The sequence below is a fragment of the Ceratotherium simum genome, chromosome 21 (assembly GCF_057802395.1).
Source record: "Ceratotherium simum simum isolate JZ-2026a chromosome 21, ASM5780239v1, whole genome shotgun sequence".
NCBI lineage: Eukaryota > Metazoa > Chordata > Mammalia > Perissodactyla > Rhinocerotidae > Ceratotherium > Ceratotherium simum.
In genome coordinates, this window is record NC_141920.1 from 16,876,850 (window position 1) to 16,987,862 (window position 111,013).

General features: G+C 48.0%; 2 protein-coding genes and 1 long non-coding RNA gene across 6 annotated transcripts; 2 read left to right on the forward strand and 1 right to left on the reverse strand.

Moving 5' to 3' along the window:
- Positions 1-11,846: 11,846 nt before the first annotated feature.
- Positions 11,847-24,545, reverse strand: LOC147914210 (uncharacterized). 4 transcript variants are annotated; one of them, XR_015555582.1, is made up of 3 exons: positions 20,271-22,736; positions 19,007-19,464; positions 11,847-12,115 (listed from the first exon to the last, which is right to left on the reverse strand). It is a non-coding gene; the product is annotated as an uncharacterized LOC147914210 (long non-coding RNA). The 4 variants fall into 4 exon arrangements; XR_015555580.1 differs by lacking the exon at positions 11,847-12,115 and adding an exon at positions 24,473-24,545 and having other exon boundaries at positions 18,888-19,464; positions 20,271-20,418; XR_015555581.1 differs by lacking the exons at positions 11,847-12,115; positions 20,271-22,736 and adding an exon at positions 24,473-24,545 and having other exon boundaries at positions 18,888-19,464.
- A 159-nt stretch (positions 24,546-24,704) lies between these two features.
- OSER1 (oxidative stress responsive serine rich 1) lies at positions 24,705-36,354 on the forward strand. Its single transcript, XM_087445240.1, has 4 exons — positions 24,705-24,850; positions 28,639-28,755; positions 31,784-31,897; positions 35,120-36,354. The coding sequence occupies exons 2-4, from the start codon at positions 28,679-28,681 to the stop codon at positions 35,805-35,807; spliced, it is 879 nt and encodes a 292-aa protein (XP_087301366.1). The 5' UTR covers positions 24,705-24,850; positions 28,639-28,678; the 3' UTR covers positions 35,808-36,354.
- A 6,239-nt stretch (positions 36,355-42,593) lies between these two features.
- JPH2 (junctophilin 2) lies at positions 42,594-106,409 on the forward strand. The gene is given in 7 exon segments (XM_087445242.1): positions 42,594-43,419; positions 65,971-66,751; positions 101,591-101,709; positions 102,761-103,059; positions 103,061-103,474; positions 104,285-104,379; positions 105,698-106,409. Coding segments are annotated over 6 exon segments (2,073 nt in total). The 5' UTR covers positions 42,594-43,040; the 3' UTR covers positions 104,366-104,379; positions 105,698-106,409.
- The last annotated feature ends 4,604 nt before the right edge of the window (positions 106,410-111,013 follow it).

Below are 111,013 nucleotides of genomic sequence, written 5' to 3' on the forward strand. Positions count from 1 at the left end.
CCCCAAATAGCTCACGTCTGGCCAGTCACCTGCCGAAGATTCCATCATTATAAACGTATTTTGCCTCTCAATCTTCTAAGAAGCAAATACCTCTTAGGACAACTGGTGTTATAGGGATCCGTTCGTTTTATAAATTAGTGGCTGGAAATAGTCCGTCTCTCTTTGAAGCTGTGTTCTAACTTTTCTCCTGAAGGACCTCTAAGGGCAGAAGGGAACAAACTATAGCTTATTGAACAAACACTTACATAGCACCTACTGTGTGCCAGGCACTGTCCTGAGGGCTTTATAACCATCAATTCATTTACCCCTCACAATAATCCTATTAGCCTCATTTTACAGAGGAGGAAACTGAGGCACACAGAGGCTAAGAGACCTTGCCCAAGGTCGCCTAGCTAGTAAGTGATGGAGTTGAGAGTCAAACCCAGGCTGTCCGGCTCCAGAGTCTATGCTCTTAGCCATAAGGTCATGGTAATATGATAATAATATAAACAACAGCACAGCAAGCATTTATCAACCCAAGCATTTTACATGCATCATCTCTCTCACCTGCACAACAATCATTTTTACCAGATGAGGAACATGAGGCTCAGAGATGTCAAGTCATTGGTCCAAGGTCACATCTTCACCCCAGGAGACTGAGGCGCAACCAGAGGAGCCCAAAGAAAGCCTGTAATGCCTTTGCTGTCACATAGTCTCTCCTAAACAATCACGGGAACCTTACATAAAGTTCCTTAATATACCCTTGCTTCCTTTACTATAAATATTGTTTCAATTTATTTACCATTGAGCAAATAGATGCACCAGGAAGATAAGCTCTCTATTTGACCCCCCTCCCAGGGTCAGGCTACCAAGGACTCCTGGGTGCATCACCCTCCCAGACTGATAAGCATGGCTCTTGAGGAATCAGTGTCCTTCCTTCCACTATATGACAAAAGTTCTGTGGCCCACAGGTTTCCCTCTGCTTTGGCTGCCAGGAAACTTGGAGCTACATTTTCTATTAAGTCTCAGTTGCCACATTAGCCTCCCACGTTCAGCAAATTCTCTTTTCATGAAATTTTTCTTTCTTTTTTGTTTTTTTTTTGTGAGGAAGATTAGTCTTGAGCTAAAATCCATTGCCAATCCTCCTCTTTGTGGTGAGGAAGATTGGACCTGGGCTAACATCCGTGCCCATTTCCTCTACTTTATATGGGACCCCTGCCACAGTACAGCTTGACAAGTGGTGCACTGGTCCTCACCTGGGATCCGAACGTGCGAACCCCCGGCCGGCAAAGAGGAGCACACAACTTAACCGCTATGCCACCAGGCCAGCCTCTGAAATTTTTATTTCTTCTTTCTCCTCAAAGTGTCTTGTTGTTCTGTTTGATTTTGCAGAGAAGTATTTGGTGTGTCTTGAGGGAAAATTTAAATGTCTGTGAATTCAGGAAAGTAAGACCTCAGAAATTTGATCAAGGTGGAAAATCTGGCCCCTGTCTGTGTCTTTGACCTGAATGCATCCAGGGAGCCAGACTCACAACAGTCACATTCCAATATGTATTCTTTTCCTCAACAAATATTAATTGTGCACTCACTACGCACTTTGCTAGGCACCAATATATGGTGATAAATAAGACAGACACTGGCCTGTTCTTTGCATTTTTCACTTGGCAATACATCTTGGAAAGAGTTTCCTATTAGCACATGTCGAACCTATACTTTACAACAGTCTACACTGTATGGATGCACCATGATAAATTTATTTAACAACCCCTATTGATGGACATATGTTGTTTCCAATCTTTTGCTATAAAAACAATGCTGTGAATCTCCTTATTCATATATATTTGTGCACGTTTGAGTATAATCTGTATGATAAATTCCTAGAAGTGGAATTGTCAGATCAAAGAACATGTCTTTGCCAAAGTTCCCTCTGAAGAGACTAACAATCTATGAAAGTGCCCATTTCTCTACACCCTTGCCAACACAGCATATTTTGAAACATTTTTTCTTTTTGAATCTATGGGTAAAAAATGATGTCTCATAGTTTTTATTTGCTTTTCTTTTTTGACTTTTTATTATAAAAATTTTCAAACATATGAAACAGCAAAGGTAATAGTTCAATGAACACCCATATATCCATCACCTAGATACAATCATTGCTAAAAATTTGCCATATGTATTTGTTTAATGGGGGGGGGAGTTTGAAGTATTTTGAAATAAATTATAGGCATCATGGTATTTCACCCACTAAGTACTTTAGTATGAGATAACTTATATCTAACGTAGGTCAATTTTTTTACATAAAACAACACAATTTTCACATTTAAAAATTAAGAATAAGGCTTTAATATCTAGTTCATATTCAAATTTCTCCAGTTGTACTGGAAGGGTCTTTATTGCTATTTTTTTTTTGAGGAAGATTGGCCCTGAGCTAACATCTGTTGCCAATCTTTCTCTTTTTCTTTTTTCTCCCCAAAGCCCCAGTACATAGTTGTGTGTCACAGTTGTAGAGTTGTAGCTCTTCTATGTGGGAAGCTGCCTCAGCATGGCTTGATGAGCGGTGAGTAGGTCCATGCCCAGGCTCTGAACTTGTGAACCCTGGGCAACTGAAGCGGAACACGTGAACTTAATTGCTATGCCATTGGGCCGGCCCCTGTTGCTAGTTTTGACCAGGATCCAATCAAGGACTATGCAATGAATTCTGTTGTGACATCTCAGATCTGCTTTAATCTAGAATGGTCCTATTTTTCCCATGACATTGACTCATGAAGAGACGGGGCTGGTTGTCTTGTACAGTGTGCCACTGTGGGCTGTGTCTGACTGGTCACTGTGGTGTCCTTCAACTTGTGCCACTCTCTCCTGTCCTTCCTATAGACTAGTACCTAGATCTACAGGACAGATTAGGTTCAGGTTCAACATTAATTCTTCATGGGTGGCGCCGTGTGCTTCATTTGGCCTCACATCAGGAGGTTCATAATGTCTTGTTGTCCCACTATTAATGATGCCAAGTTTGATTACTGGGTTAAGGTGGTGACCACGTCTCTGCACGTTAAATTTCCATTTCTCTTCTTCCCACCAGAACCCTGTGGGTAACCTGTTCCTCATCCCTTGATGGTCTTTGACTAAATCAATGATTGGAGGTTGTAAAATGATTTTCTACTTTTGTACTTTCATCTGCATTTATCAGCTGGCATTCTTTATTTGAATTTCTTTACTTATGAGTGAAATTGACCATCCTTTCAAATGTTTGAAAGTCATTTTAATTTCTTTCCCACCGAATTGTCTGTGTTTCCATGGGGCCCGGGGCAATTATAGCACAGCGTGATGAGTGCTGTGACTAGGGTAAGGACAGGGGTTGTGGTCGAATATCCGGCTTGCCCTGCTAGACACTGGACATGCCAGGGAAGGCTCTCAGAAGGTGGTGGCTCTCAGTATGGGTCCCTCTGAAGCAGACTCTGAGACAAGAATTCAAGGACAAGCAGTTAATTTGTGATATGAAGGGAATCCTGGGAAATGAGACAGGAAAGGCAGCCAAGGAAGGTGTGTTGTCAAGTAAGTTAGCACTGTGGGCCATGGAGCTTAATCCCACAGGGGAATTCTGAGGCTGGTGTAAAGCACCTCAGCATTATCCCACCTGAGGAGGAAGAGAGCCAGGGTATTTATACACCAAGTCCTGGCAGTCATTGCTTCAGGGTTGTTCCCCCAACACTTCAGACATGCCCTGCAGTTGGTGGACTGGGTTCCAGTGACCACAAAGAGCCCTCAGGCAATAAATGTGGGTGCTGCCAGCTGGCGGTCAGCCAGTGTGCACTGAAATGGTAAGAGTGGGGGACACAGGTAGGGCACCACTGGTATTTGCTTTGGGGCCTCTAAGCAGAGACTTGAAAGATGAGGAAGAATTAGCTAGATGAAGAGAAGATGGGGAAAGGGATGCATGCTCCAGGCAGAGAGAGGAGCAGGTGCAAAGGCCCAGAGGTGACAGCGAGAGTGGTGTGCGTGAGGGACTGACAGCCGTTCATCCGGCTGGAGGCAGAGGTGAGAGATGAGGCTGAGGGGTCGTGCCACACCTGTTAAGCCACCTTTAGGAGTTATCACATCATGCTGAGGGCACTGGGGAGTCACTGGAGAGTTTTAAGCAAAGAAATAACATCCAGTTTGGGTGCCAGAAATCTGAAAAAGCCTGAAATATGTATACCGACATTGCGGGGGCTAGCTGGTCCTCGCCAGTGATAGGATTACTCCTGTTCTTCCTCCATGACAACTAGGGATGGACTCAGCCAATGGGGGCTGCCACTGAGTGTGAACTCAGGGCAGTGAGATGGGGAGCCTCAGGGAAACATTTCACTCGGGTCCACTACTGGTCGTTATAATATAATGACAGCTATGAGGTTTCCCATGTGCCACATACTGTGCTAAGCACCTTACAGTCGTTACCTCCATTGAGGACATATTGTTATTATCCTGGTAACAGATGAGGAAACTGATGCCCGGGGGGATGAAGTTATTGGCCCACAGTCAAGAGTAACAAACACTCACATCCACAGACAATGGAATTCTAAGTGTCCAGACAATAGGGGGTTAGATAAATAAATTAAAGTAAATCCATAACATGGAACAATTTATATCCACTAAATGAGGAAAGTTAACAGAAAACAGGTTACAATTATTTAAGTTACTTTAGAAATTCTATTTAGCTTAGGTTACTATAATCTTTAAAATGTAAAAAGAAAAAAAAAGGTTACCAAAAAAGTATGTACAATTCACTTTTTAAAATATATAAATTATAGAAGGTGGTCAATTAAAGTAGTTATGTGGTTAGATTGGGATCGGTGGAGGCGAGGGCAAGAGATCATGAGTAATTTTTTTTTTCTTAATTGGATTGTCTGGTTTTCTTACTGTTATGGAATGAATTGTATCCCCACAAAATCCATAGGTTGAAGTCCTAACACCCAATGTAACTGTATTGGGAGATGGGGCCATTAAGGAGGTAATTATGGTTAAATGAGGTCATGAGGGAGGGGCCCTAATCCAACAGGACTGGTGTCTTTGTAAGAGGAAGAGACACCAGAGATCTCTCTCTTCTTGAGCACCAAGGAGAGGCCATGTGAGGACACAGTGAGAAGGCGGCCATCTGCAAGCCAGAAGAGAGGTCTCACCATAAGCCAACCCTGGCGGGACCTTGATCTTGGACTTCCAGCTTCCAGAACTGGGGGAAAATACATTTCAGTTGTTTAAGCCACCCAATTTGTGGTATTTTGTTATGGCAGCCAGAGCAGACTAATACACCTACAATAGAAGTCCATTATTTGTAACTTTTAAAAAGAATTCAAAGTCATTAAAAAAAAAAAAAAAGACTGCTTGATTTCCCCCTTACAACTTGGGGCAAAGCTGGTCTTAGTCCTTGAACTACAGGAAAAGGGGAAGGAATTAACATGGTCTGAGTGTCCTTTGGTCAGACTCTTTACAGAAATCCTATGAGAAGAGTACTGATGTCCACACTTGACAGAGGCTCAGAAAAAGCCAAATGCCTGACCCCAGATCACCAGCTCGGAAGCAGCCGAGCTGGCGTTGGGATCCAGGTCTGTCTGATCCCCAGGTATGCCTCCACATAGCAGATGCTGAAACGGTCACACACATGGGTGGGGTGGGCAACATCCCTCAGCCTGTAAGGATCACTCAGGAGGTTTTCCTTCCAAGTTCTGGGCAGGATGGATGGTTATCTTGGGAGTTAGAAGTTGCCTGAAGGAATCTGCTGTGAAAAATCCTATCAGCTAACGCATCTAACTTCTACATCCATTACATCAAGGCATGCTGACTCAGGAAGCTACTGAGACCAGAGAGGTGCCATAAATGTGAGGCTGGCCAGGTATGAACCCACAGGGTGAGCGGAGTCTGTGGCGAATCGGAGAACACGTGCCCCACCCTACAGGGACGGCTGCTCCTGGCTCCAGCCATTACTGCCCCACTGGAACGCAAACCCGGCTGACAGTTATTCTGGGTTTTCAAGACCTGGGAATCCCGATGTTTATTGTGAAATCACTCATTTTAAGATTTGTTGACAAATTAAAAAAATAAAAGGATACTGGTACAGGCATAACAAAACATTTGTGGGTGGGATCTAAGCCCTCACATTGTCAGTTTGCAGCTTCTGCATTAGATAATTTAACTTTTGCCACAATCCTGGAGGCAGTATGTTAGTTAACATAGCACTAGCTATTGTAACAGATAAGCCGCCAAATCGCAGTGGCTTTACATAATAGTAGTTTATTTTTCATTTACATAAAGTCCAATTAGCAGCACGTGAGGGGAGGGGCAGGGAGTTCTGTTAACCTTCCCCTGTGGCTTCCAAGATGGCCCAAGTATTGATATCCGATGAGCACTCATATCCAATGAGCATTGATATCCAACAGGCATTGACATCCAATGGGCATGGGTATCCAACGAGCACTGATATCCAATGAGCACTGATATCCAATGGATATTGACATCCAATGAGCATGGATATCCAATGAGCACTGATATCCAATGAGTATTGACATCCAACAGGCATTGACATCCAATGAGCATGGATATCCACTGAGCATTGATAGCCAATGGATATTGACATCCAATGGGCAGACAGTGGAGAGAATGAGCTGAGGACCAGGTGAGCCCTCCTCACTCTGCCCACATTCCATTGGCCAGAACTCAGTCGTGTCCCCCCTCCCACCCCCACCTAAATGCAAAGCAGAGCTGCGAAATGCAGTCCCTGACGTGTGGCAGCCTCTTTCCAACTCTGCCCTATAGCCTGAGTACGCAGATCTCTGGCGGTAGGTCACCCAGCTCTGCCTCATGTAACTATTATCATCTCCATTTTACACATGAAGAAACGAATCTGAGAGACGCTAAGCGACCTGTGAGAAGTCACGCCGCCAGGAGCACTGTCTTTCTGACTCCAATCCAGGGACTTTTCTCTACCTGTTTCCACACTTGCCATCTCATAGGAATCACCTACGGCACTTGTTAAACAGACAGGTTCCTGGACCTCACCCCAGACCTTGAATCTGAGTGTTCAGGGCACAGTGTGGTAATCTGCATTTCCATCAAGAATCCCAGATGATTCTTACACCAGGCTCCACACTAGGGCATGCTCCTTAGAATCGTCTGGGGAGCTTTGTGAAATGCTAATCTCTTGGCACCAACTCCTAGGAATTCTGATTCAATTGGTCTGCAGGGAGGGGCCCTGACATCGACATTTCGTAAAGCTCCCAGGTGCCTCTGACACGCAGCCAGGACTCAGAACCACGGCCTCTGCTCCCACCCCAAACTGGACTGGTCATGAGTCACCTGGGGGAGCTTTTCAAACTAAAGCATTGAGAGGGACGGGGCGGGGTGGGGGAGAGGGTATCAATGAGTGATTCTCTATGCTGGGAATCAACATTTTTAAAAACTTTTCAAGTGATTCTTGTATGCAGTCTGGGTTAAGACCTACTGAATAAATGGACCAGAAGATTCTGAATGCATAAGTTTGGGGTAAGCCAAGCTTGCCATATTTTTAAAGCACCCCCAGGGGATTTTGATGCCACTGCCCTAGGGCTTTGCTCCTTGAAGTGTGGTCTAAGTATCAGCACATCCCTGGGAGCTTATAAGAAATGCAGAATCTCAGGCCCTACCCTAGACCTGCTGAATCAAAATCCCCAGGAGATGAGCACACACATTAGTGTGAGAAGTGCTGCTCTAAGGGCTCTTTCGGGGAAGACAGCAGACTAGACCCTCTGATCAGACCTGGCTCCTCTCCCAACCCCACCCACCCTCTTGAAGGTGCAGAACTTTTTCTAGTGTCACCAGCATAGTCTGTCCTCAAACGTCTGGGCCTCATTGCCAACATGCAGTGGCCCTCTGTTCATGGATACTTTGTTGGAAGGTCTGGGCTTGCACACGGTTTGATGACTCAACAAGGGGCTTGCAGGCCCTTCCTGTGGGGAAGGACATCACACTCAGTATTGACTCAAGGACCAGACCATGGGACTGGGTGCTTCACCTGGAGAAGATCTAAGGCTCTTTAGATCTGCAGGTTGGAGGAGAAGATAGATGTGTTTTGTGGGTTCTGGGACCAATCAGAGGTAAGTTACAGGGAGGGAGGATGCAGTTCAATACAAGGAAAAGTTTCAAACAAGCAGGAAGAGGCCGAGTCAAGGGCAGTAAGCTTCCTATTCCCGGAAAAGAACAAGCGGAAGTTGAAAGGCCCTCATTCAGGGGCACCTGGAGGCCGCCTCTGGATTGGATATGAGCTGGGAGGAGGCCTCCACTCACGATTAAAACATGCAGGCCCCTCAAAGGCAGGGAGGCCAGGTCAGGAGTGAGGAGAGCACAGGAAGCACGACACTTCAGGGTCCCACTGTGCCAACTGCTACTTGTGTGTGAAATAATTTCCCTGTTGGCCTCCACTAGTTTGAAAGCTCAGTGAGGTCAGTGGCTGGGCCCCGTGTTGAGTCCACAGCACGTGGCACAGGGTCTGGCCTATTGCAGCATTTGCCCAATAAATATCTGTTGACTTAAATTGGCTGAAGATGAGGACTAATTTGTCTCTCTGGTAATTTCTGTGCTCTGTAGGATAATTTGGCATCCTTTTGTGTCTTTTAAAGCCTTTTTGTCAGGTGTTCAAATTTGCCGTGTTTTTCTTCTTGTTTTCTCACTAAGTTCGAATTCTTGTTCATCCAGCTTATACCTGCATGGCATTTTTTGTAGCAGCAAAATAACTAAAATATCCTAAATGGCCCACAAAAGGGGGTTTAATCACGCTTAGCTAAATAATGAAAGAGAAGTTGCCAAAGAGTGTTAAGAAACAAGTTCAATATATTAGTAAGTGAAAATAGGCTGCAAAATAGCCTGTATGTTAAGATCCCATTCAAAATATTTTTAATATATACGCCTAGAAAATATCTAAAACAGTGGTTCTTGTTTTGCGGGGGAGAGTCAGGAACCTCTCTGAGAATTTAACGGGAGGCAGAAATCCAAACCCACACACAATTTTAGTGGGTTCAGGGGCTCTCTCCCCCAAAGCCCACCCACCAACCCAAGTTAGGAACCCCTTATCTGGAAGGATCCCAACAAGACGCCAACAGCGTGGTCTCTTGAGTGGGTGCAATTACGGGCGTTCTCTGTGAACTACTTTTTGCTTGGCTGTATCTTCTGTCTTTATTTTTTCTTTTTTCTGTTCTGAGCATCTCTTTCTTTCAAGTAAGAAGATTGTTTCTAAACTCTATTTTAAATCTCTAATTCATTTTAGCCAGCTTTATCTAATTGGCAATGTCTTTATTTGAGAAAATTGCAAATTGAAAAACAAAGTGAATGCTTCCAACAACCAGTTAGCAAGGAAGCTGAAGCCCCAAGAAGTACAGCGATTTATCTGTCTCAACACAGCAAGGCAGGAACAGGACTCAGACCCTGATGTGCAGACGGGTGTTCCCTTACATCCCTCCTTCCCCTTCCCGCCGTGAACCTCTGACTGCTCTGGCTCTCTGTCTCTGTCAGCAGTGCAGGGGCGTCACAGGCATTCATGGCCTCACGGGTTGGACACTCCATCCCTCTGACATGATCTGTGTGGATTCCAGAGAGCGGAGAGAGCCTTTAGACAGGCAGCCTCTGCACATGCCTTTGCTTACTGGAAAATCACAGCGGCTGCAGATCAAAGGCATGGAACTGCTGCCAGAAGTCCCGTCCCTGGCACCAGGGCCAGGAGCTGTCTCCCCGCTTTGGAAGTCTGCTATTGTTGGAAGTCTGCTATTGGTCGATTCCACTGTGCGATCTGCAAAGGCTGTAGGCAAGTCTACCACTTCTGCCATGTGGGATACTTTCTTGGGAGTATCCAGGTAGTACCGACAAATCCTCCATGGCCCCTTTCTCCTGGCTGGCTCTGGCTTGCACGGAGTCCAGTGAAAGGAGCAGGGCACTTCTCCACGTGTCCTCGCCACGCTGGGCGGGGCTTAGGCCTGGGCTCCACTCCTTTTCCAGCCGACAGGAGCCGCTGGAGGGAATGTGAAGGCGTTCAGGCTGCCCCAGAGCCTATGCCAGCAGCTCCAGGCTCCGCAGAAGCCCCAGGGGCCTGGGTCAGCTGGGACAGCCTGGGAAATCCACAGCGTGACTGGATCTCAGGTTTCACAGCTGAGACACCAACGGGAGGATTTTCTTTTCTGGCATCTGGGCAGATGAGTCCATGGCAGGTGTTCCGGTGCCCTAAGGTCAGCCGCAGAATACGTTTTGTTTTGGGAACCTGGTCCGTGGCGAGGAGTTCTGGCTAAGACAACTCTCAGAGGTGGTTCCAGGGTCTGAGTGTCCAGCGGGGAAAGGTGCTTTGGGAGGGCAACAGAGAAATTCTGAAGGCCAGACGATGGGAGACTTGAACCTGAAGCACTGATGGCTTCTCAAGGCCCACCTTGAGGATTTCTTTCTACACCTTATCAAGGAAAAACAAACAGACACTTGCATGATTAAATCTTAAGAAAAGACTGCATAGTAATAATCAAAGAAGTATTGATGAAAATTTTTTTCATAAGAGAATTGCAAAAATAATACACATTCTTCATAACAAATTCAAATAATACATAAAGTAAGAAGTAACTATAACTCCATTCTCCTGAAGAGGTACAAAATAAAATGAGGTATGATTTTTCAAACTACCAGATTGGCAAGATTAAAAAGAATGGCGATATCCAGGACTGGCAGGGGAATGGGCCAGTGTTTCTCTCCCTCGGCACCACTGACATAATTCTCTGTTGTGGGGGACTGTCCTGGTCATTGTGGGACGCTTAGCAGCATCCCTGGCTTCTACCCACTAGATACTAGTAGCATCTCCAGAACTACCTCCCAGGCTGTGATAACCAAACATGTCTCCAAGCACTGGCAAATGTCCCTTGGGGGCTGGGGGGGCGGTGCTAAATCAACCCCCAGCTGAGAGCCACTGTTGGCAAATTCCGGTGGGAGTGGAATCTGGCAGTTTGACTTATCAAATATTAAAATTTGTGTCACCAGCAATTTCACTTCAAAATACATTTACAAGAGTACCAACGTGTTTGACAAGACTTTTAATGCAATACCAATTTTAAAAATTGGTAATGATCCAGATGACATCGGTAGGAAATTGGTTAAATATATACATACCTGCAAATTGCCCATAGAAAAGAATAAGGCAGCTCTGATGTAGAGAGGTCTTCAAGATAAAATTGTTAAGGGGAAAAAGCAAGGTGCAGAACAGTGTAGAGAACATTTTTGTAAAATTTAAAGAACAAAATTGTATGAGCAAGTGCCTGCATGTATACATATATATATATATATATATATACACCAAAAAAATATATACATAGAAATATGTATGTATATATATTTGTAAAGCCCAGAAGGAGGTGTCCTCAACCGCAAATAGCGGTTCTCTCTCTGCACAGCAGGATGGAGGGGTCAGGGGGGAGCACATGGAATTTTCCATTTCTACTCTAAATATTTCAGCATCACTTGCAGCATTTCACAATAAGGACGTTATAAAATAATAAAGATAAAAATAAGAAGAAAAGGAGAAAAAGAAAGGAACCCTCACTGGAGTCCTGCCTGCCTCCCCCTGGGTAAGTAAACGAGGCTTATAGGGTTCCTCGTGCCCCGCACTTGAAAGTTCCCAAGGCAGCGTCCTATGCACCACCTCACCGGATCCTCAAAGCAGGTCTTGTAAGTCGGCAGAGAGGGGTAGTTCTTTCCATCTTGCAAATGGGGAAACTGAGACTCAGAGTGCAGTGACTTGCCCAGGGGCCCACCACCAGGAACAGGGAGCCCAGGTCTCTGGAGTCCCAGGCTGCTGCTCCTTCTGCTGCATACCCCGCCCCCCCGCCCCCCGGCCTCCCAAAGTAACGGCTGCAGGTCCAGCCGCAGGCTCTTACACCCACAGGCCTAGCAAGCTTGCCCGGTTCACGCGCTCCTACTTGCGGCCTCCACTCCTTCAATACTCTTCCGCTTTTATTCCATCAACCAAAGCTGGTATTCATCTCCCCAAAGTCACTTTCCTCCTTCGGGCTCTCCTTTGCTGAAGGCATCGTGCTTTAGGAAGCCCGGGGATTTGAGATCCAACCCTGTCACTCACCAGCTCAATGAGTGGCTTCACCTCTCTGGACCCCATCTGTAAAATGGAGACGAATATACCTAACTCCCAGAATTGTTCTGAGGCTCAACGCAATCGTGTGTGAATGCATTCTGGAAAATATAAAGCACTTAAAAATATTAGTTGATTTTATTTTAGCAAAATACAACTCTAGTTCTCTTTCTGTGGGGTTAGAATAATACTGCCAGGGGAACCACAAGTGAGTGCATTGAAGGGAAGTCTGAATTTAAAGTATGGCATGAAGATTGGTAACATGAGCTCAGAGGGCCACACACACCGTTCAGACAATGGGTCAGCGCATCTAAGCTCGCACCTCACCTGAGCCAGGTTCCTGTACAACCTATTACTGGGCTTTGCGACTTGTGCTGTCCCCAAGGAGAGATGCCACAATGCTAAACATCTTGTGGCAGAGGGGCAGGGAAACAAGAGAACCCAAGGCATTACCAGCACTATGGATTATACTTCCACCCACAGGAAAAAGGACCAGGCAGGAAGCAAGTGACTATGTCCACCCAGGGTTTATGGGACTGCTCAATTTATTTATTAACATTATAAAAATTAACATACGCAGCGGCCAGCCCGCTGGTGTTGCGGTTAAGTTCACATGCTCTGCTTTGGCGGCCCAGGATTCGCACATTCGGATCCCGGGCACAGACCTACGCACCACTTACCAAGCCATGCTGTGGCGGCGTCCCACGTATAAAGTAGAGGAAGATGGGCATGGATGTTAGCCCACGGCCAGTCTTCCTCAGCAAAAAGAGGATTGGCAACAGATGTTAGCTCAGGGCTAATCTTCCTCACCAAAAAAAAAAAAAAAAAAAGTAACATATGCAGAAGCACCTTGGGCATGGGACCATCTCCTACCGCCCTGATGAAATGTGGTAAAAGCGACCTCATAAAGGAATGGCAGCACAGCAGGCAGCATAGCAGGACCCTGAGTAGGTGAATGGTCAGTAACCTTTCTTTTATGCAATTTATCAGTGCCTTACTAGAGACTTTGAACAGTTCATACCTTCTCACCCAGGAGGCCCAGGTATAAACTTCTAGTCTAAGAAAATTATCAGACTCATGGTCAGATGTAGATATAGATACACACACACATTTTTATATGTACATAAAGTACACACAAACAAGGATTTTTAGCTAAGAGTTCTTTCTTATGGTATGCGTGCACAAACACACCTGTCCAAAAATAGAAGAATGGTTAACTACAGAAGAAATCTTGAATATATTTAAATAGTCGACTATTACACAGTCATTAAAATCATGTTTCTGAGGAATATTGTGTGACATGGAAAATGCTTACAATATAATAATTAATGAAAAAAGCAGAATATAAAACTGTATACAGTTTATTAGCAATTAAAATATACACATTTTAAATAATAATAATAACAATAATAGCAGCTTCCATTTACTGGATGCTCACCATGAGCCAGGCAGTGTCCTATCACACTCCTCATCAATTCTCTCCAGCCCTCTGAGGTGGGTACTATCGTTACGCCCATTTCTCAGAGGAGTAAATGGAGGCAGAGGGGCTTGGGCAGCATGTCCAAGGCCACACAGAGGGGTGGTGTGGTGAGGCAGGACTTCTAACAGAGCTGGTCTGGCTCTCAGGCATGCTGCAACACCACACAAAATGCTGACAGTGGTCACCTCTGAGTGCTGGGGCTGAGGGATATACAATTTTCTTCTTTATATTTTCCAAGTTTTCTATAGACGTATATTTTTCTTTTGTTAAAATTAGTTTTTATTATAAAAATAATACATTAACACATTAAAAATACTTCCAAAGTACAGGGGTGTGTTAAATAACCTAGGAGCCAACCAGATGGGAGGTAGTGAAGCAAATTCAATTTGATTCAATTAAATGGAAAGGGACTGGGAAAGGCCAGAAGACCAGGCTTATTGGGAAAGATAACCCGGTCAATTCTGAACACTGCCATTTCACCAGGTGTTCGAGGCACATCCACGTAGAGACGACCAGTAGGATACCGGACGCAGAGGTGTGGGGAGGACACCTACGGGCTGGAGATCCAGGTGTGGTGTCAACAGCAGGCAGATAGCACCAGAGCTAGGGAAGACATGTATTGTCTCTGCCTGCCCTTCCTTTTCCCTCTACCCTTTTCTTTGGGTAAGAGCAACCCAATTTTTCCTTTGGAGAAGTACCCCACCCATTCTCTGTGGTCTTGTGCCCTGCCATCCAAGAGGTGGGCACATCCGTCAAGCTAAAGGAGGACATTTCTTGAGTCAAAATCAGTGTACTGTTGTGGCTGATAATTCCTGATTCCTAGTAAGCCTGCAGCTCCCCAGCCATTTAATGAATGGCCTTTGCTGCTCAGGGAGCCTGGCTCAGCTCTGAGTTTGAAATTTGGTTTTCTTGAGTCCACAGTGAGATAAGAAGAGTCTTAAAATCTGGCTTTGTTGAGGGAAAAAAGGGTTTCCTAATTTCCCAACTCTTCTCTTTGCAGATCAGGAGCATAACCTGGGAGTCAGAGGGTAGAGATTTTCTATCAGCCACAGCGTGGAGCTGACGCACTGTAAGATGAAAGAGAAGTTCCCAGGCAGCAGGCAGGACACAGGCCTGGGGAGAAAAAGCAGCACGGGAGTCCAGACGCAAGGGTTCTGGTCCACCCTCCTCCAAGGTCGAATCCCCTGCGTAGGGCTCGGAAGCAACTGGACAGGCTTGGAGGATGCTCGTGCTCCATCCCCCGAGCAGAGCCGAGGGAGAGCACCGGCCTCTCAGAGAAGCCCCACACGGGCCGAGCCGCAGCACCAAGTCCGCACCTGTGCTGTGAAAGTGGCCCGGGGAGATGACCTGGTGGACAGCAGTGGCTCCCCCATCCCCTTGACCTGTGTGCCACGCAGGCGATCTGGAAGTGTACACATGCCCCTGTGAGGGGTCCTGGGGATGTGCTACGTGGACTGATGGATGAGGAAAGGAGTCAGGGCTGGGGCACTTGAGGACCCTAGGACTAGACACACTGGCAATTTTCATGATTCTGCTCAGGACCTGAATCAGGTCAGCCCCGTCTTGGTGGGTCCTATCAGAATCCATGATGCCTAGGGACGAGTCTAGAGCAGCCACATGGCGGTGATGATCAGCAAGGGGTAGGGAACAGCATCTGAACCACAAAGCTCACCTGCTGTCCCTCCCACCAGATGCTACTCAGGGAGAATGGAAGGAGGAGGGGCAGTGGAGAAAACCTTGAAATACTGACTCTACCAGAGTGCTATAAACCAGAAGACACTGAAATACCCCTTAAAACTGGGAGAATGGAAGTCTGAGAGCAAGATGAGGTCAGCTGGAACAGAAAAGTTGCACTGCCTTTACCTCTGAGCAGCAATGGGTAAAATCTGACCCAGCTACAGGGGTGACCAGAGCGTCCCTCCTGGGGACTTGTGTACAGGGGGACACGGAAGGATCAGAAACATGTGGCACTGAATCCCTCTGACGGCAATGTGCCAGAGAGGCTGCCTGTGAATTCCTGGCACCTGGGAAAGGCTCTGGTCCCCAGTCTGATAAGGTCTGGTTGTTTAGAGTTCCCTTTTGTTGAGTGAGCTTTCCGACACTCTTCCAGTAAATTCTTTTTCCACTCAAGCAAGTCAGAGTAGGTTTCTCTCTTCTCTGATACAGGATCATCCAGGAGGGGAATGTGAGATGAGAAACGTGGGGAGGCAAGGCCCCTGAGGACCAGCAGATGGGAAGGGGAGCCTGAGGAGGAGCCTGAAAAGGAGAGGTCTGGAGGACGTCCCTGGGGGCGGGGGCCATAGAAGCCGGAAGGAAGGTGAGTTAAGGAGGAGGTCACGTCCAGTGTCCGACGGTGCTCAGAACTCCAGCAACATAAGAACCGAGAAAGGGGCCACTGGATTCAGCAACAAGGAAGTCACTCATGACTGCAGCGAGAAGCATTTCAGTGGGGGTGGAAGCCTGGATGCGGCAGACTGAGGAACGAGAATCGAAGAAGTAGAGAAGCTGACTGGTTCTGAAGGGGAGACAAGGACAGGAGCGTGGGGGAATCCGGGTGGAAGGGGGCTTCGTGGGTTTGGGGTTTCTTTTTCTTTTTTTATAAAGATGAGAGAAAACATGATGTGTGTTTGCGTATATGGAAAAAATGACGTGAGTTTCCTGAGACGGTGCGAGAGATGGGAACCACAGTGTTGTTAGTGCAGGGCTTGGTCTTAGAGGGAAGACTGTCTGAGGAGGAGGGAAGGGGAAGAATGGCTGTGGAGATGAGCAAAGACGAAAGAACGCAGAGCAAGATCTCCTATCTCCCGGCTCCCCTCTCCAGGACACAGGTGTATCTTTCTGGTAAAACTTTTTCTTTTTCCCTCCAGCAGAATTAGATGCTCACGAATTACAGGTAAGTGTCAACCACTGAGAGGATGGGTTGGTTTAGAGCACATGCAGAGCAAGGGAAGAACTCCTGGGGGTTAGGCTGAGCCAGGAAACCCTGACACAACAGTGCAGACGTAGTGTAAGCTGAAGACTCTTATCAAGACACAGCTTAATTCAAATTTAGAAAACCAAACCCAGCCCTGTGGAATTGGCAGATACACTGACTATGAGTGGCTAAAGGCTTAGCCCAACAGTGCCAGGGCAGGGGCTCCTTACATTTTTGGTTGTTGTTTTGCACAGGATACACATTGTCAGGATTCAAACATCAGGACACAAGGCCCACGTTACAAAGTCCGGCTGCCCTCACCGCTCTCTGAGTCACTTCTCTTCCTGCCCTGTATATTTTCCAGTGTTTCTTTATGCAGATACAAGCAATACAAATATATATTCTTAGCTTGCGTCTTGCTCTTTTCATTTATCATATCTTAGAGATCTTTGCTCAGTCCACAAAGAATTTCCTCTTTTCCCAGCTGCAGTTTGTCAGGGTGTGCTGCACCTCAGTGTGTGTGCCGAGTCCTCCACAGAGGGACAGCTGGGTTGTTTCCAGTCTTTCGCTACTGCGACCGATGCCGCAGTGGATAACCTTCTACATAAGTCATCGCATGTATGTAGGAACGTGATCCACATGCTGGATTCCTGGACTCGTTATTTTGATAGATCTCGCCATTGCACAGTCTCACCAGCAACGTCGGAAAGCGCCTGTTGCCCATTGCCTCACCCCCCATCTCCAACCCCATCGAGGGGCTGTCACACTTGGGGATTGCTGCCAACCTGAGAGGTTAAAGTTGCTATCTCAGTGGGCTTTTAACAAGCATTTATCTTTTGAAGATTGAGTTTAAGCATCTTTTCATATGTTTAAGGGCCACTTGCACTTCTTTTTCTGTGAACCATGTGCTCACGTCCTTGGCTCATTTTCTCTGCTCTCCTGCAGCAAAAGTTCTTAACCTGGGGTCTTTCTCAGAGGCTCAGTGTGACTCAGATGAGGTGAAGAATTATAGGGAAAAAAGAAGAGCTCACCCTAATCTAATACGTATCTTGTGGCATATAGACAGAGATTTGTCTGTTTTTTAAAGTTTTTAAAACGTTTTATTGAAGTTTTAATACATACACAGAAAAACGTACCTACACTATGTGTCACAGCTTGATGAATTTTCACAAACTGAACACACTCCTCTAATCAACATCAGATGAAGAAACAGAATCTCCTCTCAATACTCCCTTCCAGTCCTCACCCTTGACAGACTCTTCTGTAGCTTTACTGCTTGATTCTATTTTTTGGCCTTAACACCTTCCTGATGTCATTACACAGTTTAAATTGCAAAGGTGAACGAAGGTTTGAGATAGAAGGCCAGTGATTCCCTAAGCCTCGGACTTCAAGTTTTGAAAATCCACTCTGTAAGGGGCCTTACCACAACTAAAGGAAGAGAATCTGCAGTCCTAGGGCTCCCCCTGCTGGGGACCAGCAGCTACCAGGAGAAGCCTTCCCTCTCGGAGCTCTGAGGATTAACTGAGTCCCGGGACTTAATCTGCACCAGCGCAGAGAGACGTGGCCAGGTCACTCCTCAAGCGTTCCCAAATTCCTCATTCACTCCCCACTCTGTTACCCAACATTTCAGGAAAGCAACTATCAAATAATAGACCATAATAGGCTTGGAGCTAAGAAGAGAAGGACAGGCAAGTGCAGTTAATCTCCACTTCCCCAACTCTCCTCTATTCCCCCGCCACCCCCTGACAACTGCCCCAGTATGGTTCTAAAAAGCCAGTGGGCAACTGTAATTATTCACTGAGTGAGATGACTGACTGACTGACTGATGGACTCAATTGCTCATTCAATACATTTGGCAGCAGACGCTGTGCTAGGTATCAGGAACAAGAGATGTAGCCCCTGCCAGGATGGAGGAAGTGTGAAGTGCTATGGGAGCAGGTGTAGGGGCATTTAACCTACACAGGGGGAAAGGGGCTGGGGGGAAAAATGGGGGAAAGTCAGGATAAAAATGTAACAGATGCTTCTTGCCCTCCAGTAGCTTAGAATCAGCTGGAAACACAAGAAATATATGGGTAAAAAGCTCAAAATAACGTTAAGGAGGCACCTGAAGAAGTTCCAAGTGATGTGTTTCTGGAGCCCTGGAGATGGGAAGAGGCCCTGGGCTGACATAATTGGCAGGTGGTAGACAGAGGAGCTAGAGGCTCTCCAATTGTGGTGAGCGGCAAAAAACCAGATGTCCAGGGAGGCCAACGGGCCACCAAGTGGGATCTCATGGCAGGAGAGAGTGGGACGGGGTATCACCACCCAGGGTTGGACCTCAGGCTACGGTCCAAGAATTCTACTGTGTCAGGGTCCCCAGAGTGGATCAAACTCGGGGGGGTGGACTCAATAAATGCTGACTGATGATCTATAAACCAGATGCCACTTTATTAATCTGCAGAAGGGAAGATATCTTCCCCACAACTGCAACGCTTGCGCTTGCCTTCCAGGGTCCCTCTGTTCCTCCCCTCCTATTATTTCCCACCTTCTCCTTGGGGGCGCTCGCCCTCTCCTGTGGCTTCAATGACCACCTGCGTGCTGACTCCACAATTCATTTCCAGTCCTATCTCTCACTTGAGCTTCAGACCCGCGTATCTTCCTGCCTCCTGGACACCTCCACGCGGCTGCCCCACGGATCTCTCAAGTTCAACGTGTCCAAACGAGCTCGTCATTTAAGGCATCTCATCAGAGGGAGCGCAGACTCTGGCCCGACTGCCTTGGTTCAAATTCTAGCTCCACCACTCACTAGCTGTGTGACCTCAGGCAAGTTACTCTGCTTCTCTTTGCTTCCGTTTCCTCACCTGGAAAATGAAGATGATGATGAGGGTAATCCCATAGGACTGTTGTGAGGATTTGAACGAGTTTTCTGACACACAGTAAGAGCTTTAAAAGTACTAGCTTCTGTTATCATCTTCCGTTTAAATGCTGTTCTTCATCTGTTCCCTGTCAACGGGATTCAACGGTTACACCAGAAATAGGCAACGATACCCGTTCAGTTGCTCAGACCAGACAGCAAATTGTCAGCGTCCACTTTCTCTCACTGCCCCTCCCGTTCACATTCAGTCTCATCAAAGCCTGATCTATACCACTTCCAATCTGTTAACTTGCTCTCCACTCCTCTGGCCACCTGCTCTTCAGACCCCCGCCAGCTCAGGCCTGGATCACTGTGCCATCTAGGCTGAAACCAGAGCCATCTTCCTCAAATGGTCGTTTCTCTTCTCTTCCACAGCCCCCACGCTTCTTAGCATAACCCCTTGACATGACCTTTAAGATCTTTCATGACCTGATTCCTGCTTTCACCTGCACTTCAGACTCCTTACGTCCAAAACTAAACTCTGTCCCCATTCCCGCACCTGTTGGCTTCCTGGGTTTCCCTCTGCAGGAAATGGTGCCCCCTACTGGCCACTCATTCACCGGCCAGATGTCTCTCTGACCAGCATGCCCCATCAGGTCCTGCTAATAATCTCTTTAGACTCCACTGCCTCCTCACCATCCTTCGGCCGTTGTTCCCGTTCTGGCCTGCATTTAGATTATTTCAAGTGTCTTCTAGCTGGCCTCTCTCACGTTCCTGTCCCTCCCCATCTACTTTCCAAGAGGCCCCCAGAGTGATATGAACTGCCCGCGGGCACATCACTATTTTGGTTAAGGACACGATCAGAGCTCCTTAACACGATTCTCTCCCTGACCTGGCTTGGCCTCTCTCTGCAGTCTCATCCCTTCCCTCCCTACTTCCCAAGGCAACGCCTGACCTTCAAACCCAGCTTAGCCAGAACCTCCTCCAGGAAGCCTTCTCTGAGACACCCCCGGCACCTCCAGACTGGACTGGGCGCACACAGCGTCCTGTGCCTCTCTCTGCTTACACACAGCCCTGGGCGAGCGGCAGGTATTCACTAAGGTCTGTGGAAAGAACGAGCGGGAACTGAGGACGTGAAAGGCAACTCGACACTGCGGTCCCACAGCAGAGAAGCCTGGGATGGAGCTCTCTCCACTCTCCCGTCTTCCACAATGATCAACACTCATTTAATTCCCACCACCACACTGCTTGGTAACAGAAAGCATTTCGTAACAGGATAATTGTGGGGATTAAACAAATGTAAATAGTCTCTGGCACATAGTGAACACTCAATGCTTTCACTTGACAAGTAATTACTGAGTGCCAACTCTGTGCCAGACAAGAGTTTAGCCCTAAGGATATACTGTATTTTCATCAACTCCAAGACACCATTATTTTAAAGACTCACCATTTATTGTAGGTGTAATTAAGAAAGAAACAAATGCTACCAATTAAACTAGGACACACTGTTGATCATACAACACACAAAGATTTTCAGAGCTAATTTGTGGGAAAAGGGTATCTTAGATTGAATGAGAAGTCATGATAAATGAAAGACACAGTCTCTGTCCTCAGGTAGCTTCTAGTCTAGAGTAAGGAGTAAGAAGGGATATATGTTGTCAGGTAGTGATAACAAAAAATAAAGCCGGGCAAAAGGATACGGAGTGAAGGGGGCTGCTGGGGTGGGCAGGGAAGGCCCCTCTGGGGAACTGATAGGAGCAGAGACTTGAAGAAAGAGATGAGTTGTGGATGAACAATGTTCCAAGCAGAGGACACATCAAATACAAAAGACCCAAAAGGGAAATATGCCTGGTGAGTTCAAGGCCAGGCAAGGCAAGTGTAGCTGGAACACAGGCCCAGATCCTGGCAGCCAATTTTCTCAAGTCCAGTGGTATTTCCCAGGTGGAAGCGGGCATCTTCGATCTAGTTAGAGTGTGTAAAGGGTAGTGGGGGTGAGGCTTTAAAAAAGCAGTGTAACTCATTGATCAGGAAGGTGGGTGTAGAGTCAGATGGCCTAGATTTGAATCCCAGTTCTGCCACTTACAAGCTGTGTGACCTTGGACAAGTTACCTGTTCTGAGCCTTAGTTTCCTCAGCTGTAAAATGGACATGACAAAAGCACCTGGTTTTGAAAGCTGGTTATGAAAATTAAATGAGCCAATCCTTTTAAATCAAGACACAAACGATCATTATCACCACCATCTTCTACTCCAAAGTCATTTATAAAATTATATCAAGGTAAGGAATAAATTAACTTCTTTGAGCCTTAAAATATGAGAAAATACTACTCTTCCAGATTACCAATGGTAAGATGAGAGCCATATCACTGGTGAGATGAATCTTTTTAAAGCTTCAAACTTGCCTTCTCCAGTTATTTTTTAAAACCAAAAGTTATCTTCTTTTACAAATTGATTGTTTTTGCAGTATAATTCGGTGGAATTAAGTGTCCTCTACTCAATCACAAGATACACGTAGCAAGAAGGAAGTACTATTAAAGGAATTTTACAGCTACCATAGCTTTCTGATTAAATGGCATTACTATGTGCAATAAGTTAACACCAAGTCTATGTCCTGAATATAAAGCCCCCACAGAGGTGCAGGGCTTTTTCCATGGCTGGAGAGATCCTATGCTGCTGGCGCAGGAGGCAGGCCTGGCTTTCTCTTCCCTCAGATCACATGTTTTGTAGCTTCTCTATCTCACTCTAAGTCATGAGGTACCACCGAGTGAGCCAGGCCTATATATAACGACTTGAAAGTTCAGGCCACATCAGCTGGTGTGAATTAACAGACTTCAGTAGTCCCAAGAGGTTCTCACCTTCCAAGTACGCCCTGAGTAATGAGCCACATTCTCAGAAAGCATCTAACTCTATGATGGAGATATGCTTACATAAAATGAAGCACTTTAAAACTTTTTAGTTTCTAGTATTTAATGCCATAATCAGTAGAAATAAGGTAAAATAGAGGATTCACCAAAACTCTATTTAGCACCTAATAACCTCCAGGAACTGTGTTAGGCTTTGGGAATTTATTACTGATCTGGATACAGTCCTTGACGTCAGGGATGTGTGAGTTTTACCTGAAGCTGTATTTTCAAATGACAGCTAAAAACATATTTTCGGGGCCGGCCCCGTGGCTTAGCAGTTAAGTACATGCGCTCCACTACTGGCAGCCCGGGTTCGGATCCCGGGCGCGCACCGAGGCACAGCTTCTCCAGCCATGCTGAGGCCGCGTCCCACATACAGCAACTAGAAGGATGTGCAACTATGACATACAACTATCTACTGGGGCTTGGGGGTGGGGAAAGGAAGAGGATTGGCAATAGATGTTAGCTCAGAGCCAGTCTTCCTCAGCAAAAAGAGGAGGATTAGCATGGATGTTAGCTCAGGGCTGATCGTCCTCACACACACAAAAAAAACATATATTCGATCTTGATGTAATTCACTTAGCAACTTCTAGAAAGTGTTTTTGTGTGTGTGTGAGGAAGATCAGCCCTGAGCTTATATCCATGCCAATCCTCCTCTTTTTGCTAAGGAAGACCGGACCTGAGCTAACATCTATTGCCAATCCTCCTCCTTTTTTTCCCTTTTTCTCCCTAAAGCCCCAATAGATAGTTGTATGTCATAGTTGCACATCCTTCTAGTTGCTGTATGTGGGATGCGGCCTCAGCATGGCCGGACAAGTGGTGCGTGGGTGCCTGCACGGGATCCGAACCCAGGCTGCCAGTAGCAGAGCGCGCGCACTTCACCGCTAAGCACATGGCAACTTCTGAGGAAAAAAGTGCATCATATTTTCCTCTTTCTTACATTTTCGAAGAGATGTTGAGAGCTGGGCAGCAGTGGACGGACAGGCTTTTGAGACTGAGTCAGTCACTTACCAGCACCGTGTGACAGAGGACAAGGGGAGCTAGAACAAGTGATCTAACATCTCTGAGTCCCCGTCATCCTCATCTGTCAAGTGTGTGAAATCACAGGACTATCAAAGGAGAGAACATGCACACAGCTGCCGCACAGTAGAGGGCAGCACTATTATCAGCATCATTAGGTTTGATGTTGGAACTTTATATTAACAGTTTTTTTCATCCCCTGTCAGTTATTGAGCCTCTGGTATGAACGAGGAGAATTTAAAATGTTTTACCCAGGGCCCACTTGACGCTTTATGTTTAACAACCTTATACAGTTACCTGTAGATTCCATTCCTCCACATGGGTCCGGCATTTCAAGGGCTCGCTGTTAACTAGGATATACTAAGCTATTTTCAGCAGCCTATCTAGGTAGATGACTATACCTAAGGTATTGGGGAGTGGGGGTGGGAGAGTCCAGTTTTGGTTCAGGTAACAACCCTCCCTAGGGTTGTGCCAGAACCAACTAGAGCCATACTATTGAAGAAAGCCCTCTTTCCCCACAAAGCTCTGAGAAGTACAGACGTGGAGCTGGGGGCGGTGAGTGAGGCCAGGCACAGAAGATCAGAACCAGTCCTGGTGACGGAGGGGGTGGCAACTGTTGCACAGCTCACCCCTTCTCTGCTTGCCATCTGAGCAACCAGCAATGTAAAGACACCTAAAAATCACCTATTTAGGTGAACTACTTAAACCTTTTTGCAAAATTTAGTGTGTACGTGGCCTTCTCTGTCGAGATGGTCTATAGTTCTCATCAGATTCTCAAAGGAGTCCATGCGGGGGCGGGGGGGAACGAGATTCGCTGATACAGCCCAACGTCCTCACTTAACAGATGGAGAAACTGAGGCCCAGAGAGGGAGAAGCAGTTGCCTCAAGTCAAACAACGGGGGCATTAAAACGAAGGCATTTCAATTCCAATTCTGGCCTCACATTCACGGCACTGGCCGCGTCTGATCCCTCCTCGCTTCCCTGCACGCCCTGAAAGATCCCAGGAAGGCTGCTGTCGGAGCCCTGGAGCTGTCGTAGGCGGTCCAGATTCCGGCATCAAGGAGACTCGGGCCAAGCGCTCAGAGGGGGCTCGGGGGCCGCGAACATTCCCCCACTCTAGCCTCCCCCTGCGGGATTCCGTTGCCTTGGTGACTCCACGCAGAGCCCCAAGCCCAGGGAGACCCCGGGAGGCGGAGGCGGCTCAGCGCCTGCGAGGAACAACGCCTACCCACTCACCTGACTGAGCGGAGGAAGCAGGCACGCCCCAAACGCCGGTCCAGAGCGAACCCACTGCGCACGCAGGAGTGAACGAGGAGAATAACAGGAAACGACGTAAGGCGCACGTGCTTCCTAGAGGGGCGGGTACTGGGCGTTTAAGAGGCGCGGTCACCGCTCTGCGCCTGCGCAACCACCGCCCGCCGCGCTGCCGAGTCACGGGGGTGGGCGGAGCATAAACAGGGGGCGGGGCAGGGCCCCAGAGAAGCAGGCGCAGTGCGACTCCGGAGGCGCGGGCCGCCCCCTCCGCGGGTTTGGATCCGGGTCAGTCAGGCGCCGCGATCGGAGAGAGACGGTCTGAACTGACGGGACTGGACCCCGGAGCGCCCCAGCTGCGAGGTGAGTGCCCTGGGGTGACGGGGAGGGGCCGCGGCGCCGCGTCTCGGCTTCTAGGCCCGGCCTGGCGGCGGGCGGCTTCCTCGGGGCCCGCCCGCCTCTCGTCGCGTCGTCGCCCGGCGCTGCCCGCCTGGGCCGGGCCTGCGCCTCTCGGCGCCCCCCGGCCGCCGCGGCCTGGCCCTGCCCGGGCCCCGCGCTCTCGCCCCTTCCCGCCTTCCTGTCCCGTCGCGGCCCCCGCGCCGGCCGCGCCTCCGCCCTCTCCTGCCCCGCCGTCGCTTCCCCTTTTCGCCCTCCTCGGCCGCCCTTTGCCCCTTCCTGCCCTTTCCCGCTCGTTTCTGAGCCCCCGTCTCGTGGTGCCTCTTCGGCTCCGCTCCCGCCTCCTCCCGCATCCATGGCGCGAACTCACGCCTCTCGTTCTGCCCCCGGGAAGCATCCAGAAGGGGCAGTTTTCCGGCTGGAGACCCCCGGCGGGCAGAGCCCCACTCTCCGAGCCCCTCCGGGTTCTGCCCTTTCCCCCGATCTTGTTTAAGCACGGCCGATCCAGATTCTGGGTGAAAAGAATTAACTTCGCGTTCTGGCCTTGGCACCGAGAGAGTAGGGGTTGGGCAGTGGGTGTGTAGAGAGAGGTGTGAACGTGTTTTGTCCTTCGGGCCGAGTGTTTCGACCTAGTAGTCTTGTTTGCGTCTTCGAGAGTTGCCGGACAGGGCTTTCTTTCCCGGACTCCACGCTTCCTGGTGGGCTGGGAGAGTTCCTAAATCTTTAACATTGTGATGACGCGCGTACGCTCTCATCCTTTAGTGATCGTTCTCAGGTCTTTCCAGAGTGCTGGAAATTTGGACCTAGGCTTGAGGTTCGGAGAGGTTTTGGTTAAAACTGCAAGATATAAATAAATACGATTGTGACACATGCTATTCGTTGAAAGTCAGAGAGAACCAGGAATTTACCCTTTTGGTGGAGGAACTTAGAAGAATTGTACTTGACATTTTTGAAAGGTTGGGGAAAATCCGAGGTAAAGTTAAATTGCCCGGTGTGATTTTGACTTAAAACAATACAAAGTAACTTTTAATCGGTCTTTAAAATTTCGATCTTTTGGAGGATTCTTCAATTTCAAGAAGTTAGTGCAGTGAAAACGGCAAGAATGTTTCCCACAAATTTAATATTAGTGAAGAATGCAAACCAAGTTTCCTGGAGTTACTAGTAAAGCTCCTGATTTGAGTGAATGGGAAGCTGTGAATACAGAGGAACATAATAAGCTTTATGTAATTACAGACATGCTCTGATTTAGCTCTTAAGGTCATGCCTAAGACTCACCTTTGCTCTGGGTTAATATAACTGAGGGAAAAGGTGAGTAATCAAAATACTGGAAGTCTGAAAATAATTTAGACGGAACCAAAATACTGGAAGTCTGAAAATAATTTAGACGGAACTTCATTCCCAAAGTTTTAGTCTGTAGCTGGTTTTTATTTTGATCTGTTTTGGTTTTTAAATGATAGATCAAAATAAAATTTTAGTGTGTCAACAAGAATGTTAACTAAATTCGTATTAACATCTAGAGGTCACCTGCAGTGCTATTAAGTTAGCACTATATAATTAAAAGTTATTAACTGGGTGCAAAGCTTCTTAGCACAGTGTTAGGGCAGGAATGAGATTCTAGTCCTTATAGGAATGGGGTTCGAAGTCCTGGTATGTGTCAGGTTCACCCTTATGTCCCTAGCATCCAGGCTAGTGTTAAAGCATGTAGTAGGAATTCTGTAAATATATGTAGAAGGAGTGAATTTCTGCCTATAGAATTCAGCAGTGTACATTTAGATGTGATGTATACTGATTTCCGTAGAGGCCCAAAGAGGGTTTATGTGGGGTCTGCAGGGTTGGGGAGACTGGCTCAGATGATTTAACTCTATAAGGGCCAATAGTCTGAGCGTTTCACTGACTGGTCATAAAGTAATTGAGGAAAACTATAAGTCCAATTTTAATTTAGTTCTGCCAACAGGAAGAATTTGTTTACAATCTACGATAGCACCCTTTTAGATGCTGTAGAGTTTTAAGAACATTAGAATATGTGATCTTTGATCACCCCTCTCCCCAGGTATATAGGACATTATTGTGTATCTGGGGGAGGATTCTCCTCTAAATCCGGAAGGATTAGAGACCAGTGAAGTATGGAATTGATAATGCTTCCTCAAATTCTGTACTGCAGATTCTATAACCAGCAAAATATATGTGGGGCGTGTATTTAAATTTTTTGTCTTAAGAAGTTGAGGTGACAGCTATAGCTGAATTCTTTTGAGACTGTTTTCAGTGTTCCCCAGAGAGATCTGCCTAAAATCCCTTCTTTTACAGATAAATAAATAAATGAAAGGAATGGTCTTGATTCCTTGGTTCTGTATTCTGCCACTGGTACTACATGGTTACAGTGTGTCAAACATATTGTGACACCCTGACCTTTGGAATATTAGAGGTCTCACAATAACATCAAACCTACCCCTGAGAAATGAGCAGATGTGGAATCAGAGGATTCAGGGGTCCACAGAGAGGCACTGCTCCCTCTGAGAGTGCCTAAGGGGGTAGGGGGGATGGGGGCGGGGTAGCAGTTTAGAAATACAGAAGAGGTGAGGTGAATCCTTTGCTTCTGAGATTCCCCATCTTCTATTTTTTGTTCTACTTTTTTTCGTTCTGATTCCTTTTGATATGTTCATAGGTACTGATTTGGTAATTTTTTTGTTCGGCATTTGGTATTAACTAATTTTTTACCTTGAATGAAAAAATAATTGGGAAACTAGATTCACAGAATTTATTAATAGACTTCTCTTCTGTTTCTTGTTGCTTTGGTTGGTCCTCTTTCCCCTTTTATTTGTTTAAATATAAAAATCAGGGTGGAAGAAATGGAGAACTTGGGTTAAGCTAGTCGATTAAGTGGAGATCATTTAAAGGTGCATGTACAGAACAATAATTTCTATTTTTTTCTTTACTTCCTACATCTTGGGCTGCATCTACAGAACAATAATTTCTATTTTTTTCTTTACTTCCTACATCTTTGGCTAAGTTTGTTCTTTTTATCTTTTTGAGTTGAAAGTATAGTTCATTTATTTTCTTTCTTGTGTAATAATTAAAGTATTCAAAGCTATTAAAAAACCAAATGAAAGTATCAACCTTTAGAGTGTAGAATAATCAGTAATCATTGAAACATGTTTGTAATCCTGCTTTAACAATGGGCACATCTTGAAATCTGAGTATGAATATTCATATGAAAATGAATATTGATATCTGGCTCAAGATTGCTTTAGAGAAATGCTATCATGTGTCTTGAAGTTAACTGGAATTTTTAGAGTTTGGCTAGACACATACTCAGTAGCATTTTAAAGAATCAGAGTGCTATAGGTTGAGCTTTTCCCTTTTATTTCTGATGCAAAGATCATTTTATCTGTAGGTTTCTAGACCTCTACAACTGGAGAGATTTTTTTCCCTTTGTTAAAAAGTATACTTAAAGACAGATTTCAGGTGATCTAGTTTCCAAAACTGTGTAATAGGATATTGGCATCAAGTATTTGGACAGTTTAAATTCTATCATAATAAATATACATTTTCTATATCATTTCATTTGTTTCCTCTTAAGAAATAAAACCTGCAGTTTCCTAATCATCTATACTGAACTTCCTTTTAGAAACAGAAATTTGCTTTTTTCCCCCTCAACAAGCAGTAATAGTATCAGGAATAAAGATTTTAACAAGAGTTATACTTTTGAACCCACCTGTTTTCACTTTGCTGACTTCATTTTTATTTTCTTTTTTTAGTATTAACGGGAACATCCATAGTAGTGTAAAACCTTTCACAATGAAATCCGAAGCCAAGGATGGAGAGGAGGACAGTCTACAAACTGCTTTCAAGAAATTAAGAGTGGATGCATCAGGGTAATTAAATATGTAATATGTTATTTGAGAATTATTTACTAGATTTAAATAGTCTTTTCCTCTGAAGAGCTCTTTCTCTTCTAAAATTTCTCATTATTGGTAGAAGATATAAATGTTAATAGTGTGACATTCTACCAAATTTTGCAGAGCATTATTTTACTTATAAAAGAAACTCTTCTGTTAAATTTTGGAAAGTAGCAGCTTATTTGTACTTCAAGATTGGGTGTTTTGGTTTTCCTTAACTTTGAGGAGGGTCCCCCCCCCTTTTTTAATCAAACATTATTAAGCAGTGTCCCATCAGAGATTTCCTCATACATCTCTAGGGAGTCAACAGTATTTTTCACTAAAAGTGAATTGGCTCAGTAGAAATCTATGCAGAGGTTGTCAGTTTCATGGGCTTTGATTGCTGACCCTATCACTATGGAAACCTCTATTCATTAGGGTTCTGTCACAGAGATCAATAATCTTGGACCCTTTGGCCAAACTAATTAGAGCACCTGCAGACCAGCTGCTGTCTGAATGTTAATGTTTCACCCTTTGCAAAATGTTTTGTGCAGGACTCTTCTCATCCCCTTTCTTTGTCCCAGGCCAGAAGCAACCTCACAATTTTTATGGATATAAGAATATTTATTTTCATGAATGGAAACCAGACACTAGAAGCTCAGACAGAGTACAACACTCCACAACAAGTAATAATAATAATCACTAAAACTTATCACTCACTTAACTATTTCCTAGACACAGGCTTAAGTAGTCCATACATATTATTTAATCCTCACTACCAACTTAGAAGATAGATACTACTGTTATTCCAGTTTACAGATGAGCCAGAGATGAATTAAGTCACTTGCTAAAGGTCACATTGGTAGGAAGTGGTAGAGCCAGGGTTTGAATCCAGACAGTTTGTCGCTAGAACCTGTGCTCTTAACCATTCCTTTTTATGGTACCTTGAAGACAACATGAAGAAATGCATGCAGTACCTGGCACATAGTAAAAATTAAATAGCTGTTAGTTCTTGTTACAGCTGTCTGATTATTGCTAATGCTGTTTTGGTGTACCAAATGAGAAGATTTATACTAATAGACTGATTTATACTAACTATACTAATTGTACAGTAGCTGTTACAGGCTCTCACTTTTGCTTCTATGATGTTTCAAATAAGTATCTTCTTCTAATATGGTGGTCATCTTGCCGTTAAAATTGATCAGTAGTTTATCAACCATTTTGGGAAATGGAAACACAACAGAGAAACAGTTCCCACTTGTGCTCATAGTGTATTCTTTTGTGATTTCTAGTATAGAAATAATTTTTTTTTAATCAGGAAAATACCAGGAATGTATATACACACATACATATAAATCCCTTAGTATATAAATTTGTATAAGTAACTCTTGATATACAGACTCCTTTCCTGATATTTTAAGAAGTTGGAACATAAAATTTAAGTTATTTTGGTGCCCCTAAAAATTACTTGGAACATTAAAAAAACCTTTCAAAATATCTGTACAATACATGGTCAAATAATATATATTTGTAGCATGTGATCTGCTTTGAGTAAAATTATAGAAAGAGAACAAACAGTGGAGAACATTTGAGAAAACCAAATAAATGAGAGTAGCAGGAGTGAGTCATTACCGTGACTAAGCAGAATGAGACTTGCATAGTGTATCGTACATTTCTAGTTGTTTCATATTGTTGCTGATTTACAGATGGGACATCTGAGGTACTGACTCGTAAACTAACCAAGCCTTGCCAGGAATTTAGCATGATCCTGTTCAACAGGTTTTGATTCCTAATGGTATTTGTCTTATCAGGACAAATCTCTATATGTTTATTATAAAACAGTATAATCCTTTTTATCTGACTATAAAATAGTACATGCTTATTATAGAAGAATTCACAAAAACAAAAAAGGAAGTAAACATCAGAATTTACCATAACCACTGTTAATATCTAGACCATCTATCTGTATGCAACACCATATACTTTTTTTACATAGTTGAGATCATAATGTATGTATAGGTGTTTATTCATGCTGTTTCCTCTTCATATTATAAACATTCTCCTGTGTCATTAAAAGTTCTTCGTACACTTAATTTTTAATAAATTCCTAATATTCCATCGTATAGATGTGCCATAATTTATATAATACAGTATTTTCTGTTACTGGACATTTAGTTTATTTCCAGTTACTTTTTATTTTAAATTATATTTCACTGAATATCTTTTTACTTTAGTAGATTATCTCTTTCTAAAGAACTTTTATCAACACCACAGCATGTGTGGTAGGAGCCCAGTGTGTGTATTGAAAAGATCTCAAAGGATTTCTACGAAAATGTTAATGTTGGTAATTTCTGGGTTGTGAGATTATAGGTGACTCTTTTTTTCTCTCTTTTAAATTTTTTCATCTTCTTTACCCCATGGGAACCCATATTACTTGTGTACTTTTATTTTTTTTGATCTCTTTCTGCAGTCACTTTTATTTATTTTTTTTATTGTGGTAACATTGGTTTATAACATTATATAAATACTTGTGTAATTTTAAACTGCAAAGATTTAACTCAGTAATATTTCAGGTTTATTAGTTATAAAAATTAGAATATTTTTCTAACAGTTGTATAATATGTGAAAATGTATTCATTTTCAAGTTAGATTGAGTCTCCTAAAGTTTGTTCCTAACTTAGTTTCCACAGCTCTGATTTGCCCACATAAAATAAGTGGTCAGTGTTATTAGCATTCTCCCTGAACGTAAGGCCTGATCTGCCCCAGATAAACAGCCTAAAAGTCTATTTATATCCTGCTGCTGGTTATACTCAAGAATCATTCTTTGGCTTATGATTTTGCAACTGTGGCCTTTTAGGGATCCTCTGAATTTGGTTTCAGAGGAAAATTTACACTAAAAGCTGAGCAATTTTTGAGAAACTCAAAGTAGAAAGATTTATTAATACAAGTTGCATTTGGGTTGTTGAGAGCAGTAAGTTCTCCTTGCACAGTTTTCTGTAGCAGTAAACTTTGTTCTTGTCTTCAGGTCCATAGCATCTCTGCCTGTTGGAGAAGGTGCAGGTGTCAGAGCATCAGTCAGAACAGCAGCAGATGATACCAAACCTAAAACCACATGTGCATCAAAAGACAGTTGGCATGGGTAAGAGCTTCTTACTGCAGATGATTTTCATCTCAATACCTTAAAATATTATTGGATTTTCTTTCCTGAGTATCCAGAAAAGAGTATGTTATGATATGGAACCCAAGACCCAAGGATTAGAGAAGACCCATTCTTCTTAATTGTGAATTTGCTGAGACTTGCTGTATGGCCTGGTTCATAGTCAATTTTTATAGATGTTCTCTGTGTGTTTGAGAAGAATGGATCTTCTAATTATTCTTGAGTTCTATATATGTCCACTAAGGTAAGCTTTTAAATGTGTTATTTGAATCTTTTTTCAAATAATTTTTTGTCAGCTTGACCTTTTAATAATTGAGAGGTATGTTGAAATCTCTCCCATTGTAGTGCATTTGTCTGTTGTCCTCTTCAGTTCTATATTTTTGCTTTATGTATTTTGAAGCTATCTTGTCAGGTTCATACAGCCTAGGTTCATGCCAGGTTAGAATGTTCTCTTCCTGGTGAATTGAGACTTTTATTGGGTAGTGACATTCTTAATCTCTCATGATGGCTTTTGTCTTTAAAGTCTCTTTTGTCTGGAATTAATATAGCTAATCCAGTTGTCTTTTAGTTAGTATTTGTCTAGTGTATTTTTTTCTGTTCTTTTATTTTCAGCTGTTCTGTCTTTCAAAATTTTAGGTGTGTCTCATAAATACATATGGCTTATTTCGTTTTGTTTTATTCAATCCAATCTTTTTTTAACTGCTGAGTTTAATGCGTTTACTTTATTTTGATTATTGATATATTTAGACTTGTTTCTGCCATTTTATTTTATGCTATTTGTCCTACTTTTTTCTATGTTTTTTTTCCTCTTTTCTTCCCACCTTACCTTTCCTTCTCACCTTTTTAAAAATTGTTTGAAAGGAGTTTGTTTTTTCTGCTACCATTTTTCCTTCTACTGGCTTGGAAATTGTATACTTTGTTTCCATTCTTTTAGTAGTTAGCCTTGAAATTTTACTATACACACTACCAAGACAAAGGTTAATATTTTAATCCTCCTCCTTAGAACCCATTTACTCCGAGCTCTTGCGTTCCATAGTGTGGTTGCCCAATACTTTAGTTCTGTCACTTCTTTAATCTCACAAATTAGGTTTTATTCAACCTACTTAATCGTTGTTTACATAGACAGTATTTGTTTAGATTTATCTTATGTACAATTTCTTTGCTCTCACCATTCTTGCATCTCAGACCTTCCATATGTTGTCACTTGCTTCCTAAAGTACTTCCTTCAGAAGTTCCTTTAGTAAAAGTGTGTTATTAGTAAACAGGGCCTCTGTGTTATAAAATTCCACATAGAATAAATTTGAATAGTGTTCCCTGGAGTTTTATAACGTCATGTTCTATTGGTAGATACACTTTGCTTTGATTTATCTGAAAATGTCTTTATTTCATCCTTATTCTTAAAAGAGATACCTGATTTGATATACCTGAAATTATGGCTCTAGGTTGACACTTATTTTCTCTTAGCACTTCAAGGAATTATTTGTTGTCTTCTGGCTTCATTGTTGATGTTGAAAAATCTCCTTTCAATCTGATTGTTGTTCTTTTGGGAATAATCTATCTAGTCTCTGGCTGCTTTTAAGTTGTTCCTGTTATTTTTGTATCTGTAGTTTTGCTACAGTGTGTCTAGAGGTGGATTTCTTTTTATTTGTCCTGCTTCATGTGCTTCTTTTATCTGTAGATTCTCTTCTTTCAATTCAGAAAATTTCTCAACCATTATCTCTTTAAAAATCACTTGTTCTCCATTGTCTGTATTCTTTCTTTCAGAAACTCCAGACTTCTTATTCTGTTTTACATATCTCTTAACTTTTATATTTTTCCAAATCTCCAAGTCTCTGTGCTGCCTTCTAGGTCAGGGGTTGGCATACTTTTTTGGTAAAGGTCCAGATAGTAAATATTTTAGACTTTGGAAGCCAAGAGGTGAGACCGGAGCATATTCTGTAGGTACTTACATAAGTGAGAAAACTCCTGCCCCGCCCCGTTCACCTGATGTGCACCGTTGTGGCGGGTGGACACACTTCGTGTTCCGTTGCTGAGACACTCTCAGGATGAAACGACTAGCCTGGTGGGATGGGTGGGTAGAGGCAGTGCCAGGCTCAGTTTTACTCTCTGCCCCGGTGGAGCCCAGATTCCAGCATGTGCTTCTCTCCTCCAGAGCACCTGGCACAGGCCAGACTCTCACACTGAGATATACTACCTGTCAATGCCCTGAGATTGCCAACAGCAGAGCCCCAACATGTAGATGGTAGCCAGCGTGGGCCCCGGGCATGGTGTGACATGTCTGCTGGCCAGGAAGGCAGGCGCGGGGAGTGGAGAGGAGAACAGGGGAGAAGGGGGGACACCCCAGCCTCGTTTCCGTGGCTCCCAGTGCTAGCCCACAGGAGCAGTGTCCGTGGGCTGTACAAAAACAGATAGGGGGCCAGATTTGACCCACAGACTGCAATTTGCTGATCCCTCTTATAAATAATTCAGATTTATCTTCCAGTTCAGTATTTCTTTCCTTAGCTGTATGTATTCTGCTGTTTGCCCATTCATAGTTTAATTTCAGATATGAAGTTTTTTATTTCTTCAAGTTCTGTTTGGTTCTGTTTTTAAATTTGCTTGGCAGTTTTTAGTCTTTTTCTTTCCTGAGTTCTTTTATTTATTTAAATATTTTATAAAAAGTTATGTAGTGTGTCTGATAATTCCCAATATCTAAAATCTGTTTTGTCAGCTGTTACCAGTGATAGAAATGAATCCTCAGTCTGCTGCTCTGTTTGGTAACCATGGCAGAGTGGCCCTTTGTAGCCTTCGCCTCACAGTGGTACTGAAGCTGCTGTCTTCAGGGCACAGCACAGCATTTACGTTTTATAGCATCAGTGTAAGTTGTCTGTGCAGAGTGCTTCCCTAGACCCACGGGTCAGAGGTTCCCAAGCCAAGGGTTGGCATAGGGCAGGTGTTCTACACCACATGTTTGGTCCAAGAAATGCAATTAAAAACTACCCTTTACCTCTTTTGTTTCTGTAGCTTGCTAATAAGGAGATGTTGAAGCTTTTGAGACACAGAGACTTAGGCAGCTTGAAAATGGAGGCAGGCACATCTTTTTTGGGGAAATTTATGACCTTAGACTCATAAACCTGAGAGGAGACAAATTTCCAGCTATCATAAAGAATCTGTTTAGGAGAGCTCTGTGTCCCAACATCTTTTTGTGCATTTTTTTCCTCTTAGGTCTACAAGGAAGTCTTCACGAGGAGCAGTGAGAACCCAGCGTCGTCGACGTTCTAAATCTCCTGTCCTTCATCCTCCAAAGTTTATACATTGCAGTACAATAGCTTCTTCTTCCAGCAGCCAGCTCAAGCACAAAAGCCAGACTGACTCCCCTGATGGCAGCAGTGGGCTGGGAATTTCAACCCCTAAAGAGTTCAATGCAGGAGAATGCTCTACTTCCCTCAATACTAATCACACAGGGGCAGTTGTTGAGCCTTTGAGAACTTCGGTTCCAAGGCTTCCATCAGAGAGGAAGAAGGAAGACTCCTCTGATGCTACACAAGTCTCCCAAGAAAGTCTCAAGGCCAATGATCTCTCTGACTTTCAATCTGTTTCCAAGCTACACCAGGGCAAGCCATGTGCATGCATAGGCAAGGAGTGCCAGTGTAAGAGATGGCATGATATGGAAGTGTATTCCTTTTCAGGGCTGCAGAATGTTCCTCCCTTGGCTCCAGAACGAAGACCCATGCTTGAGGACTACTCTCAGTCGCTTCACACCAGAACTCTGTCTGGCTCCCCCCGCTCCTGTTCTGAGCAAGCTCGAGTCTATGTGGATGATGTGACCATTGAGGACCTGTCGGGCTACATGGAATATTACTTGTATATTCCCAAGAAAATGTCTCACATGGCAGAAATGATGTACACCTGATAGCAAGAAGCTAATTAATATGCTTTAAGCCAATGAAGGGTTGTCGGAGAGATTGAGCTAATGGCAGACCTTGTGGCCACTTTGTGTGAGAAGACATCTCCTTCTGCTCACTGTGCTTGCAATAAAAACTTTTCTTGGCATCTCAGTTAATCTTCATTCTTTAAACTTATCCTCTGAGTTCTTAGATACCCACCAAGGCAAGCAGATCAAAGAAGTATCCCTCTCATTTAGAAATGTTCTTGGGGGATGAAGAAACCGTAACTACTTGACTGGTGGCAGTGGATATATGGTAAAAGCCTTTGTAAAACAGTGTGTTTTTCAGATCTGTTTAAGATTTGGTGGCCAAGGAGACTGAAATGTGGTTTTGTAACTGGACTGAACATTTGTCATGCTGTAGTTGCCAGCCCAGAATATTAGAAGTTATATGACTGATTTAAACCATCTCTGATTTAACGCAAGATTTATTGTGTCTTTAAAGGTTTCTTATGTGATTGTTAAGCCAGAGATCTAAGGTTTAGATTCAATATGAATAAACTAGCTGGCTTGCCCTGTGTTGTTTGAGAGAATCATTAACCATCACTAAATAAACCCCTGCTGGTGCTCTTCACACTGAGGCCTGCCTATCACATGAAGTCTCTCATGTAAGAGGCAGCTTGAAGTGGGCTGCTTCAGCTGGAGGGAGGGGGTGTAATATTTGAAACTAATGTGCGTCTTCTCCATCTCTGGCATTTTAATACATATGGCATGTTTCAGTCGGTTGTATGTAGATCTCATGCCTCAGCGTCAACTGTTCTGGATGGATATTATCTCTTTGCACTGCCCTCCTATTCCAGCAACCCCAAAAGAATTTTATACATGCCATATCTTGTATTTCTGGTTGACCATCCCAAAATTCCCTCCAAAGTTTGGTAAAAAATCTATCCTCAGTTTCAGCTGGAGGATGAATCCTTATCATTTCCAGGTGGCTCCAAAGTGAATTTTACATATGCCACATAACTTTTATTTTAATTGAGACCATCCTAAGCATACCTATCAAATTTAGTGAAAATTTGTTCAGCCATTTTAACATCATGTTAACAGAAAGTCTGTCATACTTTTATTTAGGTTCCAAAGTAAGTTTTACTGTTTGCTAAAACATCCCACTGACTGTGGGGTTGATTGATGACAGTGGGGTCTGGGCTTCACAAATAGGTGATTTGTACTTGGGAGAGGTGGGAAGGGTATTTATTGGAAAAGCCCTGAACTTAAGTAGTGAGAGACCATTACTAGTTACTAGTTTAGTATGGATTTAGTAATATCTGGAGCCTGTGGTTTGAGAAAGGGAGCAAAATGCCTTGCCATCATGGCACTAGAAACTGAGGGGTTTCTCAATGCTAACAGAAGGTGCACTGAAACTTCCTGGTATTGAGATTCTTACACTTAGAAATTGAGGATCGCAAAGAGCTTTTGTTTATGTGGGTTTTATTTATTGATATTTACCATATTAGAAAGTAAAACTAAAAAATTATAAAAATATGTATTCATTTAAAAATAATCCATAAATCCATTTAGGTTAATATAAGTAACATTTTTAATTGGAAAATAACTTTTCCAAAACAAAAAATATTTAAAAGAGTGGCTTTGTTTTACGTTTTTGCAAATCTCTTTAATGTTTGGCTTAATAGAAGACAGCTAGATTCTCATACCTGCTACTGCATTCAGTCTCTTGTGACATCACAGGTCATGTGACCTCTGGAAAACCACACTTGTGAGAATGAGCATGAGAAAGGCAAATAATATGTTAATATCATGAAAATAGTTTTGACCTCACAGATCCCCTGAAAGGGGATTCCCAGACCACGCTTTGAGAACCACTAATCTAGGCCATTAGAGCCAGTTTTAAAGGTACCTACCACCCCATGCTCACCTCCACAGCTAGTGTTTTGCTTCACCTTTTTTACTAGAGAGTAGTGGAGCAAATTGGCCTTAACATGTTACTTGAATTAAGATGGTTCCTAAGTCTCTAAGTCCCTTGCTTTTCAAACCAGTGGTCTGGTTATTAACTCTGTATATTTACGGAACAGTCACCAGAGGGTAAAGAATGATGCACATTCCCTTCATACAACGTTGTTATGAGGAGGGGTGTCAGGATTGAAAAGGACAAAGTTCCAATGGCCCAGTAACCTACTGAAGAAATCCAGACTTGGGTGACAGCTTAGGCAGTCCAGATTTGTGGGAACAAGTTGTAAATATTTACACCTCAGTCAAAATCTTCCTCAAAACATGAATCTTGAAGCTAAAAATTACTCTGCTCAGGCCCAGTTGGGCCAACTTTGATATGTGTCCCTCATCGGAACATTTGACCTTTTGTGAGTGTGACTTATTGAACCATCTTTCTCTGATGCATCCTGGAAAATGGATTCAGACTGAATTGAGGAATTTTTACTCTGATGTTTTGAAAAGTAGCATCTGGACATGTGCCTTTATTTAATAACTATTCACTGAACATTCCTTCGTTTATTCAACAAATATTTATGGAGTGCCTACACCACCAGGCACACTATCCTGGGTGCTGGGAATAGAACAGCCAGAGAACAACACCCTTGTCCTGGGCGGAGAAAGTGCTACAGAGAGAGAAGGATTAGGAGACAGTGAGGGCTGGGGGAGGGGTTGCTGTTTATTTGGAGCAGAGAAGCTTCTGTGATAAGGTGACACTTGAGCAGAGACCTGAAGAAAGTGAGGGAGTGAGCCAGGTGCCTATTTGGGGGAAGAGCATTCCTGGCAGAAGGACTAGCAAGGACATCTGTGGCTTGAAGCAAGTGAGGTCACAGAAGCATGGGCAGGGGCAGATCATGGAGGGCCTCGTAGGCCATTTTAAAGGCTTTGACTCCCGAGGAGATAGGGAGCCATTTGGGGGGTTTGGAGGAGAAGGAGGGACGTGATATCAGACTTGCCTTTTAGAAAGAGCACTGGCTGCTCTGTGTAGACTAAGGGGAGCAGAGCAGTTAGGAGGCGACTGCAGTAAATCAGGCAATGGTTTTAGTGGCTGGGACACTTGGCAAGAGAAAAGATATATTCTGGAATTATTTTGAAGGTAGAAGTGAAGGGATTTGCTGATGGATATAGGGTGTGAGAGAAAGATTGGAATTAAGGATGATTCCACAGGTTTTAATAAACTAGAAGTTGGCTGCAGGAGCAGATCTGGGAGGAGAAATTGGGAATTTGGTTTTGATCTTTTTGTGTCTAAGATCCTTATGAGAAATCATCATGTAGAGATGTTGAGTTGGTGGTTGGACATATGACTGAAGATCAGGAGAGAGGTACAGGCTGGAGATCCAAATTTAGGGACCATCAGTATATGGATGTTATTTAAAGCTATGAGACCAAAGAAGATCACCTCAGAAGTGAATGTGGATAAAGAATTGGTTAGAGGACCAAGCTCTGGGACATTCCCAAGGTATAGACGTCAGGGGAGTGAGGAGGAACCAGGAAAGGACTGAGTAGGAGCAGCCAGGAACAGAAGCAAGAGAGGAGTCCTAGAAATCAAGTGAAAAAGCATTTCAAGATGGGAGTTATCAGCTGCCAAATACCGCGGAGAAGGAAAGATTAGGAGCACCCACTATGTGCAAGCCCCAGGCATACAAAGACCAGAGTGCCAGGCAGATAGTAGGTGTTCATGCATTTTTTGGAATGAAGATAATCCTTGTTTCAAACAACTCAGAGTTTGGGGGAGGAGCCAGTGTGTGGGAAGGCACCTGACTCAGCCAGGAAACTCATCTGGGGAGGTGAGGCTTCTTCAGCTGAGTCTTCAACGGCTGAGGAGAACTCAAGTGGATTTCTGTGCACAGTCCTCTCTGCTCTGGATTTTCAGTTCCCTCCCCTCCAGGCTCCCTAAGATGCAGCCACCCCTGAGAAGTTGAGAAGGAAACAGAGGCAGCAAGTGACTGCTCCCTCCAACCACAGAACAGAACCAAGGAGCAAGAAAAGACCCGGAAAAAAGAGAATACGATAGCTACCTTTAAAAACAGTTTAAAATTCATTCCAGGTTTGGTAAATTCCATTCAGTCTGCAGAACTTGCTTTTCCAAAGGAAAATCTGTTGTCATGCACATATGGCCACAAGAGGTCTCCCTTTCCCTGAATGGCACGGGTTTAAAGGGCGGGGCAAAACGGTGAAGGCTGGTCAAAAAGCTTGATGCTGGTCAGGTGAGGCAGGCCCAAATTTGGCAAAGAATTTAATTACACTTTTAAGAAATTAAAGCGTCCCTTTACCAATAACATAGTTTATCAGTTTAAAAAATGAAAAACCACAAGGTAATGTTGAGTAAACACGGATTGCGAACAGTAAGGAGAGCTTTGATGTCAAGGACCTAATAGGGGTGATTCTTCCCTCTTTGGTGACTATTTTATTAAGCATGGTAGTTTGAAAATCAACTTATTATGTGAGAATAATATTAATAATGGCTAACATTTATTAGGTGTTTAGTGCATTCTAAGCCTTTCTACAGTATTAACTCACGTAATCCTTACTCAGTCGTATAAGGTAGATACTGTTATCCCTAATACTAATAATCCTTTGAGATAGGTACCTTCCCAGATGAAGAATTTGTGGCTTAGAGAAATTAATGATTGGTCCAAGGTCACACAGCTTGTGAGGGGCAGAACTGGGATTTGAACACACATCTGACTCCACAACTATCTACCCTACCCAGCCTATGGTAAATAAATAGATTCATGAATATATAAATATTATTCAGAAACAGTTTCTTAATTTGAAAACATACAGTGGTTCTTAACCAGGAATGAGAATCAGGTTCATCTGAGGAGCTTTCAAAAAAATGCAACGGTCCAAGCCTTCTCCCAGGACAATCTAATTCAGGAGGTTGGGGGTTGGGTGGGGGGTCTGGAATCTGTTTATGTTTTTTAAGTTCTACAGGTGATTCCTAAGTGTACCCACCCTTGGTAGGGAACCACCGTAGGGAGCTGCACAGTGGCTACATTTCTGTAGGCGGAACAGCTCACGAGGACACAGCAGCCAGCCAGCCTTAGAACAGGATTATGGTCATTCACCGGGCATTTAACTACAAAGGGTTTTGAACTCGGGCAACTCAAACTCCTCTAGCTTCCAGTTTGAGATGCTCTTTCCTCTCCCCTTGAGAGCAGAGCTGGAAAGAAACGTGTGATTCTCCAAAGGCCTCGGTGAGAAGTGGCAAAAGCAGAACTCTCGGGGGGCAGCAGTGTGGTGTTCTTAGAAGTGAATTGTGCAAGCAGGCTGCCAGTCAACCTGGCTGGTGGTGAGTCAAAACCCAGAGGATACAGTCTTTATCCACTGCTCTTTGCTGCCTGTCAGATTGGCACACAGCCAGTGATCGTGAGCTCAGAGGTAGGTGTTTCTACTTGGGGTGAAAGGTGAACACAGAAGGGGCTCTTCAAGGCAGGGGGCCATGAATGACAGAGGAACCAAGTCGTAAGGGCTGGGAATCAGCTGGGATGAAGGGAGAGAACATTTTCTATCCATTTCTGAAATAAGAACAAATCTTCTGCAGAGACTTAAGTCATCATGGGATTTGGAGTATGTCAGATAAATCTGAAGTCAGATAATAGTCTAATGTTCTCAAGTGCCTTTTTCTAGTGATTTCTATCCTCCCCCTCCCCATCTCTCTCTCTCACATAGCTAGCTTCCTGTTCTCAGTGGCTCCTACCTTTCCCAGAATCACCCTCTGCTCCTGTTAACCCTGGGCTCAGTTGGGATTTCCAGGCATTAGCCTTGGCCACAGCTTCACGTCAAAAAGATTTATTTGTCCCTTCTCTGGAGTTTGGTGGGAACCTGAGTGCTGAGCGTCCACCCAGGCCCTTCGCTCCTGACCCTGCCACAAGAGCTTCCTGAAGTCTGGCCTCGCAGGCTCTTAGGACACAAGAGCAAAAGAGAGCTTGGCAAGGGAATATTTTTAAAAAATCACGATCCTTGACTATTTCTGAGACGACCTCATTCCAAGACAGCAGGCAACCCTGTGTCTCAGAGATAGAGGAGGACGGGCTCCTCGCCCTTCAGAGGAGACAGAAAGGGAGCAACCGCTGCCTTTTGCACGGGGCTCTTCCCAGGGCTGGGGGCGGCGGGTGGGAATCTGGGGTTGTGCCTGACTGCTGGACTCCAATTTGCTCTGTCTTCCAGACTTCTGTTTCCAGATCCTCACCTCTCTTCCTGAGTTCCCTCCTCTGCTTTCAAACGCCTGTGTGAAACCATGCCCCGTTCCTTTCTCTTTAGGTCACCAGATTCCTTTATGGGGTTGGCAGTGTGCTCTACCCCAGGTCCTGTTGTGGCATGTGAGTGGCGGCAGGGCTGAGACTTGCCAACCTGTACGCTCTGGGGGATTTTAAGTTCCAGGACTGGGTGTTCCGCTGATCTTCCTTTCCCTCCCCTCCCCGATTCCTCTGTCCCTTCCTTCCTGCAGACTCCGGGGACCATGAAGGTGGAAGGGAGCTCTTACCCAGTGGGAGAAAAACCACCAAATTGCCTCAGCTGCTGACACTTAGTCCTCAGGGTCCCCTCCTCATCCCACCAGCCGCTCCCCGGGTCTGAAGCGCCAGCCCAATTTGAAGCACCCCTCCCACTTTGAAGGAGGCTGGGCTGGCCGGGGGGTTATTTTGGGAGCAGCTTCTGAGATCCAATGGCCTTGTTAGGGCAACACTGACCTTTCCATCCCAGGAGGAGGGCAGGACTGGAGAGGGGGCGGGGCGGCAGCCGGGAGATCGACAGCCCCGCACACCCACCGGGGTGCAGGAGAAGGGGGCCAGCGGGCTGCGGGAATTCAGCCTCGGGTTGGGGGCTGTCACCGAGGGGAACTTCCCCTCTTTGAAACGGACTGGGGACCCTTCCACCCCACCCCTTTCACTGTGCTTCTTAAAGGGATCACACTGTTTTTCCTTTGACTCCATGGAAGCCAGACTTGGGACGCTCTGTGGAGACTTTGAATCTTTCCCTCCCGCGTCCTCCCCAGCTGGCAGCCCTCCTCTGGCTGGTTGAGTGGGGGCCTCCCAGGCATGGCACTGACCAGCCGACCCAGTGCTGACTTGGCTCCTGGGCTGCTTCGGCCTCTGCGGGCATCTTGCTCTCCCCCTCCTGGCGCTCTGTGGCGGTGGTGAGTCGGGGGGCCCAGCCCTGAGCCCGGAGTGTGCTGGGAGAGTGTCGCCGGCACCCCCTTTGCCCTCTCCCCTCAAGCTGGAGGACAGTGAGGTTCTCAGGGACTATGATGAGATGAGTGGGGGCCGCTTTGACTTTGACGATGGCGGGGCGTACTGCGGGGGCTGGGAGGGGGGAAAGGCCCACGGACACGGCCTGTGCACAGGCCCCAAGGGCCAGGGCGAATACGCGGGCTCCTGGAACTTTGGCTTTGAAGTGGCGGGCGTCTACACCTGGCCCAGCGGAAACACCTTCGAGGGATACTGGAGCCATGGCAAACGGCATGGGCTGGGCATAGAGACCAAGGGACGCTGGCTCTACAAGGGCGAGTGGACCCACGGCTTCAAGGGGCGGTACGGAACCCGGCAGAGCAGCAGCAGTGGTGCCAAGTATGAGGGCACTTGGAACAACGGTCTGCAGGATGGCTACGGCACGGAGACCTATGCGGATGGAGGTGAGCCCAGCCTGGGGCCTGGGGAGCTGGGGCAGGGGCCAGATGGGGTGAGGAACACTGGTGGAGGATGGGAAGAGCAAGGGGCAGTGTGGCACAGAATCAGAGGGGCCAGGATGTTATTTGCTGTGTGGCATCAGGCAAGCTGCTCTACCTCTCTCAGCATCCATTTCCTTGTTAGTAAAGGTGGGGCCAATAACGGGGGATATTGAGAGGATTGGCAGGAGTGCTTAGTACAAGGCCTGCCATATAAATACACACTCAACACATACTCAATAAGATGTAACTGCTACTCTTTGCATGTTAGGTATACAAACCGCTGTGAAATATACTCTTGCTTGTGCTCTACAAGAATTGAGGTCTAAGCTCAACTTTGCCATGAAAATTATTTTCAAGCAAAAATTATGAAGTGTTCATTCATTCATCCATCTACCCACCCACCCATCAACTCATCCACCCATCCACCCATCCATCCATCCATGCACCCACTCATCCATCCATTGTCCATCCGCCCACCTACCCACCGCCTTATCCACCCCTCCGTCCATCCATCCATCCACTCACCCACTCATCCATCCACCATCCGTGTCCATCCATCCACCCAGTGACTCATCAACCCACCCATCCATCCATCTATCTATTCACCCACCCACTCATCTGTCCACCCATCCATGCATCTTTTTGTTCAGTGCATATTGCTGTAGTACCTCCTATTTGCCAGGCATTGTAAAAGGGTTGGATATAAAGGGGAATAAGACGCAGGCCATGGCTTCAAAGATAGGCATATAGACAAACAACCACACACAAGTATATAGAGAGTGCTGTGGCACAAAAGGACAGTTAGATGTGAGGAGACCAGGGAATGCTTTAGGAGAGGTGACATCTGAGCTGGATCTTGATGGGAAAATCTCATTTGTGAGGGTGAGAGTGGGGCAGAGAGGAAGGAGTAAAAAGCCCAGAAGTATGAGAGTACTCAGTGGGTTAAGGACATGGAAAGGGATTTTCTGTGGCAAAATAGCCCTGGGAAGTAGCAGATACCATCACCTCCTCCACTGGGTGTAACTTTGGACATATTGCTTCTCTGGGTCTCAGTTTCCTCATCCATCAAATGGGGTGTTTTAGAATATCAAGACTGCTTAAAATGTGGTCAGTGGACAGGCAGCATCACCTGTCTGCCAGTTAGAAATGCAAATTCAGGGGTCCCACTGAGACCTTCTGAATCATTCTGATTCCCATTCTCTGAGGGTAGGCCCAGACATCTGTTTGAAGAAGCTCATCTCGCAATTTTTAAATTATTTTTATTTTTTTTATTTTTTACACATTCAAGTTGAAGCAGTATTGCTTTAAATCAGGGGCTTGCAAACTATAGATAGTGGGCCACACCGGCCTGCTGCCTGTTTTTGTACAGTTTGTGCACAGAGAGTGGTTTTACATTTTGAAACGTTTGAAAAGAAGAAAAACAAAAGAAAAACACTATCTTGTGACAAGTGAAAATTATATGAAAGTCCCTACATAACATCCTCAATTTTGCCTCTTGGCCCACAAAGCCTAAAATATTTACTATTCGACTCTTTATAGGAAAAGTTTGCCGGCTCCTGCTTTAAATGTTCATTCAAGTTCCTTCCAGCTCAGGATAATTCTGTGAAATCTCCCTCACGTGCTCCATGGGGAAGAGGAGCTGACACAGATAACTCAAAACTATGGCTAATTGAAAAAATGTATTTGCTATCAGAAGGCATTTGTAGCATATTTGTCAGTAGTCTCTCTTCTTTATGGCGGAGGGCAGGAAGTGGGCAGACTGGGAGTGGGCTGGGGGTGGGGCAGGAAGGAGCACAGCCAGCCCAGGGTGGAAGGTTTGCTCAAGCTGAGGCCTTTGGGCAGACAGAGAGTGGCCTCGGGTGCAGGGTGGGCTCCTGAGGATGTCTGGCGAGGGCCCCTCCTTGAATGTGTCTGGATGTTAACAAAGCCGTCCCTGGAATTTCTGTGGGCCCAATGGCAGCTGCAAAGCACTGGCTGGAATTGGACAGAGCTGAGGAGAAATTCTGGCTCCACACTTCCTAATTCGGTGACCTTGAGCCGTTTGCTGAACCTCTGCAATTCAGTGCCGTTCAATTCACCAGATGTGTGTCGCCGACACTGCTTCCAGCACTGGGGACAGGCAGAGAGCAAGCCTCAGTTTCTCTGGCTATAAAATGGAGATGATCCTTGAGTGGCAGGCATCAATTACCTAAGCAAAGTGGTGCACAGTACGCATGTGCCGAATATTCCCTCATTTCCCTCTTCCCTCTATCCAAACCAAGGTGTTTGTGTGTGAGGGCCTGGATGTGAGTCATAGGGACACACATTTCTGGGAAACTATGGACTGATCTCCCAATATGTCTAAAAGAGGAGAAACCCATTCATTCATTCATACATTCATGCGACCAACATTATGGAGCATGAATTGTATGTCAGGCACCATCCCACAGCAAGTTCCAGGGGCTGGGGCAGTGAGCAAGCAAATTCCTCAGGGAGCTCCCTGTCTGGTGAAGAAGACAGAAATAAACTGAAAAACAAACATGTATGTAATTTCCAGAAGTTACTAGTGTTATGGAAAAAACAGCAGAGAAGGAAGAGGGTGATGTTTTTGGATATAGGGGTCTGAGAAGCAGGATGGCGAGGACTAGAGAGGGAGTCAAGACTTCCAGGCAGAGGGGATGGTGATTGCAAAGGCCCTGGGGCAGGACTGGGCTTGGCATGTTTGAGGAACAGCAAGCCCATTGGGGTGGCAGGCACAGAGTGAATGAGGGGAACAGGCAGGGGTTGATGTTGGAGCTGTGGGCCTGGGCCAGGTCACATAGGCTTTGCAGGACCCTGGGTTTCATTCTAGGTGTGTCCAGGAGCTCCTCAGGCCAGGAGACCGGAAGACCTGCTCCTCTGATTTGTCAGAGGCCCAGACTCTTCTCCCAAATGAGACAGCCCCACATCCAGAGGCCTGGAAACCTCACAGATCCTCTCTCTAAAGCCACACACGAGGTGCAACTCTCCAAAATTAGACGTGGCCACTGCTTCGGAAAATCTCTTTAATCAACCTGTCATCAGTTCCCTGAGGGTTTGTTAAGGACCTGCCCTTTGCCCCATCCTGGGTAGTGCTGAGGGGCATGTGGACAAATGAGATCCTGGGATTAGGAGTGGCTGGGAGTCGGAGCCCTGCATTATTACTCTGGCCTTACCATATTATTTAATCTCGTGGAGCCTTAGTTTCCTCATCAATAAAAGGGACTTATATTAATCTCTCATAAGATTTCTCATGGGATAAAGGGGTACTCGATAAATGGTACTTGCTATTATTACTATTAACTATCATTAATTCATTCAATAAATATTTATTGAGTGATTATTATGAAGCCAGCAGTATACTGTGCTGGGGGAGGGGTGTAGAAATGAACAGAATGGAGAAGGTCCCTGCCTTCCAGAGAATTTAACAGGAAATTGTACTACAGTGTGTTGGGTGCTAGGCAGGGGTGTACTGGGGACAAAGCAAGCAAGAGGCAGGCAGCTAACCAGACTTAGGCATAAGGGGAGGCTTCCTGGAGTAGGCGGCAAGCTGGGCTCTGAAGTTGGGAGTGAGCCAGATAACAGGGGTGGAGGACGGGTGCTCCAGGTCGAGAGGACAGAGTACACAAAAGCCAGGATACCACAATTGGCCACCCAGCCAGGAGGTCAAGCTGAAACCTGCATCTTATCTCCAGTTTTGGGAAGTATTGGTCCCGGGCACAATACATCCCATTTCCTCCACCCCCACGTGACCTCGTAGTCAAATGTTGCAGGTGACTGTCTGATCTAAACCAAAGAAAACAGCAGTTTTCCAGACTGGAGGCGTCGCCCATTAATAAGTGGTGAAATCAATTTAGTGGGTCATGACCTGCATTTTTTTAAGTGAAAAAATAGAATAGAACAGAATAGAATAGAACAGAACAGAGCAGAATACAATAGAATAGAAAACATCAGAGTGTTTCACGGAAAATAAGATAAAGTATTGTTTCCTGAAACATTTGTTCAGTTGGAGATATATGTAGACATGTATACATGTAGTGTGTGTGTATAAAAGTGTTTGTGTATAAAAGTGTTTGTGTTTATGTGTGTGTTATGATGGCAAATGTATTTCTTACTGCAGGTCATGGTCAGAAAGTTTGAAAAGCCCTGTCTAAAGTGACTTCCCCTGGCATCTCCATCCAAGCCCCTGCCATGCCTCCCTCCATAGACCCTCCCTCCCCTCCATGTCCCCTTTGGCTGGAGGTTAAGCTCTCCACTTCTCTCGGGGGAAGGGGAAGGTGGTGGCGAAGGCAAAGGAGCTCTGGCCTCCCCAACCCTGCTGAGCCTCCTGGCACCCCTCCCCCGCCTGTAGTCCTTATTCCTTCCCTGGCCATATATAGCAAAGCTAAAAATAGCTGCTGACTTAAAGCGCCAAAGCAAGTGTACACCAGACCCTTAAGTAGTAATGTGTAACGTGTTGCGTGGCTGCCTGGCTGTTCCCACCCCAGAGACCCAAAGACCCCAGGACTAGAAGGGCCATTAGTGTGATCTTTGCTTTCTGAGGTTCTTGATCTATGGCCCGTGCCTTGGCCTCAGAGGCCCATAACAGCCCCGAAACTGCAGGCAAGATGTGCATGTGTATGCGTGGACTATCTGTGTTTTTCTGGGAGGCGTTTCCTCAGAGAGCCATCAGCTTCTCAAAGTAACCTGGTGCTCAAACAAGTTCCAGAACCATTGATCTAGTTCAGTAATCCCATCCCCAAAATGTGCAGTGGAAAAACCAGGCCCAAGGTTGACTTTTTTTCCATAAAGCTAATAATAATAATGGTCAACGTTTTTGGAGTGCTTGCTCTGAGCCGTGCGCTGTTCTCGGCGTGTGACATGTGTTGTGTTATTTAAACCTTCACAACAACTTTATGGGGAAGGACTGTTATTACCCCTGTTTTACAGTCAAGGAAACTGAGACACAGATATTTAAGTATTCTCACTCACGGTCCTCTAGCTAGTAAGAAGCAGAGATAGAATTTAATAATAATAAGTGATAATAAAATATTTCACATTATAAATATTTTAATAAACGATAAACAACTATACAAAATAGTCAGGACTGGCTACATAATTTGTGAGACCCAGTGCAAAATGAAAATGCAGGACCCCTTCTTCAAAATCATTAAGGATTTCAAGATGGTGACAGCAGAGCATTAAGCCAAGTGCAGGGTCCTTCTAAGAGCAGGGCCCTGTGGCACTGCAGGGTTGAGTGCCCACGAAGCTGATCTTGACAACAGTAATAACTGTATCTACTATTTATTGATTCTTTACCATGTACCAGGCGCAGTGCTGAAATTCTTACGTGCATTCCATTATTTAGGCTTCTTTACAACTCCCTCATCTACTACACTAGTGGCTTTCAAATGTTTATGATTACGACCCACCATAAGTTATGTATTTCACATTGTAATTCTATGCATACACACACACAAATGTAAAACTGAAACAAATCATTACAAGACAGTATTTCCCTTCCTGTATGCAGGACTTGCTATTTTCTCTTTTATTTGATCCTGTTGATAGAATTATTATTCTATCTTGTTGAGAGAATTAAATGACGCCTTGATATACGTAAAGCACTTGGAACAGATTTTGGAATATTGTTAGTGCTTTTATTACTATTACGTGCTGAAAAGATGATATATATATTTTTTTTTTGTGAGGAAGATCAGCCCTGAGCTAACATCCGTGCTAATCCTCCTCTTTTTGCTGAGGAAGACCAGCTCTGAGCTAACATCTATTGCCAATCTTCCTCCTTTTTTTCTTCCCCAAAGCCCCAGTAGATAGTTGTATGTCATAGCTGCACATCCTTCTAGTTGCTGTATGTGGGACGCGGCCTCAGCATGGCCGGAGAAGCGGTGCATCGGTGCGCGCCCGGGATCCGAACCCGGGCCGCCAGTAGCGGAGCGCACGCACCCAACCGCTAAGCCACGGAGCCGGCCCAAAGATGATATTTTTATGTTTAACTATGACAAATGGATCAAAAACCCAAGCTTTTGGGCTCTGGATACAGTTTTCTTTCTCTTGCCCAAAGCTGGTGACTGAAGTTCATTTTAGCCCCACTGACTGAACATGGGAGCTGAATGAATTTGCCAGGATCGGGGCCTGAGCGATACCCGGTGTCACATTATCTGGGTCTGTGATGAGTGTTTCTTGAAGCAACTTAGCCTCCACATTTACTTATTTATTTATTCCCCAAAGGAAGGTCTTTTCTATTGATCTATTTCTCTGTCTTTGTGCTAATACCACACTGCCTTGGTTACTGGAGCTTATAGTCAGTTTTAAAATCAGGGTAGATCCTCCAACTTTGCTCCTCTTGTTTGGGTTATTTTAGGTCATTTCCATTTCTATGTACATTATAAAATCAGCTTGTCGATTTCTACAAAGAAGGCCTGCTGGGAATTTGATTAAAAATGCATCAGATCTGTACATCAATTTGGAGAGAATGGACATCAGAACAGCAGGGAACCTTCCAATCCATGGACATGGTATCTATCCCTATTTATTTAGGTGTTCTTTAATTTCATTAAGCAATGTTTTGGAGTTTTCAGTGTCTTGCATATCCTTTGTTGAGTAAAATTAACAAATATTTTTTTATAACATTGTAAATGGCATTTTAAATTTCATTTTTCCAATTGTTCATTGTTAGGCTATAGAAATACAGTTTTTTGTTTTTTTCTTTTTGGTGAGGAAGATCGGCCCTGGGCTAACATCCGTGCCCATCTTCCTCTACTTTATATGTGGGACGCCTGTCACAGCATGGCTTGATAAGCCGTGCATAGGTCAGTGCCCGGGATCCGAATCTGCAAACCCTGGGCCGCCAAAGCGGAGCACATGGACTTAACCACTATGCCACTGGGATGGCCCCCAGAAATACAGGTATTTTTATATATTGACTCTGAATCTTTTCACCTTGCTCAATTAAATTCTTAGTTCTAGTGGGATTATTTTGTTTTTGTTTTTTGGATTTAAAAAGAATGTCTTTTAATTGAAAATTTCTTGATTGCTATTAAAAATCAAGTGTGGAAATCCTAAGAGAGTCTGGCATACTGAAGGAGGCCTGTGGTACTTAAGCACTTGGGGCTTCCAGTAGCCAGATATGGGTTCAAACCCCACCTGTGCCACTTCTTAATTCTATGGAAGTGGGCACATTCTGCAACCTCTCAGCTTCCATTTCCTCTTTTCCATTAGGGATGTCGAAATCTCCCTCAAAATATGGTTGAAACAATGAAATGAGATAATACACAAAAAGTCCTTAGCATCATGCCTGGCACACACAAAATGCTGGAACATGTATTTTCTTTTCTGTATTTCCTTTACGCTCCAAAGGAGGAACTAATTCAGGATGGCCTGAACCTCAGCTATCCTTGTTTTGGGGAGAATATTTCAGCACAAAAACTGGATTTTGACATTGGAGCAGTGAATAAGCCTAGACTTAGTTCTGCCTTGAGTCCTGGCGGTGTGATGGAACCCATGCCCAGCACGATTCCATTTCGAATGTAGAATCAGCATCATTTAACCTCATCTTGAAAATCTTGTCCCAGTTCACAGCCAGGGGTCAGCATGACAGCTGGCTGAGTTGCTGTCATGGCAGCTTCTTGGCATTATCTGGGACCCCAGGGGAGCAGAGTGGACCCTCAGCAAGACAGGGAAGTGGATGTAATTAGTCTTTTCTCTCTGCGGCCTTGCTGTCTGTGATGCACATGTCCAGTTGGCCAGGTCTCCGCAGACGTGCGCCTGTCCGAGGCCAGGCCCTTAGGATTCATTGAGCTTGCTTGTTTCCAGGGCCTGCAAATTCCATGTCCCCAGCAGCTGTTCCCTGGACCAGCCCTTGCTGCCACACCCTTGTGAGGAATGTCGAGTCTCATTCTCTGCGGGCCCTGGTTGAGGGTGGGGTGCGGGGTGAGGGGACAGGGTCTTGTTCTCTCCTAGCCCTTCCTAAGCTGGAGCCACAGAGCAGGTGGGTGGTTAGGTCTGGTCACGAGTGAAGCAGCCCCTGCATAACTGAGCTCTGACTGGCCTGGACCCACCTGGCAAAATCCATAGAGCGATCCAGAGGCGGGGGGATCTCCAGAACCCCTTCCCCTCAGGCAAGTAGTGAGCACCTTGTCTCTGGAGGTGTTCAAGCTAGGGACAGTATTACTATGGACGATGTAGAATGGTGGCCACACACCGAGGCCTGAGGGCCGCACACAGCCATGAGGACATGCTGTTTGGCATGCACAATGTTTTTATTACTTTTATTTTTAATTGTTTGAATGCTTTATGGATAACATCTTATCAAATTGATCAAATTTCTTATCATTACTGACAGGACAACCTGACGGTATGTGCCCTGGATGGGATGTACAGAGGACAGAGCATCACCTATATAATATTCCTGCCAGGAGGGTGTGGAGAGGGGGTCGTTCTTGCAGAGCCTTGTAGGCCATTGTAAGAATTTGGCTTCTACTTTGAAAAAAATGGAGACTATAAAAGGGACATGATCTGACTTTGTTTGAAGGGATTCCTTTGGCGACTGGCTTGAGAGACTCTTTGGGGGAGAGGAGGTGGTGCAGAAATGGTAGAAGCAGGGAGACCAATTAGTGAGTTTATTTGCAGTAATACAGGTGAGAAACAACGGTGGCCCGGACCACCATCTTGTAGCAGCAGAAGTGGAGACAGGTAGTTGAACTCTGGATCCATTTTGAAGGTAGAGCCAATAGGTTTCGCTGTTGCATTAGGTAGGGGAGCAGGAGAAAGAGGCGTCAGGGATGGTTCCAAGCTTTGGCCTGAGCCACAGAAGGATGGCGTTGCCCTGAACTGAGATGGGATGAGGGTTGAGGAGGGAAGGTCAGGAGCTCAGTGTTGGACATCGTGGGGGAGAGATGCCCGTTACACATGCCATGTGGGCACAAGGGTTGTGGGCAGCCCTGCACACAGACGGGGGGCCTCCTTCTGAACCCAGACCCTCTCCGCTAGATCCCTCTTGCCTCCCCCACACCCAATTATTTCTGGTTTCCAAGACCTCAGGGCTGCTGAGCTGACCCAGGACCTGGTAAAGGGGCTTTGACTCTGGCCACAGGCCCCCGGGGCTGTCAGCACCAGACAGTGTCGCCTGGTTAATCCCTTGCTTCTTGTTTGAGCCGTGGGGCGTCATCCGGGGCAGCAGCCTCGGGATGTGGGGGTGGCGGAGCCCTGCAGGCTGCGCGGACTTGTCATCCACCTGCTGCAACCTGACCCTGCTCTCGGGAGCTGGGCACAAATGCCACCAGTGTCTCTGCTTTGGGTTGCCATTGGCGATCCTGGGAAACCAGAGACAGTGCACCTTGACGGGCGGCAGCATTTGGAGCCATGGGAAGGGACTTTGGTGCCACTTTGCAGGGGAGGCAGAGCAAGGCCTTGGGATTGTTACAGGAAAAACGGAATGCAGTCTAAATGCACACCCAAAGGGACGGTTACAGGGACTCCCCAGACCACACTGTGAAGTCCTAACGCCATTACACAGACTGGAGCAGACCCACCTCTACTCATATGGAAAGGAATTGAAGACATTTTAAGTGAAAAAGAGCCACTCAACAAAGACTTATTGAGTGCCTACTATGTGCTAGGCGGTGTTCTGAGTGGCGGGGAGAGTGCAAGAGTGGGGAACAGCTGACCCTTTAGTCTATTTGTTATTTATTACACGTACAGGCTTGTAAATGAGTAGAAAAGGCCCGGAAGGACCTAAATTGTTAACAGCAATTACCCCTGGGGAGACAGTACAGGGTTTTTTTAAATTATAAATACTCCTCTCTTTTTGAATTTTATGCAACAAGCATATGTGACTTTTGTAATTTTTTTAAAAGTACCCTCCCCCCAACACATAAACAACATTTATATACAGACATGATAAGAAGTCTTCAGGGTACAAAAAGCGTTTGGGCTCTCTAAGCAGAATTCTCTAGAATCTAGGCTCAGATCCCAAATGATCTCCCTTTGTTCCTTCCCACTCTGGGGAATTCAGCTCTTCAAGGCAAGGCAGGATTGAAAGGCATGCAAGCCAAGACATCTGTTCTTTAGTCCCAGCTGAGCTACTGCCTGGCTGTATGGTCTTGGGCAGGTCCCTCTACCTCTCTGTGCCTAAGCTTCCTCCTCTGTATCATGAGAGGACTGAAGCGCACTTACTCCTAAGGGTAAGCTGATTTTCTCTCACATGCAATATCGGCTAATTGACTGTGGCTGCCTGGAGACGTGGCGAGGGGAGACTGCTCGGCCATATCAGGATTGACTAGCAATGTCTGTTGTGGACACAGGATGGGGAAGAGGTGGTTCATGTGACAGATTACTTGTTGCCTTGGACTAGATGGTCTCCAAGGTCCACTCCAGCTGTGACCTTCTCGGGACTGAAATATTCTCACTTACCCCTGAGTTGATGTTGTCTATGACCATGGTGCCTATTTGCAGATACCAGGAACATGAGAGTCTGTATTAAATAGGGGTGCTGGCACCATCTCCTACTGGCTCATGAGAGCCCACTGTTAAATTTTCAGAAATTTTGCAAGCACGCTGTCCACCTCTTGGTAGCTTGACTGGCAGTGGTGGGAATAATTCTATGATGGAAATTGGCTAACACTAAAAATCATGGTTGTTTGTTTTTCCAAAGAGCTGTTTTACCAGTGTACCAGTGAACAGTATGCAAATATGAAATGCCCTTGTTTCCTTCTCACCCACATTTAGGGTGACCATCTCAGTTGCCTGGGAACTGTCCTGGTTTTAGTACTGAAAGTCCCGCATCCCGGGAAACCCCTCGGTCTCAGGCAAACTGGGAGGACTGGTCACTGCAGTCCTTTCCCGTGGAGTGAAGGGAGCCAGCATGAGTTGAGAGTCTGAGATCTCTGCTAGATCACCCAGGTAATACTCACAGCAACCTCACAAAATACACTTGCTCTGCTTACTCTACTGAGCGGAGATAGACTCAAAGAGAACTTGTCCAAGGCCGTGTACTCATTTGCTAATTTGACAGTATCTCCTGAATGCCTCTGTGTGCCAGTCATCACACTGAGTGCCAGGGATGCTGTGGTGAGCAAGGCAGCCTCAGTCCCAGCCTCAGGACATGCATTCTAACAGCAGAGACAAGCACCAAACAGTTATTTAATGACAACATGGGATAAGTGATTTCAAGGGCAAGTAGAAGAGTTTATGAGGGGTAATAGGGGAACCTAGCCTGGTTGGGTAATCAGAGAAGGCTTCCTTGAGGAAGTGATGTTGAGGCTGAGATTTGAAGGATGAATAGGAGTTAACCTGGTGACAGGGGAGCCACACTGTGCCAGGCAAAAGGAACATCAAATGCAAAGGCTTGGAGGTGGAAATGGAGCATGTTGTGTTCAAGAAAAGGCTGGAGCACAGAAACTGAGAGAGTGGGGTAGATGAGAATGGAGGGTTGGCAGGGCCCAGGTCATGAGGGCTTTGTGGGTCACAGTGAGGAGTTTGGGACTTTGTCCTTATGGTAGATGCTGCAGGACACCCTCAGACACCCCTCAGGACCAGGGTCCTCATCCCTCCAGCTGCCGGGAGTGTTGGCTGCTGATGGCTCCTAGCTAGGCATTGCTCTCTGTCAAAGGGAGGTGCCTCACTCTGGGGGCAACCCATAGCTAATGACTGGTTGATACAGGAGCACAGAGACCTGGCCTCCTTGCTTCCATTTTGGACAACTCTGAAGGGCCAAACCAGCTCCAGAGATCCCCACGGGATCAGCTGAGGCTCAGCTGCAACTGTTCAACTTCTTCCACTGTCGAATCCTTCTTCCTTCCTTACAGGTGTTCATCCCGAGAGCAGTTCCCGCAAAATCACCCACGTGTAATCTCAGTCTCAGAATTTGTTTCCTAGGGACCCGAGACAATCCTCCCTCCAGGCACTGGGAAGCCATCGCAGGGTTTTAAGTGAGGTACCCTGATCACATCTGCATCTTATAAAGGAGATGACTCAGGCAGCAGCGAAGGGTGGATTGAAGCAGGCATCAGGGGAGGTGGAGACCGGGGAAGATGCTGTTGTAGTCAACCCAGGAGAACTGGTGTGGCCTGCACTGGACGGATGGGTGCAGATAAAGAGAAATGGGGTGATTAAAGAGATATTCAGAATCAGGTCTATCTGTTTCCAAAGCCAAAGTAATTTCCATTATTCTTTGCTGTCCCCAAAGATGTCTTGACTTGCTTTCTCTGGGACACTGGGTCCATGGTCTTTATCAAGGTGGGTTAGAGCTGAGCTCTATAGGATGGTCCCCTATACGCAGGGCCATCTATATGGGTGTCTGTGGCATGGGCATGCCTGTTCACCACCACGTGCATTCCTGGTTTACCTGGTCCAATTTTGGTGTGCCTGGACAAGAAACACTGACCCCTGGACTCTCTGGTGCTCACTGCCCTACCTGCCAGGCTCCATCTTAAACCCTGTCTGAAATCTGTTGATGACACTTCCATGGTCCTGCCCAAAGATCTTGTGCTGACATCTGAGAGTATGTGAGAGGACTTGGAGAAGGATCAGGGAATCTCAGGCCATGAGACAAAATAGACAAGATCTAGACAAGATAGCTGCTGTCGGAGGGAAGAAGTGACAAATGTCTCCAGCAGTGAGAGTTTGGAGGCAGGAAGGTGGCCTGGGGAGGGTTCCTGAAGGAGGTGGCTTCAAAACTGGGCTTTGGAGGATTTGGGCAGACAAGGCTGGGAAGGTAAGTTGGGACCAGGTCATGAAGACACCAGGCTGTCAGGCAAGGACTTCCACAGGCAGTGGGGACCCCTGGGGAGGAGCTAGGCCTGATTCCTTCGTCTCCATCTCTGTTCAGTCCTCCAGGAACACTGACATCTGGACCTCAGACAGTTTCCTAGAAATAGGCAGGTGTCACTGGCCAGAGGGGACGGTGTGGTCAGTGTCCATTCTGTACTTGGAGGCAGGATCCCTGATCTGGTCCACATGTCTCTTCTCTGCTTCAAAGAGGACTCTGGATTTCCTAGACTCCCCTTGGGATTCTGAAATGGTCTCGCTTTCTTCAGAGCTGAGGTATTGGTGAGGACTTCTGAACCTTCAACTCGTAAGGGATGTTCTCAGATTCTCAGAGCTGCAGAGGAGAAAGCACTGCTCAGGACCCTTGGCTGTGACCACCACGAACTGCCACACTTGTACGATCATGAGAAAGTTGTTTAAATTCTTAGTTTCAATTTTTCCAACTATAAAATCAGAATGATGATACCTGTGTCTGTTAGGATTTTTTTTTCTGTCTGCAAGTAACAGAAAGCCCTAATTCCAAGCACTTTCCAACAAAAATATAAGGTGGGCTACACATGTAATTTAAAATTTTCTAGCAGCCCCATTAAAAAAGGTGAAATGGGGCTGGCCCCGTGGCGTAGTGGTTAACTGCACGCGCTCCACTGCTGGCGGCCCAGGTTTGGATCCCGGGTGCGCACTGACGCACCGCTTGTCAGGCCATGCTGTGGCGGCGTCCCATATAAAGTAGAGGAAGATCGGCACGGATGTTAGCCCAGGGCCAGTCTTCCTCAGGAAAAAGAGGAGGATTGGCATGGATGTTAGCTCAGGGCTGATCTTCCTCACACACACACAAAAAAAGGTGAAATTAATTTTAATAATATAGTTTGTTTAACCCATTATCCAAAATACTATCATTTCTACCTGTAATCGATATATAATTATTAGTGAGATATTTTACATTCTCTTTGTAAGAATTCTTTGAAATTCGGTGCTTTATAACCACACGTGTCTGGTGGCTACCATATTGGACAGCACAGACTTAAACATTAAGGATATTTATGATTTCATGTAATGAAGAATCCAGAGGTAGGGCCGTCTCAGGATTGGTTAATTTGGAGGCTCACAGCATCAACAAAGACCCAGGTTCTTGCCACTTTTTTGCTCTGCCATCCATAGAGTGTCAGCTTTGTACTCAGCTAGCTCCCCTCGTGGTCCCAAGATGGCTGCCACAGCTCCATGGGTCATCTCCACATGCAACAACCTCCAGCAGCCAAAGAGGGTATGTTTCTCTGCATGTTTCTCTTTATAAGAACTAAGAACTCTTTCTTGCTTCCCTCAATCCCCAACCCCCCTCAGCTGACTTTCCCTTATGTCTCAATGGCAAATTTCACCAAATGCTCATGTCTAATCCAATCACTGGCAAGGTGAAGGGACCTGAAAGTCTGGCTTAGAGCAATTAGGATTTACCCCTGGATTGAGGACCTTTCTCTGAGGCCCATGGAGGAGGACTGGACCCTGGAACAGAACTGAGGTTCTATCAGCAAAGAAGGGAGAATTGCCGTTGGGTAACCAGCAGTGTCTGCACAATACCTGTGGGCACATCAGGTGCTGAGGGCATCAGCTAGCAGGTTGACAGAAGAAGCGGAGCACGTGGTTGATTGGAGGTCGGTGGAGAGGTTTTACAGCTCGCACCCCGGCTGTCATCTTAGAACCCTCTGAGGTGCTTTAAACACTCCAGTATCCATATCAATTAAGTCACGATCTCTGGCCCGGAGGGTGGATCTTGTACTGTAGATGTGGCTTCCAGAAACTACTCTGTCTTGAGTATTTAGGGGTGTGGAGGCAGGTCTCACTGATGAACAGACCTGGAAACTTTCGTCCTCCCAAGGATGGAAGCCCTAAGGCCTCCTGAGTCAGGGATGTGCCCAAACCCAGGCATTCCAGGCACAAGCCTGCTGTCTCACAGCAACCAGACCTGGGCAGAAAGTCGGAGCTAGTCTCCTCCTCTCCTTCTGAGTTCTCTCTGTCCTCCCTGGCTCCTTGCCATCTTCCCAGTTAATCCTTTCTGGGCCAGCTTTTCTGAGCAAAGACTCTGACCTGCCCAAAAGCCGGCCTTTATTGAGCACTTGCTGTGTGCTGGTTGCTTCACAGATAGTTCACTTAATCTTCGGGCAACCACCCCTCCCCACACCACCGCCACCCAGGACCTGGGCCTTCATCACTCTGCACCACGGCTGGGGCTGCCTAACGTTGATTTTTGTGATGGTTGATTAAATCTAGACTGTCCCCGCCACTAGAATCCAAGCCCCTTGAGGGCAGGCGTCATATCTACTTATTCACCGCTGCATCTCCAGCACTAGCACTAAGAATGCAGGGTCCATAGCAAATACTTGTCGAAGTCAAAGGAATGAATGAACAATTATATAAAGTAGGTATCATTGCCTCCATCTCACAGAAAGACAAACTGAGGCTCAGCAGGCTTACATAATGCATGCACGTGTTAGAACTATTCTGTCTCGGAGTTAAGGTTAGAACCCAAGTTATTCTATGCTACAGCAGAAGGGCAACTGCAGGGAGAAGGTGATATTCAGGTTTTGTTAAATTCAGGAGCCCGCTCTGAGGGACAGAACTGTATTTACCAGGGTTACAACCCTCACCGGCCTTTTGCATGTCCTCAGTCATTCCCTGGGTTTAAGCTGGCTGCTGAATCTAGACTTGAACACACTGGCAGCCACTGCCAGTCATCATGGCACACTTACCGCGGGCTGAGTCCTGCCCCGGGTCGCCTGGAAGCACAGAAGGACGTCACCCAGGAGAAGACACTCACAGAGTCATCAGCTGCTTACCGAGGGCTTCCTTGGGCCTGGAAACTGTGCTGATTGCTGGGATCATAGCAGGAATAAGCTAGACATGACTCCCTCCCCCTTAGAAGCCAAAGCCTGGTAGGAAAGGCTTACAGTATACAAATATCTTAATAATTATTTAACCGCAATTGGAAAAAGTGCCGAGAAGTACAGGGTGACATGACATCCTGTGGCAGAACTCAGGGGGTAGGGGTCAGGAAGTCTTCCTGGATGAAGTCCCATTTAAGCTGAGGCTCAAAACATCAGTAGAAGTTGGCCAGGGAAGAGGGAGAAAAAGAGCATGCCAAGAAGAGGAGGGGAAGCAGGTGCAAAGGCCCTGAGGTGCGAAGGTGCGTGTGACTGGAGAGCCGTGCAAGACAAGACAGGAGAGGTGGGCAGGGGCAGCCCACGCCAGGCCTAGTAGGCTGCTGAGGGTCTTGCTCCTCACCCTGAGGGCAGTGGGAAGGCCTGCAGAGTTTACAAGGCCAAGTGAGGGGGCCAGCCCAAGGGGCAGCAGGAGGCACGTCCTTCCACAGAGGGCCCCTCACAGCCAGACAGCTGCTGGCAGGGTCCTCCTTCTGTCCCTCTTTGGATATGTTCTTCCTGTCCCCAGGGAGAGCTGTCTGTCTTAGAGAGAGTCAGGCTGGAGATGGCCCCAGCACTTGGCTTTTCCCCCTTCCCAGGGCCCCGTCACTCCCAGCCTCCCCTGGGTGTCTGCGCCTCTTGCCACTTGCTTGCAAATCTCCTAATATGGCCTGGCCGCTTCCTCCCAACTGGTGGCCAAGAGCCACTCTCCTGTCACAATCTCAGTTTTTCCTGAGCTTAAAGGGGCCCTGTCAGCCCCCCTCACGCCAAATTTAAGCTGAAAGGAGACTGGCTGATTGAATTTCACAGACCTGCCCACCCCAGGCAGCAGATGTCTTCTCTCTTTCCCCCACTTTACCATCTTCTCTGCCCTATTCTTGGTCACTGTCCCCTTTCACGTTTTCTTCTGTTTTCCGAGACAAGTGGAAAGAGCACAGCCAGACATGGATGTGAGTTTTGGCTCTGGCATAATTAGCTGTGTCCTTTTGCGTGAGTCTTTTAAGAACCGTTAAATACCTCTGCAGTCAGGTTCACAGAGCTGTTTTCAGATGGATAGAGCCGAAAGAAGAGAATAAACAGTTACGGAAAGCACGCTGTTCATTCATTCATTTATGCATTCGTTCAACAAACATGTATTGAAGACCTCTTTGGTCCTGTCCTAGGCACCGAGGACACAGCAGCGAACAAAAAGGAATGGGATCCCTGTCTTTATGGAACTTATATTCCAGTGAGGAGATGGTCAATAAACAAGAAAAACGCAAAATATGTTCTATTAGATATGCTATGGAAAAATAAAGCAAAGGGGGAAATATAAAACCTTGAGTGGAGTTTATGATTTTAAAGAGGGTGGTTGGGGAGGCTTCACTGACATGACATTTGAGTAAAGGCTTGAAGATGGTAAGGGAGTGAGCCATGCAGATAACTGGAGGAAGTGCATTCCAGGCAGAGGGAACAGCAAATGCAAAGGCTCTGAGGCAGGACCATGGCTAGTGTGCGGGAGGAACAGCAAGGAGGCCTTTGTGGCTAGAGTGCAGTGAGGGAAAGGGGAGAATGGAAGGAGGTGAGGACAGAGGAGTGATGGGGATGAGATCAGGAAGGGCCTTGTGGATCACTAAGGACTTCAGATTTTCCTCTGACTGAGAAGAGGCAGAGCAGGTCGTGATCTGACTTATTACATTTGAATAGAATCCTTGATGGGTGTGTTAGGAATCGATGGAAGAGGGCAAGGAGGAAGCAGGAGACCAGTGCGGCAGCCGTTATGAAAACCCAGGTGAGAGATAATGGGGACTCAGACTACCATCTAGTAGCACTGGGGGTGGCGAGAATTGGCCAGCTTCTAGATTCACTTGGAAAGTAGAGCTGACAGGATCTCCTGATGGATATTTGCAGGACACTGTGCTGGGTGGTTTTTTTCCTTAAAAGTTTATTTACAAATTATTTATTTATCAAATCAATTTTATCGAGGCATACAATACATTGCATTTTAAGTGGTACAGTCTTGACAAATGTACAGCTGTGTAACCACCAGCACAATCAAGATACAGAACATTTCCATCAACTCAGAAGGCTCCCTTGTGCCCCTTCACAGTGATCCTCCACCCCCACCCCTGATGACCCCAGAGCTGCTTTCTCTCACTATAGCTTAGTTTTTTCTAGATTTTCATGTGATTGGAATCATCCAGTTCGTACTCTTTTGTCTCTGGATCATTCACTTAGCATGTTTTTGAGGTCCACCCACGTTGTATGTGTCAGTAGTCCATCCATCCATGTTGTATGTATGAGTAGTGGATCCACCCATGTTGTATGGGTCAGTAGTCCATCCATCCATGTTGTATGTATGAGTAGTGGATCCACCCATGTTGGATGGGTCAGTAGTCCGTCCATCCATGTTGTACGTATGAGTAGTGGATCCATCCATGTTGTATGGGTCAGTAGTCCGTCCATCCATGTTGTATGTATGAGTAGTGGATCCACCCATGTTGGATGGGTCAGTAGTCCGTCCATCCATGTTGTATGTATGAGTAGTGGATCCATCCATGTTGTATGGGTCAGTAGTCCATCCATCCATGTTGTATGTATGAGTAGTGGATCCACCCATGTTGGATGGGTCAGTAGTCCGTCCATCCATGTTGTACGTATGAGTAGTGGATCCATCCATGTTGTATGGGTCAGTAGTCCGTCCATCCATGTTGTATGTATGAGTAGTGGATCCATCCATGTTGTATGGGTCAGTAGTCCGTCCATCCATGTTGTACGTATGAGTAGTGGATCCATCCATGTTGTATGGGTCAGTAGTCTGCTACTTTTTATTGCTGACTCATATTCCGTTGTGTGGCTGACCGCAGTTTATCCATTTACCAGTTGATGGACATTTGGATTGTTTCCATTTTTTGTTGTCTCCTTTTTAATCTTCTCCAAAACCCCAGAAAGTGGGTATTATTTTTCCATTTTCCAGACAAGGAAATTGAGAATCAGAAGGAGTAGCTTGTCCAAGGTTCCCCAGCTTAGACGATATTTGAAGCCAGTTTGTCTCTGACTCCACGTGTCTTTCTGTCCCCCTGCCTCCCATGCAATGTGACCCCGTGTGCATGAGCTGGGAAATTGGAACATACTGGTTTTCCATCTATCTCCCTATTTTTTTTCATCCGTTGTACCAGACTCTCCTTTCCCTGTTTTCTGCACCCACCACACAGTCCCCTTTGCCCCCTCGCCCAGCTCGAGTCAGACCTCAGGGCAAATCCCAGTTCTGCTCCTTCCTCAACGTGTGACTAGGGGCAAGTCGTATAACCTCTCTGAGCATCAACCCACCTGTGAAATGGAGATCATCTTGCATCTTCCTCTATGAGATCATTCCCAGTGATCTCTGCTCTCCCTGTCTCTCTCCATTTCTCTTTGGCCCTTATATAGCTGATATTCCATGATCATTGGCTGGTCATTGACAGGAGGGGAGGAGACCCCTGACGGCCCTCTTACTACCAGAGGCTCCTGCCTGCTGTCCAGAGGGGCTGGAAGGGCCCTCCCAAACAAATTAAACCAGAATTTCTAGTGGTGAGGCTCAGGGATCCATATTTTTTTAAAGCTTCCCTGGTGCTTCTAATGTGCAGCCAGGATTGGGAACCATGGGCTCAGAGAGACCTGGGTTTGGATCCTGCTTCCCTGGTCAAGTCATTTAACCTCTCAGACCACCAACTTCCCCTCCTGTAAATGAGCATCATCGTGGCACCTGCCGCACAGGACTGTGGAGAGGTTTCAGTGAGCCCTCTGCACCGTACATGAGCCTCACGGGGGCTCTTCATGCAGAAAGGGCTGGGTGGGGTAGGGACGGGAGCCTGAGCTGGAGCAGCCTGTGCTGGGGGGAGCCAGGCAGTGTGGACGTGCCATCCTTCGCCTCCAGAGTCACAGTCCCCCGATTCCTAGAAGCTCAGTGTCCCAAAGTTAGGCCAAACCTTAGAGAGCTTCATATCCAACACGTCATCAACCGACGGCAGTCGAGGCTGTGAGAAGAGAAGAGAGTTGCCCAAGGTCACACACGAGATGGAGTTTCTGGACAGGGTCAGCCAATCAATCAGCAAATATTTATGAAGCACCTGTATGTGCCAGGCACCGTTCCAAGTGATGCGGATACGTCAGAGAACAAAATAGGAAACATCCCTGCCCTCGTGGGGCTTCCATTCTAGCAGGGGGAGAAAAGCAATAAACATAATAAATAAGTCATATGATATGTTAGCAGGTGATAAATGCTATAGAAGAAAAAGGAAAAGTAGATCAGGGATATCTGGGTGCTGGTGGGGGTGCGGGCAGACTGCAATTTTAAATAAGGCAGTCAGGGTAGGCCTCACTGAGCAAAGACTTGAAGGAGATCTGGAGGACAAGAGTTCCAGGCAGAGGGACCAGCCGAGGCGAAGGCCCGAGGGGCAGTGTGTCTGTCGGGCTGAGCTTAGGTGTCCCTTACCTGGCTGACTGTGCAGGTACCTAGCCATCCTGGGTAGAAGGATTTGTTGAGAAGACAGCCATTTGGTTTTTTTGGTTAACCAGGGGAAAGTATCAGCTTGTGTTTATTTATTTTTTATTTTTATTTTTTGGTGAGGAAGATTGGCCCTGAGCTAACATCTGTTGCCAATCTTCATCTTTTTTGCTGAGGAAGACAGTCCCTCATTTAACATCTGTGCCCATCCTCCTCTATTTTGTATGTGGGACGCTGGCCCAGCATAGCTTGATGAGTAGTGTATAGGTCCATGCTCGGGATCCAAACCCATGAACCCTGGACCGCCGAAGCAGAGCGTGTGAACTTAACCACTAGCCACCAGGCCAGCCCTCAGCTTGTGTTTAAAACAAAGGCTCTGAATTTCCCCCCTCCATTCAGTGAACATTACGTGTCAGGCCCTGTTCTCTATCCCGGAGGTTCAAAGATGAAGGCAGGGCCTGGCTTTCCGTGGAGCTACAGCAGGAAAGAAAGACCAAGAAGGGGCAACAAGTGTGCGTGTGTGGGTGGGGGGCGGATGATGAGCTGGAGGTGCCTGTGTAACTTCAAGGGGGCTTCCATCTCCAGGCTGACATGTGGGGCTGCAGAGGGGAGAGGGAGGGATCTATTTTGGGGAGTCAGTGGGACATAGATGGCAGTTGTAAGAACACCAGATGATGCAATCACCCAGGAGGATGGGGAGCAGGTTTGGGGTGGAGCCCTGGGGAGCACAACAGGGTCGGATGGGGGGTGGGAGCAGGAAGACACTTCATCAGCTTCGTATCAGCTTGTTCGTACAACTCAGGTGCCCTCACGCACTAGCACAACTTTGTAGAATCCCAGTATCACACACATATCTTTTCTTCCAGAGTTTTTCAGAGATATTAACTCATGTAAACCTCCAACAACTCTATGAGGTAAGAGGCAATGATTATCTCTGTTTGCCAGATGAGGAAGCTGAGGCACAAAGAGGTTCAGTCACTTGCCCAAGGTCACACAGTCAGTGAGGGCAGAGGGAAGATTCGGACTCAGCAGCCTGGCTCTGGAGTCTATGCTCCCAACCACTACTCTGTGCTGCCTCCTATCAGATAGAGTCTTGTTCCCAGGAGCTCACGCGTTCACGCTCATGGACACGCGAGGTCTTCATTGTTGACATCTCCTTGTACACATCACTATCCTGCATGCACATGGTCTTACATGCTCTGTTTCACTAATGCCCTCAACCTCACACACTCATATAGCCTCGAGTGCCTCATGTTACTTTGTGCTTTAACACTCAGATGGCCTTGCACACTCAGAACCTCTCACACATCCATAATGTCGCCTCCACAGGACCTTGGGCACTCTCCCCACTGTGTTCACACTGCATTGCACACTCATGATCTCATATAGTCCAAAGACACCGACATGCATGCTCATAAAAGTCCTCTATACACATGGCCTTGCACAAATACACACTCTCCCATGCTTTCCAACACAGTCCATGCTCTCCAATATTCACACTACTGTGAAAACTCACTGATCTGTTCATGAGCTTCACGTTGTACACTAGGATTTAACCTTATAGCACCTTGCCTGCTCACATAATTTGGCACTCTTTGACCCTCAAGGTCTTGTACCCTCACTCAGTTTTGCCTTTCCTTGCACACTGAAGACCTCAAATGCTCTCATAACCTTATGTTACATCCCATTGTCACACCCGTGTGATCTCAGTCACCCTCTGTGCACACACTGCCTTGCACACTCATGATTTTACATGTTCCCACTACCTTGCACACTCCCACAAATGCAAATATTCACGTTACTGTACAAACTCACTGTCTTACCCACTCATGCTCTTGCACATTCGTTCTCTCTTGTGTGGTTCAAAATCTGTGCACATTCATTTAAGTTCACGGTCATGGAGCCTCACCTGCTCATATACAACTTCACACTTTAAAACTGACTCACTCAGCCTCACCCTATTTTGCACACTAAAGACCTTGGTGTGTTCCCACCAACAGAAGTACACCATCATGCAAACTCCTTCTGGCTTGTCCACTTGTGTCCTTGCCCAGTCGTGTAACCTCATGCACTCCCAGGGCCTCACTTGCTCACACAACTTCACACATTGATGCTCTGCCTCACACAACCCTACTCTATTTTGCACACTTGTGACCTTGTCATGTCCCCACCAACAGAAATATTCACAACATTGCTCAAACCCCTTCTGTCTTGCACACTTGGGTAACCTCACCCAATCCGAGCCTCACCCAACTTTCATAACTTCAAATTCCTTGCCCCTCGGATGGCCTGGCCCACTCCAGCCCTGGCACGCCCAGGTCACCGTGCACCCAGGCCCCGTCGTGCCGCCCCACTGACGCGCCCTCTCCTCGCCCGCAGGGACTTACCAAGGCCAGTTCACCAACGGCATGCGCCACGGCTACGGCGTGCGCCAGAGCGTGCCCTACGGGATGGCCGTGGTGGTGCGCTCGCCGCTGCGCACGTCGCTCTCGTCCCTGCGCAGCGAGCACAGCAACGGCACGGTGGCCCCGGACTCGCCCACCTCGCCGGCCTCGGACGGCCCGACGCTGCCCTCGCCGGCCATCCCGCGCGGCGGCTTCGCGCTCAGCCTGCTGGCCAACGCCGACGCGGCCACGCGGGCGCCCAAGGGCGGCGGCCTGTTCCAGCGGGGCGCGCTGCTGGGCAAGCTGCGGCGCGCAGAGTCGCGCGCGTCCCTGGGCAGCCAGCGCAGCCGCGTCAGCTTCCTCAAGAGCGACCTCAGCTCGGGCGCCAGCGACGCCGCCTCCACCGCCAGCCTGGGCGAGGGCGCCGACGAGGCCGCGCCCTTCGAGGCCGACATCGACGCCACCACCACCGAAACCTACATGGGCGAGTGGAAGAACGACAAGCGCTCGGGCTTCGGCGTGAGCGAGCGCTCCAGCGGCCTCCGCTACGAGGGCGAGTGGCTGGACAACCTGCGCCACGGCTACGGCTGCACCACGCTGCCCGACGGCCGCCGCGAGGAGGGCAAGTACCGCCACAACGTGCTGGTCAAGGGCACCAAGCGCCGCGTGCTGCCGCTCAAGAGCAGCAAGGTCCGCCAGAAGGCGGAGCACAGCGTGGAGGGCGCCCAGCGCGCCGCCGCCATAGCGCGCCAGAAGGCCGAGATCGCCCTCTCCAGGTAGGACCCCCGGGTAGGGGCAGAGGGCATGGGCCCCACTGGGGGAGGGGTCCTGGGGCAGGGCAACCTAGGAGGCCGTGTCTCCAAGCCTGTTTGTGCTTCCTTCAACGTCAGGGGTTCCCCCTCATGATCTTTAGAGGGTTAATTGGAGGCACTTCAGCATATGGTGTCACCTGTTCACCCGTCTATCCGCTCAACTACTCCAGTCCACCCATTCACCCAACCCCTCCATTCACTTAACCATTCCATTTACCCAACCTTTCTAATATCCGCCTGAACAACCATCTCTCCACCCAACTTTTCACCCCACCCACCTACCCACTCCACTTTCTGTTTACCCATTCAACCATCCAGTCACCCATCCATCCACCCAACCCTTTCATTCACTTAACTTGTCTACTACCCACCTGCACAACCCCTCCATTCACCCAATCCCTCTATCTATCCAACAATCTCCAGTCACTCAGCCTCTCTAACATCCACCTGAACAACCACCCATCCACCCATCCATGCCCTCATCCACCAACCACCTCCGTTCACTCAATTGCTACCATCCATCAAGCTACCCATCCTAACATCCAGCCATGCATCCATTCACGCAGCCACCTCCATTCACCCAATTACCTCCATTTATCCAACCACCCCATCACCCAACCATGCTTCCATCCACTGAAACAACATCCACTCCCACCCACCTACCCAATAATCCACCCACCCACCCACCCCGCCACCTCCATCACCCAACCATACTTCCATCCAACAATCCATCCACACTTTCCATTCACTCAATCCCTCCTACCCACCCACCCGCCAGCCTTGCGTCCATTCAGCACCCACCCTTTCATTCATATTCAAACCGTTCTATGTCTTCTCATTGTACTTCAGAAGTTCTAATGTTGTCTTCAAACATTTATAGCACCTACTGTGTGCATGGTACTATTTTAAGTGGTTTACAAATATTGACTCATTCAATCTCCTTTACAACCGTCTAAGATCAGTATTATGTTTATTTCCATTTTACAGATGGGCTAAATGAGGCTCAGAGAGATAAAGTGACTTGTCCCAAATCACCCAGGTAGTGAGTGACCCTTCCTAATCTCATCCCTATCCTCCTATCCGGCTCCATTTTCTACCCCTCTTGCCCTGGGCTTGGATTTTTTTCTCTGTACTAGTCACACTGGCCTTTTATCATCCTTCTTTGTTTACTCCTGGCAGAGGCCTTTTGTTCCTGCTGGTTCCTCTGCCTGGACTGCTCTTCCTTATTCTTATTGCCCACTTAATTCCTACTCCTCCTTTGGACTCAGATCAAACCTGACTCCCTTGGAGAGCTGACGAGGCCCAGGCGCCGTCACAGGCCGACTCTCACTCAGCAGCATGGACGTTTCCTTGGAATGTCTCACAGCTGCAACTTTATGTTGTTTATGTGACCTGTTTTTAACCTACTTATAAAGGGCTCCCTATGTGCCAGTCGCTGTTTTGAGGTCTTTACATATATTAACTCATTTACTCCTCACAAGATCTTGACGAAGTAGGTGCTGTTATTGTCCCCTTTTTGCAAATGCAGAGTGAGCTCCAGGGACAGCAGCGGGTGTGGCAGGACAGCGGTGAAAGGCATGCGCCTGTCCGGCGCCTACAGCAACCCTGCTGGTGGCTCTGACGGCCTGGGCTGGAGGCTGTGGCATTGTGGTCTTCAGAGTTAAGCAGACCCGGGGCCAAATCTTGGCTCTACCGTCTTTGAGCTCAGAGACCTGGGCAGATCCGTTTGCCTGTCTGAGCTTCGGTTTCCCCATCTGTGGCACCACTACTTCTTAGTTGTATGTTCTTGGCTAAAGCATCCTCGATAGTCTCATCTATGAAAATGGGGTTGGCCTGACAGTTAAGAAAGATAGGGCAGGTCCAGTGGTTCACAGACCAGTCTTGGGGCAATTTCCTGGGCATCCACCTCTGAGATGGAGATCAGTGTGCAGGGAGTTTATGGGGGCGCCCTCAGGGTCATGGCTTGTGGGGAAGGGAAGTGAGCAGGACTGGGCAGAGGGAGACTCTGGGCTGCAGTGCAATCTCTGCAAAGGCCTCAGCCGGCCACAGGGGGCGCTGCGGTGGAGATGACCTTCAAAATTGTCCCACGTTGAGGCAAGGGAGCTGGACCTTTCCACCCTCTGCATTGGTGCAGGCTACCCTCCAGAAGGGGGCATGGCCTGGGGCTGGACAGCTCTCCTCAGCCAGGGGCAATCCGTGGACAGGGCTGATGGCGGCAGCACTCTGAGCAGCTGGGGGCCGGGGGAGAAATAAGTCCTCAGTCCTGAAACTGGGTGGCATGTCACAGTGTCCACTCCAGTGCTGGACATCTAGCAAGGGCTCAATGACTATCACTAGTCATTGTCGTCATTCAATGAGTTCGTTTTGCGGATGTGGAAACTGAGGCCCAGAAAAGGAATGTAATATGCCCGAGGTCACCTGGCAAGCACATGGGTGAAGCAGGCTGCAGCTGCCAGCTCTCTGGTCCCAAAGCTTTAACCAGCACATCTTGCTGTCTCTAACTCGGTAAACTATAAATTGCCACGGATGTGTGAGCAGTTAGTATCATTAAGGTGGAAAGAAGGTATGGGTGATTTTCTTAAGATTTCTTGGTTACGGGCAGAGCCAGGCTTACGAACAGGTGACCGCATAACTGACTGTTCAAACCTGGATACTTTTGGGAGTAAAAGGGGACACTTTTTAAAAATAAAATTTTTATGTTGGAATAATTTTAGATTTACAGGAAAGTTGAAAAATAGTATAGAGTTCCCATATACTCTCCTCCCAGTTTCCCCCACATTAAACTTCTTTTGCTGTTGTTAGTGCCGTTGAGTCAATTCCGACTCCTAGCGACCCTGTGGACAGCAGAGCGGAACCCTGTCTGGTCTTTTTGCACCATTCTCTCCCCTTCTGGCGCTGTATCAGACAATGCTCCCCTGCTATTCACAGGGTTTTCATGCCAATTTTTTCAGAAGTGAGTGGCCAGGTCCTTCTTCCTAGTCTGTCTTAGTCTGGAAGCTCCGCTGAAGCCTGTCCACCATGGGTGACCCTGCTGGTATTTGAAGTCCTGGTGGCATAGCTTTCAGTGTCACAGCAACATGCAGCCCCCACAGCATGACAACCAACAGACGGGTGGCGTTGGTTCCGTGACCGGGAAATGAACCTGGGCTGCATTGGTGTGGGCACCACTTCTTGACTGCTAGACCACCGTGAACTTCTTACATTACCAAACACATTCACCAAAGCCGACATGTGTACGTTACTATTAACTAAACTCCAGACTTTATTTGAATTTTACTAATTTTTCCAAAATTTTACTAGTTAGTCCTTTTTCTGTTCCAGGATCCCATATTGCATTTGGTTGTGTAGTCTCTTTAGTCTCCTCCGGTCTGTGACAGTTTCTCAGTCTTTCCTTGTTTTTCATGCCCTTGACAGTTTTGAGCAGTACTGGTCAGGAAGTTTTTAGAAAGTCCCTCAGTTTGGGTTAATCTGATGTTTATCTCATAATTAGGTTGAGATTATAGGTTTTGGGGAAGAGGACCACAGAGGTAAAATGCCCCTCCCTTCACATCATATCAGCGGCCATGACCTTGACATGACTTATCACAGATGGTGTGGACCTTGATCATTTGGTTAAGGTGGTGTCTGCCAGGTTTCTCAGCTGCAAAGCTACCATTTTCCCCTTTCCATACTATATTCTTTAGAATCCAGACATTAAGTTCAGCCCATACTTGAGAGGTAGAAGGGTCTGGAATTGAGCTCCAGAGGGAGTAGTATCAACATATATCATTTGGAATTCTTCTGTAAGGAAGATTTATCCCTTCTAAAGGGAACATTTTAAATTATTATGCCAAGTGTATATAGTTATGACGGGCATAAATCAGGACTGTCCTGGGCTCCCCCACCGGGACATGGCACAGCTTACAGTAGGTAAGAGCTTAGACTCTTGATTTGGAAGACCATGAGCTGGAATTCTGGCTCTTCTACTGAAGAGCCGTATGACCTGGCCCAAGTTGCTTCACCACTCTGAACCCTGGATCCTCTTTCTTCCTAGGGTTGTTTTGAGGAGTAGATGAGCTAATGCTTGTACAATGCCTGGCACAGAGCAGCCAGCAGTGACAGCAGTCATTGTCATCATCTAATGTGTTCGATTTTAAAGGTGAGACAATGCAAGCTTGGGGAGAAGGAGGGATTTCCCCAAGCTCTTGCCTGTAGGGGACAAAATCTTGCCCCTCTCTACTCCTTGCTTTCCCTTCCCTCCTTGTCCTTCCTACAGCACCTGTGCCCTTGACTGTGAAGGTGTTGCCCTCCCTCCAGGAGGCTGCCAGGTCCAAGCCAGGAACTGAGTCTCTGGAGCAAGAAGGTGGTGTCCAGCTTACTCCACGTGGTGCTGCTCCAGGGGAGAGCAGGGGGATCTGGATTCCCCGGGTGTCTGAGGAACGTGTCCTGCAGGCCTGCAGGGTTGGTGCCTGCCATGAGGGGCGGGGAGCAGCTCCCTGGCTCGGTTTTAAGCTCAGACTGAATTTCCAATTAAGGGAAACTTTGGGTTAGGAGGAAAAGCAGGGTTGTCTCCCTCCCAAGGGCTTTGGTGAGTAATCGGGCTGCAGAGGAACAGGAAGCATCCCCAGCAGCCACCAGCCTCCTCGGCCCAGGAGGCTTGGGTCTCTCTCCATTGTGGCTGCGGGCTCCTTGCCCCAGGCTTACGTGGAACCTGTCAGCTCAGAGTCTAGGATCAGGACAGCTTTCCCAGGAAGAAGGGAGAAATCTGAGACGTCTTATCCTCCTAAAATGAGCTATGGATTGAAAAAGATTCTAGACCTGTGCTGTCCAATATGGTAGCCACTAGCCATATGTGGCTATCGAGCTCTTGAAATGTGGCTGGTCTGAACTGAGATGTGCTATAAATATGAAACACACACTGGATTTCAGAGACTTAGTAAGAAAAGAACATAAAGTAACCTCTTAGTATTTTTTATATTGATTATATGTTGAAATGATTATATTTTAGATATATCGGGATAGATAAAATGTATCATTGTAATTAATTTCACCTGTTTCTTTTTACTTTTTGACTAGGGCTACTAGAAAATTTAAAAATTACATATGTGACTCACGTTATATTTTTAGTGGGCAGTGTTGCCCTAGACCCATTCGGGGCCCTAGGAGATAGTCCTAATCCTTCACTGACCAGATGGGGAAACCGAGGCACAGAAAGGGACAAAGAAATACCCATAGCCAGTAAGTGTTTGAGGGGGAACTAGCCTCATGTCTTCCGATTTTGTGGCTAAGAGCTCTTTCTGTAACGCCTTTTAAGGTCATGGATACTGAGCCGTGGAGGGAAGCTGGGATGTTTGGGGAGGTGTCTAAACTTCTCTGGTTGCCATGCCAACACCCTGATAAATGGCTCCTTTCTGGAAGGAGCACAGTGAGTGGTGAAGAGTGGGGCCTTGGCTCCTCCTCCTGCTTGCCATGTCTTGTCTTTTCTCCAGACTTCTATTCTTTCATCTCTAAAAGGAGGATAATGATTTCTACCTCAAAATGTTTTCATAAGGGTTGAATCAGAGACTGTACGTGAAGTACTCGCCCAGGGCTGGAAGCAGGGAGCACTCAATGTTAGCTGCTATTGTCACTGTCACACATTCTTCTTGTTTTTGTTGTTGTGCCCCCGCAGCGGGGCAGGGGCTGGCCTGCCGGAGTTCTCAGCTAGCCCGGGGCATGAGGTTCAGAACATCTCAGGTTTTGTACCAGGGTGGCATCAGTGTGGCCCTGAAGACAGGGCCCCTGAACTGGTCTGTCTCCTGTTCCCCCACCTGCCTGCCCCCACCTCCTCCCCAGACTGGCCCTGGAAGCTCCCACGTTGAGTGCAGGGCTAGAGTTAGCTTTATGAGTTTCTGGGAGGTGAATTTCTCAGGTGAGCAGGAGCCCGTGTGGTACAGTAGCTAAGGGCTTGGGCTGTGATGTTGGATAGACCCAGGTTTGAATCTGGGTTCAGCTTCATATAAGCTGTGTGACTTTAGGCAAATTACCTCACCTCTCTGGCCTCACTTTCTTCTTTAGTCAAATGGGATTGTATTAAATCCTCCTTCAAAGTATTGTTGCAGAGAGTAAAAGAAATAGCCCATGGAAAGGGCCTGTGCTTTGAAGGTGTACAAGGAGGCAGAAGCTGTTGTTATGAATCCTATGTCATTCTGTGCTGATCTGAGAGTCCTCCCTGTGAGTGAAATGGCCCTGAGGGAAGGCCCTGTCCTCTCACAGTCCCTACAACTGTGTTTCCCACCCTTGCGTCTTATGCGTGCCACAATCCCAATTTTTGCTACATCCGTGAACCACTTCTACTTACCTTTTTAATCTCTATCTTTTTTTAAAGTTATTTTATCATAATGGTTTATAACATTGTGAAATTTCAGGTGTACATTATTATTTTTCAGTTTCTGTATAGACTGCATCGTGTTCACCACCAATAGTCTAATTTTTATTCATCACCATACATGTGCCCCTTTACCCTTTTCACCCACCCCCCAAGCCTCTTCCCCTCTAGTAACCACTAATCTGTTCTCCTTGTCTATGTGTTTGTTTATCTTCCCCATATGAGTGAAATCATGTGGTGTTTGTCTTTCTCTGTCTGGCTTATTTCGCTAAACATAATACCCTCAAGGTCCATCCATGTTGTTGCAAATGGGACGATTTTGTCTTTTTTAAGGCTGAGTAGTATTCCATTGTATATATACCACATCTTCTTTATCCATTCATCAGTTGATGGGCACTTGGGTTGCTTCCACATTTTGGCTATTGTGAATAATGCTGCGGTGAACATAGGGGTGCATAAGTCTCTTTAAATTGTTGATTTCAAGTTCTCTGGATAAATACCCAGTGGTGGGATAGCTGGACTGTATGGTATTTCTATTTTTAATTTTTTGAGAAATCTCTATACTGTTTTCCATAGTGGCTGCACCAGTTTGCATTGCCACCAGCAGTGTAAGAGGGATCCGTTTTCTCCATATCCTCTCCAACATTTATTATTTTTTTGTCTTGGTAATTATAGCCATTCTAACAGGTATAAGGTGATATCTCATTGTAGTTTTGATTTGCATTTCCCTAATGTTTAAATCAACCTACTTAAAAATTCTTAGTACAGGGGCCGGCCCGGTGGTGCAAGCAGTTAAATGCGTGTGCTCCGCTGCGGCGGCCCAGGGTTCGCCAGATCAGATCCCAGGCGTGCACCGACGCACCGCTTGGCAAGCCATGCTGTGGTGGCGTCCCATACAAAGTGGAGGAAGATGGGCATGGGTGTTAGCCCAGGGCCAGTCTTCCTCAGCAAAAAGAGGAGGATTGGCAGATGTTAGCTCAGGGCCGATCTTCCTCACACACACAAAAAATACTTATGTACAGTTGTTGCAAAGGAAGACTTCTGTGTCACTGTTGAAAATGGGAGACCAATATCTTGGGGAGTTCTGAACACGGAACGATATTATTCAAGTCTGAGGGTCAAACTATTAATGTCAGAGGTGCTGAGCCTGAAGTCTGCTCTCTTTTTGCATAAAAGAGACACTGGCAGGAGACGGACAGATGTGAAAGACCTGTCGGCACCTGACCGGTTTGTCTTTAATGAACAAGAAAGATGGAGCTGGTGCTGTTTCAGATTGTGACTTTGTGCTGCCAACACTCATTTCCAGCACCGCGAGGATATGCAGACCACCCAGGAGGAAAGGGCCTGGCCCTGGACTAGGTCTCAGGGAAGGTCTCTGTAATTGACCATGTTTGAGCTTGTTTATTTAATTTTTATTTAAGAAACATCTAGATAGTCCCTATCTCTGGGAGCCAGGCAGGATTCTGAGTACCTTACATCTATTAACTTAGTTAATCCTCAGAACAATCCTATGAGGAAGGGACTATTATTCCCATTTTACAGATGAGGAAACTGAGGCACAGACAGGTTAAGTATCTCAAAGAAGGTTGGTCATTCAGCTGAGGAATGGAAGAGCCGGGAGTTGGAGCCGGGAGACCTGGTTCTAGGATGCTCTTAAGGGTGATCTGACCTTTGGCCAGTTTTCTTTCACAAATGTTGATTAGCACTTGCTGGGGCACTGGGCACCCGATGCATCAGCGTGGTCAGCCTCCTCCAGGGACTCACAGCTTAGTGGCGAAGACAGACGGGGATTGGACACAATCAGTGGTGGTTAGAGGTAGCAATGAGCAAAGAGTGGCTAACTGTCGCAGGGGTGGTCTGGGAAAGCTCCCAGCGGGGGGTGGGTGACTCTGGTTGGGAGTTGGCCAGCTGGAGAAGAGGGAGCGAAAGGTCGTTCCAGGTAGAGGCATGGAGGTAGGAACGTGTGTGCTGTATTTTGGGAGTGATGAGTCATCAGGATGCTGGAGTGGATGGGGAAAGGGATTAGAGATGAGGCGGGGAAGGCAGCCTCGGGCCAGCTTAGGACGGGCTTTGAATGCCAGGCTGAGGAGTTTCAGACTTACTGTGCGGCGGGCGCTATTCTAAGTGCTTAGCGGAATTCACTCGTCTCATTCTAGCTGCGGCGCGTAGAGATTTTTTTAAGATGTCCCGGGTCACACAGCTGGAAGTGATGGAGCTGAGTTTCTGGCCCCGCAGTTTCTGTTCTTAGCCGCTACATTATTCTGCCATTTCAGATACAGCACACTTCTCCCTTTATCTTTCTCGTCTTTTTTTACGTTGTTCAGAACAACGTACTTTTAAAATTTAAGGAAATTAAGAATCATAAAAAGTAAGAAGCAATAAAACCCTTCTCCTGCTTCCATCTCAGTCGCCCCTCTGAAATAGCCATTGTTAACAGTTTACTGACAGCATTCTTCCATTTACCTATTCTGGTTTTGTTTTTGGTTTTTTCACATCTGGTACCACCTAGATAACATATATAATGAACCTATATACCGTTCTTCACCTTGCTTTTTTGACTTAATATGTTTTGAGATTTTTTTCATCTTATGTAAGTAGCTCTGCCTTATTCCTTTTTTTTTTTTTTTTTTTTGTGAGAAGAGTAGCCCTGAGCTAACATCCGATGCCAATCCTCCTCATTTTGCTGAGGAAGATTGGCCCTGGGCTAACATCCATGCCCATCTTCCTCTATTTTATATGGGACCGCCACAGCATGGCTTGACAAGCGGTGCATCAGTGCGCGCCCGGGATCCGATCCTGTGAACCCTGGACCACGGAAGCAGAGCGTGCCCACTTAACCGCTACGCCACCGGGCTGGCCCCGCTCTGCCTTATTCTTTTAACAGCTGTATAATATTCCATACATCCGTTGGATGTACCATGATTTATTTAACCAAATTTCTCTTGATGGAGATTGAAACCATTTCATGTTTTCATGATTACAAATGAGGCTGAAGTGAACATCCTTGGACACATATTCTTGCTCACAGAGCTGGTTAAAGGGATGGCCCAGTCTGGCACCTTATCCTGTTGGGGACATTTGAGCATCGTTGGTATGCATTAGAAATGCAATACCAATTACCCCAGGTCTTTGTAGGGGACTGACTCCTAACATTCACTGTCAAAATGTAGTTCTGGTGGTCTCTCTCCTGACAAGGTCCACAGTACCCTTGAGCGGATTAACCCAAACTAACAAAAATCCAAACCACGCCTGTCTAATGTCCTGCCTCCCCGCCGTATGTTCAATACATATTTAAGAATAATTGTTGCAAGGGGTACCAAATTATTAGCTTGCTGGGGTGCCCTCATGTCTCTGCCTGTCTTAGCTTGCACAGATCTACATTTATGGGTTAAATTCCTAGAAGTGAAATTGCTGAGTCGAAAAGAATAAAAAGAATTATTATCAGAACCCCAATTAATCTTCAAAAGGGTTGCATCAAATTTATACCCCTCCCCCCACCAATAGTGTACAAGAGGGCCGTTTTCCACACACCCTCACCAACACCATATACTATCAGTCTTTTGCATCTTTGCCGAATTATTTGGGACAGTCACGTGTTCTATGAACCCACTATCAACTGCCATGCTCATACGGGCAAAAGTTTGCCCTTGTTGTGTGTCTGGCTCCCCTCCTGAGATTCCTCCTGGATGTGGGGTTCCATTGACGGAGATTAAACTCCCTGAGATGGCCTTGAAATGTTGGAAAGACCCTTGACTCTCGACTCCTGCCCTCCATCACATCCCTCCTTGGAGAATTGCCAGATGGACAAAATCCCTTTGCTCCCGGAGACTGAAGACTGGGGTGAGTGGAATTTCCTGAGTTGTCAGAGCTGGATTCTCGTGACATACACGAGGCAGCTGTGACTCCAGCCGGCCTCTGGGCTGAGTGATCTGGGGAGGGAGAGAAGAGCTCGCCTGGGTCCCTGGCAGCAGGAAGACATTCAGATACTGGGGCAATGAGTTTGGGGGAGCCAGGCCTTCCAAGCTGGGAGAGTAGAGAAGCAGAGCAAGGGCTCAGCGTGCTCCCATCCATCCTCAGAAGAAGCCGATCAGAGCTGGAAGACACCTTGGAGAGGACGCAGCCCACTGTGCTTGTTTCACAGATGGAGAAACTGAGGCCCAGATAGGGACAGCGACTCAGGGTCAGAGGAGACAGAGGAGAGTGGCCAGAGGGTGGAGTGGGGGAGGGTCTCATGAAACCTCGGTTTGCTCCTGGGTCACATTTAATAAATCCACTGGGCAGAGGACAGGGCTCTGAGAGGTGGAAAGGAACATTTTTATCTCCCCCACCCTCAGCCCCATAAAGTGTACTTACAATCCAGCTCCAGAACCTTTCCAGCTTCTTGATTTTTTTAGCATAAATAGCAAAATCAGAGAACAGACAGGCTGACAGCCTGCACCTTCAAGAGAAAAATGCCCCTTTCCCCAAATGCAAGGGTTTCCCCACGTCCCAGTGAAAGGTCTGATCAAGTGAGGCCAATGTTTGGCCCCGTCCCTGGCACCTGAGCTGTGCCCCAGCAGTGCCAGGGGCTTAGGGGTCAGCACGGGAAGGGCCCGGACACAGGGTGTTGGAATAATAGTAATGAGGATGATAGTTGGGTAAGTGCTGGAGGGTCGGGCTGCCTGGGTTCTAGTCCTAGACATTCGCTGGCTGCGTGGGTGAGTGATATCTCCCTAACCTTTCAGCACTCCCGTTTCTTCATCTCTAGGATAAGGATCGTGAGAGAACCCGCCTCGTGGGGCGTATGAGAGGATCAAGTGCTTACAACAGTGCCTGGCGCAGATCAGGGCCCCATTCTCACTGCCGGGGGCCAGACTCTGTGCTAAGTCCCTTTATATGCATCATCTCATTTAATCCTCATGTGGTAGGGGCTGTTTATTATATTGACCCATTTCACAGATGAGGAAACTAACTAGCCCAACGTCCCAAAATAACTGACACAACCAAACTCTGCCCCCTTAAGCACTGTTGGAAGGAAAAGTCTTTCAGCTCTAACATTTCAGGTTACCAGCCATGCCTGGTATATTCTGTGCCTGGACCTTGGTGCCTGACCATACTTTTCAATGGCGGAGCGGTTGAGAGCATAGGCTGGGGACACTGAGAAATTGAGGTTCAAATCCTGCTTTGCTACTCGGCCGTATGTCCTTGGTCCTCTCTGAGCCTCGCTTTCCTCGTCTGTACAATGGGGACAGTAACAGCCGTGTCTCCCGGTTATGGTGAGGACTAAAGGAGATGATGTGTGTAGAGGGCTGTGCGTGGTCTTGGCGCTCGGCAGGTGCTCGGTAAGTAGAGGCCGTGGGCAGTTTTATCATCCTTCTTCTTAGTCAGAGACTCAGGCGAGTGAGCATGGAGAGGCCGGCAGGCTCCTCCTCTGAGCTGCCTCCTTCCCCAAGCGCAGGCGCCTCGCTCCCCCGGGTTTCCAGAGCCCAGGCCAACTACCACTCAACTTCCTAAATCCACACCAGTGAGGCCCTGCCATTGGGAGGGGAGGTAAAAATAAAGCCCCATCTTCAAATCCTTCAAGTAAACACCCAGCTCTCTAAAAATAGCGCCTTTGCAACAGGTCTCCGGAGCCAAGCTGGGCTTAGGGGATGGAACTCGGTGAGGCTGGTTCTCGCAGCCAGGCAGGCCCAGGCCAAGCCTGCACATCACCCCGCCTTGCCGCTGAGCCTCTGGTCCTGAGGGGGCACCAAGTGCCCCTTATTTGTCTCCTGCCCCTTCTGTCTGTCTCCACTACCACCGGCCCCTCTCACCGCACCACTGTAAGGGCCCCTCATCAGCTCCTCATTCCCCTTCCTGCCCTGTACTCTTCTCTGCACAATAGCTGAGGGAGCTTTTAAAAATGTAAGCCTGACCATGCCACTCTGGTCAGCAAAACTTCCATGAGGGCTTTAGTTTGGATTCTCCTGAAAACAGAGCCTGAGACAAGGAGTTGGGTGCAGGTAGTTGATGATGCCAGGAAGGAGGAGGTGAGAGGAAGTGAGTGGGTAGAGTGAGACGGGGAAGAAGGAAAAGGCTGTATGAGTGTGTGTTATGGAGGCGTCGCTGCAGGCCACGGGGACTGGATTGGGCTGGGACCTCTGTACAGAGCTCTGCCCGGACTGTGTACCTGGATGATGGGGGGCTATGGGCAAAGCGTCATCCACTGGCTGCAGTCCCCCATTCCTTGACGATTTCCCCTGGGGGCATAAATCCCCTGTACTTCCGTGTGTGCTTGCACTTGAGGTGGGGGGGAAGGGGCCTCCTGCAGCAGCAGAGCAGGTTCTGGGCAGAAAGCGGAAAGCTGTGCTTGTGTGGGGCACTGACAGTGCCAGGGGAATCTTCCCATACGTGGAACTGCCCTCCACAGCTGGGGTGAAATTAGAAGATGCAGGAGATGTGATATGGGCATCAGGGGTGTCTGCTTGTAGGAGGAATTTCAGATTCCTTCCTTTGGCCCACAAGATCCCTCCTGTCTGGCTCCAGCTTACCCCCCAGCCCCATCTCACACCACTCTCCCCATCACTCACCTTCAGCTGCAGTTCCTCCAAAGAGCCATTCTCTTTCCTGCCCATGGTCCTTTGCACATGCTGTTCCATTTGCCTGAAATGCTTTTCCCTCACTCTTTACCTTGCTGACACCTTCTTGTTCATCGGGCCTCACCCAGCTCAAATGTTTCTTCCTCAGGGAAGGGAGCTCTGAGCTCCTTTCTTGTCTGGGTTCCCTGTTTTACGTATTTCTGGCACCCTGTGTGCCCTGCCTCAGCTGCCAGCCCCACTGTTCTTCATCCTCTGCCTTCCCTGCTAGGTGTACACTCCTTGAGGACAGGGACCTGCGCGCCATGTGGGCATATGCCCGGAGAGCTCTAGGAACAGCGAGGAGCCCAGCGTGGCTGACGTGGAGTGAGAGAGGAGGACAATAGAGGCCAGAGAGAGTGTGGGGGTGGAGCGGGGACAGATCACTAGCCAATATGGGAGCCACTAGCCACATGTGACAATTTAAAATGTGAAGTAATTGAAATTAAATAAATTAAAAGTTCTGTTCTTCGGTCACGGTAGCCACGTGTCAGGTGCCCGAGGGCTACCGGATTGGACGGCAGAGATACAGACCGTTCCCCTCATTGCTGGAAGTCGTATTGGGCATGCCTTGGTAGGGCCCTGCAGGTCATCGCAGGCCGACAGCCTTGCCCATACATAACTGGGCACACTCCCTGGGGTCCTTTCCTCACCTCCCAAAGCGGGTATGATTAAAGCACGCGAGGCCATTTGGGCCAGCCCCAGCCAACGTTGGAATGCCTTTCCCATCCTCCTTGCCAAGCGGTCCTTCAGTTGCTGCTTCCATATCTCCAGGCGTAGGAGACTCGCCACCTCCGAGATGGTCCAGGCCAACTTTGGACAGCTTTGACTTTTGAATTTGCTAAAACCAGAAGAACGTTCTGTCTCTCCATAGCTTCCATGCATTGGTCCCAGTTCTGCCCTTGGGGACGAATCAGTTAGAACTGTGTTCAGCTGCAGGTAATAGAACCTGCCCGTAGTCCTAACCACTGGGCTTATCATCTCACATAAGAAGATCAGAGAGGCAGTGCAAGGCTGTCGTGGCTGCTCCAGGATGTCCTCGGGAACCCACCTCCACGTGTCTCTCCCTTCTACTCTCCTTAGAGTGTGGCTTCTGTCCTCGTACTCAGAGATGGCCACTGCACCCCTGGCTTCACCTCTCCATTCCACGGCAGAGGTCAGAAACATGCAACAGCTTTTCTTCCTGAGGAAGTGAAGCCCTCCCAGGGATTTGCATCTCTTTCTCCAGAAGGAGTCACATGGCCTTCCCTACGTGCAAGGAACCTGGGAAGGTGAATATTTTTAGCAGACACATTGCTTCCCGAAACGAGATTAGGCTTCCATGAGTGGGGCAGAAGGAGAGAGTGGAAACTTGGTGAGCAGCTAGCAATGTCTGTCCCTGCAGAGATTTAAAGATTGTGATCTTAACAGCCCCGAGTCTTCTCCAGTCTCGACTTCTCCAGTCCCTTTCCTCAGCCTCTGTTCTCAAGTCTCCTCACTTTGTCCATTTTCTGATGGAGAAACAGAGGCACAGACATCATTTAGTCATCAAGAGCTCAGGTTTGGGGGTCGGATAACACTGGTTCCTTGGCCAAGTCACTTCCCTGAGCCTCAGTTTCCCCAACTGTGGAATGTGGTAGAAATTAGTATAGTACTTACTGCTGAGGGCGTTGTGAGAGCAAAAGGAGATAAGCCACATGTGCCTGGCACACAGTCATCATCAATAGTGGCCGTTGTCATTTTTATTATTATAACTAATATTGTTGCTCTTACTTCAGTGATTCCTTCTGTGTTGGTGAAGGTACAACCAGAGAGCCCAGGCCGGGTGAGCTCTGCCTCACCAGGGTGGTCTAGGTGTTTCCATATCCCAGCAGTCAGCCCAGGGTGACCTCTCTCCTTATGTCTTAGGAAGGGGTGTGGAGTGGGACTGCAGATGGGAAGGAGGGGCTGCAGTGGGGACCCATCTCTAAAGCCACCTTTGGCAGAGCCGCATCCCTCATGGGGCTGTCACGTTACTGCTGAAGCACTGTTCCCATCGGCCCTGGCTCGGGCAGGCCTATCTGAGAAGGGGGTATTGCCACAAGATCACGGCAGCCTGCTGCTGGACCTGTAACCCCAAGGACTTGGTGTGGCCTTTCCAGAAGCCTGGCCAAGGATGGGGGCCCCAGGAGCGCTGACCCACCAGGTAGAGGGTCAGAAATGCCACAGAGCAGGTCATCTAGAAGGGAACTTGTCAGAGGCTAACCTGGGGCAGCCCCCCGGGCCCCAGGCCTGCACCGTTCTTCCCTGACCACCGCAACTGGGGTGATGTAGAGACAAGCATCCTGCCGCAGAAAAGCCGCCCTGGAGCCTGAATTATTTCTTCCTGTATGTTTTTAATAGGTTACCATTAATATGGTTCAAAACCCCACTGTTATAAAAATGTCAAGTCTGACTCCTCTGTCCGTCCCTTTCTTGTCAACACCTCAACAGCCCATAGACAGCTGTTGTTCGTCATTTCTTTCCTTTCCTTCCAGAGTCATTTTATGCATATCTTAAGGGGGAACTTATGAAATTGCTAATATTTGACCATTTTGACCTACAAAATGGCAATTCTATACAGTTCCACCTAACATAAGCAAAGGCATGTCTAGATTCCTATTTTTCTCTTTCTTACACAAAAGGTAGCATATTGTACATACTTTTCTGAACTTTTCCGCTTTTTTCTCTTTGCTGTGTATATATCAGAGATCTTTCCATATTGTTCCAAATAAAGAACTTGATCAGTTTTTTTAACACCCGCATAGTATTCCATTATATAGCTGGATCATAATTTATTTAATCAGGCCCCTGTTGTTGAATGTGATTGTCTGGGTAGTTTCCAGAATTTTGCTGTGTTAGATAAAGTATGTCTTGTGGCTCTGCTGTCTTCAGCATATGGCTTTATCCTCCTCATTCCACCCAGGGCTCAGTGTATCTCAAGGATGAATTCTCTGAAGTGCAGTTACTGGATGAAAGGCTCCCTGAGGTGGTTGTCCCATTCTGTCTTCCCATCCACGTCGTATAAAGGGGAGAAGGCCTCTGCCACTCACGTGATGAATGACCTTGGGCAAGTCCCCACCCCCTGGGGGTCTCCATTTCCCGGGACCTGAGCTCTCCTTGACTCGTCTTTGGGAAAACCAGCCGTCCCAGATTCGCCTCTTTGCTTGGCCTTTCCCACGCCTCAGCCACGTGCGGCTATTGTTGCGGCGGCTTCTTTGGGAGATGACTTCAGCCCTGACCGAGGCCAAGGCAGCCCAGTGAGGTCAGCACGGAAGAGCGGCCAGAGGGACCAGCATGGGCAAAGGCGCAGAGGTGTGACAGCGTGGGGCAAGGCAGGGTTTCCCAGATGCCAGTCACTGATGTACCTTCCTGAGCCATGCCGTATCCACGTACCATCTGGGTTGTTATTTCCTTACTATTTAAAAAATATTTGAACTTTCTTAAACTTGAATTTATTTTTATAAAGTAACTTTAGATCATTACCATAAATAGAAATCTAATGTTAGTTAAAGAGAAGTTAGCCAAACACACACGCACAAGAAAAAGAGAAAAATACAATGAAGCAAAACATCATTAAACCGTCCGTCTCCATACTGCTGCCCACTAAAAGCTCAGATCAAGGCTGCTCGCTGCTCTGCTCTCTCTATGTTAAAAAACGGAAATACAGTCACGAGCTGCATAACGACGTTTCGGTCAATGAAGGACAGTGTATACGACGGTGGTCCCATAAGATTAGGACCACATAGCCTAGGTGTGTAGTAGGCTCTACCATCTAGGTTTGTGTAAATACACACTGTGATGTTCACATAACGACGAAATCACCTAACAACGCGTTTCTCAGAACGTATCCCCGTCGTTAAGCGACCCATGGTTGTGTAAGAGATGCATTAAAGACATAAGCACCAGATAAGACTTTCTCATTGATAAAATCAGGATGGTTGAAATCGAATTTTAAAGGACCAGTGTTACCTGACGAATGTCCTGGTACCACCTATCATTAAGCACCCCATACTTTAGAGACACTAGCCTGAAAGACAGGTTTCTCCTCTCCCTCCTTGAAGAGCCTCAGAGGGTAGGAAAGCCAATCCAGGAACTAGAGTTCTAGGTGAGAGGAGCCCAAGCTTAGAGAGACCTTGCACACAGTTGGCACTCACTAAATGCTCATCAGTGACACATTAATGGGCCTCAGGGGCTCTTATGAAAGAAAATCAGGCATTCACACTAACAGGTGCCTTCCTGAATCTTGTCCAAAGAGATTGTCCTTCTCTCCTTCCGTCCTCTTGTGACAAACGGTTTCCCTCACGGCTGAGGCTTGCTGCTGGAGCACTAGAATCAGAGCCCCCCCAGAGATAAGGGGATAGGGGGATAAGGGGATAAGGGGAACTTGGAACCCCTCTTCCCACTTTTCCCTCATCTTCTTCTATCTTTCATTTGTTTGTAGGAAACAAACACACACCCGGATGTAGAACAGATCAGGCACAAGTTTATTTCTCACTCACATAAAATCCGAAATGGGTGCTCTCATCAGTGGGCAGCCGTCCTCCAAGCAATGACTCAGAGACCCGGCCTCCTTCCATCTTGTGGTTGTGCCATCTTCAACATATGGCTTTTGAGGTCATCAAGGTCTTCTGCCTCAAGCCAATGAAAAGGGAAAACACACAGAAGGATGCAAGTGGAAGGTTTTTATTGGCCAGGCTGGGAAGTAGGGCACATCATGTCCTCTCACGTTCTGTTGGCCAGAATCCAGTCACATGGCCATGCCTTCCTGCAAGGGAGGCTGGGAAATGGTCTAGGCATGTGCCCAGGAAGAAGAGGAAACTGGTTTGGGGAACTGCTAACTAATATCAGTCATGCTTAGTGAACATGGCCTTCAAGGTCGTTTATCATCTGCCTCCATCCTATCTCTTCATTCACCCATGACATTGTCAGGCTGAACTTTCCTCAGTTTCTTAGACACGCAGTATGTGAGTGTGTGTATGCATGCGTGTGTGTGTGTATGTGCGTGTGTGTGCATGAGTGTGTGTTTTCACGCCTTTCTGTCCCTTGGCTCCTGCAGTTCCCTGTGTTTAGAATATCCATTACTTCTTTCTTTTCTTCTCTGACCAGCTCACACAGATGTGGAAATAAGACCACAGCCTCAGAATTTACAATAAAACTTTATCATTTTCCAAGGATCACATGCAGGGAGGAAAGAGGACATCTGGACACAGCCAGGAGGGGTCCTCTTCAGCTCCCCCAGATCCTTCACAGAGTCAACTGCAGGTTTTCTTTTATACACAGACGCCGCCTGAGACCCACTCTGAGAATTGTCCTGCGGTAAATAGGGGAGAGGAGATCTTGTGGTCATAGATGGCAAACCTCAAGAGCTTTTTTCAAGAAAGCGAGTAGCCTGTTTTTCAAAGTGGTGGGGCAGGGGTCGCAGACATTGCCCAGGGAGGAGGTAAAACCTAAGGGTCTGAATCTGCTGAGACAGTTAACTTGTTTCTAGTTAATATCTATTCCGAGAAGTATGTGCAGATTAAATAGCTCTGGGAGGAGGGCCGGTCGGAGGTGGCAAACACTGCTTCCTTGAGTTTGCCAATTTCCATGGTGTAAATACTGCCACTGTGGCCCATTTCAGGCTACCGCGTCACTGAATGCAGAGCGGGGAAGACGTGTGAATAATTGGCTCTCGTGAACAGGCAAGAGCTTGTGTGAACGGCTCTAGCACACACTTAGCCCAGGGCTTGCTTTCTCCGCCTCTGCCCTGCTTCAGGCTGTAGCTCAGAGATGTCATCTGCAGGGAAGCTGACCATATCCCTTTTCCTTCTGGGCTTCCTATTTTGGAAGCCTGAACATTCCAGCTGGATTGTTTTCCTATAGATCTTCTCTACTAGGCTATAAGTTCCTTACGGCCAGAACTCTGGTTTTAAGTTTCTTTATAAGTCTGTTACATCGTCGGATGCCTACTCTTAGTCGGCACCCAGGAAACGCTTAGAGAAGGCAGGCAGGAAGGAGGACAGAAGGAGGTGGGGGAGTGAGGGGCCCGGCCAGGGAGTCAGTTCCTGCTCTGTGACTTGTCGGCCGTGTCACCTCAGGCACATCCCCTCACCTGTCTAGGCTTGTTTCCTCATCTGTGAAAAAGTCTCCTTCATTTTCCTCTGCTCTGCCAGGCCTATCACTGCATAATGATTATGACAATAATAATAGTAGTGGCTACTGTTTACTCATTCAACACATTTTTATTAAGCATCTCCTGGGGCCCAGACCCTGTTCTAGGTGTTGGGGTTTCATCAATGAACAGAAGCGACAAAAATCGCTTCCACGTGGAGCTTACGTTCTGCATTTGCAGCGTACCATGAGCTGAGCGGAATTTCACAGGCAGCTTCTCGTTTGGTCCCTGGGCAACCCTGAAGGGCGAAGGCATTGCTAGCCGTGCTGTGCCGCTGCGGGAAGCGAGTAGCAGAGTCCCACGAGTAGCCAGAGGGCAGCCAGTGCGTAAAGGGTGGAGATGGGACTTGATCTTGGCATCTGGTCCCAGGACCTGGCTCTTAGCCATCATGACATGCCCTTCCCTACCCACAGGCCCCTTCCTGCCCACCTCTCTGCCTTTGCTCAGGCCGTTCTCCCCACCCTTCCCAGAGTGCCCTCTCTGCATTTGATTGTTCCCAAGAACACGTCCCTCAGGCCCACCCACGACCTGACTTCTCCTTGATGTTGTCAGTTTTGTGTCTCGGGCTCTGTCTCCAATTCCCTCCTCCTTATCCGGCCAACTATGGTTGGTCACCAGGAATGGAATCTTTCTTTAGTTTGCTCCCTCACAACCCCTCCGTCCCTCCCCCTCGCCCCACCACCCCAGGGCCCAGGCATGGGCCCAAATGAAGAGCTCAAGAAATACCTCTTAATGCATTGAAATCTTAATTTTCCCTTGGTCTGTAGCTCAAGTCTCGGTTTTAGACGTCTTCATTGTAAGGGTTGTTTATTCCTCCTGGGAAATCTGAAGGTCTGATCTTTTAAAACAAACAAAACCTCAGCAGCCCTTGTGTGCACCTACTGTGTGCTTGGTATGGCGTTCCGTGCTGCAGGGCTTACTAAGACCACAGACATGGTCCCTGATCGTCAGCCTCAGTTGGCATCTTAGTGTGGTCAAGGCTGAGAGGACCACATGGCCCTGTGTGCCTGGGACAGCCCTGGTTCCTGCTAGGTTCCAGGCTCCCTCTCACCCCCAGCTGCCCTGGTTTGAATGATAAGCTCTCTGGTCATCCCAAACAAAGCCTGAGGACAGGACCCCTCTTGCTGCTGTAAGCACTTTGCAAATACCAATGCATTTAGTTCTCCCAACTCTGAGATTGGTACTATTATTCCTCATTTCACAGATGGGGAGATGGGGGCACAGAGAGGTAAAGTAACTTGCTCAAGGTCACACGGCTAGGAAGAAACAGGGCTAGGATTTGAACCCAGGTCAGCTGGTGCCAGAGTTCTCCCGCTTAACAACTACCCCAGTGAGAACTTCTCTAAGAGGTCTTCCCTGATCCTGTGCTCAGGGCTAGACATGTCTCCCCCTCCCCCACTCCACCAGGAGCTATGGACTTATCCCCGTCGTGACTGCTGGGATGTGGTTTTGTGACAGAAGACAGCAGAGGGGTCGTAATCCCCTCGGGAGCCCTCATGCCTGGCACAGCGCCTGGGGCCAAATGAAATCTCTGGAAATGCTTTTCGAAACAAGGGATGCGAGTTTCCAGGGCTGGGGCTGGGCTGGGCCCCTCCTGGGGTTTCTTCCTCCCTGTGAGGCAACAGGGATGCCAGCCCCCAGGAGCAGATGTTGCTGCCTGGAATTCTTTCCCAAGGCTCCTTATCAGTTTTCAGAGCAGCCTGGGGTGGAGTCAGGGGGGTGTCCGGGACACTGGAGGCTGTTCTGGGAAAAGCTGGAATGTCACAGAGGAGCCCCACCTGGGGAGAGGCCGGAGGCGGGGGAGGGTGTGGGGCAGGGAGGCCTCAGCTGTCACATTCCTCCAGCTCACAGAAAGCCCTCCTGGGCGCCTTATCCTTATTTAGGCAGGAGATGTCTGCTGACTTGGTCCTTGTGGGATGCCATTGCTGGCTGGCTTACTGGGCAGGGTGGGGTGGGGTGGGGGCGCAGAGCACTCCCAGAGCCAAGTCAGTGGGCTCTCGATCCCTGCAGACCCAGACTCCCCAGGGTGGGAAGTCCAACCCTCTGGGAGAAAAATCACTCTAAGTAATAATAACACAAATAGCAGCTCCCATTCGTGGGGTCCCTACTATGCACAGGGTAACAGCTAGGCTAGCTCTGGGAGGTGGGTTTCTCCTGTTCACAGTTGTACGCCCAGATCTAGCCCGGGACCCAGCACACAATAGGTGCTTAGAAAATACTCGTCATGATGGAGTGAATATATACTCCACATGCCACAGTCCATTTGATCCTGACAATAAGTCTAGTGGTAGCTCAGTGCTATTATTAACCCATTTTACAGATGGTGAAACTGAGACTCAGAGAGGTTCCATGACTTGGCAAAGGTCATGCAGCTTGGAAGTGGGGGAACTGGCGTTTGAAACCAGGTCGTCTGACTCTAACATGTCAACGCAAATAATCCATAATCAATCTACAAATCAAAATTGGGTTGAGTTTGTTATGAGCCAGGTCTGAGGACTAGCCCGGGGGGCCTTCCTTCCCCAAGGACGGAAGGGCACCAAAGAAGTAGGGTGTACAGAGGGGTTATATACCGTCTTGGAACAAAGAGCATACATCAGATGACAGGAATATCTCTTTTACTACTGTCCCAAGATGCTTAGCTGGCACAGCAGGTCAGTGGTCAGCAGGTCAGTAGTCACAAGGCGAGCACAGCAGGTCAGCAATTAATCCTCAGTTTCCAGAAAGAGATGCTTATCCTTAAAGAAATGCCGATATGAGGGGCAGCTACATCCCTATCTCTAAGGGCATTCTTGTTGGCTTTGGGACATTGTAAATGTTTAAAGCAGGTGTACAATGCATGCTCAACAGGCCACGTCAGGCCCTTTTGGAAGACAAAGTCAGACCGAATTAGTTTTAAACCAAATGGCTTCCTCATATACTCCAATATATCCCAGTGCTTTTCATTTATTTATCAAACACTAAGTAATGCTTCCATCTTCTTATTTTGTTGTAGCCACACTGGCATTCCTGGCTTTCCCCTTTACTGGCTTGTGAGTTGGGTCACATAACCTTCTCGTCCTTAGCTTTCTCACCTGTAAAATGGGAATTGATGGTGATATCCACCTTAGAGAATATTGTGGGGATTTTATAAATGAGGTGACACATGCACGTGTCTTAGCAGAGTGTCTGGCACACAGTAGGTGCTCCACAAGTATTGCCTGTTAGTAATGGTGATGATGATGGTGGTGGTGGTGATGATGATGATGATGGTGATGATGATGGGCCCCAGGGGAATTCAGTGTCCTTCTGGCCGGATTGGACCCGAGCAACAGAGTGGGCAAAAGGTGAGGCCATTCTCCAGTAGGCTCCATCCCCTTCCTGGAGCACAGTGACAATCATGGCCTTCTGGAGAGGGCCACTCCCAGGCCTCCTAGGTTCCCAGAGCAAGAGGCTGGAAGGAGTCTGGGGTCTTACGCTCTGTTAATACCTGGTATGCAGTCACGTTCTTGTGTCAGCTTGATTGCTCACGGCTCCCATGAGCACCGACTGTGTGCCCAGGGCTGGGCCGGCTGCATAGAGGATGCAGAAGCAGAGCCTGCTGCCCTCCCTTGAGGTGCCTGTGGCCGCACTGTGGAGTGGCAGCAGAGCACAGTGCTGGAGAAACACGGATTCTGGAGCCACGCTGTCTGGGTTCCCCTCCTTGCTGGCCGTGTGCCCTGGGGCAAGTTGTTGAGATGCCCAGAGTCCTGGTTTCCTCCTCTGTCACTGAGAATTATAATAATAGTATTTCTCTCATAGGGGTGTTGTTCGAATAAGTGATGTAATATGTCTAAGCTCTGAGACCAGGGCCTGTCACATGATAAGTGACCCTTCCAACGTGTCTGTAACAGAGTAACGATCACAATGATTTATTTTTGACTATTGAAAGTGATCACACAGCCTTCTCTGGGCCTCAGTTTCTCCATCTTGTTACTGTGTTGTTATTAAATGAGAGGAGATGCTTTCTGAGGGTCCTTCCAGCTCTGAGAGTCTCACAGTCAAATACGTGTGATCCATACAGCACAACATTTATCTAACAAATACCTACTGAGCACTGCTGTGGGCCTGCCTCTGTTCTAGTGGCAGGTGCACAACAGTGAGGCTTCTGCCCCTTGTGGGGCTCACAGACTAGTTGCAGAAAGATAAAGTGATCTGGCAACTAAGTGCAGGGGGCTGCAAGAGCAGAGAGCTGGCAGTCAGGGTAAGTTTTCCTGAGGAAGCGTCCTGAAGGATGAATAGGAGTTCACCAGATGAAGAGGTGAAGGGTGAGAGTGGAGACAACAGTGCCCAGGAAAGGAAACAGCCTGTGTAAAAGCCCCAGAGGTGGGCACAATAGGGCCCATATGAGGAACTGGAAGTTTCTGGCTGTCTGGAGGGCTGGTTTAGGTTAAGACCAGAGAAACTGGCAGGAGCTAGGTCATGAAGTCATATGTATGTAACAGAGTAACAGATTTCCACTTTATCTTCCGGGCACTGGGAAGGGCACTGAGGGGTCTTAAGTAGACGGTCAAGATCCTATTTATTGGGGGTGGCCTCTGGGGAAGATTTCTTGGACCAGATGGGGCATAAGAAGGAAAACTTATGTGCAGGGTTAGTATCTGGCTGTTACTCGAGTAACATCAAGCCGGTTGTTAAAGTTCTGAAAGATTCCTGTTTGTACCAATTTGTAATCAGCAGCTGCCCTGGGCCCCCTAAATGCTCCCCACCCCCCATTACTGTCTTGTACACCTGGCCTCTTGCCCAGGACCTTGTCTTCCCCAGGACCCAGCAACTAAATGGTTAACCACCTGGCACAACAGGGGGACCTCCACACCGTTCTCATTGGTTGGTGCCCCCTGCAGTTGCTAGATATTTTTACTATCAGCCCACTGCCTCCATCTCAGTCAAGCCTTCCAGCTTGTAGAAAGCCTTAGAGAACATGGGATAGAGCAGGACCAGCTCAGGAGACCTGGTCTTAACCCGGTCCTTGCCCTCTTCCTGCGGGGAAGGCAGGGAGTTAGACTGGAATGTCCCCTGGGGCCTGCCCCGCACTGGCCAACACAGGCTTGGAATTAGGCGGACCTGGGGCTCAGATCCAGCCTCGTACTTCCCCGCTGTGTGGCTGCCTATAGGTCACACTGCCTCTTAGAGCCTGGTTTCTCTGCCTGTTTGGTGGCCATAATAATACTACCCCTTAGGGTTGTTGTAAGGAATAAATTAAACCATACCTCTGAAAGTCCTCGCGCTGATAGATGCTAGGTTCTTAAAAATATATTTACTTATTTTGGAATAGTTATACCATGTGCACATTCAAAAGATCTGAAAAGGTTGTATCCGCCAGAGTCTTGGCAGGAAGGGATATATTCAAAGAGTTCAATTGAAGAGAGTTTAATGAAGCTACTGCATTTTTTTCCCCCAACTTTATTGAGATATAATTGACATATAACAAAGTGTAAGTTTCAGGTGTACAACGTGTTGATTTGATACACATATGTTGCAAAATGATCACCACTACTGGCTGATACCCCTGTTATGTCACATAATTACCATTTCATTTTTCTGGTGATAATATTAAGACCTACTCTCTTAGCAACCTGTCATTTTGCTGATTGCCGAAGTACAGCCAGGCCTCAGTCATACATAGTCACCCAGGCAATTCCCAGGCCCCGATGGACTAGCAATTGTTCGGGGAAGTAGGGGGCATTACTGCTGGCCCTGGGCCCTCGCAGACAGGCAAGAGGAATGCTAGGGATATAAAATGCAGGGCCTCACAACATCCCTGGGGGACGAGGCTGGGTTGTGTTCAGTCCCAGCTGCTGGGCCCTTCTGGAGAGCGGGCTTGAACTGAAGCAGCATGCAGATGCGTGGGTCAGCAGAGGCTGTGGTGCCGGGCAGCCCTGGACTCGGGTCCCAGTGGTTCTGGCACTTAACTAGCCATGAGCCTTGGGTGAATACTTTTCTGAGCCTCCATTTCTTCTCCTGTAAAGTGGGTTGTCTTGAGGATGACATGAGATCACACAGGTGGTTTTAGTTTCCTGTTGCTGCTGTGACAAATGACTGCAAACCTGGGGGCTTAAAACAACACAGATTTATTCTCTTCTAGTTCTGGAGGTCAGAAGTCTGAAATTAGTCTCACTGGGCCAAAGTCAAGGTGTTGGCAGGGCTGGTCCTTCTGGAGGCTCTGACGGGAGGATCCAGTTCCTTGACTTTTCAGCTCCTTTGTGGCTGCCCCATTCTTTGGCTTGTGGCCCCTTCCTCCATCTTCAAAGCGCGGCGCTCCAGTCTCTGCTTCTGCCATCATGTCGCCTTCTCCTCTTCTGTCATCACATCTCCCTCTGCCTCCCTCTTTGGAGGACACTTGTGGTTACATTTAGGGCCTACGGCATAAATCAGGAGAGTCTCCCCATCTCAAGATCCTTGATTTAATCATATCTGTAAAGCCTCTTTTGCCGTAGAAGGTAACATTCCCAGATTCCAGGGATTAAGACCTGGATGTCTTTGGGGCCATTATTCAGCCGACCACGTAAGTCAAGTGTCTGGCACACAGTTAGCACTCAGTAAACAGCACCTCTTATTACTTTGCCTCCCCCTCCTAGCCCCTCCTAGGCTGGGGCGGGGGTCACATCCTCACTCGCACGTGGAGACTTCCCAGCCGGGCTGGCGGTTCTTCTTTAAGAAGGGGAGAAGGGTCACCATAAAACCTGATCTGGAAGAGGTCACCTCCGTGGCCTGGGGATTTCAGGCTGGGATTTCAGGGTGAGGAGGTTCTACGTAGGGCCGCAGGGGGTGGCACAGACTCAGAGCCCATGCCCCCCACTTCACTTAGAACAAATCCTCTTTCTAAACACCTGCATAGAGCTCACTGTGTGCCAGGCCCAGTTCTAAATGCTTTATGTACATAAATTCGCCCTGTAGTCCCAACAATCCTATGAGGTAAGGGCTATTCACGTCCTCATTTTAGAGAGGGAAAAATCAAAGCACAGGGAATTTACATGAATTCCGCACAGTCATACAACTGTGCTCTTAACCACCTCAGAATACCAACATGTTAACAGCAATGTTTTCTTTAAAAAAAATAATCTGCTTATTTTCCAAAATTTTAAATGACAAAGCCATATTATTTTATACTAAATATTTTATGTGTTTATATTTATAATACATAACATAAAAATAACAAAACACAAATTTTGAACTTGTCACCCACCAGATAGGCTTTCTCCTGCCCTTTAGCTTTCTGTTTGTTTCTTTTCTCCTTGTCTTATCTCTCCTACCAGACTCTACATCCTTCCAGAGCAGGAGGCATGTCTGGCTCAATGGTCATTCTAATAATGATGGGCAAGTGACTTAACCTCTCTGTGCCTCAGTCTCCTCATCTGTAAAATGGTTGTGGTACCCACCTCATAGGGTGGTATGAACCCTCAGGTTATTTCTCACTTTTTCTTTTTTTTTGCTGAGGAAGATTCGCCCTAAGCTAACATCTGTTGCCAGTACTGCTCTTTTTTTGCTGGAGGAAGACTAGCCCTGAGCTAACATCCATGCCAATCTTCCTCTATTTTGTATGTGGGACACTGCCACAGCATGGCTGGGAGCACAGTAGGTCTGTGCCCGGGATCTGAACCTGAGCTGCCGAAGCAGAACACGCAGAACTTTAAACAGAGCGCCAGACCCCCCATTTTTTCTTATTAGAAGCAATGCTTATAGTTCTAAATGTAAAAACTAAAACTATAAAACTCTTATAAGAAAATATAGGAATAAATCCTTGTGACCTTGGGTTAGACAAAGCTTTCTTAGATGTGACACCAAAAACACAGCCAACAAAAGAAAAAATAGGTAAACTGGACTTCATTAAATTTGAAAACTTCTGTGTTTCAAAGGACACCATCAAGAAAGTGAAAAGACAATCCAAAGAATGTTAAAAATATTTGCAAATCATATATCTGATAAGGGAATTGTATCTAGTATATATAAAGAACTTTTACAACTGAATAATAAAAAAAAAACAGTTAAAAATAGGCAAAGGATCTGAATAGACATTTCTCCTAAGAAGATACGTAAATAGCCATTAAGAGCATAAAGACATGCTCAACATCATTAGGCATCAGGGAAATGCAAATCAAAATCACAATGAGATGGCACCTTACAAACCACTAGTGTGACTAAAATAAAAAAGATGGATAATAACAAGTGTTAGCAAGGATGTGGAGAAATTGGAACCCTCATATATTACTGGTAGAATGTAAAATGGTGCAGCCACCTCAGAACCAGTCTGACAGTTCCTCAGAAGGTTAAACATAGAGTTACCATATGACCCAGCAATTCTGCTCCACGATATCTACCCAAAAGAAGTGAAAACATACATCCACACAAAAACTTGTACACGAATGTCCATAGCAGCATTATTCGTAGTAACCAAAAGGTGGAAACAACCCAAATGTCCATCAGCTGATGAACAGATAAACTAAATGGGGTTTATCCACACAATGGACTGTTATTTGGCAAGAGAAAGGAATGAAGTGCTGATGCGTGCTACAGCGTGGGTAAACTTGAAACAGTGTTTAGATGACGTATCCTTCTACAAGAATGCATATTTACATCCCAATTTGTTGGCAGTCCATAGAATTTTGGAAGGGAATTGCTGATAGTATTGTTCTAATAATAACAAAAACCATGATAATGGTGATCGCTAATATTTGTTAAGTGCTTGGTTTATGCTAAGCACTTTTGTGTTATCTCATTTCAGACTCTTAGTAATTTTGTGAGATAAGTATTATCATCGCCATTTCATAGTTGAGGAAAGTGAGGCCAGAGAGCAAAGGTCAGGTACCCAGAATGTGATAGCTACAATTTAGACTTGAGCTTGGGCCCTTACCCCTGTATGTGAGGGGCTTCCCGGCAGGGGCTCAGCACATAGTTGCTGGATGACTGGAGTCCTGAGGGTGGGGTGGGGAGGACGGTCCCTGTCGGTCAGGGCTCCCTGACTGGGCCCTTGCCTACATCCTTGGTGGCGGGGAGGGGGACTTTCTCGGGAGCTGTCTGGGCGGGTGGCCGGCTGTGGCTCGTCCTCATGATTGCTCTGACCATGATTGTTCTAGGCAACGGCCATGGCCAGCCAGAGCTGGGGGCGAGGGGCGATTTTGGGAGAAGGCAGGGCAGTGGCATCTGAAGCATCCCCCACCTCAGGGAGACACTTGGCAGCACTGTCCCTTAGCGACCTCGGCGGCCTCCAGAGAGGCTGGCAGAGGCCTGAGCTGGGGACTCTGAGTATCTGCCTCTGTTCTCCAAAACTACTGTGGGCTCCTTGTTCTGAAGATTATTTTTTTCATTTTAAAAATGAAAAAGAAATTTCTTCTTCATTTAACAAATCAGTGGCATTTAGTACATTCAGGATTTTTGTTTTAGTTTTCTCCAAAAAACTGTGCTTCTTATTTATTTTATTTCACAGGCACCTCTTTGGCACTTCCTTTGTCCTGGCCCCTGTTCTCACTCCTTACACTGTGTCTCCGAGGTCGGTGCTGGTGGTGTCTCCATCTCACAGATGAGGAGACCGGGGCTCCGGGGGCTCAGGCTTGCCCGAGGGTATAAGGAGCAGAGCCAGAGCTTGCACCGAGGCAGCCCAGCCAGAGTTGCCCCTTTCAGCCACTCCGCCAGGAGGTTTATGGGCTTAGCTCTGCACCCCTGTTCATCCATTGATTTTCTGAGATGTTGCATGGTTGACTTAGTAGAGCTGCATTAGGCTGTGAGCTCCCCAGACGGCTGCTGGGTCCTATTCATCCCCATCCCAGGTCCCAGCACGTGGAGGACCTGGCCTGGAGTCAGTGCCAGGAGGGCAGCAGCTTGGTGTGATGGGTAAGAGCTTGGGCAGATTCACTTTCTAGCTGTGTGACCTTGAGAAAGTGACTCCGCCTCTCTGAGATCATATGTATAAAGGTGGCCATAGCACAGAGCTGGGCACACAGTGCTCACCAAATAACAGATTAATATTATTAATAAGAGTAGTAGAAGAGACGGTTGTTGAGTGAATGCATTAGAACAGGGGTCAGCAAACATTTCCTGTAAAGGTCAAGATGGTAAATATTTTCAGCCTTGCAGGTCATATGGTCTCTGTGGCAACTGCTTAACTCCTGACCATATGTAAACAAATGGGCGTGGCTGTGTTTCAATATTTATATGGACGCTGAAATTTGAATTTCAGGTAATTTTCACGTGTCAGAAAATATTACTCTCTTGGTTTTTTTTCAACCATTTAAAAATATAAAAACCATTATTCATAAACAGTGCAAAAACAGGCAGCAGGCTGGATTTGGAGTGCTGTGGTAATTTGCTGACCCCTACAATAGAACGTGAGCTCTGCAAGGGATTTTTTTTTGGTGAGGAAGATCGGCCCTGAGCTAACATCTGTGCTCATCTTCCTCTACTTTGCACATGGGATGCCACCACAGCATGGCTTGATGAGCAGCGTGTAGGTCTCTGCCTGGGACCTGGGCCCACGAACCCCGGGGCCGCTGAAGCGGAGCGTGCAAATGTAACCACTGCACCACCGAGCCAGCCCCCACAAGGGACTTTTGGATGCTTGGTTTGCTCTTGTATCCACAGTGCCCAGAACAGCGCCTAGCACACAGTAGGTGCTCTATAAAGTTGTGGGTGTTGAGCTGGCCTTTAAGGCTGGGAGGGTGGACGAGGGCAAAGAGCATTGCAGATGGAGCAAGAGTCTGAGCAAAGGCATGGAGTCTGGGGTGAGGCCAGCGAGTGTCGCTCTTTGGCCCAATGGAGCCATCAGTGCCTGGTGGAGATTATAACCGGGCAGTCAGGGGTCTAGGGTGGGGCGGATGCTCTCAGAAGTGCTTCAGTTGGGTTAGCGCCTTGCCCCTGTCCCTGAACCTCCAGCCTTATTTTTAACCCTGCTGACGAAAGATAATCCAAATGAAATCAAGAAGAGTGACTGATCCCTGCCCCTCCCCCTGCCCCAGTTACTGCCCCTTCCCTTCCCCCCAGCAGGATCAGAGCCATCCTAGGAGACCCTCCCCCAGAGGCATCAGGCCAGACACCGGGAGTGGTCACAGGAGAAGAAGTCGTTCCTGCATTTCCCCTTCCGGACCTGAACTCGGGGAGGGTCCTGATGCTTAAAGAGAAACACTCAAGGCTCAGGGGGGTTGAGCAGGCCGGGAACTGCCCAAAATAGAGCTGGATTTTCTCTCTGTCTGTCTAGCACATGCTTCTCAAACTTCAGAGAGCAGTGGAAGTATCTGGAGAGCTTATAAAACAGATTCCTGGCTTCTCCCCCAGAAATTCTGATTCAGTAGATCTGGGGTGGCGCCCGAAAATCTACAGGTCTAGCAAGCTCCCAGGTGATGAGGAGGCTGGGGGTGCATGGACCACACTGTGAGTGGCGCTAGACTGGAAGCCATAGCCTTTGGGCAACAGCAGTTCGGTCTGCCCTTCACCCTGTGAGCTGCCAGATACACCCCATCAAGACTGCCTCGGGCCGAGGATCTGGAGAGCCTTGAAGGCCGTGCTAAGTAGTTTGGACTTTATTTTGAGCTCGGTGGGAAGCCTTGCAAAGATTTTAAGCAAGAGGTGAGGCTATTGGATGTTTGTGTTAAGCAAGCTCACGGTGGTGCTGCGTGCAGGACCAGTTGTAGGGAGCAAGCCTGGGGGCAGGGAGGTGGCAGATGAGGGTGGGGGGCTTTGCAGGAGAAAGCACAAAAGGACGGTGAGATGGGCGATTCTAGAGCTTAGAGGGAGTAGAAGAGACAGGAGTTGGTGACAGATGGCTGTGGATGTTGCAAGATGGGGGGGTGGGGGTGGGAGAGCACTGGGATTCTGGCTTGAAGGCTGGGGAGCTAGGGAGCCATTCCTGGAATCAGAGGCATTGGTGGGGGGAGGGCTGATAAGGGATTCAGTCGTCCAGACCTATGGACAAAGGCAGAGGGGGGTGCTTCCTTCGAACACAGCAGCACTCACTGCCTTGGGCTCTGCCCCGCTCCCCCAACCCCAGTTCTGGCTGCCCTGAAGGGTTCACAGTGGATCCCCGGAATCTTCCAGGGCTCTGTGTGAAGGCTGCCATTCCCGCCTGAGGAGTCCTGCAGCGCAACTCCCCGGGGCATCAGGAAACAGGCCTCATCCAGCTCGCATTACCAAAAAAGGACATTTTCTCAGTTTGAAGGTTTGCCCAGCCCTTTCCCTCCTCCCCCACCTGGGGTTTCAGGTTTCCAGGGAAGTGTTTCTGGAAAGTTCAGGACTTTGAATCACACATAGCCATGTACAGGCATATATGAGCCGGGGGATTTGCATGTACCACACTCAGTTTTGATGTCACAAAGGTCATCTTCCTCCTCCTCCTCCTCCTCTTTTACCACCACCAGCACCATCATCATCACCATCATCACCATCATCATCGCCGCTCAACACTTTCCTATGCTGCTTCTCATTAGTTTTCACAGCAACTCCAAGAGGGGAGAAGTATTATCTCCACGGTACTGATTAAGAAACTGAGGCAGAAAGAGGCAGAGCTACTCCCCCGAGATCCTAGAGTCCCAGTGGGATCAGGACTAGACTGAGGCGAGTCATGCAAATACAGGGTCTGATCTAGTCTTTATTTACATTTTGTTCGTAGCTTGTTCGTCAAGGATTTTTTTGCATTAATTTTGCCTTTTAAAAATAATGCATCTTGATGACTGAGTTTTTCGGTATCCCCCTAAACTTTGAGCCGAGGCAAATGCCTCACTTGCCTCACCCTGGCCCCTGTCTTGGCAGAGCCAAAGTCGGAATCCAGGGCTGCTGATTCCAAAACTGTGCTCGTAACTGTATCCAAAGCTGCGCCCTGGCCTGTACATATATGCGTGCGTGCGTGCATTTATGTATTCTTTCATTCAGCAAAATATTCGTTCCTCCAGGAAACGTTGTGGCAGTGTGGCAGAGTGGAGAGGGCAGGGGCTTGGGAATCAGACCGTTCTGGGTTTGAACTCCACTACTTGTTAATGAGTGAAAGTGTAGCCTGGGGCTAAGGGCACAGACTCCAGGTCCCAGAATGCCTTGGTTTGAAATCTCGCTCTGTCACCTGCCGGCTGTGTAAGTTTGGGTGAGTTCCTCAGAACCTTCCTGTGGCCTGGATTTCTCCTCTGTAAAGAGGGACGATGGTAATAACATCTGCCACGTAGAGTTATTGGGGGAATTAAAGGAGAATTTCTGAAAAGCCCTTGGCATGTGGTAAATGCTCTGTAAGCCTTAACCATTATCTTGCATCCTTGACCAAGATACTTGTCTGAGACTCAGTTTCCCCACCTGTGAAGTAGGGACAGTAAAAACTACCTCCCAGGCAGTTTGGAGAATTGAAAGGGATAACACAGGTAAAGGGCCTGGGATTGGGCAGGAGCTTAATAAAATTTACTCCCCTATTCGGGGCTCAGTTCTGTGCTGGAGCCTGAGATACAGACACACACACACACACACACACACACACACACACACACACACACACACACACACACACAGAACTCCCCGAGGAATTAACTCATCTGCACGTGTGGACACTGATTTGACCTTTCAGTTTCCTAGAGGCACAAGCTCTTACTCCCCCCAGGGCCTTTGCACATGCTCTTCCCTCTACCTGGCTTGCTGTCCCCACCTCACCTCTATGGGCGTAGTTTATGTATTTCTCCATCTCAACCTGAATGTCACATCCTCAAGGAAATCTTCCTGACCACCTACCTCCACTGCCAGTCTGTATCCAGTCTCCTTGTTCTACATGCTCAATGCATTCTATACTCTTCCTTCATGACACCTCTCACAATTGCAGTAAATCTTTTTTATCTAATTACGGTTTATGAAATAACTTGTTGTTTATTTGCTTCCATCCCCCTCGCTTGACAGTGAGGGCAGGGACCAGCTTTGTCTCATCCATAGGAATCTCTGTCCTCAGCTCCTGGCCACGCAGGCTCTGGAGTCATCTGGCCTGGGTTCAAATTCCCAGCTCCTGCATATAATGACTCTGAGACCTTGGGCAAGTTATTTAACCTGTGTGTGCCTCAGTTTCCTTTTCTGTAAAATAGAGAAAATGATAAGAGCACCCGCTTCCTAAGGCATCATGATGATTACATGAGCTAATCTTCATAATTCCTTTAGAGCGGTGCCTGGCCCACTTGTAAAGGGGTTGTGATTATTTTAGTAGTTATTAATATTTATTAGTATTTATTTATTAGTATTAGTGTTATTAGTCAGGCTAGACTAACAGCTGAAACAAACATCCCCCAAATCTCAGGTGCTTAACGGAAGAAACATTTAAGGCTTGTTTAAATGTTCCACAGTTAGTGTTTCAATTTAATGCTTGAATGTTCCACATTCCACTGTGGGACTGTGGGAGGGGGACTTTGCTCCACGCAATAGTCATTTATGGCGCAGGTTCCTTCCACTGTGTTTCTTAACCTGGAGTCCACAGCGGGTTGTGTGGATATGATTCAGGGAGTCTGTGAACTTGGATGCTGTCTTAGGTTAGACTCCCTTGAAGCTGTAAGATGGGGATTCTGTGCCGATGGTTTATTGAGGGAACACTCTCAGGAGAGAGGGGAGTGAGAGAAGCAGAACAGGGCGGGGAAGTAGCTGAGCAAGGATGTGGTCTTACCGGGAGTCCTGCTTCAGCCTGATCCCACAGGGCTCTGGAGCCTGGCTTGGACGACAGCGTTGATTCCTTCTGGGGCAAGAGAGGGCTGGGCAGTGTCATTAGTCATTGGTTGGGCTTCCTTGGTTGGGGGAAGGTGGAGAGTTTTGACCTCTGGAACAAGATGGCTTCTTGATTGCACTTCTCTGGGACAGCAGTGAGCCATTAGCAGTCAACTCAGCAGCTGAGAGTGGGTGCATTTGCCCAGTGAAGGGATCTGGGCAGGGTCCCACAGGGTCTACAACAGATGGGAGAACTGCATCTTTATTTTTACTTAACCTCTAAGTGAAATTTAGCATTTTCTTCAATTATGGAAGCAGGCAATAAACTACAGTAGTATCAGCAGTATCTATGACGTTGTCACCAATAGAAATCACAGATATTTTCACGTCACATTACTATTGTTGCAATGTCCTCAAAATATCCTTTATACTAATCTATACTTTAAAATTATAGTAGTTAATAGACCTTCTATTATTTTCTTTAATATGTTAATAAAGGACATACATTATTATATTACAAATTTTTTCCTTTATTTTGGTAACAGCGTGTCAATATAATTGCATCCCTTTATAGTCTTATGTAATTTATGCATTTTGAAACCTTATTCTGCAAAGGGGTTCATAGGCGTCACCAGATGCCAAAGGGGTCTGTGACACAAAAAATGTTAAATACCCTGTTCAGGGGCCTTGGCCTCCTCTGCATTTCACCAGCAACAGGGGAAAAAGAGAGGACGTAGAGGATAGCAGGGGAGGTTTTTATGGACCAGGCCTGGAAATGGCATACATCATGTTTTCCCACAATGCATTGGCCAGGACTCAGTCACCTGACCACATCTAACTGCAAGGGAGGCTGGGAAATGTAGTCTGTCTGTGTGCCCAGAAAGAAGAAGATATGGTCTGGGGAATGCACAGCAGTCTGGGCCACAGGGCTCAATAAATATTCATTGACACCATGCGTGAATGAATACTCTGTCCAGGGTTTCTCTTTGTGGGTTGGGGAGGAAGGGCAGAGGGCTGGTTCTCTGGAGGGATCGTGAATCTCCGCCATGTTGTCTCCTTAGGACAAGCCACGCCAGGGCCAAAGCAGAGGCAGCGGAACAGGCTGCTGTGGCTGCCAACCAAGAGTCCAACATTGCTCGCACTTTGGCCAGGGAGCTGGCTCCGGACTTCTACCAGCCAGGTAGGGCCAGCCAGGGAGGGGATGGGCAGGACAGGGTAGGAGAGGTTGCTGGGGGTGAGATGGAAAGCTTTGTTTGTTGGAAAGCTGAGATGCCCAAGCAGGTTCAGGAATGCCTGTGAGTTCTAGAAACTGTGGGGCATGGTGCAAGCATGGGATGGGATGACACAATGGGACTTATGCTGAGATTGTGGCGGGGGTATCACAGGCGCCCAGTGGACTGGCCCCACTCCAGGGTCTCTTTTCTCTGGGAAATGAGGCTGCAGAGTAAGGAGGGCTTCCCGGCTCTAATGGAGACTTTGCACTGGGATAGAGGTGGGAGCTCTCAGGGTGGGAGATGGGTGTTCTCTACATTAAAGGGTTTTAAGGTGAATGGCACGATTAGATCTGTATTTTCTAAGCATTATTCTGGCTGCAGCACGGAGATCAAAGGGAGACTAGATGGAAGACCTTGGAGCGCAGAGCTGTGCCTGGGAGGATAAGTCGCTTCCTGTTGCAGCGCGCCCCCTGCTGGTCCCAGGAAGAGCGACACGGGTGTCTGCCTCTGCCTTGGGTGGTTGTAGCAACAGCTATCACTATGTGCCAGGCACTGAGCTCAGCATTTTACATGCATTTTTTTCCCACCCAATTAGTCCTTCTGTTAGCATTTATGAAATAAGTATGATTAGGCCCATTTTTCAGACAAGGGAACGGAAAGAGACCAGTGTCACCGTTAAGAGCAGAAACTGTGGAGCCAGGCTGCCTGGGGGCTGGTCCTGGCTCTGCACTTTGTCAGCTGGGTGATTTGGACAAGTGATTTCACCTCTCTGAACCTCCCTTTCTTCATCTGTAAAATGGAGGTTAAATAACAGCATCGACCTCATAGGGTTATTAAAATGATTAAGTGAGTTAATATCTGGAAATTGCTTACACTAGTGCTTGGCACGTGGGAGATGGTAGGTGAGTGCTGGCTGAGTAAATAAATGAGACTCAGCGAGGTTAAGTGGCTTGCCCAGGATCCCCCAGTGGCGGGACCGGGGTTCAAATCCAGCCTCCCCCGTGTTGTCCCTGGCAGGTCCGGAGTATCAGAAGCGCCGGCTGCTGCAGGAGATCCTGGAGAACTCGGAGAGCCTGCTGGAGCCCCCCGACCGGAGCCCGGGCTCCGCGGGCCTCCCGGCGCGGCCCCGCGAGAGCCCGCAGCTGCATGAGCGCGAGACCCCGCGGCCGGAGGCTGGCCCCCCGTCGCCGGCCGGGACGCCCCCGCAGCCCAAGCGGCCCCGCCCGGGAGCCTCGTCCAAGGACGGCCTGCTGAGCCCGGGCGCCTGGAACGGCGAGCCCGGCACCGAGGGCAGCCGGCCGGCCACGCCGTCCGAGGGCGCTGGGCCGCCGCAGCCCGGCGCGCCCCGCCACCGAGCACATGGCCATCGAGGCGCTGCAGGCGCCGCCCGCGCCGTCGCGGGAGCCCGAGGTGGCGCTGTACCGCGGCTACCACAGCTACGCCGTGCGCACCGCGCCGCCCGCGCCGCCGCCCTTCGACGACGAGCCCGAGCCCGAGGTCTCCGGCTCCGACTCGGCTCCCTCGTCCCCGGCCACCGCCCCCGCGCCCCGAGGCCCCGAGGCCGCGCCCGAGTCGCCCGCCAAGCTGGAGCCCAAGCCCATCGTCCCCAAAGCCGAGCCCAAGGCCAAGGCCCGCAAGACTGAGGCCCGCGGGCTGACCAAGGGCGGGGCCAAGAAGAAGGCTCGGAAGGGGGCAGCGGCTGAGGCCGAGGCCGAGGTGGAGATAGAGGAGGTGAGGCTCTGGGCAGAAGGAGGCGTCCAAGGTCGGGGGCCCTAGACGTGGTTGAGCTTGAGGCAGGATTCGGGTGCAGAGGATTTGGGGAGGAGGGTGGTGGCACAGGACAGGGCAGGGGGCAAACCCCAGCAGGGATGTGGGCTCAGTCAAGTGTAGTTTTGATTCCGGAGGACATGGAGCATAAATTACACCGCGGAGCCCCAACCTTGGGGCAGGGGGCAGGCCTTTGTGCCTGCTGTCTAGTCAGCAGGGACAGTTCTTTGGAGAACGGGGCGGCTGGGAGCGCTAAGCAGCTGGGGCTGGGTGCACTTGCCGAGTCAGGGGGATCAGAGCTGGGCACCAGCAGCATCTACTACCGGGTGTAGCAGGGAGGGCTTCCTGGGGGTGGAGGAAGGGCCCAACAGGGCTTGGCTCCTGGCCCTCCAGGCTTGTTATGGGAGGCTGGGAGCTAGGGACTGCAGTGACAGAGAGGGAAGCTAGGCTCTGAGGGACTGAAAGTGCGGCCCCAGAGGAATTAGCAGTGGGGAAGGCCGCGTGCCTGGGTTCCAGGCCCGACTTGGCCCATTGTCTACTTTGGGACACGGTCTTGCTCCTCTCTGGACCCTGAGCGATTTGGTAGATTAGTTCCAAGAATCCTCTGGCTTTGATGGTCTGCCGTCCGGTGCTGGACACAGCAGTGAGCAAAATGGGGCGGCTGGGGGAGGGTGCTCTCAGGAGGGTCCTTCCAGAAGTTCCTGCTCCTCCAGCCTTGTTGTGACTTGTGGGGGAGGTGTTTCAGAGGCCATGAGGACTCTCCACTGTTCCCAGGTCCCCAACACCGTCCTCATCTGCATGGTGATCCTGCTGAACATCGGCCTGGCCATCCTCTTCGTTCACCTCCTGACCTGACGTTCGTCCACCAGGTGCTGCCGGGAGGAGGGGGTGGGAGCCTGTAGAGAGTTCTGGGCAGCAGGGGGATGAAAGAAGGGCCTGCTGCTTGCTGGGCGTCTGTCCTGTGGTTAATTGAGACCCACCCCCCAGCAGAGGCAGGGACCTCGAGTGTGAACTTGATAGATCATGCCCTCCCCAACACACACACACACACACACACACACACGCATGGCACACACACCTCATTAGCTCAACATTTGCAGAGCACCTGCCCTCTGTCAGGTGAGCACTGGGGGCTTCACTCACTCATTCACTCACTCATTCATTCATTTGACCAACATTTGCTGAGCAACTGCTCTGCCGGGATCTAGGGGTTCAGCAGCGAGACATGGAGTGAACACGACAGGAGTAAACCCTGAACTTCCGGCTCATTCTGTGAAAGTCTTGCAGGTCAAACATCAGGCAAAGCAGTTCTTGAGCCTCTCCCCCCAGCCCCCCACAGGTCCAGACTGAGTCCCCCTGGGATGGCCGGACCCTCTTCTCTCTGCCCTCCTCTCTCTCTTCCGGAAACCCTGCTGTCAGTCACTTGGCTCCATCAATTGGTTTTCTCCCTATGAAGGAGCTGGGGGGTGGGGGTGGTGCTGGGTAAGGTCCCGTGAAAAGAGGGTGAGGTGGGCTGGGCTGAAGGGAAGCGGCCCTCACTGGTCTCAAGGTGAAGCATCTACAAGACGAATAAAATCTTTCTCCTGCTAGGACCAGCTTTCACATGGTAACTCCTGTGCTTGGTGATGCTAACAGAGTTTCTGCCTCTTGCCCTGCCCCTACCAAAGACCCCCTCCCTGGATCCTAGCTTAGTGTAGGCTGGAGGTTCCTCCTCAGTCCCAGAGGAGAAGACTCCCTGTCCTGTCACCGTGTAAATAGCCAGTGACAATCTTAGCCTGGTAGGTGTTGCCCTGGGGGGCGATGCTGAGCTCCATGGGATCCGTGGTTCATAGGGGATCTGGGAATGATTGCTGCAGGGACTGAGGACGTAATGACCTGAGGATGGAAAGTGTGACCAAGATGGCAGTGGGGGAGGAGGAAGGAAGGGAAGAGTGTACCAGGCAAAGGGAACGGCACGTGCGAATAAGCAGAGGCATCGTCCAGAAGGAGAATGAAGCAGGTGCCAGCGAGGGCCAGGGGAGGCCTCAGGGACTTATCTCTGATCCCGCAGAGTCAGAGCTGAGGGGCAAGGCTGCCCTGGGGGCTTGCGGGGTTGGGATCTTGCCCCAGAGATCAAGCCTGAGACTTGAACTCTGCCTTGAACCCCCGCCCCTCCTCTCGCCTGACACTCTTGCCGTCTCTTTGCAGACCTGGGAATTCCTGCTAAGGACGCAAAGACTCATCTTTTTGCAGTGCCATGCAGGGTGGCCAAGGAGGACTGGACTCTGGACCTGGAGCCCCCAGGTCCAGCTCACTTCCACACCGCAAACGTTTAAGGAGGCCTCCCGTGGCACCCAGAGGACTCGAATGTGCTGGGAACCCCCCAGGAGCTCTCCGCCCAGAGGCAGGGAAAGGCCAGAGGGAAGAGCCCTGGTCTCTCCAGCCCCCTGATGTGCTCCTGTCCCTCATCCTCACCCTCCCCCTCGCCTCGCCCCGAGGTCACCCCTTCCCTGGGCTTTTGTGTGTTTTGGGAGAAGTCACCAAAGCAGGATATTAATCTTAAATCCCAGCCCCCTTCCTTCTACCCTTCCCTCGCTTTATTTTAGCCTCTGGCTGCTGGGCTGAGGCTCCCAAGCAAGCAGAGGGAGTGACGAGATCCGCGTGGTGGCCAGCGGGGGATGCGCTCTCAGCGCAGACGCCCTTCCTTTTGCAGGCTTGACCCAGCACTCTGTCCCTTGCTTCTGGATGTTCTGGATGACAATAGAAGAAATGGACATGCTCGGTCTGAATATCCCTGGATATAGTGCTCCCGTCTCCTCCCACCGGTCCGGTTAGCTTCCCTCCTGGACCAATAGAAGAGGGGGAGATGTGAGGAATTGGAGCCTTTGGCCGGGAAGCCACTGACCGGGTGGCCAGGGGGTGGGGGTGGAAAGACGGGCTAAGGGGCCGTTAAGATGCCCCCGTTTGTGAGTGTGCCTGAGCCTGCATTTAGTGTGCTCAGGGTGCACCGGGGTCGCCTGTAGGAGCCCAGGGCTGGCAGAGATCAAGCTCCTGTGATGCCTGTGGACTGGTTTGTCTGCTTGCCCCACCAGGGCCACTGCAGGCCCAGGGGAGCATGAGCATGGAAGCCCTCAGAAGCCCAGGCAGATTTCCCTGGGGCAGACTCGCAGGCAGGTGCCCAAACAGGCTCCTTGTTGACAGCATTTCCCAGGGAGAGAGGTGGAAGTCCGGCGCTCCCACTGGGCGCAGTCTGTGTGATAATTAGCCCCTCCGCTTGTTTGCAGAAGAGAGTATTTGCATGTAGCCCATTACAGATGTTTGGTTCCACACAGGGTCTCTGGGCCCTTGTGCTTGCTGGGGGTGGGTGGAGGCTGAGGGATTGTGCCCCCGGGAGGACAGATGAAATGGCCCCTCTGAGGGTGGCGGGGGAAGGATGTGGTGATGGCATCCACGCAGAGCTAGGAGGAGCTGCTGCCCTTCTGCCTTTGTTTCTCTGGACCTGGGGGCTTTGGCATGGTGGCCTGGCCTCCCGGGAGCGGCTCTGCGACCTGAAGTTTGCTTCTGATGGGGTCAGCGCTCCCCTCCCCCCCAATACTTGGGAGCCTTCCTCCAGCCCCACACTTTCCGTTTCGAGCACTGCTGGGACTCGTGGCGTGGCTGGAATCGTGGACTGCGTTTCTGCGGAGAGGAGCCTGCGGATTCTCCCATCCTCATGGGGACCGGGGCTTTGCATCTGTGTTTGGGCTTTTCTGGACTCCTAGGGAATGAGGGGGTGGGCTGGGGGCACTGCTCAGGGCTGACAGGCTCCAGGCCTCGGGTTTGAGGTCACTGTCTGGATTTTTTGGTCTGGCCCAGGGCTGGGGATGAGCCTTCGGCTGCCAGAGCTCCCAGGCCTAGTTTGGGGGCTGGTGTTAGGGGTGAGGGTTCAGGATGCTGCAGTCTGTGCAATAATAAACTTGCATCTGCTCACAGGCTCTGGCTGGGCTGTGGTGTCTGCTTGTGAGACCACGATGAAGGACTGGCTGAGGGAGGGCAAGAGAGGCTGGGGGCCTCTGGGTCATTCTGATCCAGCCCCCTCCCCTCTCTCTTACAGTTCCCATAATACCTTGTGAGGGGCAGCTGAAGCTTCAGTCCTGGAGGGGCTGCTCAGAGGCCACAGACCTCTTAAGGCAGACACTGAGTTTCTAAAGCCGACTTCCAGAAGCTTCCCTGAGCAGCATATGATAGAAGAAAGAGTCTGCCTTTTGAGGTCAGGTCTCCTTGGGCTCCAATCCTGCTCAGCCACTTACTTCACTTCTCTGAGCCTCAGTTTCCTCATCTGTAAAATGGGGAAATAATAGTACTGACCTCCTGGGGTCGTGGTGAGGATTACAGTGGATGTTGAAGCGATGTAAAGCCCAGCTGTGGAAAGCAGTTGAGAAATGGAGACTGCATCATTATTGCTGTTACACTGCAGTACTGTCATTAGCCCTCTTGCATTTTAATTGAGCACCCTGGAAGCCCCCAAGGAGTTGAGATGATTCAGGCCCCAGTCAGATAGTCCGGAATGTCTCAGTCGGAGGGGGACTCAGAGACCATCTTCATATCTACAGAGAAGAAGACACTTGCCCGAGGTCACACAGCATGCCAGTGGCAGGAAAGCAGTTGTCTTGACTTGTTTGTGAATAAGCACTTTCCATGAAGCTTCTCTCAAAGCCGGCAGCCCCCTGAGATTGTTGGAGGGGAGAGTCCCTCTCCCGTCAATAGACTTGAGTTCAGGCAGGTCCTGGAGGGATTTGGTGAGCAGGAGTCCTGGTTCTCTCCTCAGTGCTGTCACTGACTTGCTGTGTCTCAGTCATCTGTGCCTCAGTTTCCTCTCCTGCCAAGGAGACCATAATCCCTGCTCCACTGCCTTCGTCACAGGGAGTGCAGTTGTGAGAATCAAATGGGGTAGATTATGGGTGGTAAGGAGGATTTTCAAAACTGTAGAATGATCCAGGGATCCCCAGGAAGAGGGATGGGTTTGGAGGGACCTCTGGAGGGGTGTTGAGAGTGGGAATGAGGAAGGAGTTGTTTTAATCTGTAGATGTTTTGATTAGACCCGCCGGGGGAAGGGGGTGGGCAGCCAGCCCAGTTGGCTGGTCTGTAGACTGGCCGTGTGTGTGTGTGTGTATAGAAAGTGGGAGTGAGGGGTCGGGGCAGTGAGATGTATGCATTAGAATCACCTTAGATGGCTTGAAAAGAAGTCTCGGCCCTGAGACCCCAGTGGAGCCTCCACGTCCGGGAAGGTTGGTTGGAGTCGGGTGCCCCCTGGTGGCTCAGGCACAGCACACAGCCACCAGTAGCTAGGCAGTTTGTCCTGGTCCTCTGCCACGTCCGGGATCCATGTAAGGTGTCTTGTGCCATGGGGGAACTTGAAACCACCTTGTGGGCATTGCCAGGGCCTATGATCACTGACCACTGCCGTGGGGTCTCGGCAGGACTCTTCCAGGGCAGAGAAAGGGAGCGGGCCCAAGAGCTGTGGGATTCAGAAGTGGGATCAGTGGCAAGAAGGGAATTTTCATAATCTCTGATGGACCCACAGAGGATCCGGCTGTTCTGGGAAACTCAAGATGCTTTTTGTTGCATGTAACAGAAAACCAGCCAGATGGTCTGAGGTCTTTGGAGGCCTCAAGCCTGAAAGAGTGATATGGAATGTGCTCTAACACATAACAACTCAAAATAAAAACAATACTTAAACTGTAAAACACAAAACTTGCATGTACGCTGAAATTAAGATAGCTCTTAATTTTTTTTCCTTTTTGCAAAATTCTGACTGTGTCTAGGGAGGCTGAACTTCTCCCTCCCTCCCCCTCTCTCTGTCCCTGTCGGGCTGGTCCACCAAAAGAAGGGAAACCCCACACTCAGTGGAGTCGGGCGTCGTGCTGAGCCTTCCTCTTACCCTGTGTGGTGGCAGAACAGCAGTGTGGTTTGGCGCAAGAGCTCTGAGGTCAGGTCGCTGGTTGGAATCCCGGTTCTGTCCCTTAACATTCAAACCTTGTTATTTCCTTTTCAGGGATGATTACCATGCCACCTGCCTCTTAAGATTAAAAACATGAATAAAGCACTTAGAACAAGGCCAAGCATGGAGTGAGCACACGATAAATATGCTCTTATTATTCAATTTTCACAACAACTCCACGACATAGATATATCTCCCCATTTTGCAGATGAGGAAATTGAGGCCTGGAGAGATGGAGTGATGGGTTCAAGGTATCAGAGTGAGGGATGGGTGGAGCTGGGACTGAAACCCAGAGCCTCTGCTCTTTCCACAGAACAGCCCTGCCTCCCACAGTGAAGGAGTGAGCTCCCCGTCACTGGAGATGAGCCAGCTGAGGGCAGGTGGCTACTGACAGGGGGCAGGGCATGGCTGGGGGAGGGGCTTGGTGGCAGCTGGAGGAGGGATGAGGGATGCTTGCTGTCCAGAAGGGGGCAGGAGCTCCATTCCCAGCGGAAGCTTTTGGGCCAGTGGATCAATGTGAGGAGTAACAGCCGTCAGAGCTGGAGAGAGGCTCAGAGACTGTCTACAGCTCCTTCTCAAGTGGGAGGCTCAGAGACTGTCTAATCCAGCTCCTTCTCAAGTGGGAGGCTTGGGCCCAGAGAAGGGAATGGAATGTCTCAAAATCACACAGTGATCTGTCAGCATGAGGATTAAAAATTGCCACCCTCCAGGGCCAGCTTCACGGTCCCCACACTTGGTTTAATGCTCTGCTGTCACCATCTTGAAGTTCTTAATCATTTTTGAACAAGGGGCCCCCATTCTCATTTTACACTGCGTCCCACACATTATGGAGCTGGTCCTGTACCACCTGTTGGGGGCGGGCTCAGTGTGTGCCAGGCACTTATCTGTGATGTACATACTGGCATTGTGCCCATTTTACAGATGCAGGAACTGACACTCAAAGATGTGGAGTAAGTTAACCAGTCTGACTTCGGAGCTGTCCTTGTAAGGGTGACACCATGTTACCCCCTGGGGCAGGGGCCTGGGCTCAGGGCCACCTGGTGGCTGGTGCTTAGATCCACTCAGGCTGGTGTTTCCAACGTGTCTCCAGCGGGAAAACAGGATGAGAGAGGAGGAGGATCACGAGGGGGCAGCTTCCCCAGAGAATGAGATATCAGTGGGCAGAAGGGGGACCTCTAGCCACATTCTCTTCCTGGACAGCCAGCTTCTCAGAACTCACGCACTGGCCAAGGCGCCCTCCTGAGTGGATTACACGAAAACCATGAGTTCTAAGCACACAATGTCATGATGCTTTTGGCTGCATGTAGAAAACCAAATTCATGAAAAGCTTTAACGATATAATTTTAGAAAATCATATCTAATATAAGGTTTGGAGGTGGGCTGCCATGGGTTTGCAGTGACTTTTATCAAAGACCCCATTTCTTTCCATCTTTTTGTTCTGCCCCCCTGAGAATATGTACACTTGGGGGAACTTTCTTTATGGTCACAGGATGGCTGCTAGTCCCAGTTTCTGGTCTCCCTATACCCAAGTTCAGAGGCAGAAA

Coding starts and splice junctions, on each gene's coding strand:
- OSER1 (XM_087445240.1), top strand. CDS start 28,679: ATGAAATCCGAAGCCAAGGATGGAGAGGAGGACAGTCTACAAACTGCT. Junction 28,756..31,783: donor TTAAGAGTGGATGCATCAGG/GTAATTAAATAT, acceptor TCTTGTCTTCAG/GTCCATAGCATCTCTGCCTG. Junction 31,898..35,119: donor TCAAAAGACAGTTGGCATGG/GTAAGAGCTTCT, acceptor TTTTCCTCTTAG/GTCTACAAGGAAGTCTTCAC.